Raw genomic sequence first — 144,179 nt, 5'->3', positions numbered from 1 at the left:
GCTATGCCAGATCTAGTACCGGTTTAAGCTCTGCAACTTCCAAAACCTTATTCCAAACTCTGCCTTAATGTTCGCACATAATATCCATCATATATCCTACATACAAATGTTATCTAAGATCTCATACTTATATATGAGCCTTATTACAATATGCCTTGTCGGCTTTCAAAAAGATATTACAATTAATTATATTTTGCAATAAATAAAATCTTGTCAGCCAGGGTGTCGGTAATCAATCTATTCAGTGTCAGTGAACGTATGTCAGTGTAGAGTCTATTGGTGCTAGTGCCTGCAGGTATCATATGATTGTAAGGTTGCCATCAATGACAATACCTTCAATCACCTACAATTTCTCATCAGAGTGTGCATTTTCCAACAATCTCGCCCTTTGGCATTGATGGCAACACTCATGAGAAAAATCCAAAAAGTGTTTTCCAAAAAAAATGTTTTACCAAAACTGTGTGCTCTGCATGCTCCCCCTGAGCTGATGATGTCTTCTGCTGATCATTTTTCTCATCTCCACTACTCCCCCTTTGGCATCAATGACAAAGGTTGTCATTCAATGTCAATTGAGTGTGGTTCCTGCCTAGTTCCCTGTAATCTGTTTATTACAATCTGATAAATTTCAGTTAAGGCAACATTCAGACTGTTGTAAAATCTCTCACTGTCTTTCAGTGTTACTTTAGTTCTCTAAATTGTATCGGTGAGAGAGTGCATTTTCTCTTCTGGTGTCTTAAGTCCTGGAATAAGAGCCTCGGAAATCTTTTTTCTCAAAGATACGAGGATATCCAATTTAGGACTTAGTCTGCACTTAAGTTCTTTTGCCTTAAACTTTATCCTTTCCTTGTCTTTCTCAAGCTTTTCTATTTTTTCTTCAAATCCTGCAATTTCCTGTTCAATTACTGATATTATGTCTGATGAACCTATCAAGTTGTGAGCAATATCATTTATTTCCTTATGGGCTATGTCGATCTCTTTATCTATGTCTTTTGTCAAAATGTTTGTTTTACATGCATCTCTATACAATTTCTTGAAGTCCAAAGTTGCTTTACCTAATACCAGTAATAAGGTTTCCATATGTTCCTTAATATTCTTTACTGTCACCTCAAAGAATTTGTCCTTCTCCTTATTCATTTTCTCTCTGAAGGTGTCTTCATTTATCCTCACCAGTGTTATTAGGTTGTCGATTATATACTTAGACAATGTGTCTAATTGGCTCAAAGAATCTTTATTTTCTATGCTACATTTTGGAGCTATCATCTTCAAAATTGGTAAAGTGTTAGCTATAGCCTTATAAGCTTGTGCATTGCACTCTGTTATTTTCTTTATTGAATCTAATAGTACCTTTGTTACATTTGTAGGCCTAAATTCAATCATAGATGTTCCAGATGACTGTCCAATTGTTTTTACAATTTGTAATCCATCGGTGGTTATGATAGCTTTGCTTTCCTCTTTATCTGGAGGATCTGTTTGTGTTTGCATTTCCACTACCAAAGGCTTGGGCTTGTCAAATGAGGCTGGTGGCACTGTTTGTGAAGGAGCCAGTTGCTCTGCATGTTTCTTAGTGTTTTCCTCAGTATGAACCTGTTGCTCTACCGATTTCTCAGTGTCCTCTCCGGATTGTGCCTCTGAAGATTTCACTGTAGTGTCCATTGTCTAATTTTTCTTTGTTTACCTCTGTACTGTCTACTATCGGTGACTCAGTAGGTTTTTCAGTTTCAGTAGTTGTTGATGGCTCAGTAGATACATCAGTATGCACATCTGTGGTCTCTACCTTTCCAGTGTCCAGGGGTTCATTTGATCCTTCAGTTTGTTGTTTTTCCCCAATTCTAATGTTTTCAACTCCAATATTTCTTGTTGGTGGATCAGTTGCCACATCTCTCTTGTTGGTTGTTTCCTTATCTACCACAATATTGACTTCCTCTATGTTAATGTTCGTTGTGTATAACACCTCAGAATCAAGATTCGTATCCCCATTTGGTGTTTGCATACTCTCTGTTGCCAGTTGTGTGTCAGCAGTTTGTACCAGTGGAGTATCAGAAAGACATGGGGGCAAGTTATCAATTATCTTTAGGCTTGGAGGTCCACCTACTTTACCTTTTCCCTTATCCTTTTCTTTTTGGTAGACTCTAATAGTCTTTGGTCTTTTTAGCTCTTCTTGTTTCTCTTTTTCAACAAAAAACATATCCCACTGATCTGCAGTCTCTTCTATTATTTCATTTACTCTGCCTACCATTAGTGCAACATGTTGTTGACCAATTGAAAATAATGTCCGGTTGGATTCACTGATCAGCTCATCAATTTCTTGTGTGGAGGTCACTGGATGAACTGCAAGTAGCTTCTCTATTTTTATCTTTTTGTCCAATTCCATAGTGGCTACCCTTCTAGCTTCTAATCTTCTGTATAAATCATTTGGTATCTCATCCACAATTTCCATCAGAAATTTATTATAGATGTCTAAGTGTAAGATTACACTATTTTCTATGCTCTCATTTTCATCATTCAAAAGTGTGTTATATAACTTACTGATGTTTTTCAGTTTTCTATCCTCAGTTATTTCATTCAAAAGTTTGTCAAATGGTTGAATAACCTATCTTTCTTTCCTTTTCTTTGGTGTCAATTTCTTAGCCGGAGGCCTAACTGCCTATTGCTTTTGTCTTGTCCTTTTGGGTGTAGGTGAGGGTACCGGTGAGGGTTTTCTTTTTCTTTCCACCCTTTTGAACTCAGCTGGTATATCACTATCTGAGGAAGTAGCAACCAGTGAGAGATGTGTCTCTGGTTGTAGTCCTTCCAATTCACTCTCCTTAATACCAGTTTTTCTCAATACATCTTCTTTTATTGCTTTTGCCTTTCTTGTTCCCTTCCTCACTATCTGTTCAGTTTTCTTGATTCTTTTCTCGGATTAAATTTTGCTTTCTATAGTCTCCGCATTTCCAAAAAAATTTCTCAGATGGTTCCTTAGGTGCTTCTAAGAGGGCTTTTGCATAGGTTTCAACTATGTTGTCATCTGCCTCATATCCCATCTATGTAACCCAAATAGTCCTAGGGATAACTGCCTCCATCCAAATTTCATCTTTCTTGATCACAAAGCATATCTCTTTTTGATACTTATCAATAATTGCTTGAGATAGCCTTATTCTTGTCTTCATCTTTGCTTTCAAGGTTTGAAAATATTCATTTATATTTTTCTCTCTGTCATCTCCCATGTTATTCAATATATCAAGAAGTTGTTTTCCTACCGGGATATCAAAACCAAAGTCTTTTCCACCAATACTGAGAACTTGCTTGGTAATGTACAACATTAAACATACAAGCAGGTTGCCAAATCTGAAAGTTCATTTCTTATCACCTTTAATTTTCTTCAAATTGTCTATCAATTCATCTTTTAGCTAGTCACATGCATCAATCATAGCATTATTTTTCACCATGTCATATGCACTTTTAATACATAAGCTAGAGACTGAGTTTAGTCTGTTTTCATGTGTAGCCTTATAACCAAGAGTCATACTGACAAATCTAACATTGATGTCCTTCACATCATTCACTCTCGGGGATCTTTTATCAAATGTTGTGTCGGTTAGGGTCATCACAATGTCATTTGGAACCTTTTTAGTTTTATCAAGCTTGCTACCAGTGGAAGGTAAGCCTGTCACTGCCCTAACTACCTCTTTGGTAATCTTATGGATGGAATCCAACCAAAAGAATTATGCATGTACTCTGCTCAAGACTATCCTTATCACATCCTTAGGAAAATCAAGGATACTAAGAATGTCCACAAAGCCTAGGGTTTCCACTATCTTATATTCAGGTTTAACATTTCCATGTTCATCACAAATTACAGTCCTATACATGTTCATTATTTCTTCAACTCCTAGTTGCGCAATATGACAATGTAAATACATTCTAGGATCTTCTACATAAACTACTCCCTTAGGTATTTTCGAAAATGCTCTTAGGGTATAATCTTTCTTCGCAATTTCGTGAATAAGTTTAAGCACGGGTCTAGGGCACTTAATAACTTCAATCATTGTAGGGTTTGCAATGAATTCAGGTGGAGATGAAGAAGCCATAGCTATAAATACCTTAATTTTCCTTTAGGATGATTGCTTGGATGAATTGCTTCACTTTTCGCTAAGGATGCCTTCGCTCGGGATTTTCGTGCTCTCTGGAGATTTGAATGCTCGGTGAATAAAAAAATAGCCAAAACACTTGCTTTATAATGATATTTCTTTCAATTGCCACATTTAATGCCTGTAGGTTAAGTCAAAACTTAACTCATCTGTCGGTAAAGAAGTAATCCAACTTCTCACCATCAACCAAGGGTAAACTGGCATGTTTTTCAATTTGTTTCCATACCCCCAAGGGATTATTTCTCAGTTAGATGAAGAATCTCCTGCTCGTGGAGTGATACTATGTTCTACCAGTGAAGGAATAGCTTCACTAACATTCATGTCAGACTTTCTAATCCATTGTTTTGAAAATTCTTGCTTTACCTCTTCAACCTTTTCTTTACCTTTCAAGCTGGGTCCTTTGTTATTTGTCGGTGATGTCTTACTTCTACAAAAAAAATTCAATATGTCCAATCTTGTTACAAGCATAACAAGTCATGTTGTTTTTCTGAATAGATTTTCCATATCATATGTCAGTATGTGTTTTGCATTGGTTAGCTAAGTTTCCAAATCTTCCACAAATATAACATCTTACATTCATTCTACAATTTTCTGAATTATGACCAACTTTATTGCATTTAGAGCATTGACTGGTGGGTGCATTATTATTCTGATAGTTTCTAGATCTACACTGATTTGTTCTATGACCATACTTGTTACAGTTAAAGCATTTTCCATTGAATTTATAAGCATTAGGTTGTCTTACCGGTTTGTTGTGATCATGTTTGTTTGCAATGTCAGAGCTTTTACCAACTTCAAAGCCAAGGCTATTAGTCTCACCATTAGGTTTTTTATTTTTCAGCATGTCATCAAGTTCTTCTAAACTTTTCTTGAATTTCTTCTTGTGTTGATTTGCAATAGCCAATTCATTTTCCAAGAAATCTTTTTGTCTCATGAGTTCAGTTTTATCATGTTCCAAGTGTATCATATCTGTTTTTAACATATCATTCTCATGACTGAGTCTTAGATTTTCATTTGCAACATCATTGATTCTTGTTGGTGTAAATAATTATTCATCATGGATATTATTACATTTTAATTAAGTTTACTTAGGAAATGCATTTCATAGTAGTTTGGGTATGAGACACTTGGGTGTTTGTGCCACATTGGGATAGTGTGTGTAGGAGAATTTCCACCTTTTATGGTGTTGATCTTGTTGTTACACTCCACATTCAGTGGGTGATCCACCTCATGTGGACTATTATATTGTTTCTCCTACCTACCCACACCTATTTCCTACCTACCCTTGTTTCTTTTTAAGCCACATGTCATGTTTGTGTGCTCACATATCCCTAGCCTTACCTATATAAGCAGGCTCATCTACATTGTATGTAATTGAACAATTGATCATTTATCTATTGATGAGAATACAGTTTATTCTTATCCTATATTTTGTCTCTATTGTACTTTTCATTGAGCTCTTGATCTTGGCAAAATCTCACATGGTATCAAAGCCATTGGGGCTTCATTGATTGGTTTTTGGAGACATCGTGGAAGGCTTCTATTTTCGGATCTGGGGGACTGCATTTTTTGGAGGCATCTTAGAGCGTTTTTGACCTCACCATTGCATTCGGGACGCCATTTCCATAAAAATCGAGTATAAATTCGACCTATTTTGGCGAAAATCGTTTTTTGGGTGTGGAGGAAATTTTCTGCCCAATTTGGGTGGTACGGTACGGAATTTTCAGATTTTTTTTTCAAATTTTTTTTTTTTTTTCTGAAAATTATTTTCCAGTTTGAAAATTTTTTTGAAAAAAAAATAAAAATTGGAAATTGTTTTTGGGATTCGTACCTTCTTGTAAAGCGGAAAAATCGCGATCGAACCCTAGTTGCTCTCCCCTCTTCCAACTCCAAGGAGAGAGAAGGGAGGTTCGCTAGGATTCAATGGTTTTCACTTAGGGGGGAGACTTTACATTCAAAAGAGGGGTTGAAACCCACAAGATCCAATCCCACGCAATGCAAGATTGGATGCTAAATGAATTTCAAGGGTTAAGACAGCAAGGCTACCCTCTTTTGTAAAGAATGTGCATAGAAGAATTGAGCTAGGAATGCACAAAAAGTGACAAAGATTCACTTTATAAACTGAGATAGGGATATAGGATAAAGCTGCGGACCTGGAATTAGCAGTAAAATGTCGATACGGCACTGTCCTGCAAATTTGAGCAAAAGTTGTCGGGACGATGGCGCCCGGCGCCACGGTCCTCCGAAAAATCCGCGAAACGAAGGGGGATCTGTTCGTCTCTGCACAAGGATTCCAGATCTTCAATCTCAGCCGCATACCTCCAACCTACACACAGAAAAGCGAAGACGATTGGGGGGTTAGGGATTAGGGGTTTGCCTTTAGGTCAAACCCCAGTTTTGGAATTAACCAAGAAATGAGCAAGAGCTGTAAATGTAAATGACTGTAAAACAAGTACTAATACCTTGTTCTAAGGATGTTTGTATCCTTATGTGCGAAGGTTTAGATGTTGTATGTTGTATGTTGTAGTAGTATGTGATCTCCTCTTCAATGGTTGAATCCTTGTCTTGAATGCAACACTTAGCCTTGAATGGAGGCTTAGAAGGAATGCTTGAATGCTTGAATGCTTGAGTATAGTTTCCACGCCTTTTTCATCATGTCTGTGTTATCTCAAAATGAGAGAGAAAAATGTAGTTTATATACTTGTCAATTAGGGCTGATAGACTGATTTTCCCGACCTTAGGCCGACCAGGAAAGTTAATTTCCAAATTGCAAACAAAAAGACCCGAGACCCCTTAGGAGACCGGGCCCAAAATAGGACCCAGGGACCAGGGCGCTGGGCGCCCTGGTCCCACCTCCCAGGACATCAGGGTGCAAGGAGGTTCAGGCCAGGGTACTTGAAAAATGCAGTTTTTGGTGTTGTGAGCAAGCTTCGAGGTCTCCATTCAGGTTGCGTGTTGCGTTGCCATCGTGAAGACCGAAATGCAGTCGAAATTGCAAGTGTCGCAATTTTAGGATGCTACATTTAGCCCCCACTTTAGCGGGAGTATGTATGCTCATACTTCCGGTAAAGTACAAGGAAACAACATTGAAAAACTTTCACCACGTCAAGGAGGCAAGACACACCAAGCCCCCAGTGGACTAAGGATCTTACGACTTCGATTGACAAAGTAAAAGGGAAGATCACGAAGGAGAACCATGACTGTCAGTAGTAAGGTTCCCTCACTATGAGTCATGCAAGAAAGATATCAAGAATTTTCAAGGCAAAGCTAAATTTGCCAAGAAATTCTCAAGTATCTTGAAAAGATATGAACGGGATGTATGCCCCCCTACGTTAAAGCGATCGCACACGCCTCACCGGGGGTGATTGTTTTAACGTAGTGATACACATAAGAATGAGAAAGGAAAGGAGCACGTTATCGCAAGGATTTAGCCCCCAAGTGTGAGATAAGCCCAAGGATAATAGACACAAAACACAAAGCACGAGGTGACTTCGCTTTCCTTGGGGTCAGTATGCTGTATGATAATTCATGTATATATATCATATGTATGTATGCATAATTGTTCTTCATTCCCCAATCAAGGAAGGTCACCTAGAAGAAGGGAACACATGTGTCTTTTGAGTCAACATGAGAGAGATCGAGAGATCTCAATGCTTTGCATCGTCCTCAAGTAGACAACACTAAGGACAACAAATAGAAGAATGAGAATAACATATAGAAGAAGTAACACAAGAGAGGAGGAGAGAATTTGCTATGCTAATGTAACTAGTCTAGCACGTCATCTACCCCCCGATCTTGTTGATCAATGTTTCAGGAAGGCAGGGAACACGCTAGAGGAGGAACATTCAACACAACAGATGGAGCTATCACAAGATCCAAACAAGGGCTATGTTCATGTTCCGAGCCACATTGTTCTTGTCTAGGAGCTAGGATAAGTGCTTTAGAAAATTCATTAGATAAATGGTTATCAATATCAACAAGTGCATATTCACTATCAGAAGCAAGAGAAGTAATATTTTCATCATGAATAACATTTTCATCTATATCATCATCAAGATTTATAAAAATAGGATCTTTAACTCGCACAGGATCAAGACCATCATGCATCTTATGTTTAGGAGATTTAGGCTCAATGTCCGGCTGAGGAGAAAATGGAATAATGCTCGTTGAAGGTGTTTTTGGAGATGGCAAAGTTTGAGAAGCAGCTGCTTGAGCCCTAAGATGACGCTTTCGTCGGCGTTCACATGCAGAATGATTTCGTCTAGTCTTAGTAGGAAGTGAAGAAGATTGAGGAGGAGGAATATTCTCATCCCTATCACTTGGGTGTTTAGGTTGTGGTCTCTTAGGCTGAATAATAGGAGAAGAAGAAGGTCTCTTCTCTCTATAAAAGGAAGGAGGAGGAACTGCTCCATATAAAGGAGGAATTTTTGGTTTAGGAAGGAGACCAAGTCCATCATGACGAGGAGGTATAGGTCTACTTGTAGGAAGTTTATTAGATATAGACATAGTCATATCCATAGGGATGGGTTGGGAATCTTCTTGAGGAAAGACATTAGTTTTATCTTTCAAAGGAAGAACTTCCTTCTCAAGAATGATAGGAATGTCAAGTTTAGGTGTTCTAGGTTCACTTAAAGATAGGATCATATCTGTTTTCCACTTTTGATAAGATTTGAAAAGATGATCACTTCGCGGAGGAAGGGATTGGAATTGTTTAGGCCAAAAGTAATCAAGAAGAACACTAGAGGTTCTTTCAGCTGGTTTAAAGAGGCTATGATTGACAGTAACAACTTCACCATTATGGGGAAATTTCAAACACTTATGAATAGGAGAAGCAATAGCTTTCATGGAAGATAGCCAAGGATAGCCAAGCTTCACACGAAATTGTTCGGAAGATGGAATAATAGCAAAGTTCACATCAAGGGATTTGTTATGGACCTCAATAGGCAATGTAATAGAACCAATTGCGAGAGAAGAAAATGCATCAAATAGTTTCACAATCACATCTGTTTTGTCATAAATCACTTGATTCAATTGCAAAGTAAAAAGAAATTCTTCAGTAATAACATTAACCATGCACGAAGGATCAATAAGCACTCCACGGCAAGGTGTTTGACTTTTGCAACTATGTATAAAGGACCATCAGGTGCCCTAATGGTTTCACTGGAATCAAATGTGATGGAAGGTTCTTTAGGGTTTTCTTGCTGCTCTACAAAGTTAATCACATTTGGAGTCATAGACACAAGACCATCAGATGAAAGAGAGGAATCATTAGTCTCAATCGCATTAGAAGTATGAGAAGGTAATGGATCAGTGAAAATCTGAAGATTTTGATTAGGAGGAGCTACAGATGTATTGCCTTTATCATTCACTCCAGAAACAGAAATAGTATTATTATCAATCAAATCTTGAATTTTACCCTTTAAAGAAAAACATTTTTCAGTATCATGCCCAGGCTGACGATGAAATTGACAAAAGGCTTTGTTATCAAAATAAGGTGAAGTAATCTTTGCAGGATCAATTTGTCTTATAGGAGGAAGAGTAAGCACATTTTGTTCCAATAATTTATTCATAATACTATGCAATGATTCATTCAAAGGAGTATACTTTCTTTCTTTCTTGAAAAATTTAGAAATAGGAGGCACACCTGATGCTGCATTCACATTGTTGTTGATGATGTTTTCATTGAATTTGATGGAGTCTCTATTCGGTTTAAACTTCCCAAATGGTTGTTGACTGCTATCACCCTTATCACTCGGAGCCATAGGATGTGATTGTTCCATTTGACTCACAGTCAGTTGATAATTGTGAAGAGTGGCACACAACTGTTGGAAAGAAATAAACTCAGAAAACAGAAGTTTGTCTCGAATATCTTTTTGTAAATTAGAAATAAAGATTCTTTGAATATCATTGTCAGGCACTGGAAAAGAAATTTGAGCATACAAATGCTTATATCTACCAATGAAATCAGTCACTTTTTCTTTAACACCTTGTTTACAATGCATTAAATCAATCAAAGTAACTTTAGGACTTATATTGTTTTGAAATTGTTGAATGAAAGCATTTGCAAGTTGTTCAAAAGAAGTAATAGAATAGGAAGGCAACGAGCAATACCATTGTAGGGCTTTGTCTCTTAATGTTCTCGTAAACAGTTTTGCAAGCAACCTTGGGTCATAAGCAAAATCAGTACAAATTGTTTGAAAAGTCTTAACATGTGTTAGAGGATCACCTTTACCATTATAAAGTTCCAAATGTGGAATTTCAACATGTTTAGGAGGGATAGCTCGAACAATGTCAAGAGAAAGTGGGCTCGCAACATCAAATGTGGGCACACTAAACTTAGATTGATTCATAGAGGCAATTTGTTGCTATAAAGAAGAGACAGTTTGTGCAAGATTGTTAATGGTCGCTTCAGTCGAAGGGTTCATATTAGATGTGTTAGATTGAGATGGAGGTGTTATGTTATTGAAAGAAGGTAAAGAGTAAGGTGGTGGGACCCTATGATAATCAATTATAGGGGATGATTGGACAAGAGGAACACTACAAGGAGGAATGGAATGGTTAAATGAATTGCCCCCTTGTGTCATGTTCATTTGTGAAGATGTAATAGGAACACTCATTGAAGGAATGAATGAAGAAGTCGGATTAAATGAAGGAAGAGGGTTGATTGAAGAAGGGGGATTGCCCCCATGACTAGTGATCACAGGAGGAATGTCTTGTGTAGAAGTAGCCATTATGTTTGATGTAAAGGTAGGTATGCTAGCAATAGAAGTCATCAAAGGAATAGAATGATTGACTTGTGTAGGAGGTTGTGTATAACCTAAAGTTTCGGCACAACTCTTCATAGGCATCACGTTTGAATCCACAATGTGTGAAATACCACGCAAAATATCAATTCCATTCTTATCACTTTGAAGCATACGTTTTAGACCCTCAATTAAAGGAAGAGCTTGACTATCAGGGTATTCTTGAGACATCCATTGTCGAAAATCGTCAAATTGGTTATTCAATTTTGAAAGTTGTTCTTCAGAAACCTCATGGAGAGCTTCTTCATCATTAGGAGGATTAGAGGAATTACCCATGTCCTTGTTAAAAAGGCTATTCAAATTAGGTTCCATCTCCTCAGTAGTTAAACCTCGGAAAGACTTAATTCTACGGCTTCGTCTAACGGGAATAGTGTAAGTAGGGCTTATTGTTGTAAAACTCATGCACTAGAGAAGGAGAGAAAATTTTGATTTTAGAGGTAGCAATTTTCAGTAAAATCAGCCAATCTTCTGGATTTAAGCTGTTAAATGCAATCACGACAGTCTCCCGAAATTTCGGAAAAAATGTCCGGGACCGTGGCGCTCGGAGTGCAACACGGTCCTTGCAACTTTTTTCAAAATTTGCAGGGATGAAAGGTATGATGATTGTAAAGCCAATCTGAAAAAATTGAGTGATTTTACGATCTGTAGATAGGTCAAATTAAAGTTGCAATCTCAAAATTGAACCCTACCCAGATTGTCGAAAAATGCAAAATTTGAATTTTGAAAAAAAAAAAGAGGGAAACTGAAATTTTGAATTTTATGATTTTAGAGGGAATGTCAAGAGCAATGCAAATTTTGAAATTTAAAAATTGACTCAATTTCACGCAAAATTCAATTTTGAAAGCGGAAATCAAAGTTGTTGTAATTAAGCACTTAATTTCAAAAGTCACAAAATGCAAGAATTTGAATAAAGCACTGAAATTTTTAATGAATGTTAACGCACTTTTCAGATTTAGGACAGTAAGAACACAATTTTAACACAAAATTTCAGTTTCAATGATTTTTGAATGTTTAAAAGCCTTAATCCAAGCAATCACAAGACCAACTTTGACTGTAATTTTGAAGGTGTTAAAATTGATAAAATCAGCCAAAATTCTAGATTTTAGCAGAAAAATACAGTAAGATCTCGCTCCCGAAATTTCGGAAAAAATGTCAGGGACGATGGCGCTCGGCGCCACGGTCCTCGCAACTTTTTTCCAAATTTTCAGGGATGAAAGATATTGTGATTTTATTGCGGAATCCAAAGTTACAGCTGATTTGGAGATGTTTTGATCAGTGAAATTGTTGGACAAAGGTTGGATCAAGAGGGTTTCAAAAATTAGGGTTTTGACACTTAACCACTTAATTTTCAAAATTAAAACATAGATATGAATTGATAATTTGTAATAGAAGGACAGATCTGAAACAAGCATTAACAATTAAAAATTTCACAAGCTTAATTACTAAAAAGAAATTTTAGGGTTTTTATGCAATCACCTCTGAAATTTTGCAAAAGATCAAACATGGAAATGTAATCAATTTTTTCAGATCTAAGCATGAAAAATCAGAAAGGATGTTCACATCGGGTTCACCAAAATGTAAAGCGGAAAAATTGCGATCGAACCCTAGTTGCTCTCCCCTCTTCCAACTCCAAGGAGAGAGAAGGGAGGTTCGCTAGGATTCGATGGTTTTCACTTAGGGGGGAGACTTTACATTCAAAAGAGGGGTTGAAACCCACAAGATCCAATCCCACGCAATGCAAGATTGGATGCTAAATGAATTTCAAGGGTTAAGACAGCAAGGCTACCCTCTTTTGTAAAGAATGTGCATAGAAGAATTGAGCTAGGAATGCACAAAAAGTGACAAAGATTCGCTTTATAAACTGAGATAGGGATATAGGATGAAGCTGCGGACCTGGAATTAGCAGTAAAATGTCGATACGGCGCTGTCCTGCAAATTTGAGCAAAAGTTGTCGGGACGATGGCGCCCGGCGCCACGGTCCTCCGAAAAATCCGTGAAACGAAGGGGGATCTGTTCGTCTCTGCACAAGGATTCCAGATCTTCAATCTCAGTCGCGTACCTGCAACCTACACACAGAAAAGCGAAGACGATTGGGGGGTTAGGGATTAGGGGTTTGCCTTTAGGTCAAACCCCAGTTTTGGAATTAACCAAGAAATGAGCAAGAGCTGTAAATGTAAATGACTGTAAAACAAGTACTAATACCTTGTTCTAAGGATGTTTGTATCCTTATGTGCGAAGGTTTAGATGTTGTATGTTGTATGTTGTAGTAGTATGTGATCTCCTCTTCAATGGTTGAATCCTTGTCTTGAATGCAACACTTAGCCTTGAATGGAGACTTAGAAGGAATGCTTGAATGCTTGAATGCTTGAGTATAGTTTCCACGCCTTTTTCATCATGTCTGTGTTATCTCAAAATGAGAGAGAAAAATGTAGTTTATATACTTGTCAATTAGGGCTAATAGACTGATTTTCCCGACCTTAGGCCGACCAGGAAAGTTAATTTCCAAATTGCAAACAAAAAGACCTGAGACCCCTTAGGAGACCGGACCCAAAATAGGACCCAGGGACCAGGGCGCTGGGCGCCATGGTCCTGCGGACCAGGGCACTGGGCGCCCTGGTCCTGAGGGACCAGGGCGCTGGGCGCTCTGGTCCCACCTCCCGGGACATCAGGGTGCAAGGAGGTTCAGGCCAGGGTACTTGAAAAATGCAGTTTTTGGTGTCGTGAGCAAGCTTCGGGGTCTCCATTCAGGTTGCGTGTTGCGTCGCCATCATGAAGACCGAAATGCAGTCAAAATTGCAAGTGTCACAATTTTAGGACGCTACACTTCTGTCCAGTCAACAGCGCACAGTCAGCACCATGTCAGCAGCCCAGTTGGCTGCCACATCACCTGCCAAATCACTTGCACGGTCAACGCCCAGTCAATTGTGAAGTTTGAGCGATGGTCATACGACCATCAAATTTAACCCCGCAGTCCGCTGACGTCATCATTAAAAAAAAAATTTGCAGGGCCCTCTCATTGAGTTTTTTGATTTTGTAGTTCAACTTCAAATGGCCATATCTTTCTCATTTTTGCTCTTTTTTTCGTGCAATTGTTTTTGAAATGGGCTAGAATTTCGTGTACTTTCATGTGGTGGAATTATTTTCTGATTTTGATGGACAGATTTTTCAAAATTCTCAGTTTTTGGTGACTATACCTGTCCAATCCCCGTTTCTACAACTTCCAGGTCTCCGTTCGGGCTCATACGAACTCCTTTTCAGGTACCCTTTTTTTTGAAAGTGCATTATTTTTTGTCTACTCTTATAATATGCTATCAGTTTGCAGCAATTATGGGTAGAAATTGTACTTTCATCATATGGTCTTATTTGGCCAATTTGGCATTTGTATTGCATAGATCTATCTTTCTAATATTTTGCTTTGAAGTTCTCAGCCTATTGGGGTAGTTGTAAAACAAAAGTAGATATCCACCTTACCATTGTTTGCAAGTGGCCTATTGTACATGCACTACATATAAAGTGTCAAAATCATCATTTTTCAAGGGGGTACTTTGATTGAGTGAATTTGGGAGGGTGTCTCTTGTTCTTTTGCACTCTTGTGTTACTTCCTTTTTGCTGCTATGGGTTCTTCTAAGTTTCCTCTCTTAACTCCTCATAATTATGCTACTTGGAAAATTGATGCATGGAGTAAACTTATGGAAAAAGGACTAACTCATTACATTGATGGAACTATTGTTGCTCTTGCTGATCCTAAGGTTGATCCAGTTGGTCACTTGGATTGGCTCACTAAAAATATCATGGCAATTGGTACCTTAATAAATTATGTATCAAAGGATCTCATTTTTCATATTGAGAAATGTACTCTAATCAAGGATGCTTGGCAAAAGTTTCAAGACTTGTATGGTCAAGTTGATGAGATTAAGAGATATCAAATTGATAGTGATCTCACCATGTTAGATCCCAAGAACTTTGATACTATACAAGATTATGTCACTAAGTCAAATGAGTTGAGGGCACAACTCAAAGATTGTGGCATTGATAAGAAGGATACTCAATTGATATTCAACTTGATAGGCAAGCTTCCACAAGAATATGCAACATTTGTTTCTAGTTTCCAAACCCATAGGATGACAATGGGTTCAAGCTACACAATGCCTACATTTGATGCTTTCAATGAAATGTTGATGATGGAACAAACTAAGTTGATAAGCATGGGCATCCTTAAGGCTTCTAAGTCTCAAGCATTAGTGGCAAATCAAGGGAACAAAGGAAATCAAGGAAAGGACAACTCAAACAAGAAGAAATGGCAATCAAAGCCTAAGGACAAAGCATCATCCTCTCCACAACAAGGAGATACATCCTCTTCCAAGAGGGATAATTCACCAAAGAGGGAGAGACCTACTTGTGCCTATTGTAAAAAGTTTGGTCATGAGGAGCATCGTTGCCATTCTAAGAAGATTGATGAGCTCACACATATCATCAAAAAGCATAACATTGAATTGCCTAATGTCTACAAGAAGGATGATTCATCAACTTCCACTCCCTCACATTCAAAAGGAAAAGGGCAAGCATTCATGGCTTCTACAAGTGGGAAGACTCACTCTTTTGGGACAAGAAAAGGAAAAGCTCTATGTGCTACTATCAGTCATGATTCAGAGAGATGGCTTCTAGATTCAGCGGCTTCTCATCATATGGCATCTTTGCAGTCTATGTTCTCTACATTTGAGCCTTGTACCATGCCGCAAATATTGTTGGGCAGTCATACATACATGGATGTGATTGGGAAAGGATCTATTGACATTGGGGATAACTCCTTCAATAATATGTTGTGTGTACCCCACTTGACAAACAATCTCCTTTATATCTATCAAATCACACATGGCACAACTAAGAGAGTTGTGGAGTTCACACCTAAGTCAGTTTTCATTAGAGACTTGGAGACTAGAGCTATCATTGCGACTAGGGTGGTTGATCATGCATCTCGGTTATACTCCTTTTTCAAATTTTATTGATGATGATGATTTCACATTTGATGATTCTACGCATGATGATCACACTTCTTGTGATGGTTCAGTTTTTTAGGAGAACTTTGGGCACTTGAACATGGGGATTCTCACATGTGACCCCGTTCTTGAGCCTTGTATTTTATCTCCTCATATTGATATCACATCACCTATTGCACCTGATGATGCAGATAGTGTGACAATTTTGCCTTCATGTGAGTCAATGCAGCAGGATATTCATTGTCTTCCAGCTTCAGATTCATGGGATGATTACTTGACAGACATTGCAGGTTTATTTATGGAATCCTACATTACAGATTTGGGAGACATCATTGATGACATTCATCTTCTCTTTGATGAAGGTGATCCTTCTTCGATTGTTGTGAGGGAACACTCTGACCCTCTTGTTCATTCTCTACATGATCATTCTTTTGAGGTTGACATGATTGTGGATACTTATGTATAGCAATTGGAGGAGGTCTCTTTATCTTTTGAGGAGACATGTGAGTCTTTGGGACATGTTCTACATCCATCTCCACTAGATCTTGGAGTGCCTTTTTCAACAGTGTGGCACAATTTACCACCTTTGGAGGGGGTATCTTTTAGCATCGACATGGGGACACTTGAGCAGTTTTTCAGAGATTCCTTTCATCATGAGTTTTCTTCATACATCTTCCCTTCATGATTGGGGAGACTTCATGGATACACCTTTGGTTTTGTTTCTTCCTAAGGGGAGGAATATTGTTCGACGTTTGTGGAGCAGTTTCTTCATACATCGAGCTTCTATCATTGGTGCAGATTCCACAGTGAGGAGGGGCTTCCTAGCTTCTCTTCTTCTCTCATATGGGGGGGACTTTTTCCTCACATGGGGTTTTGTCCTTCACATACTTCTATGAGAGTTCTTTGTATCTAGTTTTTCATCTCTCTTTTGGGGGAGGGTTTTTTCCCATTGGGTTTTTCTCTCTTTCCCCACTTTGTGAGAGATTTCATTGCATTGGTTTGCATGCATTTGCATTTGTACATAGACTTAAGTACATTCCCCTAAGTTGCACTTGAGGGGGGTGTTGGTGTAAATAATTATTCATCATGGATATTATTACACTTTACTTAAGTCTACTTAGGAAATGCATTTCATAGTAGTTTGGGTATGAGACACTTGGGTGTTTGTGCCACATTGGGATAGTGTGTGTAGAAGAATTTCCACCTTTTATGGTGTTGATCTAGTTGTTACACTCCGCATTCAATGGGTGATCCACCTCATGTGGACTATTATATTGTTTCTCCTACCTACCCACACCTATTTCCTACCTACCCTTGTTTCTTATTGAGCCACATGTCATGTTTGTGTGCTCACATATCCCTAGCCTTGCCTATATAAGAAGGCTCATCTACATTGTATGTAATTGAACAATTGATCATTTATCTATTGATGAGAATACAATTTATTCTTATCCTATATTTTGTCTCTATTGTACTTTTCATTGAGCTCTTGATCTTGGCAAAATCTCACAATTCTTCTAGCCAAATCATTTTCATTCTTCTTTCTATCTTCAATGTCTTTGCAAAATCTCATGGTCATATCTTGTATCTCATTCTTCATTGTACTTTTTTCTTGTCTTGATTTTTTCAAAAGGTCATTAAGAGTTTCTTTCTCATCATCATCACTCTGCATCTTCTCAAAAAGTTCTCTTCTTTTGTTCCTAGCAATAGTGAGATTTTTCTGAAGTCCTTGAATGATTTCCTGTGTAGCCTTCAAATCATCTTCAAGTTTCATATTCTTCAACTTTTCTGCATCATAATCTGCAAGAGATGTTTCTAGTTGCTTTCTCAGATTATCCATCTGTATCGGTGTCAAAATCTTCCTCAAGTTGTTAGGCTTTTGAAAATAGAGGACCAGGCTCTGATACCAATTGTTAGGATTCCCAAAGATACTGAGAGGGGGGGGTGAATCAGTATCTAACCGGTTTATTGATTTTCTTAACTTATTAAATGAAAAGCATTCCAAAATTGTGTACTGGTAAACTAAAATTAATGCAGTAAATAAGAACAACAACCACAACATAAAATACACACCATAACACAATATTTTTAACGAGGAAACCCGGTGTGGGAAAAATCTTGATGGGATTTGTGACCCACAATATTCACTTACTGGCCAATAAGAGAATATTACTATTACAATAGGGGCTTGCACATGCAGGAAGGCCAACTGCCTAAAGCTCACTGCTTAAATACAAAAGAGAAGTCTCACTAACTTACAAAAGTGGATTATGAAAATCCAATGTCATGTACTACTACAAAAGGGCATCTATTATGCCAGATCCAATACCGGTTTAAGCTCTGCAACTTCCAAAACTTTATACCAAACTCTGCCTTAATGTTCGCACATAATATCCATCATATATCCTACATACAAATGTTCTCTAAGATCTCATACTTATATATGAGCCTTATTACAATATGCCTTGTCGGCTTTCAAAAAGATATTACAATTAGCTACATTTTGCAATAAATAAAATCCTATCGGCCAGGGTGCCGGTAATCAATCTTTTCGGTACCGGTGAACGTATGCCAGTGTAGAGTCTGTTGATGTCGGTACCTGTTGGTATCATATGATTGTAAGGTTGCCATCAATGACAATACCTTCAATCACCTACAATTTCTCATAAGCGTTATAAATTAACATTATAAATTAACATCATTTAATCAAGCAACAATCCAACTACAATCATAAGGTAAAACCTCGCACATTTGAGGTGGGTGACTTAGTTCTCAAGGAAAATCCTAAAAATCAGCAAGACAGAGAGAAGAAGGGCAAATTCGAACCAAATTGGCTTGGTCCTTACATCAGTACAACAACCTATGGATCAAGTGCATATCATCTTTTGACACCAGATGGAGAACCTTTGGAGGATCCTATCAAAAACATGCACCTTCACAGGCTTTACACATAGCTCTTCAGAGTATCCTAATTCAAAAATATGAAAAAATAAAAAAATTCAAAAATACAGAAAAATAAAAATACAAAAAAATCATAAAAAATAAAAAATCATTACTTGGTGAAAACCTGGCAAACAAGCATCATGTGACACAAAAAAAATTTAAAAATAAAAAAAAGTAAAGAGAAATAAATTTATCCAATGGTGAAAACCACTTTGGTGGTGCCCTGGGCAAGTATCATGGTGAAATTTGGGTCACCGACGCCATGTGTAGAGACATTGCTCCTCCCTCCTTCAGGATTCCATTTCATCCTTTCACTTTGCACACACTCATAGCCTATCCATCCATAATAAAACTTACCCATTTCCATCATGGCGTATTATTGATCTACCCAAGATTGGTTAGCCATTCATAATAATCCCTCCTTTTCACAACCTTTCCATCCATAATAAATCAGCTCCTATCTATGGCTAAGGCAAATCCTATGTCTAGTGATGGGTGTGGAACTGAGAGCATCACATGTTTCAAGGAGTACAGTTTCTTTCAGTTTTCTTCAATCTATCCGCGCACAATCCACAATAAAGCAACACTTGCATTGCCAATCCGCAATAAAGTTTCGTCTTCTCCGCAATAAAGTATCAGTTTCATGGATCCAGTCAGTTTTGGATGAGACACAACAACAACAATGGGTTTCAAAAAATCAAATCTTTCAACAGACTCAGACAACATTATGGTTTAGTGCTATCTATCCTTTTGTGAAAGTAAACATTGTGACCACAATCAAATAGACTTATACAAGTGATAAGAAACACTAAACTTGACGACTATAGTGGATGTTGGTGTCGAGTCTTGGTTTTCTTTTGATTTCTTTTTTTTGGTGACATGTCTTTTAGCTTTTCCAGGATGTCTCTGACTAGAGATTCTATCTCCACGATGTCTTTGACTAGAAAGGCAAGGATGGGGTATCGTCACCTATTTTTATTTGTTGTCTGTGGATTGTCTCTTAGTAATGCTTTGACTTATCCAAGGAGATGAGGACACTATGAGTCTAGTATGAACTGGGGCATTCCTTGTTTTGCGACTGTCTTATCTCCATGCAAACAGGTACAATGACTTTCTGGGTCAAACATATATCTGGATTATCATAACCTATTTTCCATAATAAAGCTCAATGATGATAAAAGCACAAGAAGCTCTTTCAATTCCATATCTTCTATCTTCCATCCCCCTTTCTTGATTGACCTTCATCGTCCTTCCCGAGTCTGTGTAGCTTGCTATCACATGATTGAGTATAATGACACACCAAAAACATCTGCATTTCATGTAGTTTGCACCTGCATTACCACATATTAACATTTCATACATATAGATATCACAATTGCACCACACCCTGCACACAACACATGTTAGCACATTTTACATTCTCATCATGTAAATAGTTATTTGCATCATCATATCCATTTGCATTTCATACATTCACATTTGCATTTGCATAACATATTAAACCCATAAAAGAACAAAAATATTGCATTTCATCATGTACATATTTGCATCCATATCATAAGCATCACATAGAAACATGCATCGCATATAAGAAACATCACATAGGTACACATGCATATAGCTGCCACAACGATGACTCGTCACATATATATATATATATATATCAAAATCATAAGTGTCATGATACAATGATGTCAAAATCATATGGCTACAATCACCTGAAGGTGTCATCATATAATATAGTACAAAACTGATACATAGGGAGCCCTCTAAGGCTATGATAAACTCCCTCCCTTGGAGCTAGTCGGCCTCAATGGAGTTTGAGCCCTGGTAGGACCCGCCCCAAGATCATCTTGCCTTCCCCTTCTATTTGGTGGTGGTGGAGGACGCATAACCCCACCGCTAGATGTATGTCTCTTGTCTCTCCCTCCAGAGGTTGTTGTAGTCCGTGATGGTCTCTGGAAGCTCCTAGCTCACTGATGTGGTGGTACCTAATGCAGAGCATCTATCACAAACCATAAAACCTTCATTCAAGGGTAAACTTTAAACTTGAATCAAGAGACATATAAAAAGATAAATCACTCTTCTCAACTTCAAACCAATTTCAAAAGTTATATTATATCCTTAAAAACCTTCATTCAATATTTCAGATCATAACATTCACCATAACATGAGAGAACAAATTCTTTATTGCCATGGAATACCCTAGTTTAGGGTTTCATCCCTTAACAACTGTTTTCACCAAAATGATCACAAAATATTCAATTCTTAACCAAATAAAGTAAGACAAAAAGAACTGGAAAGAAGATTCATATACCTTTCCAACACATATATCCTTTATTCAATATTATCCCTCATGTGACCACACCAAATGCTACAACCAGGTTGTTGTTGCCTTCACCAATCTGCTTTTCACCATGAACTGTAACAAACAGTCATCAATAACATTTTACATATTTCTCACAAAGAAAATCTCTTTAGTCATAATTTATATTACTGAGTTAAACAAGTTCTCTCAAACTTTCAGCCAGATCCAACGGTTAAATCAAAAGATATGGTCATTTTACCAAAACTGGGTAACCCTTGGCAGGGTTTTGACAATCATTGAAAAACAAACATATCTTGCCAAATACTCCACAAAAATGCACAAGAAAGGATTCATCTGAAATATATTTCATCAATCTATCATTAAATAATATCTACATATAAAAATTACATCAAATGTGATCTTCCATGGATCTATGACAGTCACAGATTCCTTAAAACCTCATGACAGTTCGAGAGTTTGATGGATAATCTTTGTCAAATCCCCTCCAAACTGATCTCCCCTTCTTGATTTTGACCAAACATGGTTTTATAAATCATTTTCAACTCCTTTCTAACTTCTCCAACCACCTCATAACCAATGGATTTCATTTTTACACTTTTGTTGCACTTTTTGGCAATATTGCAACTTTGCAATTTTTACAATTTTTGCATTTTTGACATAAATGACTCTAACCCTTACATGGACACTATAAACCCTTCAAGATGGACCAGATATGATATCTTTGGACAAAATGGCTCATTTAGCCTTACATATTATGATTCAATTGACTCAAATAACCTTAATACATTATGAATGACTCAAATACAATAAATTGTTCATATTATGACTTTTGACCTCCTGGTATGCTTGTGTGCTTAGGTGCATCTGCACCAGTATCACCCCATAATACAGGTCTCTCCAATAAGCTATCCCATCCCCCATCCCATAGCCAACCCTCATGTAGCCCTATCCAGATAGAGGAATCCAATGGTAACTCTTGCCAACATCGTCAATATAGCCAATCTTGTCTGTGTCATGGTATCCCAAGCCACATGTCCAGCCCTCATCTCCAGTCCTGGATCCTGAAACACTCATCTTAATGCATCTCTGTCTCCATATTGATCATAAGGAACCAACTCCCCATCGATCGGTATCCTCAGTATCCTATACACATCCTCCAAGGTGACTGTCATCTCACCCATCAACAAATGGAACGTGCATGTCTCTGAGTGCCATCTCTTAGCTAGCGCAGTCAGCAACCCCATGTTCACTCGAAACTCAAGCACATACATAATGTATCGCAAGCCCATACCCTGAACTATTGCTCTATCCTCGAATGTTAGCTCTGCTCGTAAATTCTGAGTCGACAGGAATCTCTCCCGTGACTCCAGCATCAGTAGGTCCTCCTGCAGTCAAGCAAATCAATTGTGTCAATCCTAGTGGCATTCCCCGTTCATCACAAAGTGTTGCTCTTTTTAGAACTCCCTATTTATCACAAAGTACTTCTTTCTATCCTAGTCGCATTCCCTGTTCATCACAAAGCGTTGCTTTGATCCTATCTTTTAGGTCACCTACTTGAGTGTATCCTCTTGAGTAGCTTATCCAATTGGCAACGTATGTTCTATCTCATAATTGTCAATTTCAGCCTGATCCAATTGGCAATGTATGTTCTATCATAGAATTGTCAATTTTTATGATACTCCTTGTTCATCACAAAGTGCCTCACTCTATCCTATCCTAGGGCCTCTGCTTGAGTGTATCCTCTTGAGTCATTTCCTGATTGGCAACGTATGTTCTATCACTGAATTGTCAATCCTAGCCCTATCTGGTTACCCTAGTCTTCCCTAGAGGACCTGTTTGAGTGTATCCTCTCAACAACTTATCCAATCGATAGCGTATGTTTATCACAGAACTGTCGATTCGCCCTTGAAGACATAAACACGTATTCATGACACAAACGTGCTTACATACTTCACAAACGTGCCTATCCTGCACAAACGTGCTTGAAATACACAGATGTGCTCGCATCTGACATAGACTCTATTACAATCGTAGACGCGCCTAGCACCAACGCAGATGTGCCTAACCTACCTAGATGTGTCTGGCACCAACACAGATGCGCCTTCTTGTCTTTTGGCTTGCTTGACTTTTTTGCAACATACCTAATGCGCATTTATTACCCTACTTGACATGCATTTGTGACAACAATTAATGCGACAAAGTATAAGGAGTTTTTGTGGTACTCACCGGCTCTCCTACATCTATTGGCCTCTGATATCGGCAAACGCAATTGAATCTGTGCACAAATGCCATCGGTGTTGACTGCTCTCTGCTCTATCTGCACTCTGATCTCTTGGATGTGTGGATGACAATGAGGATGTTTTCCCTCGTAGTCTATCTTATAGACTACCCTAGCCCTAGTCTCCTGAGTCAATCTTCTTTATCACATGACTCTGTCACTCTATCCTATCTGTTCAGTCCATTTTAGCCTTTCTTTCTTATCGAGAGAATGTCTGCAATCTTTCCAGACATTTTCACCCAATCTCTCAAGGGGCATATCATTCTCATCTTAGGGTAACTTTGTATCAGTTTATCTTATCTTCTTTGAAACAATGTGACAAGCAGCATTGTCTCAAAGAGGGGCAAATGTAGACACCTAAAATTATCCTCTATTAATTAAATAAATATTTTATTTATTTAATTATCTTAGCCTAATTCTTCTATTAATTAAATAAATCTTTATTTATTTAATTAATTCATTTATCCTCTTCTAGCCTTATTTCTCATTTAAATAAATACTTTTATTTATAAATTATCCTTTTTCTAAATTAAATAAATACTTCTATTTATTTAATTATCCCACTTTTTCTATAATTAAATAAATCTTTATTTATTTAATGAATTCATTAGCCTTTTCTACCCATGACACATGTCATTCATCTCTTAATTCCTACACTACCTACCCTCTTATTATTTTCTTATTTCCTTTGCCTACCCTCTAATCCTAGCCGACCATTTATCTGTTACACCTCTCAATCTTATCCCTCCATTTCTTATAGTGTCTTCTATATAAGGACATGTTTCCTTCATTATCAACCCTATTGAATCAATCTCCTAATCAGCTAATCATCCTAATCATCTAATCAAGCATTCTAGCATTCAAACTTTCATATGCGATCAAGTCTACTTGCAACCACATTTCCTTCTTTGTTGAGCTCTTGTGCACACATAAAATCTGAGAGCAAATATATCAAGCAAGATCAATGGAGATAGGAAGAATGGAGATCCAAACCCTATTGGACATGTCATGGTATAATCTTTGTGATTTCATTTGATTTGCATTGTCTTAGGTAATCTTCATATGTTATAGTGGATCTTTGTTGTTGTTAGGCTAGGGTTTCGTGGTTGAATCTATTTTAGTCTTTCAACATTATTGTTTCCATTTTTATCATAAACATTTTTATTTATCCACCTAGGAGCCAATCAATCTAATGCATTGTTCTTTGAATTAAGAAGCCCACAGCGAATCAAACAACGGACCCTTTCCCATCCACCAATCATCCCAGAACTTAATATTTCTCCCATTCCTCAGAACCCATCTGCATCCCTGATGATGGGGTTGGAACTACAGAATTTGTTCCACAAATCAGCAGCCGAAGTTGGGAGGGAATAATTTTCCAGCATCCTTTGGAAACCATGAATCTGGTATTTTTCATTGAAAATATCAATCCATTCATTGCTCTCCTTTAAACATCTCCAAAGTTGTTTCGCCAAAAAATCCCTATTGAAATCTCTCAAATGCCTAATATCCAGACCTCCCCTATTTTTGCGTAAGCAAACTTGGTCCTATGCAACTAAATGGAGCCTACTCTTGGATTCAGTACCCGACCAAAGAAAATGATAATGTATTATTTCCATTCTATCAATAAATTTTCCAGGGATTGTAAAGAGACCATAGCATAGAGTGGAAGGTTTTGAAGCGAAGCCTTGATCAACTGAAGTTTACCTGCTTGACTTAATAAAGCCCCTTTCCCCCAGCCAACTTATTTTAGAATCTATCAATCAGACTAGACCAAAAGTAATCTGGGGAAAGTCCCACGCACAGGGGAAAGCCCAAATATGAATCCAAGAGGGTACCCATCTTACAACCCAAGATATTGGGAATCTTCATTTTTCTATGCTCAGGGGTATTCATGAAAAAAATGGAGCTTTTAGAAAGGTTGACTTTTTGCCCAGATCCTTTCTCATAGGTATTCAGGATAACTTTAAGAGTTTTTGCTTCTTTAATCGATCTTTCCCCCATCAGCAAGGTATCATCAACAAATTGTTGGTGGGAGCAAATAGTAGCTTGAGAAGATGGTCTTAAACCCAAGAGGTTTCTCTTTCTGATTTCTCTTTGGATAATTTTGCTGAAAGCTTCACTCATCAGAATCCCTTTGTCTAATACCCCTCGATGCCGAGAAGAAACCAGACGCAGATCCATTAATCAAAACCAAAAATTTAGGAGTGGACACACACTGATTAACAAGCTGGATGAACTGATTACCAAATCCAAAGGATCAAAGCACTTTAAACAAAAAATTCCAATTAACTTGATCATACGCCTTGAGAAGGTCCAACTTCATGAGAAAACCAGGGTTTTTATTGATAGATAAAGAATGGATATTCTCATGAACCATAATAATAGAATCCAAAATCTATCTACCAGGGATAAACCCATTCTAGTGCTTTAAAATTAAAGAGGGGAGGATCTTCTTAAGTCTGAACACAATAATCTTAGTGAAGATTTTATAGATCGAGTTACATAAACTAATGGGTCTAAAGTCCTAAAAAGAATTGGCATCAGGATTATTGGGGATAAGGACAAAAAATGTGGCATTCAACTCCTTAAGAAGTGATCTAGATCCAAAAAACTCTCTCGCAACATCCACAACATCAGAGCCAATAACCTGCCAAAAGTTTTTTAAAAAGAACATAAGTAAACCATGAAGACCAGGAACTTTATTACCTTCAAAAGAGAAGACCGTAGTTGTAACCTCATCATGGGAGGGAATTTTGGTTTGCTCCTTATTCATATTTTATTGATACAAATATAAATGTTTAATAAAAAAAATATTATTAAAGTGATTTGTCATTTTTAATATCTAAAGGTTATAATAGGTATGATTCATAGTTATATGAAGCATTAACATAATGTGATCTCTTTGAATGCTATTCGAGAAGTTAACTATACATGTTTGGCTTTAGCATGGTACTCTAAAGAGTGACATCTTTTTTAATGCATTTACCCATTTGAACTATAATATCATAACGATATTTGGAGGGAATGCTTAATTTTTTATCTCAGTTAATGGAACAAGATTGACTTACATACTTCTTGTTAGTTTGCATTTTGGCTATGACTATTAGCAACAACTATAAAGTTATATTGTATTATAATATTAGCAATGAGTGATTTAAACTATTCAATTCCATGGGTAATTGACTCTTGAGTACTTAAGATGCATTATGAGGTAGTAAATGGTAAAGATATGACATAACCTTGTTCATGGGTCTACATTTATATGACCCTTTGAGAGTGAATAAAAGTTGTAAGTACCTTGTTGGATGACAAATTGTTGCCTTGGTCTATTAGTATTTTTAAATTCTTAGGGTTAGTAGATGTTTCTTATATTGGCACACAATTGTTATGTTTGCAATTAAGAAACAATTACATAGTTTGACTAAAACAATACACTCTAAGATGACTTGTTTAGATGTGTCATCTGAAATCATGCTAATAAATAGATTGTTGGCATTTTGCATAGAGATTGCATTAATGATATGTTGTCATTGATGACAATTGAATCGGTAATGGTATTCATGTTATTGTTGATATTGTTGTTTTTGATATTGGCTAGTAACCAATAAGAAGAGATTTGTGGAAGATGATGTAAACCAGTATGTAAAGTTTGTGAGTTGAACCATTGAACCAGTGTAAAGAGTTAAACCTTTCTAAGCAATGTAACCGGTAAACCCTATCAGTTGTTAAACCCTAACCGATCAAGTTTGTTGGTTTATTATCTAATAAGCGGTAATGATGAAGACACGTGTGATCATTGTATAAGGATAAGTTCAAATTGTTTTGGCGTATTTGTTTTTTGTCTAGGGAAGGAGCAAAGTGGATTGCATCTAATGCACAATGCATGATGAGTTACAAAGTCCGATGAAGCAGTGATCATGGAGCAGTTGGAATTTTCTTGAAGAATGTGAAGATATTGTCATGATTTCTAATGGTCAAGATTGTACCAACTTGTTTGTAATCTCGATGATGATAATTAGGTTTTTGTTATGTTACCGACCTAACTAATTTGTATTTAAGGTCGATGAAGTTGTTTGTAAAGGTCATTGGCAAGATTGATAGAAACCTGTTGAGTGTGTAGTTTCCTAACTAGTGAATGGATCTGCACTTTGAGTGAAGGTAGATTGAATCTTAGAAGGATCTGATCAAGCAAATGTAGTGCTACTTAGACAGATCAAGAAAACTTGTTGTTTTCTAACAATTACAGTAGTAGTGAAATCCCTTAACCGGGTAAGCTCTAACAAGCTTGGTTACTCATTAAATCCTCTAACAAGGTAGTCCATTAGCTTGGATTCTTAAATCCTCCAGCGAGGTTACTCCTAACAGGGTATTGTGTTTTTCATCAAGGCATATTTGTAAATCCCTTAACCAGGTGATTCCTAACTAGAATTAGTTCTTAACAAGACTTATTATAAAGCTTTAACATGCTTGGCTCCTAACAGGGCGAACTTCAGAAGAGTTCAAATAGCTATCCTTATGAGTCTCATCTCACAGTGGTTTTTAACTATTTGGGTTTTCCACGTATAAACATTTATGTCAACTAGTGAATTCTTTTGTGGTTATGATCTTATTTGTTGATTTGGTTAACTTCTGATAAGGCATGATAAGTAGAAGTATTAAAAGATGAATATGTTGAGTTCTGATCAAGATTGAAGTTGTTTACTGTTAATTTGTCATAACAGTTAAACCAGTTGATGTCAAGTATTCTTATGAATATTGATCTTGACTGAGATATGTTTACTTTGTGTGATTGAGTTTGAGATTGGAAACTTTGTATCAGTTTTTCAATATATTGATTCACCACCCCCCCCTCTCAGTATTCTACTAGATACTTATTCTTTCATCATACCATCAATTGGTATCAGATTGTCTCGGGTCCTCTTAATCTAAAAGCCTAACAGCTTGAGGAAAAGATCTTGTAGATCATGATGAAGAAAGAATGTTCTGAAGTTTCAGAAGGAACCAGTTCTGAAAAGAAGGATGAAGATCCTTGCATTTTGCTTTTGGAACCTGAAACTGTTAAATCAGAAATTGGTAAAGAAAATCCTGATGTACTTGTTCAACCGGAACAAATAAATTCAGAGGAAGATGATAATGAGGAAGCTGAACCTGAAGGGAATGATCATGTTATTCCTAGGTATGTGAGACTGAATCACAGTCCTAAACAGATCATTGGAGATAAGTATGTTAGTGTACTAACTAGAAGGAGAATAAGAGAGAACTCTTGCATGATCTCCACCTTTGAACCTAGAAGTGCTAAGGAGGCATTTGGTGATGATCATTGGGTGAAATCTATGGAGGAGGAGTTGGATCAAATTGAGAAAAACAACACTTGGACCCTAGTACCCTGACCGGTAAACAAGAATGTTATAGGTACTAAATGGGTGTTCAGAAACAAGTTAAATGAAGATGGTGTTGTAATTCACAACAAGGCAAGATTAGTATGCAAAGGTTATGTGCAAGAAGAAGGAGAGGATTATGGAGAAACTTTTGCACTAGTAGCAAGACTGGAAGGTGTCATAACATTGCTTGCATTTGCAGCTCATAAGAAGTTCAAGGTATATCAGATGGATGTCAAGTCTGCATTTTGGAATGGGATACTGGAAGAAGAGGTTTATATAGAGTAGCCTGATGGTTATGCATTAACAGAAAAGGGAGACATGTTATGCAAATTGCATAAAGCTTTGTATGGATTAAAGCAGGCACCTAGAGCATGGTATGAATGGCTTCATACTCATCTGATGAAGATAAGCTTTGCTAGAACTAGTGATGACAACAATATTTATCTCAAGTACGAAGGAGATGAAATACTGCTCAGTGAAGTATTTGTTGATGACATTATATTTGGAGGTAATGATGACATGAGTAATTGTTTTGCAGATGAAATGAAGATGAATTTGAGATGTCATTAGTAGGGGAAATAAAAAAAATCATAGGCTTACAGATACAGCAAATGAAGAATGGTATTTTCATTACCCAAGCCAAGTATGTGAAAGAGGTTTTGAAGACTTTCGGTATGAGGGGTTGTAAACCAATTGGAACTCCAATGGTTACAGGCTTTAAATTGTCCAAGAAAAATGCATCTAAGTCTGTAGATGAAAAGGGATACAGGTCAATGATTGGCAAATTACACTATGTTATTCATAGTCGACCGGATATTGCCCATGCAGTTGGTATTGTTGCTAGATTTCAAAAGAATCCAAAGGAGGCACATCTGATGGCAACCAAAAGAGTTTTTAGATATCTGAAAGGTACTGTTGACTATGGGTTATGGTATCCATATGGTGAAAATTTTGATTTGAAAGCATACATAGATGTTGATTGGGCAGGAAATATTGATGATCGAAAAAGTACTACTGGTGGAGCATTCTTTCTAGGAGGAAGGCTAGTTTCATGGAGTAGTAAAAAGCAGAGTTGTACCTCACAATCTACTGTTGAAGCTAAGTATGTAGCAGCTTATATGAATTGCACACAAGCTATGTGGACGAGACACATTTTGGAAGGTTTGAAGATGGAAATCTCAGAACCAATAAAGATTTTGTGTGATAATACAAGTGCAATAAACATTTCAAAAAATCTTGTTTTGCACACAAGGACTAAGCACATTGAATTGAAATATCACTTCTTGAGGGAAAAAGTTCAAAGTAAAGATGTTATCTTGGAGCATGTTTCTACCAAGGAGCAGCTTGCAGATTTCTTTACCAAACCTCTGCCTAAGACCACTTTCGAGTATCTTAGAAGTCAATTGGGGGTTGTCCCTCTTCATGAAGTTAGTTGAGCATGATGCTGATTGCATCAGTCCCTGAACCACTTGCAGAATTTTACATGTATTGATGAAGAAGTGGATGTATTCCACAAGGGGAGCATCTAGTTGCAAAATGATGTTGATGGACAGTGAGAGAAGAATTACATTTTCTTTTTACTTTCACTTTGGCGTTGTTGTCAAAGGGGGTGAAGAATGATGTGATTGAGGAGAAGAATTATGTGTCTGATTAGGTGAACTTGCAGCAAGGTGAATGCTTGGTAATGTAAACCAGGATTCATATTCACCAATCTCAGCAGCAATCAGAGGTGTTGATATTTGTATTGCCATCAATGCCAAAAGGGGAGATTGTAGGCATTTTGCATAGAGATTGCATTAATGATACGTTGCCATTGATGTCAATTGAACCGGTAATGGTATTCATGTTATTGTTGATATTGTTGTGTTTGATATTGGCTAGTAACTGATAAGAAGAGATTTGTGGAAGATGTTGTAAACTGGTATGTAAAGTTTGTGAGTTGAACCGGTGAACCGGTGTTAAGGGTTAAACCTTTCTAAGCAATGTAACTGGTAAACCCTCTAACAAGGTGGTCCATTAGCTTGGATTCTTAAATCCTCCAGCGAGGTTACTCCTAACATGGTGTTGTGCTTTTCATCAAGGCATATTTGTAAATCCCTTAACTAGGGGATTCTTAACCGAAATTAGTTCTTAACAGGACTTATTGTAAAGCTTTAATAGGTTTAGCTCCTAACACGGCGAACTTCAGAAGAATTCAGATAGCTATCCTTGTGAGTCTCATCTCATCGTGGTTTTTATCTATTTGGGTTTTCCATGTATAAACATTTGTGTCAAGTGGTGAATGTTTTTGTGGTTATGATCTTATTTGTTGATTTGGTTAACTTTTGATAAGGTGTGATAAGTAGAAGCATTCAAAGATGAATATGTTGAGTTATGATTAAGCATTGTCGATGTTTATAAGATTAAAATTGTTTACTGTTAAGTTGTCATAATAGTTAAACTGGTTGATGTCAAGTATTCTTATGAATATTGATCTTGACTGAGATATGTTTACTTCATGTGACTAAGTTTGAGATTGGGAACTTTGTATCAATTTTTCAATATATTGATTCACACCCCCCCCCCTCTCAGTATTCTATCGGATACTTATTCTTTCATCATACCATCATAGATTGTATTGAAGAAACTAATGTAATTCAAAGGAATCTTATTATATAATAAAATGAGGAGTTGCATGTTGAGTCTGCCTATCTCTATTAGTTTTTTGGGTCATACAGTGAATACTTCTTGGTATGGAAGCTTGAACCATTTTTTGGTCTAAATGTCCTCTTATGAAAGTCAAGATTATGTATGTCGCCTTCTATGATTGTTATAATTAATGCAAAGAGTATGCAAATTATTTTTAACGTCAACCTAGCTTATTGCAGCGAAATAAAAGGATGAAGTGTAACAATATTTATTCTCTCACCACATTGAAATAACAATGAAGTGTTGCAAGGTTTCATCCTTGACCATTACGATGTTTCTTCCATTGTACCTTTGGTTGTTAGCTGCAGTGAACTGTATTTTTCAATAACATGAAGATTCAATCCCCTCAAACGGCTTATTTTATTCACCAAAAATGAATCTGTGACTGTTTGTAAATACAACATCAAAATGTCAAATTTTAGTAACATTTTTCAATTGTGAAATCTACTAAATTAGGACACTAAAAAGTGAAGATATAGCATCGGAATAATAAAAATTTTGGAAACATATATTTGTACAATATTTTTCAAACTATCAACAAAACTAAATTAGTGGATATATAAGCAAAGTTTGCTATAAATTTGAAATAGTAGAATTCAGCAGTATTGTTCTTAGATAGTACTATTATTAATATATATAATTATATAAGATTAGCAAATGAGAATTCAAAACATTATAAAAATAAAATATATTTTATAAATGTTTTTTTAATATATCAAATTATATAATATTTTATGAACATTTAACTTCATCTTATTTAAAATTAACCCAAAATATACACAATTAGTTATGATAAAGCATCATATAATCTCAAAAATTACTTCACAAATTCATATGCCTTTGCCATTTAAGTAGCAAAACTGAACAGAGAAAAAAGGGAGAAAAAAAGAGAGCTCAAAGTATAAGAAGAACAAGGAGAACCATAAAAGGTCTCACCTAAAACTATCTAGAGAAGAAAAGATGCATACCAGTTTTAGTAAATTGCCATATTCTCCTTTTAAAAAAAATCAGTTTCACCTATATTTGAGATTAAAAAGCCAAAGGGAAGAAAAAAAATCAATGTTGGTCATTGGAAGAATGGGCAGAATTTGCAAGGAAAATATAACGAAACCCTATCCATACAGAAAATTAATTAAAATAAGATGGACTAAAATCAATCTCCCCACAATTACTGTGTCAATACATTCAATATAAATAGAAAGTAGATCTACAACTACTGCTTCAATCTATTCGATATAAACAAGTAGATCTACAACTACTACTTCAATCTATTCAATATAAACAAGTAGCTCTAAAGATATTTACTATTGAAAGGTTGGATAGATTGAAAATTCGCAAGTCGTTGCAAAGAAAATGGTGAGAGGGCTTTAATCTCTCATTTGAGATAGACAAAATTATAAATATTATAAACAAAAGGTTATAAATTAATCCAATTATAGAGCTCCCTTCTTACTAAGTTGTTGTCTTCCCTTCCATCCAACTTGAATTATTTGTGTACTCTGTTCCTTTATCTATCCATAGTATCTCACTACATTTTCAATTATTTTTCTACAAATGTTTTGAACTTCTTGAATCTAATAAGCACCTCATATTTATACCACAGAAAGTAAAACAAAAAATATTTAGTGCATTTATCATTAAAGATTTGAGAGGACATGATTTGTACTATTGAAGAATGGATTATCTAGTGAATCTATCAAAATTAACTATGGGCTAACCACTATAAACTAGCAATTTGTCTCAATGAAAATCATTGTTGATGGTCCAAGAGACACTTGATGTGTACTCCGTTTTGTAGCCTTCAAGCCCATAGAGTGGCTTGTGTGCTTATGAGAAGCTTATAGTCATGGAAGGTGGAAGGCCAAGGTAAGCCTTACATGTAGAGTGGTAGGCCTTTGTTTTAATGTTATGGAGGATGATTCAATTCAAATAGGAAAGTAGAAAAAAAAAATGAAACATAAAAAAATGTTTAATTTCAACTCAATGACTCATTATAAATAATCGTGCATTAATAACCAGAAAGAAATAAAAAATTAGATTAAAATCAACAAACTTAACATAATGACTAATAACATGTTATTATGCATTAATAAAAGAAATTAAACATTAAAGTATACATTAAAATCAATAAGTTTCAATAATAAAATGAAGAATGAGAATATATTTCAAATATCTATACAGCTTGATAATGACAACTTAGGATAAATTCCCCTAAATCACAAGTTGATATCTTGTATATAATAGATATAAACATTTACCCTAACAAAAAGAATCGTGTCCAAGAGATTAATAACAATGCAAAAATAAGCTCTAAGAAATGCACTTTTAAACTCAAAGAACAATGCTAAAATGTCTTTTTTCCATCATAAGTATTTATGGACTAAAAAGGAATAAAATATCCATTGCAAATTTATAATTCCTCCTTAAACAATTGGAAGGCATGGGAATTATATCTAGTAACTAGTTTTAATCAATCTTGCAAAAAAATACAATGGAACAAATAGTCATCAAAAGTTTATGGTCAAAATTCAAGATAGGTATATCAAATCATAGAGTTAGAAATGGTACAAAGAGTTTATGAAGTTTATTACAAATTTTATACATATTTTTTAAGATTAACATTCAACTTTTAAAAACCTTAATCTAAATTTGAAAGCTTGTTAATACTAATTTCTCTTAAACTTCTAGATTTCTCCTTCCTTTCACCCCAAGGTGATTGTGATTGTATTTCTTCTATTACATCAAAGATGAGAATTTTAAGCACAACCTACCTTGATTATGCTACGTTGATTAATTTGCCATCCCAATCATTCCTGAAAAAAAATTCTCAAATTGGATTTCTTCTTCCCATATTGTACCTAAAATCCTAAAAGCTCCAGAATTTGTGGGGAAACTACCCAAAAATTGTAAGATTAAAATACAACTCAAATAAAACTTCAAAAATAGGGTAAACAACAACACATTCACAAAATTCTATTGATGTATGATTTGCCCACAAAATATATTTTTTCAAAGTAAATTTTTTAAAACATTTATATATAATCAAAATTTAAAATAAGAAAAAAAAATCTAAATAGTTTAATAAAAACAACTTACCTCATAAAATACTTTGGAAATAATTTTTTGAGATCTCATAAGAGGACATAATAAAAATGCATTAAGATCTTCAAAAATTGAACTCCTTAAATCTATTTAGTGAAAATAATAGTAACAAATATAAATAACATGCTTGGTTTGATCCCAAAGGTCAATATTTTATTTTGGCTCCTAGTGCATGATAAGATTCTTTCCATTAACACCCTTTGCAAGATGGGAATGGCTATCCCCAATTGGTGCTTTCTTTGTAAAGAGGATTTTGAGACTTCTTCTCATCTCTTGATGAACTGCAATTATGTGAAGGATATATGGTCCCATTTCCTTGACCTTTGGTTGTTAAATTTGGTTTTCCCTGCATCTCTAATGAACTGTTGGTTACAATGGATAGCTCCTTCTTTGAATCCCTCTCTCCTTTTGTTTTTGATTAAGACAAAATGGATTTTACAAGGACCCAAAATCCAAATCCAAAAAATAACAGAGAATCAGCAAGTCAGTCCAGAAACAATAATAAAATGGAAACAAAATAGGAGCACAACCCTATAGAGCCCTACGATAAAACTACACTATATCATCGAGCCATCTACCAAAAACTTAAATAAAAGCTCTTGATTTTTCTCCACAAAGTTTTGATTGATATCTTCTAGTTCCCCCACAATGCTCCTCATGGTGCTCTTCTCTTGAACCCTACTCTTGGTTCTTGTAGACGGACTTGTAGAAGCCCGCACCTCTGGAATACTAATGATTGGTTGAGCATGATGAATTTTCATTTTCTCATTCAGCTTTTTTATGCCTTCCACATTGTTATTCATATCTTTTTTGTTGATCTCAACCAGATTTCTGAGACTTCCTTTAATGTCTGCCAAATCTTTCTCCAGGTTGGCTATTCTGGATTCATGCTCTATTTTAATGACCTTAACATCTTCAGCTAATTTTTGGGTCATTTTAAGGAGCAAGCATATCTATTTTATTAGGCATTGGAATCTTGCTGAAGGTGTTAAAAATTTTAGATATTCCTTGTTTGATGATGTTGATTTCACTAATCAACCACTGGAAGCACTTCTCCCGACTGGAAGTAGAGTTGGCTAGTAGCATGTCAATATCCATCAACTCACTTTAACTGTTGTCCAAGTCCGCCCAATCCAGGTTTAGGAGAATATCCAACTTGATCTCCTTATCCCCTTTGTTATTTGGCTCCACAAATTTGTTGGCAAGAGACACTATTCTGGTGAAGACTGATGCATGGTAGATGCTTAGGGATTGTCATTGATGGCAACTTAGTTCACAAATTACATCCGGTGTACATAGATTTGGTTTACCAGAATTCATTTTGTTGGCATAACTCTGGAAAGTGGAACATAGTAACCGATAGAGCATGAGATCAGTGTGCACATCTTGATTGTGGTGAAGTAATTTTGGTTGTGGTGATCAAGGAAGTTGATTCAAGGTTTGAGGCATATTATCTCATGATCCTGATATTTGGTGTTGATTCGTGAGAAAGATTAAAGGTCTAGTATCCAGTAATTTAGTTAGAGAAGAGTTATTTTGCTATAACGTGTATTGTGGAATCTTAGGATTGATTTCAATGATCAGTTTCATGTTTGAAGTGATTGGGCTGAATTATGGGAAGCTTATTATCATCTTGTTTTGGTCCACATTTGGATTTGTGGATGGATTGAGCCGACTTGGTGAAACATGTTTTATGTTGTGTGTTATGCGGTTATTAAAAGCCAACATGATTAATGATTCTTTTTGTTGGTGTGGATATATAAGATCGATTTGGTTGATCATTTTGATGAATATTATGAGAGAGAGAATTTTGTATGAGTGAATGTGTAGGTTTGGTGAAAGTGATTGAAGGTTTTGGTGGTTTGGTGAGTGACAGCATGAAAACAGAGTAGAACGACATATCAATTGCAGGAGATAATCTAAGCCTAACCGGAACTACATTTTTTGCATATGTAGATTCTATAATTCAGTTCATTCATTATTGTAATCATCTGTAATAGCCTGTAAGGCAGTGATCCTTCCTCTGGGTTGTAGCCCTTTGTATTTGAGGAGTGAGCTCTAGGCAGTGTGCCTGAATGCAAGTGCATTCCTCTCATATAATATTATCATACTTCTGGCCATAGTAAAATAATATTGTGGGTTCAAATCCCATCATGGTTTTTCCCTTTCTTGGTTTCCACGTAAAAATATTTGTGTTATGGTTGCATGGTTAATTGCTTTATGTTTCTGCATTTCACTTTCATTCTTTAGTATCTGGTGGCTTAAGAATCTGGTTAATAAGTTTTCAAATTATAAAATACTGATTCACCCCTCCCCCCTACCCCCCCCCCCCCTCTCAGTGTTCATTGATTCCATCAATTGGCATCAGAGCCAGGTTCCTCGGAAGAAGCCTAACAGCTTGAGGAAGATCCGGAAGATTGAATCAATGGACTCCGGTTTGCAGAGAAAACTTAGTGTGGCACTTGAAGATCTTGATGCAACAAGAAATGAATTAAGTTCCCTGAAAAGAAATCTGAATGTAGCTGAAGACTTCATTGAGACATTGAAAGATCAAGTGAGCACTTCTACATAAAAGAGAAAGTAGCTGATGGATAAACTCAAGGAGAAAGAAGAACAAAGCGTTGATAATCAATCCCTATAAGACAAGACAAATGATTGTGAGAAGTTTGCTAGAGATAATGCAGCCCTGAAGAATGAGATGCAATCCATTGTGATGAAGCTGACAAAGGAGATTGAAGACCGGAAGAAGAGTGAAGAAAATCTGACTCGGTTGTTGAAGGACAAATCTGATGAATGTTGCAGATTGACATATGAGAATGATCAGTTGAAGCTTGAATTGGTACAATGCAAGAATGATGGACAAGAACTTGAAAGGCGGGTCATAATTATTAGAGATTGGCTTTATACTACTAGTGAGTATAAAGAAAAATTCAAAGCTAGTTTAGCCAAGTTAGATGAGATGTTATGTTTGTGGAATGTTTGGGCACATTTCTAACCAATACAAGATGAGACAAAATCAGATGAACAGCAAGCTTGTGCAGAGAAATGTTGTCTATCATGCATGCAAAAAACCTGATCATATTGCAAGATATTCCAAAAGCAGGAATGCTCCTATAGACAAGAATAAATCAGATGAAAAGGGAATACCTAAAGTGGAAGAGATCAAAGACAAGCGTAAGAAAATGTGGGTTAAGAAAGAAGATTCTACTGTTCAGAATGGCTCCACACTTGATTCCAGTGTTGGAACCTCATCCGGTAACTAGGGTATTTTTGCCTTAGGGGGAGTTTTTCATGCAAATATTCAAGACCCCCTCTCTGAGATTTGTAATCAATTGCGGAAGATTGCAGAAGATCAAGATTAGATATGTAGATGATATCCTAAAGAACTACTGGCAATTTGAGATTTCAATGAAAAATTTCATGAATTTAAGTAAGGCATTCGGAAAGCTTTAGGGTTAAGCATTTAATGCAAATAAAAGTTAGGTCTCTGAAATATAAAAAGACATTCTACTATTCATTTTTTTCATTGCATACGAGAGAGAAAAGTAGTGCACCAGATTGAAAGAGATATAGCAACGAAATCTGAGCTTGTAGCGATCAATCAAAGATTCCTTGCATCTGGTTGTGATTGAAAAGGTATTTATCTATTCTTGAAGTTATCAATTCACACCTTAAATTTTTAAATGGCATCATCATCCAGCGTAGCAACCCCTTTTGTTGTTGAAAACACTGAAAGAGATAGGCCTATATTCAAGAAACATCCATTTAAGTCAGTTGAAGATGATCTGAATGGTGCACTTTCCTTTGTATCGTACGGAGTGTTGCACAATAAAGACATTATAGCATACATACATTGCCACATCGAGGAATTAGGCAATTTAGACATGTTATCTATGTATGCTAAGAACATGGTTGATGATTTTGAGAATTTGAAATTAGATTTCAAGAATTTGGGGGATAAGAGTTAGCACAAAAATTGCCAACAATCAACATAACATTATTTTGTGGATTTTCATAAGAGTGATCCCTAGTGCCATTAAATATATGAATCATAAATGGTTATATCACCATACATAACCAAACTAAAAACACAAATTCTTCACTTAGATTCAAAAATAACCAAGTTATATCACAATAGAAAATTGATTTCTAAAGTTGCAAGCCAAATAACACGAAAATTTGAACTATTTATTATGACAACTATTGGGCACCCACATTGGCAGTCCTTGGTGAGAACATTCAGTTATGGATTTCCCAATCAACTATTTAGATAATTGGCATTCATCTTATTGGCATATTAGTATACTACATCCATGAAATATTCACAAATGCATGCATAGTGTATAAGTACTCTATACATTGGACAAGACAAGGGAAGACAAATGACAAATAATTGACCCTTGGTTCCTATTGAAAATTTTAAAAAACTCTTCATTATTTTTTGGTGCCTTTTACTTGGATCCACATGGAAAATACATATATCACAACCAATAATTGGATTTTAAAAATGTAGACAAGACACTCCCAAAGAGAATAACAATTATATCAAAAGGTTTCTAGAGGCAACGCAATTACACAAAATATGTTGTGTTTTATTGTTGGTTGCATCATAAATATAGGAAAAAGAAAGGAATTGATACAAGTCCCAACACAAGTAAGGCCTTAATAACAAAGTGATTCCTAAAGCCAACAAAAATCACGACAAAGACCATAGTTAAACATCACAAATTAAATAAACAAAACCAATTTACTAAGATAGAACTATAAACAAGACTACACAAGAGAGAGCTTTAGAACTTTAGATAAACATATCCATGCATCACAACATGATAAGAATAAGGATGCAAATCCTAAGAAATGAGGAGAATATTTTAGGATATAAGCATTAAACATAAATGGTGGCCAATTGTGATGTGACAATGAGGGGGAAGTGACAACCATGAAAAATGTCATTGAGTACCACTATAAGAAAAACAAGTCTCATCCTTGGCATGCATATTTGGTTGACTAGAAAAGAAAACATAAATTCAAGAGTAAGAAAAAATCACAAACAAATATAAGTGAAGCAAGAGCAACCATCAGAAAATTGTAATAAAAAAAAAGAATAGAATTGATCTCAAGTTCTCAATCTCAACTTAAAGATGTTTCAAGCTCAAAAAACCTTGCCACAACTAAGATGAGAAGGAACATGGGAGGTAGGTCCTATCTTACCTGCTATTTGGCATAATAGAGGTAAAAGATTAAATTATGTGTACAATCATCTTTCAATGTTTGTGTCACTTTCAAGGCCAAGGCACTAAAAAAGAGAATTAAAGCATGACTTTATAGGTAAAAAGAAAAGTAAAACTTACACACAAATGAAATCAAAATGTTGTTTTAACTAAAAAACATGCATGCACAAATCAATAACGAGGATTATATAAACACTAGAAAAGCATTACATGCATATGAAAAAGTACGATCAGTGTTCATTTTTTTGTTTGGATATTGTTTATTTTCCTTCTTTGTATGCATCCACAAAGAGACCTTTTCTCACTTGTTGCTGACTTTTTCACAATAATATTACAATGTTTATTTGAATATGCAATGTTTGTCCTTCTTGAGTTTACTTGTATATGCATTACTCTTTTCATGAACTATATTTCTTTTGTTTAGATAAAACTTATTACTCTTGTAAACCAATATATTGGGTAAAATACAGTTGTTAGACCTTGGTAGTTCCTAAATGTGTGTTATCTTAACCCTACATCTCCCTTGCATCACAATCAATGCATAAAAATCATCTTATAACATTCATCCATGTATATTACAAAAATCAAGATAAAACTTACTCCAATACAAAGGGATGAAAAGCAACTTAGACAAAATCTTGTACCAATCACTTCATAGTTCATACCAACTGCACCAATAATAGATTTACAAAATATAGTTCTAAACAAATTATTTGAGTCAACTCTGAACAATAGCTTGCCCACAAGATACAATTCCAATGATCCACATATTTACACTTGTACGAAAGGAACATAATATTTCCAAAGTGCCTAAAATTAAGTTGCAAAGATATTGAAAAGAATTGTGACTTTCACATCAATATTTTGGATCACGTGATTGATAGAAAAAATGAGAAGAGGGTGCTTGTGATGCCAAATGAAAGTGAACCTCGGAAGCATGTAAACAAAAAAATTAAAAGTAAGGTGAAGTTAAAGACAAAAAATGGGAGGCATGACAACCCAAAAAAAACTTGAAACAAGAGGTAAGGTATGCAAAGAAACAAGTGGTAATGTAGTTAGGAGAGAGGGAGTGACATAGAAATATAAAAATTATAATCCCTTGCCACAACTTACAACAAAATTCAAATGAGGAGAAGGTTGAAATTTTGTATAGATCACATATAGGTCATATTAAAGTTATAATTTATGTTTTAATATATAAATTAAGCATCACAATTATTTTAATCACAACCATCACTAAATAGCACACACATATCTACCAAAAAATTTGGTAGATATTGTGTGTGCATTGATATCAATAAAATTGAAATTTTGTATAGATATTATCGATATCAATACACACACAATATCTACCAAAAATTAAACATTTCATACATTCATTGCCAATAAATTAAAACTTACTTTAAAAAATAGCAACTTCTTCATCCTTCATCATCCCAATACTCTAAAGGAAGCCCTTGAAGCAAATATTTACCTCATTAAGTAGCATAAAAACATTTTTTTAATGAAAGATGACACTTACCAAAGAGTTAAGGACCTCCCTGCAAAATCCTCATGATTTCCTCAAAAGATTGGAAAGAGAATAAGAAATCATTTATCTTGGCAATCACTCAAATTTGACTGGGCATATGTCATATATTCATGGCTTCACTATAGGGATGCCACATGACATTGTTATTGACACCCTCCATAATGATGCACTCAACGTTACACCACACATTTTCTAACTTTATTGTTTCAAAAATGATAAGCTAGGACTCTTGGGCAAGTTACACAACTATTGCAGAAATGTTAAGTCGAGCATTACACCTGCTACTAGATTGTCAAAGTCATTATTCGACCATTTAATATTTCTTTTATCATTGTACATGCAGGGAGGATATCTAGACTCTCTTCCATAGCTCAATTTGAGTACATGCATGGAAGATGCTAGTGAAGGTTGAGGAGTCTGGCTTTACACTGTCAGCTGCTTTTGCTTAAAAGTTCCCAACGCCTTTTCATCAATCCATTTTGAACATGTCTCGCAATGATGGTATTTCTTTGAGGCATTTTGTGAAATAGTTCACGTGCCTTATTTCACATGTAACTCTACCAGGGTACCTACATCCTTTATGCTTTTGATGGATTACCATGCCCTATTCCAAAGCTCCCAGTTTGGCCAAGGAAAGGAGGATATGTAGAATTTGGTCTTACATCTTCCAATTGCATTTTGTTGAAAGTTCCTAAAGCCTTATGAACGAATGTATTTCATACATATCGTGCAACCATCACAATCCATGAGATGGTCTTTTTTTTAAAGGAATTTGCAATGAGGTTCGACAATGTCTGTGTAGTATTCAAGTTGTATCTTTGATCATATTTACTAGTTAATATAAATCAGAATATAACAATTATTTAATTTTTAATTAATACAATCAAAGTTGTATCCTAAATATTGTATAGACATTTTAAATTTTGATCAAGTGGTTCTGACTCACTTTGTTAATCCGAACCATATATTCATTAGTGATTTTGTTGTTATTGTATGGATGGAAAAGAAAATCTAGCTATGCGATAAAGAATATAACAATCTAGAAGAAATGTTTCTTGCCAGGTACAAACAGGACATTGAATTAAGCCTATCTAAATCATGCGAACGTAATATATGGACATGGTGACTTCTACATCTAGGGTTGTAATAAGTTCAAATGTGAAGTCAATCATTTGAATTGGATAAGCACGATAGAATTCGAACTTTAGAAAAGTTAACACTTAAGTCTCAACTTTCAAGCAATTAGCTTTGAAGTATTAATGATTAACAATTAACTCAAGTCCTTTCCTTCCCTGAGATATTGAAATGCTTTCGTTCTCTTCTCTCAACGACACTCCCACCCAAGAAAGTTTGGTTGTTTTCACTTCTTCCAGGCTTGCGTCCGCTGTTGGGTCAACTCTCTCTGCCCCTGTCATGGATGAATCGCCCCCCTCCGCCCCTCTCATGGTTGTGGACGTTAGGTCAAGGGGTCTTTCTGCTGCTACAGGTGTTGACGTCGTGGGTTTGGTTGCTTCTTGTCCTGTTGGTGCCACAACAATCCTTCTAGTCTGATTCATAGGAATACAAATACGTTTATGTTGCGGCACATATCATATAACCGTCGAATTATGTTTTTTAAAGGAACAGACAAAAGCACATTCATTATTATTCACGTGGAGGAAGACCAAATAACATTATAAACTACGCTGTCAAGATATAATCATAATATCATATCGATTATCCTCCACCATCGGGAAGGTTGGATACGATAGGCATCTGATTGTCTGGATTGATCATTAAGCATTGGATGAGCATGAATATCGACATAATAAATAATTACTTTAATCGGACAAATTTGCAGTTCGGCTTTAAAGAAAAACGACTATGAAATACATTGATCACAACCTTCAGAGACAACAATTACAGGAGTATCGATAAATATAAATTCAGAGATGGGCACTTTTACTGTTAATCGATATAAGGTTATGGTGTCGCCAAACCGCTGATTGCTAGGGAGTAATCGTGGGTATTTGGAATGTCTTGGAGCAGTAGTGAAATAGAAAACAATTATCGATGTATGATGAATCGATAAGAATGATTAAGATTATCGCCTACCCAAATTTTAAATTAAAAAAAGGGGAAATCTGACTTACTGTTATAACATAAGTATATGAAGGCAAATTTATCCCTTGGTAAAATCAGGTAAGGATTCTAAGATCTGAATTGAATCCATAGACAAAGACATAAAAAAGACCAGATGGGACATCAATCATATATTAAGTATACAGCAGTTCAAATATATACTGCGGTTTTGGCATGAGTTTCCTATACATAGCACAGTGAAATATATATCAAGTTCCAGGGTGAAAGATTTGTAGAGAGGTTAACAATTGAAGATTCGTAAAATGCCGAGTCTTGCAAGCAAAACAATTTATACGAGTACTTGTTAGAGTTTTCCAGTACTGGCATCATATTTAGATGTTGTTGTTGAGGAATGGAATGTCTTAACTCTGTCAGCCATATTACATTATCTTGTTGGGTGACAATATAGGTTTATTAAGGCATGTGTATTGACAGAGTTTGTGGGACATGGGATCCTCTTATTGCTTGACACTTCAAAATTGAGTGGCGATTCTCATTTGCTAAGCGTAGGAGATTGTGACCACAGTTGGTGTGAGCCTTTGGACACAAATTACAAGATTTGAACAGTATGAAGTTTCGTTCTAGCAAGGCATGTGAATTGAGGCAATTGCTGGAAGTTGGGGAGCCTCTGTCTTTGGAAATTATGAGGTTGGTTGCATGGGATGGCAACATTGAAGTCGGTGAAGATGAATCATAGCTACAGGTCTAGCACAATTCATATCAACAATTAAGAGATAAGTATTTATTTGTTTGTTTGTACCCTTGATTAATGATCATGAATTTTATGTGTGGTATAAATTCATGCAATAACATTGGTAATAGTGAATCATGTATGCTTCCAGCATTGGTCTATTTCTCTACAAGTAGCTTGATCCCTTGAACTATTATTAATCTCTCTTTAAAATGCTTCTAGTACGGATCAAGGAGCAAAAGGATGACGAAAGATTGAATAAAGATTGTATTCAAGGAAGGAAGAACTTGGAAATTGCTGCTATGAGACTGAGTTAGTGGTTGGAGACACTTTTTCAAAAGAGGAGGAGGAATTAACATTCAGAGGGAGTCTGACAATCCATCAGAGGCAACCTTGGACGTGGAGGTCAGGAGATTGATGCAAGAACTTGGGCTTCAGAGGGAGCCACATCATCATGAAGATTTGGTAGATCCTACCATGTATAGGCAGATGATTGGGTCTCTTATGTACCTGGTAAATACAAGGCCAGATATCTGCTATGCAGTAAATGCTTTGAGTCAGCGTATGTGTGAGCCAAAGGAGATACACCTGGTTGCAGTAAAACACATTATGAGATACTTACAAGGCACCTTAAATCTCGGTCTCAAGTATGAGAAAGTTGATCTTAATATACACGGATTCACAGATTCAGATTGGGCTGTAAGTGTGACTAACAGGAAAAGCACCTATGGGTGTTGCTTCAATTTGGGATCAGCCATGATATCTTGGATCAACAGAAAGCAGTCTTCTGTAGCGCAAAGTTCCACCGAGGCCGAATACATTGCGGCCTCCATGGTTGCCCGAGAAGCAGTGTGGCTTAGAAAGTTACTTGTGGGATTGTTTGGTGATCCTATGAAACCTACTATTATCCATTGCGACAATCAAAGCTACATAAAACTTTCAGTGAATCCAGCGTTCCATGATAGATCCAAGCATATTGAGATCCCATACCATTACATGCGAGATATGGTAGACAAAAATGTGATCCAATTGGAGTATGTGAATACAGGAGACCAGACTGCAGATATTCTGACCAAACCCCTTTCCAGAGTGAGGGTTGATCACTTCAGAAAAGGTTTGGGTATGATAGAAAGGTAATTTGTTTTGTAAACTATACTTGCATATCAATAAGATGTTTAATGTGTAAACTTCTTTGTCGTGGTAGGACTTCTATGGGTGTAACCTCATGTGTTCATATTCAAGAAGTGACGACTTCTTAAATATTGTACACTTGTATGGGAACATCATAAGGTGACGATCTTATGATGTTCAAACCAGTTATCGTGATAGGATCTCTGGTATGTCATGGATGTGCCATGATTGTGTTGTGATATTACATTTGAAATAGAATGCTAGTGCACTTATCACAACTTGGATATGTTGAAAATTTAATTATTTTCATATGATTATCCTTATGTATTGCGTGTGTAGGCAATACTGATATCACGTGCTTAGGTGATATCATGTCATTACAATATGACTAACCCCTTGTATCATGTGTTTAGGTGATACTTCATATTTGAATGGTATAATCCTATGTAGAGTAAGATTATGAAACCTCATAAGGAATCTTGACCATCATAAGAAATGAGATGATAGATATGGTAACTTTATCTTCCCTAGCTAAGAGGGAGTGTTGATAATATATATAGTGTCGATAGTAATCCTACAGGCCGACTAATTGAAACCAAATATGTAAATAGCCTATCGGCCTTACATATTTGGTAAACCGATTATTTACTATCACCATGCTTTATACACTATTCATTTAACCCTTATATGCATGATTAATAAGCAAAGTAATATTATTTAAATTAGTATGTGTATAACCGATTGGGCCTTGATTAAATATCTTTGTTGGCATTGTCCAAACGATCTTATAATGTCTAAACCAGTTATCATGTTGGATCTCTGGTATGTCATGGATGTGCCATGATTGTGTTGTGATAAAACATTTGTATAAAGTGTTAGTGCACTTATCACAACTAGGATAAGGTGAGAAATTAAAGCTTTCTCATATGATTATCCTTAAGTATTGGGTGTAGGCAATACTGATATCACATGCTTAGGTGATATCCTATCAATTGCAAGATTGATGTGATAAACTTCAGTATCACGTGTTTAGGTGATACTACATACCAAATGGATAGATGGTATGATTCTCATGAATGATTAAAATGATTACTATCAATTAAATTATGATGCTTGAATATATTGTCTACATTCATCTTACCTAGCTAAGAGGGAGTGTTAATACATAATAGCTTCAGTAAGATAAATGATTGAATGAGAGATAAATGAAGTCTCTCATTCAATCATTTATCATAGCATTAACTATGATAAAATCATCAAGCAATTAATTCATCCTTGATAGCGATTCTATATTTGCATATGAGCAATCTATGGATAATCACATATTCATCTATATAATGAATTATGTATTTAGATGAATAACAATAATGATCACACCAATTAATATATACCGAATTGCATATATATTATATCGGATTGCATATATATTATATCGGGTTGCATGTTATACTATATCGGATTGCATATATATTATATCGGATTGCATATAGAGTATATCGCAATATATCGGGTGGCAATGAACTAACGATCGATAGTTATCAGTGTGTTAGTCTACACCGATAGTTATCGGTTGTCAAGGCTAACACACCGATAACTATCAGTTGTTAGCATTGACAGCCACCGATATACTATCGGTCATTAGCATTGGGTTAAATACACTGATAACTACAGTTGTGATCATCAATTTGCATTCACTGTAACATGCCTTTGTTAGTATTAACAAAAAGGTACGATCAAGTAATGTCTTGATCGTTCTGATCAAGGCATTGCTTGATTGTGCCTCCTTTGTCATATACTTATAGTAAGTGGCATTCTTGAGATAGGACATAGAAAATATAAAAATGCTCCTCTCATCTGCCACAAGCAAGAAGATAGTTAGACATATACAATAAAGAACGTAATAATACATATCAGATAAATAGAAATATAACTTGCATATTGAATTGTAAATTGATCAACATTTACACTTATGACATAATAGGACTTATTATGACTTAATAGGTCATATTATGTCATAATAGGACCTATTATGACATAATAAGACCTATTATGTCACAATAGGACCTATTATGACACAATGGGACCTATTATGACATAATAGGTTATATTATGACATTATAGGTCCTATTACGTCACAATTCATAAGATCTCCTAATATCTAGAATTTGCATTATAACTCCTAGAGATCTGAAACCACTCTCAAACATCCTACCAATATATACATGAAATATAACTTAAAGTATAAGAAAGAAAAAAGACAAAGGAAAATGTGACTTATACTTAAATGTTATATTTCATGTATATATAGTTTGTTTGTTTGTTTTTTAAATTTAAAAAAAAGGGAAACGGGATCTCGTTTTGTTTTTGAAACGAGATCCCGCTATCCCATTTGCTAAATGTGTTTTTAATCATTTTAAAAAGCGAAACGGGATCCTGTTTCGTAAATGGGATCCCGTTTCTAAAAATTTCAAACTTTGGTTCGGTTTATAGCTTAGATTTTGGCTTGGGAAATGGCTTGGAGAGCCGACCCTTTGGCTTGGACCTGGTTTGACCTACAACTTGAAGGCCAAATCAATCTTCATATAAAATAATGACTTCAAAATAATATCTGAACACCAAATTTTCAGAATTTTTTTAAACAATGAAAACCCATTATAGTAAAGACTGTCTAGATTTTAAATGTGTATTTTTTTTTATAAAATGGATCAATATTTTTATTTTTAAAATAATTACTAATGAAAGAGGTCCATAAACTTGAAATAACAGAGTTTTTTAGGTTTTTAATAACTTTTTTGTCTCTAAGATTTTTGGAAAAAAAAATTATATGGAATCAAACTAAAGACAATTCTATACAGTTTAAAAAAACAAAACCAAAAAATATTAAGTTTAGGTCAAATTATGCCTACCGTACACAACAATTTTTCAAAGCAATGATTATGCCCAATAAAAAATTAACAAAAAAAAATATGCAGAAAAAAAATTACAAAAAAATATTCTCATCAAAGGTGAGTGAGTTACAAATCTTTTTCCAAAACAATTTATAAAAATACTTTCATTTAGGTCAAATTATGCTTGTCATACACGGGCATGGTATGGTCCTGAAAAGTGACTTTTAAACTATAGGTTTTAGTAATGCCTAGTCAAACTTCATTTTTAAGATCTGGGTATTAAAATAAATTACATATTTGGAAAGTAGACTTCAAGAACTACATTTTATATTACTGAAATTTTTCAATATTCATTCTATAAGTGTCTCAAATTTTTAGGTCAGACAGGATGAAATCGAAAAAAAAGGGAAAAAACTTCCACTTTTTGGCCAAAAAATGGACACAACTTCTTGCAGGTACCCTTTAATATAATTTTATAAAAGTTTATATTATAAGTTTTATTAATCCTATCCCGTTTTAAATAATTATAATCTAATAACTATTACATTATTAATTATTTATGAAAGAGTTTGATTAAAAACGTGTGACTAATACCCCTTCAAGTATTTTGACACCCTTCCTTAGATATATTTAAGGAGGTTCTCTCTCAATTGAGAGACTGCAAATTTGGAGTTTTATAGTGATTTATATCACTATGCACATAAGGTGTTATCGGTCATGTGGAAATAAGAAGTATTCCCAAGTTCAGTCTATTTTTAATAATCTATATTTTGTAAGTGTTTTAATAAAATTCTCTATGGAAATGTTTTACCCAACGGGTTTTCCCCATGTATATCTTGTGTACTATGTTAAATTCTATGTTTGTAAGGTTCTCATTTTATTTGTTTTATATTTTTTTTTATTGATTAGTGTCTTAAGATCCTAATTTGAAACATTTGTAGCAACCAACTTTAAACAACATTAATATTTAGACAAAAGTCTAAGAATAGCCCAATGCAGTCATTTCACCTTGTAGGAAAAAGCTTTATCAATAGTATCACCAAAGACACACAAAATTGTGTAAGATCTATTCAAATCAAAGGGAGATTAATCAAGGAAAAAATTAGAAGCATACAAGGAAGACTTAGAAGGGAATGCTATTGGAAATGTTATTGATATCAAATTGTGTTTTGATTAAGAAGGGATATTGTTACAAATACGGTAATTGATGTCAAAGTGAGATTGTTGAGCATATTGTCATTGATGACAAAGGTTGTTAATATCAAAGTTTGGGAGACTGTTTGGAGAAAAAATTGTGGAATTCTATTATTTTAAAAGACATGATTGGAGACTAACTCAGAGAATTTTATTTTTATAATTTAATTTTATAGAGCTTACCTATGTGTTTTAAATGATTAATTTTGATACCCAAAGTGGTATAAAAAGGTGAAGCATGTTTATAAGTATGGTGGTGTATGTGAGAAAATGTTTTGTCATTCAAACACAAAGTAGAGTGCATTTAATGAAAAATAGATTTAATACATAGTAGATTTTGTGAAGTGTAAAAGTGTAGAAAAATATATTCATCATTCATTGAATAAGAAACATCTAAAATGTGAAATTTGGCAGAAGAGCTTGGTGCTTCCTAAAAGAAGAGGATTTTGTCTCTTGATGATTTGGTTCTCAATTTTAGCTATTGGTGCCTCTAGTAGGTCTCAGTGCCTAAAAATTCTACAGGTGGGGATTGGTGTCTATAAAGGTGATGCAGGAGCATCGGTCTAGTTCTTACCAGTTGAGCAGTTTTCAGTGGAATTGCTTGAGAGCTTGGCATTTCTTCATGTTTGAGTGTTTAGCATTATGATTTTGGGTTTATTCCCTTGTGTTCATGGTCGTTGTTGTGCTCAAGTTTCATAGCGTTTGGCCTTGTTTCTGGTGAGATGTGGATTTTGATATTGTCCCGGTTTATGTGTTCTTACCGGTTAGTCTTGTAGAGTATTGAACGAAGATGATTTCGGGTGTGGTTGATCTTTGTGACTTGTAGATCGATTGGGGTGTTGCTTTGGGCCTTGGCTGGTATTCCCGAAGGTTTGTGCATCATTTTATGTTTTGGATTTGTTCTTGAGCCGACATGTTATCGTTGCACGTTTCCTGAACCGGTTGGCCTTTGGGTCGACTTGATTGAGTTGTAATTATTTGTGGGCAGTATATATACAGAAGCTTGTGAATCATTTGAAGACATTAGAGAGGTTAGAAGATTGAAGACAAAGCATTGAGATTGAGTGAAGATGTAGAACCGGTAGGATTTTGATCAGGTAGGATTGAGGTTGGAAGGCTGAGGTACAGATTAGGATAGAACCAGCAGACTATTACCGAAAGTCGATCTGATATGAGGATGATATGTGGATCTTGTAATTGCAATATAAGCATTATTTGTATCCTGGACTATCAGGTTGCGATTGATCTCCATGACTTGCGGATCGATTGGGGTGTTGCTTTGGGCCTTGGCCGGTATTCCTGAAGGTTTGTGCATCGTTTTAAGTTTTGGATTTGTTCTTGAGCCGACATGTTATCATTGCACATTTCCTGAATCAGTTGGTCTTTGGGCTGACTTGATTGAGTTGTAATTATTTATGGGCGGTATATCTATGGAAGCTTGTGAATCATTTTAAGTCATCAAAGAAGTTAGAAGATTGAAGACAGAGCATTGAGATTGAGCGAAGCTGTAGAACTAGCAGGATTCTGATCCGGTAGGACTGAGGCCGGAAGGTTGAGGTCTAGATTAGGATAGAACCAGCAAACTATTACCGGAAGCCAATCTGGTATGAGGATGATCTGCGGATCTTGTAATTGAATTATAAGCATTGTTTGTATCCTGGAATATGATCCAGCATGTGGTGTGTATAATTTTCTAGATTTTAATAAGAATCATTCACATTGTTTACCGGTTATGTCTTCTATGTTGTTATCGGTTTTTCTTTCTACTATTTTTGGCACCTTGTTACTGGTATGCTTTGCATGGTTTATGTGTTTAGCTGCAAGGTTGGGTTGTCCTTCATTGGATCTCCCTCCCTTGACTGCATCAAAAGGGTTAGTTCCTACAAATATTGTAAGATCATTTTATTTTTGTTGTGGCTAGATTTTGATAGTACATCTAAGCAGACCTTCATTGTGTTTTTTTACTTGAAAGGGTTTCCATGTAAATCTTGTGTTCTTGTAAAGCGGAAAATCGAACCCTAGGTGTTCCCCCCACTCCAAGGAGAGAGAAAGGAGGTCACTAGGATTGACGGTTTTCACTTAGGAGAGACTTTACATTCAAAAGAGGGGTTGAAACTCACAAGATCCAATCCCACACAATGCAAGACTGAATTCTAAATGAGTTTCAAGGGTTGAGACAGCAAGGATACCCTCTTTTGTAAAGAATGTAGATAGAAGGATTGAACTAGGAGTGTATGTGAAAGTAAGAAAGATTCGCTTGTAGATTGAGATAGAAACACGGGATGAAGCTACGGACCTGAAATTAGCAGTAAAATGTCGAGACGATGTTGTCCTGCAAGTTTGAGTGAAAGTTGATAGAACGATGGCGCCCGGAGTGCACACGGTCCTCCGAAAAATCCGCGAAACGAAGGGGGATCTGTTCGTCTCTACACAAGGATTCCAGATCTTCAATTACAACCTCGTACCTGCAACCTACACATAGAAAAGAGAGGATGATTGGGGGGTTAGGGATTAGGGGTTTGCCTTCAGGTCAAACCCCGGTTTTGGAATTAACCAAGAAATGAGAATGTTGTAAATGTAAATGTTTGTAATGTAATCAAGTACTGATACCTTGTTGTAAGAATGTTTGTATTCTTACATGCGAAGGTGTAATGATGTTGTATGTTGTATGTTGTATGTTGTATGTTGTATGTTGATCTCCTCTTCAATGGTTGAATCCTTGTCTTGAATGCAACACTTAGCCTTGAATGGAGACCTAGAATGCTCAATTGCTTGAAGGAATGCTTGAATGCTTGAATGTTTGAATATCACTTTCGCCTCTTGTCCACATATGTTTTTCCTTCCTTTTTTCGTGAGGGGAAATGTAGTTTATATACTTGTCAATTAGGGTTAGAAGACTGATTTTTCTGACCTTAGGCCGACCTAGAAGCATTATTTTCCAAATTGCAAACTTGAAGACCCGATGCCAAACAAGAGACCGGGCCCAAAATAGGGCCAGGGACCAGGGCGCTGGGCGCCATGGTCCTGATGGACCAGGGCACTAGGAACCATGGTCCTGTGGGACCAGGGCGCTAGGCGCCATGGTCCCACCTCCCGGGACAGCAGGGTGCAAGGAGGATCAGGCCAAGGTGCAGAAAGATGCAGTTTTTGATGTCGTAAACAAGTTTCAGGGTCTCCATTCAGGTTCAATGTTGCGCCGCCATCGTGAAGATCCAAATGCAGTCAAAATTGCAAGTGTCACAATTTTACGACGTTACATTTAGCCCCCACTTTAGCGGGAGTATAAGCGTACGCCCATACTTCCGGTAAAGTACAAGGAAACAACATTGAAAGACTTTCACCATGTCAAGGAGGCAAGATACACCAAGCCCCCAGTGGACTAAGGATCTTACGACTTCGATTGACAAAGTAAAAGGGAAGATCATGAGGGAGAACCATGACTGACAGTAGTGTGGTTCCCTCACTATGAGTCATGCAAGAAAAATACCAAAAATTTTCAAGGCAAAGCCAAGTTCACCAAGAAATTTTCAAGTATCTTGAAGAGATATGAACGGAGTGTATGCCCCCTACGTTAAAGCGATCGTACACGCCTCATCGGGGGTGATTGCTTTAAGGTAGTGATACACATAAGAAATGAGAAGGGAAAGGAGCACGTTATCACAAAGATTTAGCCCCCAAGTGTGAGATAAACCCAAGGATAATAGACACAAAACACAAACCACGAGGTGACTTCGCTTTCCTTGGGGTCAGTATGTTGTATGATAATTCATGTATATCATATGTATGTATGCATAATTGTTCTTCATTCCCCAATCAAGGAAGGTCACCTAGAAGAAGGAAACACATGTGTCTTTTGAGTCAACATGAGAGAGACCAAAAGAGATCTCAATGCTTTGCATCGTCCTCAAGTAGACAACACTACGGACAACAAATAGAAGAATGAGAATAACACATAGAAGAAGTAACAAAAGAGATCAAGAGAGGAGGAGAGAGTCTGCTATGCTAATGAACTAGTCTAGCACGTCATCCACCCCCCAATCTTGCTGATCAATATTTCGGGAAGGCAGGAAACATGCTAGAGGAGGAACATCCAACACAGCAGATGGAGCTATCACAAGATCCAAACAAGGGCTATGTTCATGTTCCAAGCCACGTTGTTCTTGTCTAGGAGCTAGGATAAGTGCTTTAGAAAATTCGTTAGATAAATGGTTATCAACATCAACATATTCATATTCACTATCAGAAGCAAGAGAAGTAACATTTTCATCATGAATAACATTTTCATCTATATCATCATCAAGATTTATAAAAATAGGATCTTTAACTCGCACAGGATCAAAACCATCATGCACCTTATGCTTAGGAGATTTTGGCTCAATTTTTGGCTGAGGAGAAAATGGAATAATACTAGTTGAAGGTGTTTTTGGGGGTTGCCAAGTTTGAGAAGCAGCTGCACGAGCTCTAAGACGACGCTTTTGTCGGCATTCACGCGCAGAACGATTTCATCTAGTCTTAGTAGGAAGTTGAGAAGATTGAGGAGGAGGAATGTTCTCATCCTTATCACTTGGGTGTTTAGGTTGTGGTCTCTTAGGTTGGATAATAGGAGAAGAGGAAGGTCTCTTCTCTTTATAAGAGGAAGGAGGAGGAACTGCTCCATATAAAGGAGGAATATTTGGTTTAGGAAGGAGACCAAGTCCATCATGATGAGGAGGTATAGGTCTACTTTTAGAAAGTTTATTAGACATAGACATAGTCACATCCATAGGAATGGGTTGGGAATCCTCTTGAGGAAAGACATTAGTTTCATCTTTCAAAGGAAGAACTTCCTTCTCAAGAACGATAGGAATATCAAGTTTGGGTGTTCGAGGTTCACTTAGAGATAGGATCATATCTTTTTTCCACTTTTGATAAGATTTGAAAAGATGATCACTTCGCGGTGGAAGAGATTGGAATTGTTTAGGCCAAAAATAATCAATAGGAACACTAGAAGTTCTTTCAGCTAGTTTAAAGAGACTATGACTGACAGTAACAACTTCACCATTATGGGGAAATTTCAAACACTTGTGAATAGGAGAAGCAATAGCTTTCATGGAAGATAGCCAAGGATAGCCTAGCTTCACACGAAATTGTTCGGATGATGGAATAATAGCAAAGCTCACATCAAGGGATTTGTTATGGACCTCAATAGGTAATGTAATAGAACCAATTGCAGGAGAAGAAAATGCATCAAATAATTTCACAACCACATTTGTTTTGTCATAGATTACTTGACTCAATTGCAAAGTAAAAAGAAATTCTTCAGTAATAACATTAACCATGCAAGAAGGATCAATAAGCACTCCACGGCAAGGTGTATTCTTCACTTTTGCAACTATATATAAAGGACCATCAGGTGCCCTGATAGTTTCACTGGAATCAAATGTGATGGAAGGTTCTTTAGGGATTTTCTACTGTTCTACAAAGTTAATCACATTCGGAGTCATAGACACAAGACCATCAGGTGAGAAAGAGGAATCATTAGTCTCAATCACATTAGAGGTATGAGAAGATAATGGATCAGTAAAAATCTTAAGATTTTGGTTAGGAAGAGCTACAGATGTTTTGCCTTTATCATTCACACCTGAAACAGAGATAGTATTATTATCAATCAAATCTTGAATTTTACCCTTTAAAGCAAAACATTTTTCAATATCATGCCCAGGTTGACGATGAAATTGACAAAAAGATTTGTTATCAAAATAGGGTGAATTAATCTTTGTAGGATCTATTTGCTTTATAGGAGGGAGAGTAAGCACATTTTGTTCCAATAACTTATTCATAATACTATGCAATGATTCATTCAAAGGAGTAAACTTTCTTTCTTTCTTGAAAAACTTAGAAATAGGAGGAACACCTGATGCTGCATTCACATTGTTGTTGGTGATGTTTTCATTGAACTTAACGAACCCTTTGTTCAGTTTAAACTTCCCAAATGGTTGTTGACTACTATCACCCTTATCACTCGGAGCCATAGGATTTGCTTGTTCCATTTGACTCACAGATAGTTGATAATTGTGAAGAGTTGCACACAACTGTTGGAAAGAAGTAAACTCAGAAAATAGAAGTTTTTCTCTAATATCTTTTTGTAAATTAGAAATAAAGATTCTTTGAATATCATTGTCAAGTACTGGAAAAGAAATTTGAGCACACAAATGCTTATATCTACCAATGAAATCAGTCACTTTTTTTTTAACACCTTGTTTACAATGCGTTAAATCAGTCAAAGTAACATTAGGACTTATATTGTTTTGAAATTGTTGAATAAAAGCATTTGCAAGTTGTTGGAAAGAAGTAATAGAATAGGAAGGCAACAAGCAATACCATTGTAGAGCCTTATCTCTTAATGTTCTAGTAAACAATTTTGCAAGCAACCTTTGGTCATGAGCAAAATCAGTACATATTATTTGAAAGGTCTTAACATGTGTTAGAGGATCACCTTTACCATTATAAAGCTCCAACTGTGGGATTTCAACATGCTTAGGGGGGATAGCTCGAACAATGTCAAGAGAAAGTGGGCTCGCAACATCAAATGTGGGCACACTAAACTTAGATTGATTCATAGAGGCAATTTGTTGCTGTAAAGAAGAGACAGTTTGTGCAAGATTGTTAATGGTCGCTTCATTCGAAGAGTTCATATTAGACATGTTAGATTGTGATGGACGTATTATGTTATTGAAAGAAGGTATTGATTGAGAGTAAGGTGGCAGAACACTATGATAGTTAGTCATAGGAGATGATTGGGAAAAAGGAGCACTACAAGGAGGAATGGAATGGTTGAATGAATTGCCCCCCTGCGTCATGTTCATTTGTGGAGATGTAATAGGGACACTCATTGAAGGAATGAATGAAGAAGTCGGATTGAATGAAGGAAGAGGGTTGATTGAAGAGGAAGGATTGCCCCCATGACTGGTGATCATAGGTGGAATGTTTTGTATTGAAGTGGTAATTATGTTTGATGTAAAAGTAGGTATACTAGCAATAGAAGTTGTCAAAGGAATAGAATGATTGACTTGAGTAGGAGGTTGTGTATAACCTAAAGTTTTAGCACAACTCTTCATAGGCATCACATTCGAGTCCACGATGTGTGCAATACTACGCAAAATATCAATTCCATTCTTATCACTTTGAACCATACATTTTAGACCCTCAATTAATGAAAGAGCTTGACTATCGGGGTATTCCTGAGACATCCATTGCTGAAAATCATCAAATTGGTTATCCAATTTCGAAAGTTGTTCTACAGAAACCTCATGGAGAGCTTCTTCATCATTAAGAGGATTAGAGGAATTACCCGTGTCCTCGTTAAAAAGGCCATTCAAATTAAGTTCCATCTCCTCGGTAATTAAACCTTGGAAAGACTTAATTCTAAGGCTTCGTCTAACGGGAATAGTGTAAGTAGGGCTTATTGTTGTAAAACTCATGCACGAGAGAGAGAGAGAAGATTTTGAATTTTGAAAAAACAAAGTTAGCAGAATTGAACAATGAGATAATGATCATCCAATTTGAACTTTGTGAAAGAAGAGGGAAACACAACTTCTAAGAAAGGTAGGCACAAAAAATTAGGGCCAAAGGGGGTAGCTCTTAATTTTAATTGTTATCTTGAAAATTGAAATCTCAAATTTTGAATTTATTTTCAAATTTAGAGGTAGCAAATTTCAATAAAATCAGCCAATCTCCTAGATTTAAGCTGTTAAATGCAATCACGACAATCTCCCGAAATTTTGAAAAAAATGTCAGGGACCGTGGCGAACGGAGTGCACACGGTCCTCGCAACATTTTTTGAAATTTTTAGGGATGAAAGTTATGATGATTTTAAAGCTAATCTGAAAAAATTGAGTGATTTTACGATCTGTAGATAGGCCAAATTAAAGTTGCAATCTCAAAATTGAACCCTACCAAGATTATTGAAAAATGCAAAATTTGAATTTTGAAAAAGAAAGGGAAACTGAAATTTTGAATTTTATGGTTTTAGAGGGAATACCAAAAGCAATGCAAGCTTTGAAATTTAAAAGTTAACTCAATTTCGTGCAAAATTCAATTTTGAAAGCGGAAATCAAAGTTGTTGCAATCAAACACTTAATTTCAAAAGTCACAAATTGCAAAAATTTGAATAAAGCACTGAAACTTTGAATGAATGCCAACACACTTTTCAGATTTAGGATAGTAAGAAACACAATTTTGACACAAAATTTCAATTTCAACAATTTTTGAATGATTTGAAGCCTTAATCCAAGCAATCACTAGACCAACTTTGACTTTAATTTTGAAAGTGTTAGAATTGATGAAATCAGCCAAGATTCTGGATTTTAGCAGAAAAATACAGTAAGATCTAGCTCCCAAAATTTCGGAAAAAATGTCGGGGACAATGGCGCTCGGGGTGCACATGGTCCTCGCAACTTTTTTCAAAATTTTCAGGGATGAAAGATATTATGATTTTGTTGCGGAATCCAAAGTTACGGCCGATTTGGAGGTGTTTTAATCAGTGAAATCATCGGTCAAAGGTTGAATCAAGAGGGTTTTAAAAATTAGGGTTTTGACACTTAACCACTTAATTTTCAGAATTAAAGCACAAATATGAATTGATAATTTGCAATAGAAGGGTAGATCTGAAACAAGCATTAACAATTAAACATTTCACAAGCTCAATTACTAAAAAGAAAATTTAGGGTTTTTTATGCAATTAACCTCTAAAATTTGCCAAAAGATCAAACATGGAAATGTAATTAAGGAAGCAAAAAAAATTTAGATCTAACCATGAATAATCAGAATTAGGATGTTCACGTCGGGTTCACCAAAATGTAAAGCGGAAAATCTAATCCTAGGTGTTCCCCCCACTCCAAGGAGAGAGAAAGGAGGTCACTAGGATTGACGGTTTTCACTTAGGAGAGACTTTACATTCAAAAGAGGGGTTGAAACTCACAAGATCCAATCCCACACAATGCAAGACTGAATTCTAAATGAGTTTCAAGGGTTGAGACAGCAAGGATACCCTCTTTTGTAAAGAATGTAGATAGAAGGATTGAACTAGGAGTGTATGTGAAAGTAAGAAAGATTCGCTTGTAGACTGAGATAGAAACACGGGATGAAGCTACGGACCTGAAATTAGCAGTAAAATGTCGAGACGATACTGTCCTGCAAGTTTGACCGAAAGTTGACGGGACGATGGCGCCCGGAGTGCACACGGTCCTCCGAAAAATCCGCGAAACGAAGGGGGATTTGTTCGTCTTTGCACAAGGATTCCAGATCTTCAATTACAGCCTCGTACCTGCAACCTACACACAGAAAAGAGAGGATGATTGGGGGGTTAGGGATTAGGGGTTTTCCTTTAGGTCAAACCCCGGTTTTGGAATTAATCAAGAAATGAGAATGCTGTAAATGTAAATGTTTGTAATATAATCAAGTACTTATACCTTGTTGTAAGAATGTTTGTATTCTTACATGCGAAGGTGTAATGATGTTGTATGTTGTATGTTGTATGTTGTATGTTGATCTCCTCTTCAATGGTTGAATCCTTGTCTTGAATGTAACACTTAGCCTTGAATGGAGACCTAGAATGCTCAATTGCTTGAAGGAATGCTTGAATGTTTGAATATCACTTTCGCCTCTTGTCCACATATGTTTTTCCTTCCTTTTTTCGTGAGGGGAAATGTAGTTTATATACTTGTCAATTAGGGTTAGAAGACTGATTTTTCCGACCTTAGGCTGACCTAGAAGCATTATTTTCCAAATTGCAAACTTGAAGACCCGATGCCCAACAAGAGACCAGGCCCAAAATAGGGCCAGGGACCAGGGCGCTGGGCGCCATGGTCCTGAGGGACCAGGGCGCTAGGCGCCATGGTCCTGTGGGACCAGGGCGTTGGGCGCCATGGTCCTGAAGGACTAGGGCACTGAGCGCCATGGTCCCACCTCCCGGGACAGTAGGGTGCAAGGAGGATCAGGCCAAGGTGCAGAAAGATGTAGTTTTTGATGTCGTAAACAAGTTTCGGGGTCTCCATTCAGGTTCAATGTTGCGCTGCCATCGTGAAGACCCAAATGCAGTCGAAATTGCAAGTGTCACAATTTTACGACGCTACAGTTCTTAATGTTGGGTACGATTGTCGTTGCACCAAAAGGTCGACCTTTCAATGCTCACTACAACCACCAGATACATAGAATCAACGAGAGCTAGTTAAGCCATGTTGCAAACCCACCGCTTGTGTTGGATAGAGACCAAGGGTGCACACCTTGCAACAATCCCCCTAGCGCAAGTGGGTTTTGAACCTGCGACCTAGCTCTGATACCATTTATTGGGTACGGTTGTCTTTGCATCAATAGGTCGACTTGTCAATGCTCACTACAACCACCAAACACATAGAATCCACGAGAGGAAGTTAAGCCATGTTGCAAACCCACCATTTGTGTTGCACAGAGACCAAGGGCAAACACCCTACAACACTTAATTGTGTGGATATTGTGTGGTTTCTATTATTGTGGTTGTTCAATTTTAAATAAGTAAAAAAATTTCATATAATGATTCACCCTCTCCCTCTCTCAGTATAAGTGTGTGCTTGCCAATTGGTATCAAAGCAGTTTCCTAGAGAAATAGTCTAATTGCTAGAATGTAGATCTAGGGAGCACACATGGCTAGTCAAGAAGGTTTATCCTCAAATAGAGACCCATTGTTTGACATAAAAAACTATGCATTCTAGAGCATAAGAATGTGAACTTATCTAATGGCTCTTGGATTTGATAATTGACAATTAGTAGTGAGTGGTTCTAGCTCCATAATCTCCATCAACACATCAAGCTAGAAAGAAGGCTATTGATAACAATGCAAAAGACATCAATACTATCTTCTGTAGTTTGGCAAGATCTAAATTTGTCAAAGTGGTCCACTGTGAATCAACAAAGGACATTTGGAACAAACCTCACCACATCTTTGACAGCAATGACAAGGTCACTAAATTTAAGCTCCAAACTAATAGAAAGAAGTTGAAGAGCTTAAAAATTTTGCATCCTACCTCCTTCATGTTGATGAAGTTGTCAACACCATTAGAACACTTGGTGAAAATATTTAAGAACCAATGATTTTGCAAAACGTGCTAAGGTCTCTCCCCTTAAGATTTGATGCCATTTTAAGAAATGAAGGATCTAAATTCATTAACAATGGATGATTTGTATGGGATCCTCACTACATATGCAATGGGAGCTAAAAATTAGAAGTATCCTTCAAAGATTCAAAGAAGATGAAGAATAAATAGACTAAACTAGGATACAAAGGAAGCCAATTCTATGAAAAAGTTGAACAAAGGAACTTGCAAATGCAATTGTAAGTTACCCTTCAAATACTTTAATTGTGGAAAAGTGAGACATTTTGTTCCTAGGTATCCATATGTAAAAGATGATGATGAGGATGAACATAACATTAAGAAAGAAAGAAAATATCATCAATACAAAAAGAGCTATAAATGATGTAAACATGAAAAGAAATTCCATAAGATCAAGAAAAGTCCCTATTCCAAAGAAGATAGTAGCTCATCTCAGGAAAGCAATGAAATTATCTCCACTAGTGATAGAGAAGAAACTATCTTCATGCCAATAGAAACAAAGAGTGATTGCCTTGGAAAATAAAGACAAAGGAAAACAAAAGACGGATTCATAAGAGGAAGAATTTTATCGAAATGGATGTGGAAGTGGATCTTGAAGAACTCAATTGCCCCTGAGAAAAATCAAGAAGCTTAAGAAAAGGAATTTAAAATAAAAGTTGCAACTACAAAGATATGAAGAAGAGGATCATGACTTAAGAGAAAAAATGTCACACAGTCTCAAAGAATTAGAAATGCTTATCATTAGCCTAAAAATTCAACTTGGAGAGACAAAAATGATAGAAGAAGAGGTAAGAATTCAGCTAAAGACAAAAGAAGAAAGCTCTGAGAAGCCAAAAGAAGAATTATTTCCCTAAGAAAGGAACTAGAGAAAACAAATATTTAGTTGAATAGAAGCATAAATTTTGAGAAGATAATTTAAATACTAGATTATATTATCAATCCTCAAAGGCCACCATTCATTAAGACTGGCCTTGGCTATGAAAAAATATGAACACTACTAAAGAATACCCAAAGTTCATGACTATAAAGTCATCAAAGAAGATATTTGAAGAAAATCCTAAAGGTTATACAGGTTTGTGTAAGAACTCCATTAATAGTGATAGCAACAAGAAAGAAAGACATATTCTGCAAATAATTTGCATTTCTCACAAAGCTGACAAGGAAAAATTCAAAATATCATTTCCTATATGACAATCCTGCATGATCAAGTTTCAATACTCTTTCTTCGTTGTTTTTTGTAATTGATTTCATCATAAAGTAGCAAATTATAGGATGCATGCAAGAAGTAATTATTATAGATTCTTAAATAGAAATTACAATAATTTTTCTCCTTTATTGGATTACAAAATTATGTCCTACAAATGCAACAACTATGGTAATATAACATAATCTTGCAGAAATGGTGTTATGGAACCTCCTAGACAAAACAAGGCGGAAAATTTTGGAAGAGGAAGCAAGAGCAATAAAAATAAAAGAAAATTATATGCTATGTGCAAATAGATTTCCATGCCCAAAATGAAGGAAATCAATGGTACATTGATAGTGGATGCTCAAGACATATGACATGGAACAAAAGAAAATTTCTCACTTTGAAGGAAGTAAATGGAGAACAATAAAATTTGGAGACAATGCCACAACAAGAATTACTATAAAAGGTACTCTTAGTCTTGACAATGGAAGAAAAAATAGGAAATTTTTTTTTATGTTGAAGGTTTGAAGCATAATCTTCTTAGTGTAAGTCTCATGTGTGGTCAACGATGCAACCTCAGATTTCATTCATCAAGGTTGTGAGGTCGGGAACGCAAGTACAAGGAAATTACTTGCAAAAGCAAATAGAACAACAAGAAACCTATACAATCTCAACAAGATAAAGGGAGAAAGATATTATATAAAACAAATAGATGAAATTTGGTTATGGAATAGAAGAATTGACCATATGAACTTTTGATAATCAAACATTGTATAGGTCAACATTTGGCAGCCTAGTATACGTGATAACATCAAGGATAGACATTATGCTTGAGAAATAAGCATGGTGGCATGTTTTCAAGCAAAAGAGACCACATACAATTTGTCAAAATAATATTTAAATGTCTAAAGGCACTTTAGACTATGATTTGTGGTATCCAAGATGTGAAGATTTCACTCTATCAGCATATATAGATGCAAATTGGGCAAATGGTGTATGATTAGCAGCAAAACAACAGATCAAATTGGAATACATTGCCATAAAGAACATATTGTAGATTTTTTACTAAGCCACTTCCAAAAGAGACTTTTTAGTATCTCAAGTAAAAATTAGGATCGATTTTTTTCATCTTGTCATTAAGTGCTAAAGGAAAATAAAATTAGAGGGAGAGCTAATGATTTTATTATTTTTTCAATCATATAAGATTATTTAATGATATGTAATAAGAAGGTAACTCAAACAAAGATCAGCTAGTGAATTTCGAAACGGGGGGTAGACAAGAAAAGAGGAGATTGATGTCATTGATGTTAAAAGGAAAAATTACAAGAAGGGGGAGATTCTCTGTGAGAATATTTGGACATCCCTTTTCCATTGATGTAAAAAGGGGAGGGTTACAAGAAAGGGGGATCTTTTAAGAATGATGGAGTACTATGTTCTTGTTGTGCTCACAAATTATCTATTCTTTGCAAGGTTGTCATAAACAAAAAAGGAAGAAATTTTTGGACATGTTATTGATGTTAAAGTCTATTTTGTTCAAGAAGGGAGATTATTGGAAATATGGTCATTGATGTAAAAGTGAGAGTGTTGGAAATATTATCATTAATGACAAAGGTTGTAGATGTCAAAGTTTGGGAGATTGTTTGAAGGTCAACTCATCAAATTTTATTATTTTAAATGAGGTGTAGTTTGAGGCTGACTCGTGGGATTTTATTATTGTGATTTAATTTTATAGGTTGACCTATGTGTTTTATGTAATTAATTTTGGCACCCAAAGGCATATAAAAAGGCAAACAGTGTTTATAAGTATGACGTAGTGTTGGAAACTTGAATTGTTGTGACTTGTTGTCATTGATGTCAACCCTATCTTGTGTTGTTATTGATATCAACTTGTCTTGTATTGATATGGAACTAAGAAGAATACAACAGATGTTTCTATATGCAGGAAAGAGTATTTATGTACAGTGTTGAATGTTCTAGTATTGATGAAGTTATTGTGGTGTTTCTGGAAGTCTAGTTTATTGGAAGTTCCAATATGCAGGAAAGAGTATGAGTCTCAAGTTGGACTATCTATTTTGTAGATGCTCTATGGCTTAGTTGGCTAATTTGATTTGTCACAACCCTCCTTTATCACTTTTGGATTTAAAATGCAAACTCTATTATATTTTTGGATAAACTATTTAAATGATTGAATGAATATCATAAAAGGATAAAATAATAAAACTCACACACACACATGGAAAATATACTTTTTTCTTAATTATTTATTTTATTTTCCTCACCCAATTATGGCACATGTTGTAGGAAGAATAAGAAGCTTCTAGAGGATTCTCCACCACCTTGCATGTAACTCCTCCCACTAAGTCTAATCAATTTTGCATCAAGTCAAAAATTGGGAAAGAATCTCCATTTTTTAATTAAAAATTTAGGTAGTGGAATAGAGGGATTTTTCTTATAAATGATATGCAAGTTTTCAAAAATGGGAGTTGGTTGTTCCATAAAGAAATTCTTCCTTCAAGTAAATTTTTCTTTTGTAGTCATATTTCATTTTGAAAATAACTAAGATTGCTTTGGAGGACTTATTTCAAGTTTGAAGGATCAAGGGAGACTAATTGAAGGATTCATAGGGGATTCTACATCAATTTCAAGCATCCAAGTTCTTTCAATTTAGTTTTACTTTACCATGCATCTTATTCTTGCTGCAAATTAGATTAGATCAATTTGTTTCAACTAAATCAAATTGTTTCAATTCTTGTTGAGAACTAGATTAGATCAATTTTTATTTCTCCCTCTAATTCATCTCCCTAGTTTTCGAATAAAAATTTGAATCTTATAGATCTCACTGTGGATATTTCTCTATGTTTCTCATTTGATTCTATACATATTTTCCATTATCTGGTTATATATTTTCTGCAAAAAATTGTTGAAAGAAAGGATAGGATTCGCTGTGAATAATTTTCTGCAATATTCTCATTTGTTCTAGTTTGGTTATCTACTCCTCTCTGGAAAAAAATAACAGTTGAAAACCAAGGAATGAGTCCCTCTGTGAAATACTCTCTGTATTCCAATATGCAGATCCATATTGCTTCAATTTTTTTTGTATTCTGGTTTAGTTTTACTCTCTGTATTAATTATCCCAATATGCAAATCCATATTGCTTCATCTTTGTATTCTGGTTTAGTTTTACTCTCTGCGTTAATCGCTCCAATATGTAAATCCTTATTGCTTCCTGGTTAAATTCTACTCTCTGTGTTGATCTCTCCAATATGTAAATCCATATTGTTTCATTTTTGTATTCTGGTTTATTACTACTCTCTGTGTATTTGCTACTGTAAGTAAATTCTTATTGTTCACATTAATACTTTACCTCTCATATTCTGGTTTTAAATAAAATTAAACTGGGAACTTTAGACATAAAAATATAATATATATATATATATATATATATATATATATATATATATATATATATATATATATATATATATATATAGTATTAGCATTTTAATCTTAATGTATTTTGTATTAACAAATGCGAAGTGATTGATGTCGCACTGCACGAGAATGGGCTTGTGCGTATCAGTTCGTAGGTGGAGGACGGAGATAGTACTCCGCAGGGGGAGTGGTACTATTACGGTACCCTCCACTAGCCAGCGATCATTGCTGCGGCAGTGGCCGCAAGTTAGTGGAGGGGATCGTGGGGTCCCACTCCCATTAACCCGCATGCATGCCATTCAAGCTTAGTTCGATGGCAATGATTACTCTCTTTTTTGAAATTCCTTTTATATATATATTTAAAATTTTAGTTTAATTAAAAATTCTTTTTTTTGATATGTAAATAAATTTTAGTTAATGAAAATTTTAAACTTAAGAAATCTTTTTTTTTTAATTTATAAACTAGTTTTAATAAATTTATATTAAGTCATCTTAAGACCCACTTAGCAATTAATGACATAAGCTAAATTCTATGTTGGGGCTAGTGATTTTATAAGCGGCATTCTCGCGTACAACTTACCTTACCTTCGCTCATGCATATATCTTTACGTTGAATCAAATATTGGTGTTCCATCTTCATGCAAATTATACATTTAATTGTTGGTATACAAGTTACCTAACTTTCATTATTTCGCAAATTATACTCAAGTTTTTGAATAAATGATTCTAGTTATGGTTCTTGTTATTCCATAGTTATTTCAATTAATTTGGCTTTGCAATGTCTAAATTCATAATTATTTTTCAACATGATGTTATTATAAGTTAGAAACTAAACAAAGGAAGTTGGAAAACCAAAACTAGCAGCGTTCGGTATATAAGGTGCCTCTGGGTCACGCTTACGGGTAATGTCGTCGTGTTGAACTACTGCACTTAACGCCTAATAAACTTGCATCAACGACGTTTGTGGCATTGTCCCTATAAATCGTCGGGGAGTAATAAGGGACACTTGGAAGTTAAAATCCAAGGGGCGGGTAATCCCCCTTGGATCGATAATCTAATAAGATAACTTTTAAATGATTTCACATCCGTTGAGATAAACCATACTAAACCCCTTTTAGGGATGGTCAAGTTAAATGCTTTTATGAAATTGATTTCTTTTTTTATCTTGAAGAGATATTGGTGATTTGCAATTTGGTCAAGGGTGACACTCATGATAAGAATTAGGATCTAGTTATTTTAGGCCACAAGCAATAGGCCATCTTGAGCCTTCGCTTAAGCGCTACCATCATGGGTAGCAACCGCAAAGAAATTGTCTGGAACATTGACCCTAGAAAGGGTTGCGTACCCACAAATCAGTTTACATCAAACCATAGAATAGAAAATAGAACTACATACTTTACGCCTTGATCCCGTGTCGAAGCGGGTATTTAGGCAGTCTTGGGACGGAGTTGTCCCTCGTATTTAGGCATTCGTGGGTGGGGTCTAGGCTTGGTTGAGTAAGAATCCTATTTGAAAGATAAGATGATTAAATTGGAAAAAGAAATTCAATGCATACTTGGAAGGAATCCCGTATGGATTCGCTTGACTTCCCGAGGCTTTAAGCCAAATTCTGAGACGGAATTCAAGCTTGTATTATTTAATTACTCCTAAGGACAGCGACCTCGGTGCACTTCTGTTAGAAGAGTGTAGTACTTAGTGAGTGGCTCAGGACCCGAATGGTCCCGATGAGTCTAAGTCTTTGGTCAGAGCATCTCCTATCCCGTTTGGATAGATGCCTACCCCGTATGGGTAGATGCCTATCCCGTTTGGATAGATGCCTACCTCGTATGGGTAGATGCCTATCTCGTATTGGATAGATGAAATCTTATGTCCCGTATGGACAATTGCCTAACCCATATGGTTAGATGCTCATCCCGGATGGATGAATGCCTAATCCTAATGGATGGATGCCTAGAGTATGCAATTGAATAAAACATAATGATTAAATTAAACACACAAAAAAAAAGGAATACTCAATTTTGTTGAATCAATTATGGCGGGTTATTACATGTGGTATCAGAGTAAAGGTTCAAATCTAGGCCTTGTGCTCACTTCAATTTATTCAACTAAGGGAATGTTTTGCAATGATAGGAATTAAATTTAAAAAACCTAAACCAAGAACTAACTACTTAATTTAACTTTCAGGTAAAACCCTAGAATGGCAAGAGGAAGAGGAAGAGGAAGAGGAAGGGGTAATGGAAGACATACTAGGAGTCAAAGAGAAGAAAACCATGAGGAAAACCATGAGGAAAACCATGAAGAAAACCATGAATAAAACCATGAGGAAGACCATGAAGAGGATCGACACAATCCAAGAAATAATGAAGATGGGGTCCAAGCTATAATTGATCTTCTAACCGAACAAAGAGATAAAATCAACTTTTTGGAACAATCAATGCAGGACCTTAGGGAAAAGCATAATGACTTTGAGAATAGAAGTGGTACCGAAAATGGAAACCCTAGTAGCAATCAAGGGAATATCGTGGGTAACAGAAAGGAAAATAACATATTGGAACTCTCCAAGGACTTAAAGAAAATCACCCCTCCTAAGTTCGATGGGAGGCAGATTGGTGAAGGGGTTGAGAATTGGCTAAATGAAATGGAAAAATATTTTGAGCTAAGAGATTTTAGAGAAACAACCAAGGCCTTATGGGGTTCCTATCAACTCACAGGGGAGGTAGCCAGTTGGTGGACCAACACCAAGGAACAGAATGGGTATAGCAGGGATACGGTCACATGGGATCAATTTGTTCACCACTTTCGAGATAGGTGGCTCCCTCAATTGTTCTTCGATGAGAAGGTGACCCTCAATTGTTCTTTGATGAGAAGGTGATAGAATTCCATAATCTACGTCAAGGGTCCCTATCCGTTCAACAATATTGGGATAAGTTCGCCAAGTTGCTTAAATATGTACCTATGTACCAGAAAGATGAAGAAGGTCAAGCAAGGAAGTTCATTTTGGGGCTAAATACCAACATAGGGGCAGAGGTTGACATGCATGGACCCAGAAACATGAATGAAGTACTTGAAAAGTCCCTAAGGCAAGAGAGGAAGATTCAAACACTAGCAGGGCGGAACTATAATGGGAACCACTCATTTAAAAGGAAGCAAGAATTCAATGGAAACACTAATTTCAACAATGGTCAAAGGAATAATTCTTCCGAAAGAAGGCCACCTCCTAATCAATATCAGAGAAATGGAAATAATAATAATAACAGGGGCAATAATAACAAAGGCAACTATAACAGGAATGACCAGCAGAACAGGGTAATTTATCCACCCAAGGTCAATGAAACAAGGAATGATCCCCCTAGAAATCAAGGTAGGAGGGGTCCTCTAGGTGGATGCTTCATGTGTGGGGGAAACCATTTTGCTAGAGAGTGCCCCAAGATGCAAGGAAAAATTAGGGACAATCAACCCCAACAAGGGCCCCAACAAAGGATTCATGCAGCGGTTAGGAACCGAAGAGGAAGATACCAGAATGTTCCCGTGGAAACTACAAGTACACTATTTGAACAACCAATATCAATTCTAATTGACATTGGATCATCTAAATGTTTCATCTCACCTGAATTAGTAAACAAATATGCATTAAAAGTTAATCAAATGGAGTCATCATGGATGGTTCAATATGGGGATAAGGCAACTAGGGAAGTAACTAAGTGTTTGTCGAGGGCAAGGGTACAATTTCCTGAGTTCGAAACAAGGGTAGATCTCTATGTGGCACCCTTAGGATTATATGATATAATTATTGGAATGAGTTGTTTAACAGACCATCAAGCTAATGCAGATTGCTATAATAAAGTTGTTGAATGTTTGGATGATGGGGGGAAAAGGGTCAAAATCCAAGGAAAGTTTAAACCCATTAATATAGAAACCATCTCAGCAATGCAACTAAAGAAGGAAAGGAGAAGAGGAGGCCAAATCTATATGGTTGAAATTGATGAAGGAAAGGAGGAAAATACACCAGCCTTTGAAAATGCCCCTTTCTTAAAAGAATTTAAGGATGTTTTTCCAGAAGAATTACTCGGTTTACCCCCTAAGAGGAAGTTTGACTTTTCTATCGAAGTACTACCAGAAGCTGAACCAGTGTCACGGGCACCTTACCGTATGAACACAACTGAATTACAAGAGCTCAAAATGCAATTAGAGGAACTCGTAGCTAAGGGATTAATAAGGCCAAGTGTATCACCATGGGGAGCGCCAGTCTTATTTGTTAAGAAGAAGGATGGAACCTTAAGGCTATGCATCGACTATAGGATGTTGAACAAGGTCACAATAAAGAATAAGTATCCCTTGCCTCGCATAGAGGTCTTTTTGACCAAATGAAAGGAGCGGTAGTTTTCTCAAAGATAGACCTCCAGTCAGGGTAGCATCAACTTAGAATTAAGGAGGAAGACATTCCGAAAACAGCTTTCAGGACTAGATATGGCCATTATGAATTCACAGTAGTTCCTTTTGATGTAACCAACGCCCCAACTGCATTTATGAACCTAATGAATAGTGTAATCCATGACTACTTGGATAAATTTGTTTTGGTATTTCTGGATGACATATTGATTTACTCTAGAAATGTAGAGGAACATTTAGTGCACCTACAAATTGTTTTGCAAAGGTTGAGAGAACATAAGTTATATGGGAAATTGTCCAAATGTGCCTTCTTTGAGGAAAAGATCCACTACCTTGGACATATAATATCAAAGGAAGGAATAGCAGTTGATCTAGATAAAATAAAGGCAATAGTAGAATGGCCAATCCCTAAGAATGTTTCAGAGGTAAGAAGCTTTATGGGGCTATCAGGTTACTATAATAGGTTTGTGGAAGGATTCTCTAAGATAGCAAACCCCATCACCTCATTACAAAGGAAGGGCAAGAGGTTTGTGTGGACCGAGCAAAGTGATAAGGCATTCCAAATCTTGAAGGGAAAACTAACTTCAGCACCCATTCTAAAGGTACCAGATCCGAATGGACACTTCACAGTCGTAACTGATGCTTCTATTGAAGGGTTAGGAGGAGTACTTGTCCAAGATGAAGGGGTAGTAGCCTACAAATCCAGAAAGCTAAAGACACGTAAAGTCAATTATGCACCCCACGACTTAGAGTTGGCAGCCATTGTGCATGCCCTATAAAAATGGAGACACTTCTTACTAGGAAAGCCCTTTGAGCTAAAGATAGATAACCAAGGACTAAAATACATCTTTACCCAACCCCACTTAAATGTCGGACAAAGAAGGTGGTTAGAGTTTCTAAGTGAATACGATTTTGAAATTGAATATATTAAAGGGAAGGAAAATAGGGTGGCAAATGTCTTAAGTAGGAGGAGACACTTGATGACTATAACAACATTCAAAACTTTTTTCAAAAGGCAAGTAATGGATGAGCAGGGTCACGACCCATGGTATGAGCAAGTCAAATTGACTTTAGAACACAACCCAACCGATCCTAAGGTTGAAGGGTATACATTAGATGAAGAAGGGTTGCTCAGATACAATAATAGAATCTATATTCCAAATTCAGGAGACTTAAGGGAAGTAGTCTTGTCAGAGGCTGAGTATTTATGTACAATGTTGAATGTTCTAGTATTGATGAAGTTATTGTGGTGTTTCTGGAAGTCTAGTTTATTGGAAGTTTCAATATGTAGGAAAGAGTATGAGTCTCAAGTTGCACTATCTATTTGTAGATGCTCTATGGCTTAGTTGGCTAATTTGATTACTATTGTTTCTGATAGTAAGGTTGTCTATCAAAATAGATCTGAAAAAGGTTCAGTGGCTTCCGAATATGTGGATTCAGGTGTTGTGGCTTGGATGATGTGTTCATGTGATCTATGGAGTGTTCTCGTTCAGTTGTCAAGTGGCAACATGATTGGCAAGTGAATTTATGATGTTCTGAGTTCCAGGTGTCAACTATTCTGGTCTTCAACTAACTGTGATGTTGTATTCAACTTGGATCATATTCTTTTGTTCTGGATTTGTTTCGAAGCATGTGTATGGCTAATATTTTGGGTCTCACTATGGTGTGTGCAGATCCTCATTTTAGTTTCATGCATTGGAGAATGCTTTTAGACCAACTGGTTGGCTTGTTTCAATGTTCATCTACATGTTTCATTTGATACCGAACATGGAGGATGTGCTAGTGTGTGTGGTTCATTGGAATTGTTTGGAAATATTATATTGCAACATTTTTTATCCTCTCTATCTCCTGGGGTGGACTGCATTTGATATTTTAGGTCTACATGGCCAAATTTATGTAATAATGTATATTATATATGTGGTCGACCTAGTTAAGGGTATTGATGATCAATCTTGTCTATAAGGAGTGTGGATGTATTAGTAAGAGTGTGGGATGGGTGTGAAGTGATTTATCGAAGGTGTGAACGATCTACAAGAAAATATGAGATTGGAGATGTATGAAAGATAGTTGTGAAGAACTTTGATGGTAATATTCGTAGTGTGTCAAAGTTCAAAGATTGTGTTTTGCAAGCAGAAGAGTTTGATATGATATTGATCACTTATCACAGTAGTTCAAAATCAACTTCATGATCTGGAGATATTTTTCATTCCAATTCATTTATTTGTTCTCTACCAGAAGACAGTGAGTCACATGGTAGTATTTTGTATCTTGCCCTGAAATGGTGAGTTTCAGTCTTGCAAGTCATTTGTATATTTCCCTACGGTTGTGCATCTTAGTTATGAAAGTCCTCTCAGGAGTAGGGTGTTCTAGAGACAACATTGTAACACAATATATTTATATTGTGAGTTTGATTCTGACCATGATTTTACCCGAATTGGGGTTTCCATATGAATTTGGTGTTCATATGTTTGTTGCATTTCATACTTTCATGATTTCTTATTGCTAGGATTATATGTTTGTGATTTAAAGTTTGAAGATCAAAATTTAAGTATTTGAAGGTCCAAACTGATTCACTCCCCCCTCTCAGTCATGTGGTATGTTCAACATGTATGTGAAAATGTTTAATCATTTGATATAGAGTAGATAATTTAATGCATAACAGATTTAATACAATGAAGATTTTCTGAAGTGTAAAAGTGCAAAACAAAATGTTCATTAACAACAAATAAGTAACATTTAAAAGATGAAATTTTGCAAAATAGGTTGGTTCAAACTAAAGAATAAATTAGTGTCTCTTGTTGAGTTGGTGTTTAGTGGTGGGCTTTGGTGTCTCCAGTTTGTTGGTGCCTAAAGATTTTGTAGATGGGGATTGGTGTCTCTAGTGGGTTGATGCTTGCAATTATTGTAATATCAATTTTTTTTTTGTGGTTGAATTTGGATAGTGGATCCAAGAAGTCCTTTGTGGTTTTTTCCCCAAAAGGGTTTCCACATAAATCTTGTGTTCTGAATTGTGTGGATCTTGCATGTTTTCTATTATTGTGGTGGTTAAATTTTAAATAAGTAAAAGTTTTTCTTATATTGATTCAAACACCATGTCTTGGCATAAGTGTGTGCTCATCAAATCCATGCATCACTACCCCAACTAAAGAACCCCCAATTTATAAGCACCTACTTCAAAGTCCAACATGTGAGAAGAATCGAAATCCTAGAGAAAAGTGGAAGCCAATGAAGCCTAAGGAAAGTGTGACTTGAAGTCCCAAGTGTGCCAATTTTAAGAAAAGGGGGGATCTTTGTAGATGGGTAAAAACCCACACCAAAACTTCCATGCAACAAACAAGGTAACAAAAAAAATCTTCATCGCCATCTCAATACTAGCAAGGCTCTCAAAATAACCCCCAACAACAATCAAACCATCCATGACTCCTACAGTCAACTAATCCAACCCAATAATACCCTAATATATGACCACATTCTAATCAATTTCATTCACAATTTCAACTGCCATCTAGTCAATACCATTTGCAACACAAAAAAATAAAATACATGAGGAAACACTATGCAATAGTCAACCAAGGTGAACCTAGAAAGGATTTTGGTTGAAGAAACATATGTTGAGGAGAGCATAGAACACCCTTACACAACTGCCAAACAAGAATGTGGATTGAAGAATTATTAAGGACCCCCATAGATTCCTTCCCAACTACCCCAAGGGCAAGCCATTGGTCCTTCAAATGAGCCTCCAACAAGTTGAGAGGTGTTCCTTCCTCCCTGTTTCAAGCACCCAACCAATCATCCTCATTCATGTCATCAAGATCACTAACAAGTTGAGAGGTGTTCCTTCCTCCCTGTTTCAAGCACCCAACCAATCATCCTCATTCATGTCATCAAGATCACTCTTGACTTCCTCCTATGCAAGACTTCTCATCTACAAGAGAATTCATATTCCCAACTCGCACACTACTTTGCCTCCATTTCCTCACCAATAATTTTATTGTTAACATCAACATAACATTATTTTGCGGATATTAATAGAGTGATACTTAGCCCCAATAAATCTATGAACCATAAATGGTTATAACACCATACATGATCAAACTAAAAACGCAAATTCTTCAGTTAGATTCAACAACAATCAAGTTATATCACGAGAACATAATGATTTTCACAAGTTGCAAGGCAAATAACATGAAAATCTAAACTATTTATTATGATAACTATATGACACCCACATTGGCAATCCTTGGTGTGGGCATTCAATTCTAGATTGCACAATCAACTATTTAGACAATTGACATGAATCTTATTTGTGCAAAAGTATACAACATCCACAAAATATTCATAAATACATGCATAACATAATGCACAAGACAAGGGAAGACAAAAGACAAATAATTGACCCTTATTTATTTTTTAAAACGAAAAAAACTATTTTAAGTACATTCACTTCAAATCCACATGGCAGATATGCATTACAATCCATAATTAGATTAAAAAAATCTAGAGGAGCCTCTCCCAAAGAGAATAACAATTCTATCAGAAGGTTTGTAAAGGCTACTCAAATAGATGAAATATGTTATGTTTCATCATTGATTTCATCATAAATATAGGCAAAAGCAAGAAATTGATATACAACCTACACAAGGAAGTGCTTCAGAACTTTGGATAAACATATCCCAAAAATACAACATGATCTCAATAAGGAGGCAAATCATAAGGATACTCAAAGGGTGTTACAAAATTTTAAAATGGGGAGAATGTTCAGGATATAAGAACTAAATAAAAATGATGACCAATGGTGTTGACAATGAAGGGGAAGTAGCAACCATGGAAAATGACATTGAGAATTAAAAAAAGTCTCATCCTTGGGATTGGTTGAACAAACAAGCAAAAATCAATTCAAGAGTAGGAAGAAATCCCAAAGAAAAACAAGTGAAGCTACAACCGCCATCACAAAATTGCAATGCAAAAAATAATGGAATTGATCTCAAATTCTCAATATGAACTTGAAGATTAAAAACCTTGCCACAACTAAGATGAGAAGGAACATGGGAGTTGGGTCCTACCTTACCTACTAGCTAGCATAATAGAGGTAAGAGATTAAATGATATGTAATCATCTTTCAATGTTTGCATGTCACTTTCAAGGCCAACACACACTAATAAAGAGGATTAAAGCATACATGTATAGGTAAAAAGAAAAGTGAAATTTGCACACAAATAAAATCTAAATGTTCTTGATTTAACTCAAAAAACGTGCATGCATAGATCAAAAACAAGGATTGTGTAAGCACCAAAAATGCATCACATGCATAGAAAGAAAGAAAGAGAGAAATTATTTTAATGTCCACGAGGCTAAATATAGCCTATGGGATAGACCCCTTCACAAACCAACTTTTGCATTTCAACTCTTTTCTTGTGTAGTGTAATGATGAGTGTCGCTAACTTCTCCACACACCCCTCGTTGAATAAATTGTCCCAAGAGCTAGTTGTCAGGATGTTTTCATAGTTGTCTTTGCTGGCCTTGAAAGCATCACACTCGAGAACGAAGTGTTTTTCAGTTTCAACATTGCCTAAAGTGCAAACAATGCACTCTTTCCTCCCAAGTTTCTTTTGGTCTTTTCCAACGTCCAGTTTCACAGCAGAGTTGATGGGAATTAGTTCTTGATTGAACAATGAGGATTTTGACTTTCCATGGTATATTAGCCCCTATGTACTCTTTTTGATGATAGTTACAAGAGGGGTTAAGCTCTTCAATATAGTATTTCTTCTTTCTCCCTAGCACTTTATCCCAAGTACGCTTGTGGAATTTATCCATAAGCCTTGATCTCCTTATGGAACGTGGGGCACTTGTTCAAGTATATATCCCATTTTCTAAACCATTTTCTATTTTGTTGCATCCAAAACTTCTTTCTTATGCATAATGTGTCATTGAAGACAACCTTAGGTCATTGACCCTCTTCCATTTGCCTAATTCTTTTCAAATAACTTATGAGTCTCACCAAAGCAATTGCTTCTATAGGCATAGCCCCCACCTCACTCAACATGATATCATAGAGGACTAAACTTTTGAGTTTGAAACTGTTTGAAATCAAGCATTTTTTTTATTTGAGGTGGTGCTAACCCACACTTCACAACCATAAAGTACAACCAGAAGCACTAAAAGTCAAAATAGGGTTTGGATAGTCTTCCAATCCCATAACTCTCTCTGCACCTATTTTGAAAAGCATAAAATTATTTCCAACCTCCCAGCATTCTCTTCTTTCTACAACCTTCCCAACTTAGATTTTTGTTGAAGTCAATACCGAGGTACTTGTAATTTGCCACTTCTTCAAAAACATTGCCTTTGAAAAAGAGCTTATGCTAGTTATGTTTTTTTTTTGTTGGAGAAAAACATCACTTCCATCTTGCTAATGTTGACTTGCATTCCCACTAATCTACAAAACTACTCAAGAGTGTAAGTGCTCTTGTAAGCCAAGAGCAGACCTAGCAATCAAAATAAGGTCATCCGCATAAAAAAAAGAGCCTTAGAACAAACTCACCCAAATTAATACCACCACCCTCTTGTACGTTTAACCATTCTTCAAATATGTCAATGTATAAACCAAAGAGTGTAGGGGACAAAGGGCACCCTTGCTTGACCCCGATATCACTCCTAAAACTTTCAAAGATGTCAGTCGAAGTTCTAATTTTGACTTTAACCTCTTCATACAACCTATGAACAGTTGCTCTAAGATGTATAAGAACCCCTATTTCCTCCATTCTTTACCAAAGCTTATCTCTAGAGACCATGTCAAAAGCCTTTTTGAAATCCACAAAGCAACAAAAAAAATCCTCTTTTTGCTCCCAGACTTTTTCAGTGATGTGCCTTAGAGTAATACCATTGTCAACCGTGGAATGCTTGGGTCTTAAACATGTCTTCCCTTTAGCACGTTTATCACTTTCTTCTACCCACTTGCTAATTTTGTTTTCTGTCATGTTGCCAAATAACTTTGCAAACAACGGATTTATCATAATGGTTCTATAATTGGAGAGATTGTTGACATCCCCACTCTTGAAAAGAAGTATTGCTAAGCTGGTTGTCCAATCAGCAAGGAGCCCTTGTTGTATGATGTTATTGAAAAAATTTGTGATGTGAGGTGCAAGAATTTTCATGCCCCACTTTAAATACTCTACCTGAAGTTCAACCAAATCTTTTTCTTTACCAACAACCAACTTCTTAATACCCATCTTGATCTCTTGAATGGTGAAAAGCTTAGTGGTAATATTGACCAAAGGGGGGAGGCAACTTGAGAATCCTACTCATAAAGTTGCTTTGCATAATTGAACCATTGAGATGTTGTAATAGTGTTTTTAGTAAATTCCTTCCAAAATAGCTTTGGGTTCTTTTTCCCAATGAAGATTAACTCTTCCCTCCTCATGACCATGAATTCAACTTTTTTCTTTCTTAAAATCTACTTGTAAACTTTGAGATTAATTTGTTTATTATTTGTTTCGTTCAAAGTTCTCCTTGCCTTTTTGCATTCTTCATCAAACCAAGCATTGACCGAAAAAAAATTTGTTTTAGCTTTCTATTTTTGGCTCTTTTACATTCAGCAAGTGCCCTATAAATTATATTTATAAGCTCAAGACAACAAAGCTCATGGATAGGAATTATCTCCTTAAAAAGCCTTTCAAGTGCTATTTGAAAGGTATTATAATTTTTTTGAGTTAACAAAATTCTGCCCTTTGAAGGAGATTGTGGAATACGCGTGGAATTCCTCCCAAGCTGTTCCTTTTTGGTCCAAGAGAAATTTAAATAAATTGGTTTATGATCACAATTTAATCCCCAAAGTTGTTCACCAATCAAGACTTCCTCCATTTTCTCGCACAAACCATGTGATCGTATAGCATAATCCACTACACTTGCACCATTATAAGTATTACAAGTAAAATTGCAAGACCTCATCCATCTAACCAAACCATTGCATATGACTAAATTGAAAGACCCACATAATGTAAGCAATGACTCCCCAAAAGGATTCCAACCTTTGTCTTCTGAGACCCTAGCCCACTGATGAATACTTTCTTATGTAAGACAAATGGGATTGCAATCTTCCTTACAACACAGAATGTTGGTTTGTTCACTTGTTATCCTAGCATTAAAATCCCCTACTAAAAGTACTTCACCAAGCTGAGAATAAATTGCAATATCCTTTTTTAAAACTACAAAAGGATCTTTGAGGTCAAGGCCTTTGTTCTTGTAAGTTTTTTAGACTTGTGGAGCAAAGTAACATGCTGCAATTCGAATGAGATTACCATTTCTACAATTTTAAACCAAACAAATTATTTATTTGAGTCTTCTCTTTCTAGCTGAATCAAACACCCTTATTTTTCCTTCACTAAGATTATAATACCCCCATGGCCTTTGCCATTCTCTGATGCCTTGTTCCACACTGACACCTTCAGGTACCCTTCAAACAAAGGTGTCATGCACCCATGAGTTTCTATGAGATAAATAATGTCTCTATCCTCTGCATTAGACCCTCTACAATTCTAATAAACTAGACTTAGAGAAACCTAGGTAGGTCTTAATTGTTATTTATGTTGGCATGTAAAACTCAAAGTTGAGTCTACCTCCCCATTAGCCCATATTGACTTTTTCTACTAAAGAATTTACTGCCACTTATTTGCTACAAACTTGATGTTCTATTTTGAAATGAGACCCAAAAGAGGCAATAACCGCTTTGCTTTTGTACAACCATGCTCTTTTTCGTTCATCTCTAGCTGCTCTTACTATTGGCAATTCCTCCCTCCTTTCCTCTTCTTGCTTGATAGTTAAATCTTCATCCAAAGAAAAGCAAGAGTCCCTTGGGAGTTGTTTTTTACCTAGAAGAACTTGCTTGTCCTATAAGTTTGACATGATGATTTTAATGGGTCTTGCTCTTTTGTCATTAAGCTTACCCACCCTCCATGCTTGGCGAATTCGCCCTTGCCAACTCAACTTGTATTTAGAAAGTCGCTAACCAAATCGAGAGTACATTCATTTGTCCCATAATCCTTCACACCTTTAATGATTGTGTTTGTTGCTCTAACTTGCCTTTCTCTGGTTTCTTTTTCTTGCATATTGTCAACCCATGTGTTTACTTCTTCTACTTAATAAGAAGAATTGCTGATAACTTGTGTCCAGACTTGGGATTTTTAGAAGAACCTCCTTCCTTACCTTCTCTTTCTGCCTTACCTTCTCTTTCTACCACTCAATGAGTGTTTGTTGGGTCAACTGCTTTACCTACATCCTGAGGTGATTCAAAATTCAACACATCTTTACTTTCCACTACAGATTATTTCATGGCTTGCTAGGTAGCCTTTATATCTTGCCACTCGTTCTAGCAAAGGACAATGTTTACTTTTTGTATGGATATATTTTTTTTCAACACATCTTTACTTTCCACTACAGATTATTCCATGGCTTGCTAGGTAGCCTTTATATCTTGCCACTCGTTCTAGCAAAGGACAATGTTTACTTTTTGTTTGGATATATTTTATTTTTCCTCTTTGTATGCATCCAGTGTAAGTATTAAAAAAGCATCATATGCATATGAAACAGCACGGACAATGTTTACATTTTGTTTGGATATATTTTATTTTTCCTCTTTGTATGCATCGAGAGAAAGGTCCCTTCTCACTTGTTGCAATTTTTTTCAAAATAACCTTAAAATGTTTACTTAAAAATGCTTTTTTTTTCTCTTGTTAAGTTTATTTGTACATGCATCACTCTCTTGTCAAAAACCTTGTCATTGATGTCAACAGGTTTGGACTGCAAAACAAAATGTAAATCAAATGCATTACCAAATGTATGTGTTTTTACTGTATTGTTCTTGTGATTTAGAATCTGCACAATGTAATAAGTATATTTAGGCTGTAAAAGAAGATTTTGGATCTGCACATTGTTCAGGCTGCAGAAGAGAATACATGAACTGCACACAGTACATGAACAGGTTCTATTAATCATTAAGAATACGGTAAATTGAAAAGTTATAGAAAGAACTCAATAGTTCTTACAGTCGTGTGCAATCATGCTCAGACTTGATGATTGGTACTGTTGTGAAAGACCATGTTCCAAGTGCCAAATGTGCCAAATTGCATTCATATTTCAGACTTGAAAACTTTTGAAGAGAAGTGTGCATATTTACCTGCAGGCGTGAAAGTTTCCAACGATATGATTGCTTTATTTATTATCTTCAATAATTAGTAGTTGGTCGTTATATCTTGTAACGCATTTATTTTGGTTAAGAGGAATAGTTATGATTCGGTTGAAACAGTTGTAACTGTGTGAACAGTTGTAACTCTGTGAACAGTTGAACTATCAAAAGGTTTTTTTAAAGCTTCAGAGGAGTTGATGGATTGAGATGTTAAGTATGATAATGTGAATGTCTTAGTTGACAAGTTTATCTCTTCAAAGTATTTGCCAAGTTCAAAAAGATTTACTGTGTTGAAAGCTCCAAAAGATAGGCTGTGAAGATGGATAGTCAGTCGAATCTGTGTTTGTATTTGCACAGGGAGTATCATTCAAAGTTATGACCAAGGTGTCTTTTTCCTCACGGAAGCAAGGTATTATTCAGATTGCTATATCATTTAACAGTTTTATTTAAGGGATTGAATACAGTTTGAATTCAGAAGTATACATTTCTTTTCTGTCAAAGCATAGATATTATTTTCTGTTCACACATGAAATGCAGATTGTTTAACTTCTGTTTTAAGTTGAATCACAGGAAGAGGAATTACTGAAGCTATGTGCTGATTAAGAACAACAACAAACAGATCTGTATATGATATGTTGACCACAGAATGCCATTTATATTTGATGCTTTCTAAATATACAAAAAGTCAGAAGTTGGAAGATTGATAAATTTTCATATGATATCGATATTGTTGAAAGCTTCAGAGGTTGCTATTTGTAATTTGTAATTGTTGTGAAGTTGAACTTCTGTAATGTACTGTGTGGTTGGTGCCACAAAAACTTGAGTTGGTGATCAAAGGTTTTGGATTGAAAGTGTTGGTGCACTTATAGACAGGAGTTTGGTGACTCTTTAGGGTTGGTGCCCTTAAACCGTGTAATTGGAGTATTGATTGTGAGACTCGATTAGGACAGTAGATCCTAGCAGCATTTTCCCCATGGTTTTTCCCATCGTGGGTTTCTACATAAAAATCTTGTGTTTTGTGTTCTTGTGGTTGCTTTACTTTCAGTTTCAGTTGCTTTCCATTTCAGTTGTTATCACCTTTGGATATCAGTTGATAAAAGTTTTTGAATAAAAGATTGTTTAAGTTTTATGTCTACTACTGATTCACCCCCCAAACCCACCCTCTCAGTATTAAGTCCGTATTCTACACTCTCTTCATGATGTATATGCTGAACCGTATCTCTTTTGCTGAGATAAAACTTATTAACCTTGTAAACCAATATATTGGATAAAATACAATTGTTGACCTTGACACTTCCTAATTGTATGTCATCTTAAACCTACATCTCCCTTTCATCACAAACGACACATCAATATCATCTTACAACATTTGTCAATGTAGATTACAAAACTCGACAAAGTAATTTGCTCCAATACAACGGGATGAAAAGATAGACAAAATCATGTACAATCACTTCATACCAATTGCACCAATAATGGATTTACAAAGAGCTCTAAAAAAATTATTTGAATCAGCTCTGAACAAGCACTTGCCCACAAGGTACAAGACCAATGATCCACACATTTACACTTAAAAAAGAACATAATATTTCCTAAGTGCCTGAAATTAAGTTAGATCCTGGAAAAAAATTGTATATTAGAATCTAGCATCAATATTTTGGATCACATGATTGATAAAAAAAATGAGAAGAGTGTTATAAGGATAACTCCATAAGGAGTGCTTGTGATGCCTAATGAAGGTGAACCTGAGAAACATGGAAACCAAAAAATGTGAAGTTAACGATAGAAGATCGAAACGACGACAACCCAAAAAAACTTGTAACAACAGGTAAGGTATGCAAAGAAACAAGTGGTAATGTTGTTGGGAGAGAGGAAGTGACACAGAAAATTAAAAATTGTAACTCTGGGTAGCAGCTTACAACAAAATTAAAAGGAGCAGAAGGTTATATTGAAATGGTGTATATATCATACATATGTATAGGTCATATTAATGTTCTAATTTATGTTTTAGCATATAAATCATATTAAGGTTGCATCATTTACAATTGTGAATTTCTCCAATGGGTGGCGTTCAACATCATCCATCTTCAGGACATCTCTTCCACAATTTTGAAAATTTATTTTTCACTTAACTTTCATCTGCATTTTTAAGACTGTCCACATTTGCTACATATAATGTTTTTTCAGCTGATTCTGGAGACAAAATTTCCACAGATTTAGATGATGCATTTTCTGAATCATCATTTGAGTTGGAAGGCCTTTTCTCAGAGTCACCAACAGTATAACGATATTCAGCTACTCTTACACCTGCCTGTCTAAGCTGTCGCTTATTAGCAATAAGATGCATAGCAACTTCCATATCAACCTGAGCATCCTTGCAATTTGGCTATATAAAAGCAAGTTACCAACGTCAGTATCCTGCAATATATATATACATATATATATATATATATATAATCAAAAGAAATTGACAGATTAGATAAACTAGTTTTAACAATACCTGCAATTCTAATGCTTTCTTAGAACTTTGGATAGAAAGCTCTGGTTCTCCAAAATTTAGCTGGGCTCGGGAGAGTGTCACCCATGCCTGCATAAAATCATTTGCACATATCTATCGATCATCCACAAACTAATCTGCAAAAATACTAAGCATTTAATGGCAGAAAGGGGAACTCAAATTCATGTATGGGGCGTCCATCCAATGCTGTCCGACTCAATTCGGTTTGTGATACTACGATTTAAATATTTATATGTGGAATCCTGGGTTAAATACAAGTTATATACTATATGCAAAAATATAGACAAAAATACAGAAAATTTGATGATTCGTGTAGAACTAAAATATATTGATAACCAATGGAAGTGAAAACACAAATGACAATGCAAGAACCAAAAAATAAATCTTAAAATCTAGTTAAGAAATGATTACATCAACGATTAAGATCAAGAATGTTCATACAATATGAGGCCAACTAGCATAAAAATCAAGAAGGATCAAATTAATCACAACAATATCATGCATATTCGAGGCAGAGTTCTCTCAAGTTTCACAAGCATGCATGAGAAGAGGCCTTACTTATTGGGATGCTGTAGTTGGCATAAAATGTGTATTGTTATGTTTGATAATTTTGGTTACCCAACAATGTATTAATTAATTGTATTAAGTGGGTTGTCACTCTCAGGTAGTTATGTGTCCGTTGGTTGACAATTGTGTACCTCTCGGCAACCATCGGGTCCTTTAAATAAGTCGTGTACCACCATGGAAGTCGTACGGAGTACAACCATACGGGTAGAAGCAGCACTGGAGAGCATTGGCGCAATTATACCCACATGCGGTCATCAATGCTTGTTACTGGTTTTGCGGATAGGACATCAGGTCATACAAGCAGTAGGAGGTCGCACGGAGTTGGAGAGACCGTACACCAAGTGAAGAAGTCGTGCATAGAAGTCAAGCCGTACGTAGAGGTTAAGTCGTATGCAGAAGAAGTCACACTTCACAGAGGAAGAATTAGTATGATGTATGGGGTTGCGTGCTAAGAGAAGCTTAAAATTTGGAAATGTAGTTTAGTCAACCATATGAAGCTATGGGTGCTCAAGCTATTCTTAGATTTTGAGAAAGTAGTTGGCTACAAAAAAAAAACAGTAACTCAATTCCTCTGCCCCTTCATAATAAATGGCCCACTACCATATTGGTGGTAAATACCACACTATAGTAAGTGATGGTGTTCACAGCAAATTTTCTAACTCAAAGTACACAATACCAATGATGTTGGCAAACTGGCTTCAAACAACTGCACTTGGGTCATTTTCTTGGTGGCCAGCTTCACTCTTACTGGCATACCTTATGCAGAATCTTCCTCCTCGCTATTGACTCCAATGAATTCATTAGCATGATACTCTGGATTCAAAACTTGTTAAAGTGTGTGATTGAGGTTGTTCAACTTGTTTTCATATTCCAAGTACAGAATTAGCATGTCCCATAAATTGCTCAAAATCAGCTTTCTTGACCCAACTCATTCAGTATTTCTTTTGAATGCTTCAATCATGGTGACCATATTGTCATATATTTCTCCCAAATGATAAAATATAAAATAGGCTAAGAGAAGCTTAAAAAAGACTAGAACCAGACAATCCTTGTCAATCAAAAGGCTTTATTGCTAGACTCTCTACAATTTGACTGCCTACGAACTACAAAAAATTGATTAAAACAATGACAAAAAGCATCTGTTTGATATTTAAAGATGCTTCACCATAAAGTGTTTGAAGGAATATCCTATTTCAGCTACTTTCAACAACCCAAAAGCAAAATAATGGAAGAGAACCCTGTTGATAAAAATCTCAGCTTCAGAGCAAGTGCCTAATCAGAACTTCTGCATTATCTTAAAGTTCCATGATCTTATATACATTATAAATTATAATCATATAGACTTAACATCACTTTTCAATAAATCAATGCTAACTCCATATTCTATTTGCTGATTGCCAAATAATATGTTGCCCCAATCATGTTTCTTTTACATGCCTCAAGAATTGATCCTCTTGGCCAAGTGCATAGCAATCTAACACTAATTTCACCATGGAAATTACCATGACTCGAGTACAAATGTCTATCCTCCCAACCAAAACATTTGGGCGACTAATATCCCTGAAGACTGCACTCATGATTGGTTTGCAATTGTCAATCCAAACTCTTGTGGCCAAATGAATTTGTCAGGTATCTTCTGGCTATCTTTTGGCCAGATAATCACTCTACATCTTCTGTCACTCTTCCACGTCCTTTGTCAACCAAACTCACTCAGCAAAGCACCGATGCTCTTTACCTACAACCCCGCACACCATTTATAAGAATGTGGAGACTTTTTTCTCAAATTTTCGTGCCTTTTCTTCATATTTTTGGGTTTTGATGGGTTTTTTTAATCCATGATTTTTTCCCGATTAATTCAGCAATTTTTTCACGACTTAATCGCACAAAAAAATGTTGAAAATCGTGCTAAAAATGTTGGCCAATTTTATGTGATTTTTTGGAGAAAAATTTGTTAACCTTCCCGATCATCGATTAATCGTGACTGATTGTGATTTCTTCCCAACGTTTGCTTCTTTGGCCTTGGGTAATCAAGCCATGGTTCCACTAGTGATGTGCAACCCCTTCTAAATGTAGGATGGTGAATTTGATGGCATCTTCTCCATCATGGGGTTAAGAGATAGGTATGTACCAATTTTTGGCTACATGAGTGAGCGGTGACCTTCCCTAACCCATCACAATTTGGAAAAGATATTTTGCCAAATTTATGATGTAGGATTTTATTAGGTTGACTCCTCTTCCTTATAAGGTTAATTCTTGATCCTGCCTCACAAATTCTCTAAATGGAATTTTTCTCCTATTGTCAAGTCAAGTCTTGACTATGATTCGGCAAGTTCCTCTAAGTTATGATTTGGTGCATTAATTTCTTCTTCTTCTCTAGTTGGCCCTTCTCAAAGTATGTAAGGTCTAGTTATCCTTTGTGTTGACCCTAATGAGGCTCTATTATCATTTTCAAAATGATTTGAGGGTGACATCCCTTCCATTAATTCGGTTGGGTCGAAGATTCTTGATAGTGTTCATGTTTTGGAGGGTAGAAGTAGTTGGGATATTTTCTCATTTTGCTCCATGTAGACCCTCAACTCATCTCCCATTTGTTCATTCATCATTTTGTTTTGAGAAGGGTTGTCACTTGTTGCAAGTTTCCTTTTTTCTCTCTCCAATGCCCTTTGAGCTCTTTGGCTAAGTTGCATCAACTAACTTTCATCCCTTAGGCTGGCAAGAACGATACTCTGATACCAATTATAATGTCCCCTTATTGGGATCATCCTAAATCTTGCCCGAACATCACAAGTTCAATTAAAATAATAAACATAACATAGTTGTAATTATCTCTTTACCAATAGAATGTCTTTAACAAGATGAATCTTGGTTTAGGTCCTGCAATCATGTTAGACAATGTCTGGAATATAATTCATAAGACATATATATTAGGGTTAGGGTCCCAACAACAAATATAAGTGCATATATATCAATAAACATCTTATTTTGATAAGTCATGCAATATCTTTTTGAACTTTAGAAAACAAGCGTCAATAGTTCCATTTCCCCTAATCAACCATAGTAGGGTTTGGAGAGGAAAACCACTAAGGGTGCCCAAAGGCTGTTAAGCCCAATTAAGCCCAAGAGCACCTAGCATCCAACTGAGACAGCTCGCCCCTTGGCCCACAAATGACAGGAATATCCAACTAAGACAATTCCATCACTTGGGGTGACCTACCAAATTCAAGGGAACCCAGGTTATTGAGGAAGACAGTTCAGCCAACTTAAGCCCAAGATAATAGAACATCCAAGTAAGACAACTCTCCCCTTGACCCACAAATGGTAGGAACATCCAATTAAGAAAATTCCGTCCACTTGGGGTGGCCTACTTAATCAAGGGAACCAATCTATTGCCTCGCCCTAACATATTTCCTTCCATTCACATATGATTGCTTATGGGAATAAAGAATAGATAAACTTCTTTATTAATGAAAGAAACATAATAAATTTACAAAGTTAATTAATATCTTGGTAGAAGGTATATTAAAGAATATAGATGCATAATAACATTATGCCTAATACTTGTTAATGCACAAGTCTGTTGTTTGCCCTATAAAAATCTGGTTTGTTGTTTATACTCAGATATATTAGTGTATCATAAATCCTCTTTTCTTCCATCCCTTCCTCCAAATAAAGATTCTCCTTAAATATTCTTCAAGGAAGATGAATAGACATCTCCCTTATCCTTTTACCAAAACATTTTGTCTCTTCCAAGGTAATTGTTGCCTCTTACCATTTGACCTCAAGCCTTTTCCTTGTGTGGCCTTTGGAAGCCGATCTAGTTAAGTGGTTCGCTATCCTCACAAATTGCCAATTACGGAAGGACTTGATTGTGTAGTAATCGACTTAGGAAAACAGAAAATGGTAAAGTTTTATTAATAAGACCAATTTTTGTTTATCAACGTACAACCTTATTCTATTATTTCTGATGTGATAGTGACTATTATTATTATTATATGGTCGGAGGCATGACACCTTGATGGAACATCAAGGTTCACCTTAAAAAGTTGACTTTTGCAAGCAATGTATTTTGTCAAACACACATGAACTATTCAACTTTTCAAAACCATTCTTCAATTATTGCTCTTCATTGATCTCTTTAACTCCAATAAAACTGCAATTGGATGGAATTACTCCATAGTCCTCCATTTGCTACTAAAACAAGTAATGAAAGGAATTTATTTCATCTTCTAAACACAACTGCATTCCAAAATCCCTTTGTCATTCAGCTCTAATAGACCTTAATCTTGCTTGTCTATCCATTTTTATTTATAGTCCAAATCTAACAAATCTGAGGAATCCGAGGAAGTTGTTTCCTCACTTATTGCTTGGTTCTTCAAATTGATTATGTATATCTAACCCTTGTTTTCAATTGAAAGTGTGTTCCTTTTACAATTGTGATCGTCTTTGGCTACTATTAACCAAACTCTAAGTTACTGATTCAAGTACTGGTACGGATTCGCGGATTCGGCAAAAAAAAAAAAAAAAACCTTGGGTACAAGTACGGGTACATTCGTACACACACACACACAAATATATATAAATTTATTATATATATGTTCAAACATCAAAATAATAAAATATAATTATATAATTTATAAACTATCACTACCATTATTGATTATTACAATGATACAATCCATAGTTTTATTACTTGCTAAGTACTATGGATACGTGTATTTGGATGCATACCTCATGTTTTTTGGTCTTTTATGACCCGTGGGCCCCATTTTTGGGAACCCACGAGCCTTGATTCTCCTGGGTCCGCTCGGGTTCTCCTTGGGCAGGACCCGAGTGGAACCCAGGGAGAACCAGGCTTGGACCAAGACCCGAACCCAAACCTAGCCCTTTTAGACAAGAACCGGTATCTTAGACCAAACTCAAACCAACAATGCATCGATTGCTTTATTCTATAAAGAGATAACCACAAAATTTAGTAAAATAGATTCAGTTCCAATAATTACCTTATGGGGCCATTGAAACTCTGAGCGCATGGATTCCTTGTTGGTCTACACCCACTAGTTGAAAACTTGTGGGCTAGACAATTAACTCACCCAAACTATTCCAAGTGTCTTCCAAAAGTACATTCACAATAGACCCCCATCTATAATTGTATTAGTGAGATTCCTTCCAAAACTCTCCATGTGCACCACTAGTTTCTTTGCCATGTTGACCTTTAATAACATGGAATTCATCATTTGCTCTCCCAACAACAAAGGTTCTATGTTCCACAGAGTTTTAGGGACGAGGTGGGCAGGGGGCCGCGGGACGTGTTTCCGGTACGGGGGTACTTTTGGGACATTTTTTAGGAGACAGCAGGGGACAATTGTCAAAAAATAGGCATATTATAATAATGATAAAGAATTCATCATAGACATTAATGAATATCATTGATTGGGTAAAAATTTAGCAGCAAAAATTAAACATCATTCTTAATCCCTTTTGGAAGAAATACTAAACATACTGAATTTTCTCATGTAGTATAAGCTTATAAGCTATATGCATGGATTCCTTGAATTATCTTTCACAAAGCATACTCTAAAAACTGACAATAACCTAAGTGAGTTCATTCATGTAATAGATTGTCCCTAAAATTTGAAGTGTTGCATCATGCATGAAACATTACATCTTCTTTTGTTAAAAGAATATCAGCCACTTTCCAAAACCAGTGGAAACAAGGTCAACGCAATGCTTTAGGAGCCATCCATGAATAAAAATGATAGAATGGTGGATATCCGAACTACATGGTGGTTCCATGAAGGTGTGTTGCCTGGTTTGTCAAGGTTGTGAATTTTGTTGCTGCTCTTGCACAGAATAAAATAGCAAGCTTTTACAGAAAATTTCAATTTAGCATTTTTTTTAAATCTTCCAGTCCTGCTTCTTCTGCATCTACTTGAAGTCTGCAACTAAAACATTTGCTCCAGTTTTTCTACTCGACATGCTATTTCTACTTGTAACTCAACTAGCCAGTTTTTATGGACTGCCAAAAGAGCAAACATTGGAGCAGTAGGCCCATAAGCATCCCCTCATCACTCAAGAAATGTCCCCTATTTCTGGAATGGGCAAGAAACGTTGAAAAAATGTCCCCGTACCATCCCCGATACAAGGACGGGGGTACCAAGGCAGGGAACACATCCCCGTGGAAGATAGCAAAGGTTTAATTGTTGATTCTTTATTCTCTCCAAATTCTAAATAGGTCATAGCATGCATCTGAAAGATCCCTGATGGATCCCCTTGCTGATCTGCCGTAGTTTTTAAATTAATAAACTATATTTCCCTGTGTTTCCTTTAATGGTTTTAGAGAACAGACAGAAGTTGCAGAAGGTTTGTTTATTTTTGTGTTTTTGATAGTTTTTCAGCAAGTAATAATTGAAGAACAAGTACATGAAAAGAGTACTGGAAATAAATGTTCATACACAGCCAAATCAGAATCGTACCAAGCAGATTTCTGATTATTTAAATCAAATAATTATCCAAATAGTGATTCCAAACAATTCCAAGAAGATTACAATAACAATGATTCCAACCTGGATAAAGAGTGAATACTGCAATCAAGAATGAAGCTGCTGCAAATGTCCAACGCTCTTACATAGCTCCACGTGGGAAGAGAAATGGCTGCAAGGTACAGCCATATGGCTGTTAGGTGATGCCAAGCTGGAAACCCCAACCTCCACGCTGAACCCTAACTCTGTCCACTGAATCCTCCAGAAAGATGTCGTACCAACTCCAAGGCACTGAAACTGAATGCTAGAACCAATAACCACTATGCTGGGGGCTATGTCCCAGACAGGCAAGACCCTGGGGTTTTCGTCCCAGATGCTGAATCGCTCTCCAAAGCAAATTCTCCAAATCAAAGATGAAAATGTGTAAAAGATACCAAGAATTAGGTCTCAACTTCCTTATAACACCTTCCCACTTAGCTCGAACCCTAAAAGTGACTCAATGTGGCGTTTAGGGTTAAAATGTTATATTTCTCATTTTAAGTTGCCAAGTGCATAGAAAAACGACCCTTTTTCAAATATAAAGAAATCCGTTCACCGAAAGGATCTGAGTCAAAAGAGAAATATTTAGAAAAGTCCAAGACCTTTCCAACGAGCTCTTACACCAAGGGATACGCATCCAGATGAGGCCAAAAACCCCTTATTATACCAAAATGGCTATAAACATAGCCTTATTTAAATAATAAACGCCAACTTAGGAAATATTAAAAATATAACCCAAATAGCTGCAAAATGCTCAAATGACACCACAAACCAAAAAGTCAACCTGCCACCTATCTGTGACTGAAGTCGGAAATCAAGGTTCCACTGGCAATCTCATCACTAAAATCTAGGGATGCTCCTAGAAACTAGGAAACAAACCCAAATCCTCTGAAACTGAACCCAAGGAATAATCTCAAGGAGACCCAACCCTGGGTATGATCATAACCTCCTAAATAGTAGGGATATCCTCCATAAACATAGGAACTGCCTCCTAAAAATAAGGAACTGCTCCAAACTGATCACCTACTGCCAGAACACCAAGTCCCAAACACTGTATAACCACACTGAGTCTCTATCCATCACTATCAGCCTACAAGACCCCATAATAAGCTGACTCACATGTCTCTACTAGACAGAGCTAAAGAGGGGACAAGACAACATCATCTAATTCTTCCTAAATATAATAATCATTGCATTTCGAGGTTCAAGAATAATTTGTAATAAATCCGCTACTTTAACTAGTACAACAATTTGAAGTATTTTCTATGCAATATTCTTATTGAATTGTGATTGATTTGTTACTATACCTCCATTTGCGCTTGAGTGGTGGCATTCGTTATCCATAGAATGCTCCATTTTGGATCTTGCTTCACAAAGTCTTTAATGTTTTGTACATGGATACACAACCTTCTTTGCTTGGCCTTGAGCAACTACCAATATTTCATTATGCCTCTCTACATCAATCATATTGATGATAGCCTTTTGCTTTGGGCATCTGTTGTCTCCAAGGTCTTCAGGTTAATACCATTTTCATAGTAATCCTGTTATGTTCTTACTTCTAAGGAAATCTCTTGCAAACTATCCCCATTCATTACATTGTTAACATTTTAAGATAATGCATCTATTGGGGTCATGCTATATTTGACTCCAACTTCCCCCTTTTTAATTTCAATGCCCCTTGTACGTACCTTCTATTATTCTATGACTCCAGTGGAGTGCTTGGTGAAGTCAACTGCTCTACTTGTCAAAAAAGCATTTGTGTGCTCCTACCCTCCAAATTCTATTGGCACCGTTTATTGAGTGACCCCAAACCTAGCAAATTTCACAAAACAATTTCTTAGGGCAATTGTTTTTGATGTGGCTTTCACTTTTATGGTCTGCACACCAAAGTTCCTTTAACTATTTCATCATCCACATCATAACCCTTCTTAATGCTTGTACTATACCAAATTCATCGCAACTCCCTTCCAAACTATCATCCTCATATATTTTTCTTTTAGTCTAAGACGTCATTTTGTATTTTCTCTTTATATATGTTTCCCTATTATAGGCTTCTACATATAATGAAAATAATGTGACCTTCACTTTATCCTTAATGGAGGAATTAGGCCTTCAGTAAACCATCTTTTCTTTAGCCCATCAACAAGTTCTTTTTTCAAATATTACAAGCAATTATTTGAGCCTATGATTATAAGTTCTTATTCTTCCATGTTTTCCTTGGTTGATATTATAAATCTCAACTTCAATTTAATTATCATCTCACAGCCACTTGAATTCTTCCTCAAAGGCTTTCTTTAATCCTCATACTCTATCTCCCAATTTCCCTTGTCCAAAGGGAGTTATTTTGACTTTTCAAATTGGTCTAACAAATCAACCCACACTTCATCTAACACTGGTAGGTGCCTTGCTAATTCCTTCTACTCTTACCTTCATATGCTTATTAGCAGTGGGAATACTTTATGTTTATTTTCCCAAGATGATTTTGACACATGCTTTGACATCTAATGTTTTTGTTAGATGGACTTCGACTTATGATTTCTATGGTTGGGGTTTCTTCAATTTCTTCTCGTATTCATCTCCTCCTCTATATTAGTTCTATGATCCTTAAGGATGGTTTGATCTCTTGATCCCAACCATGTTATGGTCTCTTACCACCTTAATTGGGGTCTAAGGGCATGAATACCTTAAATTAGAATTGACCTTGCCTCTGATTTTTAATGAAGTTTATGTTTCTGTTTCGTTTGTGTGCTTGAGATTTGTTTTATGGCATGTGTATTTTATGCATGCAAGGAATTGAAATTGCAAGGAAAGAATAAAACACAATATCACCCAATGAAACTGAAATCTTTTATTACTATCCCTGGATTAGAAGAATGCGACACTTATTTCAGTACATATATGCTACTGCAATTGATTGGAAACATTCAGTTTTTCACATGAAACTGTAGTGTCCTAAATTGTACTCCCTTACAATTTTGACTACGTTTGGGTCCTCACCTTAGCGTTTGCGCCCTTAGGCCTGATGAGGAACTGATTTGTTCATATCATTCAAATATGACTTCATATTGACCCCGTGCATCATCCAAGACCCTTGTTTTGGCCCCAAATTGGGTAGGCCCAGGGCGTGGCGCCTTGGTCCCCAATAGGACCAGGGTGCCACACCTTGGTCCTCCCAATTAGGGCCTTGCTTTGGGCCCCTTGGCCATTTCAAAAATTGAGCGGGAAATCCAGGCCTATGTCGACTCATGTCGAACAATTAATATTTTTTTTTGATTGGCAAGCATAAAAGGAGGCTTTCCCCTCCCATCTAATTATCACATACATATCCGGCAATCATATTGGTCAATCAATTCAAGCGATCAAGCATTCAAATTCAAGTGAGCAAACAATCAGTCTTCCATCAAGCATTGGAGCAGCAATAAGGTCAAGGTTCAAGCATTGGAGTTGACATTCATAAAACCCTAATTCCGTGTGGAGACAAACAAAACTTTACAAGGAGGTATATCATTTGTGTTCAGTCATTATTCAAAATCTCCCTCAAAAGGAGAACATTTTCATTACTACAATTCAATTATCTTTCATTTCTATTTCATGGTTAATTCCAAAACTGGGGTTTGACATGGGCAAAACCCTATCCCCAACCTATTTTCCCTTCTTTTGGTGTGCAAGAAACAAGCACGAAGTTGCGATCTTCAAAATAAGCATTATTTTTAGAGACGAATCGATTTTCCACTGGAATGCAAAAAATTCAGAGGACCAGGGCAACATGCACCACGGTCCGAACATTTTAGGAGCTCTTTCTGGGAACAGGTGCGAATTTGCTTACATTGCTCAAATCCAGGTTTGTGGCTCAATCTCACGACTGTAGCTTACTGTTTATGCATTTCTACTTCAATTTTCAGCACTTTTACCCAAATTTTAGCAATTCAACTCACAAAAGAGAGTTTATTGATTCATATCATCAAAAACCCAATCCAATCAGAATTCTCAATCCTAGTCCTTGCTGGTTTGTGACTAGATCTATTGGATTGGACCCCCACTTTTGAATGTTAAGGTCCCTAAGTCATAAAATTAGTGGTTTTCATTCTTCTTGTGGTGGAAACCCTAATTTTTCACCATTACAGAAACCCATAACAAATTTATTATAGCCAGATCGCACCCAATGATGTTGGCTGCTGCTCATAGTATGGATGTCGTTTGCTGCTCTGGTAATATTCGCCTAACTGCCCAAAAGAGAGACCTGCGACTTGATTTCGATTCACACCAACTGCTGTATGTGGTGTCCCTTACAGCTGTCTATGCAATCAGCTCATCAAACCCCACCATAAATTGTATTCCTTGTAAATCTCTCTATCCAAACCAAGCTGATGCTGCAATTTGTCCAAAATGGGAATGAATTCACCAATTCATTGGCCTGGAGTGCCGTCCAAACCAACCAAACCACCAGGGGTTTCATACTGGAGAACTTCTGAAGGCTGCAATTTCTCAGAAGCAAAAATCAATCAAAAAAAACATCAATGCATGAATGAATGAAGAAGACTCATTGACCTCTGTTAATGATGTAGCATCGGGAGTTATCCCTCTGATCAACTGAGATCAAATATGTGAATGGCCTATCAGCCTTACATATTTGATAATTCGATCTTCAGATTATGCGTATATATATATATATATATATATATATATATATGATTTCTAATCGTACTTGTCTAATCAATGATTGTCAATATCGGTTAATGTCTAATTGTTACACTAATGTATTATCATTAACCTCTAATCGGTTGTTAGTTATGCATAACCGATTGTAATTGAATCAGTTTGTGTATAAACTCGATTCAATCATGAATCAGTTTTTGCTGTCTCTTGGAAAAAGTCACGACTTCCAAAGAAGTAAATCGTTATCATGAATAAGTATGATACAAGTTACATTGCAAGGAGAAGGTGAATAAGATGAAAAAGAACGTAGAAACATTATCGGAATAGATACATAGCAATTCATACTCTCCTCATAAAGATCGAACATTGTTATCATGTGCAGATCAGACTATCCTCAGATTAGATTTCATTGAACCAGTTCATGAACAATTCTGTTCAAAGAAGTTGATCATCTTCTTCAGTCAGGCACACATATATAAAGATTGACCTCCATATATATTGCAGATTGTAATCAATCATCTTCAGCAAATTCATTCCTTTGAAGGGTGAATACATTACTTGACTGATCAAACTCATCATTAATAAGTTAGAGACCAAATTCATTGATGATTGTGATCAAATCAGAAATCAAATTTTGAATTTTTCTGCCCATTATAATCTGATCTAAAATCAACAACCTCGTATCAAGCCTTTCACCAAAAAAGCTATCGCTTCCTTCAACTAATCCTTTGATTTCAATATAAATCCAACTCTCCCAAAAAGCCATCGAACTTCATGTAATTCAACTTAGGCATATAGTGTTAATATTGGCATCTTATTGACTTTAATGCCCACCATGTGAAATTCGCCTAGAACAAATAAAGGCAGCACTTGAATTGGCCCCTTTTAATGAAATAAGTGAATACTTAAGTGCCAATAATTACACTTATGCTTTTTGCTCATTTATTTAATTATTCTTATCCCTCCATTATAATTTAAAATGGCCCCATGTGATTTTATTCTGACTTCACACTAACTATACATTATTTCCTAGTTATGTACAATTGATTATTTACAAAGTTGTTCATTACGGGAGGGGGAACATTACAACATAGGTTCTTTTAAGGCAACGGGGACAAATGTTCACTCTTGTATCTAATAAAACTAATACTTGAATTAATAACAAAAATAACAATGCATACCAGACAGAGAAGTATATCTTTATTCACACATGAAATTATTACAAAAGTAGACCAAAGATGGGTCAGCCAAGGATTTCCTTTCCTAGACTATGCTAAGGCCCTCTAAAGGACAAGACAATTGCCACCAAAACAAAACTATTAATAAATAATCAGATACAACCATATTAACAAAACCAAAAATAGAGATTGTATGTTGACTATAGTATCTAGGTGTACCAAACCCAAGGAAAAAAAAAACTATTGTATCAGAAAACTTAAACCCCGAACATGAACTCAAACCGGCAACATAGTGACCAATAAGATAGGTCATTACAATAACATGAAGGTACAAATTCAAATGTAAAATTCATTACTAGTATGGAAATCTTATTGCACTTGCCCAAAAAATAAAGCACCCAAACAAAATTCACAAGAAATGAGAAAAAGAACAATTTCCCAAAATTGACTAAGCAAGCTCATGCAAAAGCAAAGGATGTTACAAAAGAATTCCAACCATGACAAGCACCACGATAGTAAGATCTTGAAAAGCAATTAATTCACACAAATCTGACATTTGATTGGTATAGATGGAAGCAATGTGAAAACCATTCAAAAAAGAACACAAGCAGTCAAGATAAGGATATTACCAAAACCACAACTAATCTAGAAAAATGATCCTTAATGGAATTTTGGTAATGTTACTTGCCACAACCACCTTTTCCAAGCTTTGAAAAAGACGCTCAAAGAGCAATATCCAACTGGAGGGAAAATACAAGTTGATGTAGATAGTGACAAGATAAAGAAGATCGTGTAACAGTTGCTGAATAGAGTAATATATTCAAGAATTACAACAGTACATTAGAAGCATATCCAGAACTCAGAAACACAAAAAGAATTCTCATTCCAATTGTGAAAATGAGATTGATGAACTCAACCAGTGCCAAGAGTGTACATAGGAGTGACCAAATATAAGCAAATGTGAACCTAAGCTTTAGATTCATGTAAAGATGAAAACCCATTATTCATAAAGGTGGCCAGATCCAAACTGATTCTCTTACTGAGAAATGAATTTCTTATTTCTGAATTATCTATAATAGATGTAGAACAAGAAGGTAGCAAACTACTTGCTTATGTTAGCACTCATCTTGCCAAAAAGTGTCATGTTTCAAATCCTCAGGTAGGTGTTCTCACATCGTAATTTCTTAACTAAAGAAATATTATGGAAAACATATAATTACATAGTGATCATATAATAAATTGAATTTAGCAATAAAAAACATAACAAAAACCTGGAGTAAACCACGACATCTATGATTATTCTGATCGCAATTATGTGTCTGAAAGGAGATTTAAAACATACAACGAATTTCTTCTCCATGAATAATTTTATCCAAAATCCAAATCCTTTGTTTCCTTCAACTCCTTTGTTCGTTTAATGAAAGAAGTAGGTGTGGTTTTTTTACATAATCAAAGAGTAATGTTGTAGGAATGTTTTTTATGCTACCTAGATGCCATGGAGTCATGCATATGCCATGCACCATCTCTTCAAAACTATGTTGCATTTGTTGATTTAGATGTTTGGGCAGAGATATGTGAGCTAATTAGCTGCAAGCTTTGTGCCATTGCTTTTCTTGTCATATGTATCACATTTTCTTGCAAAAATAAAAAATCAAATTTATTTCATGGTTCAAGATAAAATATTATTAAACCATAACAAATAAAATAATTGATATGTTTCTAAACATAATCATTGGAAAAAACCCTAATAAAAACACATGCACGGAAGTCTATTTGATTACCTAACTTAAGCTAAGACATTCTATGTAACTAGAATAAATATATAAAATACATCTATCTAAAATATACAGAGAGATATCAAATTGGAGCCATTTTACTTTAAAAATTGTTTTATTTTTCTTTAAAACTATTTTATTTACTACATATATGAAGATATAAATTTTACGTACTACAAATTTTGAAAATATTATGTTTATTATTAAGAAATAAATATTAATATTTTGATGTGTAAATTGTTGTTAAATTTAAAATAAAAGATAAAAGTTTTTGTTAACACATTCACACTATTATACTTCACCAATGTTCCATAGGGATGCGCACCCCCTAAAAAAACCCACGTCCCCTGTAGGGGGATATTTCAAGACTTGGGGGAAACGTCCCCCCCTAGCACCACCTATGTTGAGGATGCTGCCAGGTCCCTTGCTATATGGCACATGCCCTTACATACTGATTGCAACCTTTAGCTTCATGAAAATTAGTTGGCCTTCCATGGGGCACTCACAGAGATATAATATTGCAGATTTTGCCTTGAAGATTTCAATTCACCTCTATTTTTATAGAGGCACCACCCCACCCAGCCACCCCCCCCCCCCCGCAACCACCACTTTGCCGTCATCCCCTCACCGTCCTCAAATTTAGGCCCTTGGTCCCCCAGTCCCTAAAACCTGTCCCTGCCTCCCCCCGCCCCTCCCATCAGGAAACTCCATGGAACTATGCACTCTAGAGTCCACCCATTTTACCATTGTAGAATGCCTCTTGGCATTAAAAATTGCTGGCCAAGTCGAAGGGCCCACTTAAAGATGATCATAGACCTTTTATGGTAAAAAAATGAACAATAGGTAACACTGTAAGTCACACGACATTTGATATTATACTAATTCTAACTTCAATGTAGCTCTCCCACTATCTTCAAGGATTTATTGTCCCCAATATGAAAAGACATCATAGGAACTGTGGGCTAATATTGTCCAATCCTAACCAACTTATGATTAAGTATGCTTCAGATGGCAACAATTTTTTAATATAATGTCCTCTAGACTTCAGTTGTCGTTTCAAGAAAAACGACCATGGTAAAAGTACAATCACTAGAATTTAAGTACCTTCAATTTATTCATAAAGAGAGGAATCAATAATGAATACAGTGTTCCAAGACTAACTGCAAACTTGTCAAACTAGGTAAGCAGCATGAAACGAGTCCCCCAGTCTCAAAGTAGATTCAAACCCAGTTTCTAGACTCAGACTCAACAATCAAAATCGGGGTGGAAAAGGAGAAAAAAAGAAAGCAAATAATAGATTTTAAGAAACTACAGCCTAAAACCTTTAAAAGGACCTAAGACACTTCTAAATGCTATTCATTTCATTTACAAGCACAGAAAGGAGAAAACAAAAGATGAACCTAATTATTCCAAAGTTTGCAAGTACTTATTAATAATATTTCCACCCATTGGCCTTCCACGTTCTCTTCCTACTCTAAGAACATCTAATGTTAATTTAATTATGTACTAGTATAGATAGACTGTCTAATGTGCGTCTTTCAAACATTTCAAGGTGGAGATTCACAATAGACCATCTCCAAGTTTTCTTTGATCATCAAACAAAGATGAAGAGAAATAATAATTTTGATGCAATTCCAACACTTATAAATCCTCCAAGTCATCTCTGCCTCCACAAACATAGGTTTTCCTTTCTCTTTTTTGAAATGGGACATTTTAGATAAATGAATACAACAAATATATCAGGTGTTAAATTCATTGTTGATATGTAGTCTAGAATAATAGACTTTACAAGAAGTTAATTAAAAAAAAGTCTGAACCAAAAGATTCTTACTGACGCATTGCAAACAATCACTGCAGACAAGAAAAAGTGAGGAAGTGCATTAACCAGATGCCATACAATATTTACTTAATTGACCCAAATAAATTTACACAAGAATTTGAAACTAAATGGCAAAAATACATACAACCATGAAATTTAAATAATATAAGGAAAGAATCAAGTATAAAAGAAAACAAGCTTGCTCACCTCTGGCCAAGATGGTTGCAGTTCTGTTGCACCTGTACACAAGGAGAAATAGCCTTATCAAAAATCAAGCAGCTGCAAAACACAAATACCACACCACAAGATGAGTTAGCTATCTAAAATACTGAAAATGAATTAGATAGATTCAACCTACACTTACAAAAATGGAAGATTCTTTACACACTTCAAGATGGAACCAAAAAGAATTACAAGAAAAAAGTTAAGTTTTCTCAATCAACATTCATTTAGCAAGGAAATATGGCCTTCGACTCTTATCCTTGAAGTTATTAGGAAATATTCAATTTTCTATGCAATATTTTGCACGAATGAATAATAAACTGCTTGAAATAGAAAATAATAAAACTTAGAAAACAAGTGTAAATTATATATCAAAGAAACACTTAATTGCCAGAAAATCAGGGAAATTTGTGTGAATTTTTAGCATTTTTCTACAAGATTCGTTGAATAAGGATAAACAAGCACAAGGAGATTCACCAAAGATAGAAATATACTCATTTGATGGTACATGAATTTAAATTATTTATTGTTGAAAAAGAAGCAAGCTTCAACAGAAAACTTGAGGCACAAGACTTAGATTCTAGAAGCAATGTTGTTTAGAACATTGTGAAGGCCAATGATATTTTGAGACAAAACAGAAGATAAAGCAAAGGACAATGTAATGTCCCCTCCTAGCCACCCTCGGTAATCAGGGCTACTCTATCATTAGGTCCTTGTAGACTAAGAGAATGGATAGAGGATCCATGATTGAGCAGTTTCTCTTGTTCAAGACAGCATAATCAAGTAGATCAGGAGGTAACAAAGCATTATTTTATGATATTGCAAAAAGGTTGTTAAGTTAAATTAATATTTAACTTAAATAACAGACGTAAAAAGTGAACTTTATGATACAAGTCACCTAATATCTTAGAAAGAGCGTACGGATGCCTAAGGAGAGAGAAAGTGGAGTCCACTGCATTTTAAGGTCATTTGTAATATAGCAAAAGATATTAAAAAGTGACTCTAAAAGCTAGAAAATAAAGTCACTTTCCTTGGACACCACTCCAAGTGGAGTTGGAAATAATAAAAAATAAGTGACTTAAGTGGGCTTGAGGAGAAAGAAAAGATATTAATGAGACATTAGAAATTAAATAAAAGTCAAATTAAAATCATAAAGTGGGCACTAGGGAAAGAAACCCTAAATAGGGCGTAGAGTTTTGGAGTGTGATAAAAAGGCAACTTGGAAATCATTTAGGTCATGTTATGTTGGATATGATTTCACTCTTGCCTCTTGAGAGGAGCTTAGTTGAACCCTAGGGTTAGGAGCAGCTTGTGTAGACAAAACCCTTCAAAAGTCATCACACCTACAGTTGTGGAAGATCATCTCAAGGTGTTGTTGATGTGTTTTTTTATGATAACTCAAACACAAAATAAAATTCTAAGTATTCTATCCTCTCTTGAACAAGGAAACCTTGAATGCTAAACTTCGTGATCAAACAAGGCAACCCCAAGGTTTACAATGTGAACAATCGACTTTATGATGTGGATAGACTCAATGTATTGATGTGATATGCCAATAACACAAAGGGACTTACGTTTTGCTAGAAAGTGGAAACTAAACTGATTGGCTTGAAAATAAAAGACAAACATGATAAGGTTAGAGAACTCTAATCTAAACCTAAGGACAATGATGATAATAGATGATGCTTTGATAGATGGATTCTATAATCAATCCTTGCTTCGTCATGAGGAAACAACTACACAAAACTGATTCAATCTCCAAAGGTAATAAAAGATTTTCATATTGCAAACATCCATTCAAATACCCAATACTGGAGCAATCCAAATGAAAATCTACAATCGAACTAGTGCTAAATTAGGTTTAGACGAAGCAAGCACTGCAATTTGCAATCAACAAACTATAAACGGTATGAATCGAGATTACATCAAACATCTTCAGATTTCTCCATTATAATCACTGAACTTCAACTAAATTTGAGAAGTAGCAAGAAACAATGAAAATGTAGAAACACAAAATAAAGATCCACCATAGCTTCAATGAAAGTTATTTATTGATTTCAACAGTCTTGGCAATAATCTCTAGCTATTTTTTTCCTTATTCATCCAAATTCCACAAAAAATGTAGGGGATTTCAGCAAGTCACGAATTTTTTGCAATTTCATCAAAATTCCATGGATTTTGCTATTGCAAGGGGAAAAAAAATCATCCCTTCACTTTTTCATGGATTTTCATTGGTTGCAAATTTTACTTGGTCGCCGATTTTGGAATTCCTTATCATTTTGTCCCTTCTTATCTACACACTATCTTTTTCAAATTTCATTTCCTCTTCATGGATAAAATCCCACTTTCATCTTTCATTCTTCTCTCAACCTTAGAATTCTTCATTTTCTTGACAACATTTTTATACCTTGTCAAGCAAAATTTGTTCATGACTCCTCGCTCTTTCGTCATCTTATCAAATTTTTATACTTGACGACCTCATTCACTGATTTTGGACTTGGAATTTCTAACTAGACCATATGTAATGTCCCCATTTTAGCTCGTTCCTATCTGGATGGTTTAGCCTATTATTTTGACCCTCATAAGCTAATAAGGTTGGATAGAGGGTCCTTTGAGGCAGAGACTTGGTCAGGGAATGGGTAATTATTCTCCTCCAGAGCTTGGTAATTTTGGATTTGGCATTTGTGTGCGCTACAGAGCTTAATTTCTCATACTTACTATTTTTAGATAGTAAGTCGATGGAGGTTAAAAAGGGACCCTTTTCTATTTTTAGTAAGACAATTGCACGTATAGAGGATAAAATGGTTAACTTCCGGGTGCAGACGAAATTGAGAAACAAATCAATAATGATTATTTGGGGAGTTATGATTATTTAATTATTAATAAAGTGATTACTTTATTAATAATTAATTATAATAAGGCATTTAATGTTATATTAAAAAGTTATTAATATTTCATAAAGAAGGGGTCAATGTATCATTCAAAAGGGGCCAATTGATTATTTAAGTAAGGTGCCTAGGCCAAGGGGGTGAAATTAAATTATAAAGCCAACATTAAGAGTGTTTAAGAGTTAAAATTGTGCTTTTTTGGAGGAATTTGACCCCCTCTTGGAGAGATATAAATATACATTGAAGAAGCCAATAAACTCATTCCATTGAGCATTGTTTAATGATATTTTGAGCTCTGTGAAAGAGGGCACGGGTTTCTGCTTGCTTCCAGCCATTGGAGAACGTCAACTCTTCAATGTGTTTGCAATCTTGAGGCTGTGAAATACCAGCTGAATCATTGCTTATCTGTGGGCTTCATTGGATAAGATTTACATTTCTTACAGAATCTTCATGGGGTTTCAGAGAATATCTTTGCAGATTGAAGCTTCATTTCAATGCCTAATTGGAGGACGGATTAAATTGCATCAATATTCTGATTTTTACTACAGTCTGCATAAATTTGGGAAGCACAATTTGTTCTTGGAGGCTCTATTTAGCATTAATTCCCTCTCCTATGTGAAGCGCTCCACACTAGAATACAGAACCAAAGCATTTCCTGCTTGTAAGCGCCTCAAGGAACTGAGAACAAATTAATATAGAGTTCTGATCTCAGTGAAAAGGGGTGGCCAGTCAGGAGGGTGATTTCAAGATAGAAGGCACAATAAAACTAAAATAAATTCTGGAAGCATTGGTGATTGATAAGAAGTCTAGGCGCTGGGCTGTTGGAGGCAAATTCATTGAGCACAAGGGTTGCATTAAGTTGCTGCTGTAGATGATCATTGTAATCACATTTGAGCATTGGAGTAGATTCACTTTGTAAACCAAGACTCTTGGCATGATTCAATGGAGCTGTAAGTTGCATACTTCAGAGTCATTGTAATGTCCATTTATTATCAGCATATTGCTTGTATGTCAACTGTTTGCTTAAACGCATAGTGGCAGTAGGTGTACATTGGGATGCCTGGAAAGTGTTTGTCACAATGCCAACCAGCTGTACTAGTTAATTTCAGTCATTTACATGTATGTCAAAGGTCTGCAACAGTTAGTATATCATTTCTATAACAACCTTGCCTTGTTAGAAGCATTCAATAACTTCAATTGCAGCCTACGAACTCAAGGAAAACAATCAGAAAATTCATAACAGCGGCTTCAGACATTGTATGCCAATTGTTTGATAATATTCCTTAAGCTTCATAACAGCAAATTGTGATCAGACTTACAAGGGATATTACAGTGGTATCAGAGCAGTTTCCTGCCATCCTTTGGGTCTGAATCAGATTGTTAATGCAACCAAGTGACAAAGAGAGAGGATATTATCAGAGGGAAGCCTGAAAAACTTGGCAACCACCACAGGTACCTAAAGAAAAAACAGCATCAGGATTTATTGGGACTCATCAGGAGTCATCTTCTGGGAATATAGAACAGGTTGTGGGTATGGGTGACAGAAGAGAAAACAGTCCACCACGAGATGAAGCCAAAGAAGTTAGGGAAACCATAAGAGATTTACAAGATGGACAACAATGTATAGCAGATACCTTGCAGCAGCTCACCACAGCCATACAGCAATTGGCTAATGCTAGAAGGCAAAATCATGAGCAAGAGAACAATAGGAGTGTGGTTGGGACTCCCAGGGCTCGTAGAACTCCTACACACTGTTGATCGACCTACCAAGCCCACGTTCCTGAGGAATGAACCAGAAGGAGGTGCTAATGGAGATGATGATCCTATATTTGTTGATAATGTTATGGCAGTGCACGATGAGTGGAGTTTACTTCCTCCTGATGTAAGGGAACATATGAATTTTGATAGGTCTATGAGCCAGAGGAGAAAGCACCAAAGGGCAAGATAAGACAGGAGACCTAGGAATCAGAACAAGGATTTGGAATATGCTACCAGTAAACTTACCCTACCACTGTTTGATGGAAGTGGGAAGGTCACAACACGATCATGGATACATAAGTTGGACACCTACTTCAGCTTGCGGCCTATGACAGAAGGAGATGCCATTAAATTTGCTACATTGCATTTAGATGGAGTGGCTAAGGATTGGTGGCATAATGGAATGGTTACCTTGCAGCATAACCTCATCACTACATATCAGGAGTTTATTGATCAGTTGGTCAAACGTTTTGATAAGGATCCGGAATCATAATTCAGAGAACTTGCTCAGCTTAAACAGGTTGGGAGTTTGGAAAGTTACATTGGTGATTTTCAGTGGTTATCAGTTATGGTTCCCAACATTTCAGAGCAGAGATTAGTTGTGCTCTTCATTGAAGGCTTATTGGAGCCTTTGAGAGGGTGGATAAAAGCTTTTGACCCACCATCATTACAAAAGGCAATGAAGAAGGCAAGAAGTATGGAGTTCGCAGCCCCAAAAAGAAAGAGTTCCCATAAAGATGTTCCTTCTACCAGCAATAAGAGTCCTCAAAAATTTGCTGATAAGAAAAAGAAATCAGCGACCATGGTGGATAAGGAGACACGGAAGGAGTTAAGAAAAAAGAAACTGTGTTTTTGGTGCAAGGAGCCTTACAGCAGAGAGCATGACTGCCCTTTGTGGCCTAAGGGCAAGGCAAATCATATAATGTGGGCATATTATGAGGATTCTGATTCTGAAATTTCAGATCAGCAAGCTGCTTCAAGGGATGATCAGGAAGGAAAAGCTTCAGCAGAGTTTGGGCCTAATAGGAATCTATTTCCTATGGCATTATTTGCTAACGTGCAGGATGAGATTTCATTCCAATTCAAAGGAACAGTCAATAGGCTATAGGGGTGATGTTCAAGGCAATGGATTGTGAGGGGAAAGTGAAAGATGCAAGTTTCATTACCAATATCCTCGTAGAATCCATTAAAATGGTTGGGCCTCAAAACGTTGTCCAAACCATAACAAACAATGCTAAAAATTATAGGGCAGTTGGGTCTCTAGTGGAGGCTACATATAATCACATTTTTTGGACACCATGTGCAGTCCACTCACTCAATTTAATCATGCAAAGGATTGGCACGCAAATTGATTGGGTCAAACAAGTTTACACAAAGGCCGATGAGATTCAAATGTTTGTGACTAATCATCAGATGTCACAAGCCATATTCAAGACCCTCACCAAGTTGGAATTAGCAGCAAAAATCTTTTGGGGGAAAAATCGCCAAACTACAAGTATAAGATTTTTTGAAAAAATCAGGATTTAAACATGAAAAAATTGGGAAAAAATCGGAATTAAAAAAAAAGTAAACAATGTTAAAAAGGAGATATACTATTTGTTTTTTAAATTTAAAGGCATTTTCACAACATAGAGATATAGACAACAGATAAAATAGGTAGTTAAGCCATGAATTGTCTAGAATAGAGACATTGGCCCATGAATTGTCCAAATGAATAGTTTGTCTAAAATAGAAGAATAAAGTATAGCATATAAGCTTTGCTACTAAATGATTCTTTGGCAAGTTAGAAATGAAGTTGAGAAAGTTATTGCCAAGTTAACAATAAAATTATAAATCATTTCACTAGATGATATACAAGGAGACCAATAGTTGTGTTGTATGATGTGAGTGTTAGTGGATGGTAAAATGCTACTAACAACACTGCATTTCAAATTCTTATTACTATCAAAAGAGTGTTTAATCATAGAGACAACAGTATTTGTAAGACCCCAAAACCATAGTTGAACTACTCGCCAAAAGCAAAAACTCACCAAGGCCTGAAAAAAAAAACCTTAGCAAAAACTCGGCAACTTAAAAATTTGCTTAAATTTAATAAGAAATGCATTTTTTTCCAAATTCAATAAGAAGATGCATACAATGAGTCAATAAATGAGTACATAAAAGAAAGAAGCTGAGTCAGATATATTTGATTGATCTAAATGCAAACTGGGTACAAAATGGCATCCTCATGTGGAATGTTGATGGCTGATAGTCTGAAACAAAATGAAGTAACAAATTGTTTTTGTAAAGCTAAAAGTAAATACTACATCAAAACATTTTACATCTTCCTCTTCCCAATTTGTAATGTCCCCACTTTAAACTATAATTTAATAATAAATAATAATAATAAAATTAAGATACAAAAGAATAAATATAAAAAAATTAAATTAAAATATAAAAGATTATGTTAAATATAATCAAAATTTGATTAAAGTTAATGAATGGTCAAAAGGCATGAAATGATAAGTTGTGACTCCCCCAAATATGAGGTATAAAAAGGAGAAGAGAACTCATTGGAAGGGGGGATGATTTGGGAATTAGAAGTGCAGATCTGATTTAAATAAGAGGTGCAGATCTGATTGTGAAATGGCGTGTCCCTTTCAAAGGGCAAAAGTAATGAAGAGTTGCACTCTTTCAAAGGTGCTAATGGTGAAAGGGTGTGTCTCTTACCAAAAGGCATACATGATGAAAAGGTCTGACCTTTCCCTCACATGGAGAGATATAAAGGAAAGAAATCAAAAGCATCCAAGGGAAGACCATCGATCAGATCAAATCAGAACTGTTATTAAGTTACAAGCAGTAACATCCTTGTTCTTGGTGGTATGCATGGGGATGTGCTTAATATATGAAGACTGATAATGTTCTTATGCAGAATTTGATATTAATATTCATATAGACTGCAATATGTATGACAATCATACTTAATTTCATATGCATTCATAATACATGAAGGATTATTATATTACTCGCCTAGTCTTAATTCATCTACTAAGTCTAATGAGGGGATAGGTTGGTGTGTGTAGGGAAAGGCGAAGAAACCCATCACAAGTGATGGTGAGCCCAAGATGGGTAGGGACATAATCCTGGACCTTGAGGGAGCCTCTTTGTAGTTGGTGTCAGAGCCCTATGACAATAAATCCCCATCCATAATTAGGATCAGGAAAGAAGCTAAGATAGGAATTAATATAATGAATGTTGAATGTGTTATGAATACTAATTCGTGTAATAGTTTAATAAATATGAATTGAAGCATATAAATGTATAGTAATGTGTGTTAATTCATTGGGAAATAGGCAAACTAGAAGGTCTACTCCTATGAGTAAGATAGAGAGATAGGTCTAGATCTTGGGTGAGAGAGGAGAGAGTGAGATAGAGTGGTAGAGAGATAGATAGGTCTAGAACTTGAGGTAGATAAAGTGAGTGAGATAGAGAGAGAGAGAGAGAGAGATAATGCTGATAGGAGCCTATTGATTACTAAAATTTGACTGTATAAAAATTTAAGAGATCTTCTAAAACCTAGAATTTGCATTATAAATCCTAGAAATCTGAAACTAGTTTCACACATCCTCCCAATATATACATGAAATATAACTTAAAGTATAAGAAAGGAAAAAGACATACTTAAATGTTATATTTCATGTATATATTCCGATGAAGAGAATGAGACTGTAATGTCCCCTTTTTGGGATCCCCTTCTACTTTACCCTATATTCACAAATCCAGAATGAACAAGGACAAACATAATTAGGAAAATAATTTTCATTTAAGAATAAGATAAGATAAACCCATTTTTTTGAAACTTGCAATGAGATTAGACAACAATGCAGATATAACTCATGAAATACATCCAATTCTAGGGTTAGGATATGTGTATATTGATTTATACAACCAATATCAACAATTACATGGAAACTCAACCATAATGAGGGTTGAGTTGGAAGACATGATGAGGTGCCCCAAGCATCCTCTACCCTAGGCCCAACAGCAAAACCTTATCCTCCGTGGCCTCTTGCGTTCCTTAACCGATGGTCCTTAACCATCATCATGAGGTGGCATACCTAGTGAGGGCTTTACATCGTTCCCCTTCGTCATATCAACCTCTCATCTCTTATGATTGATTCACTTCAACAATTGATCCATGTGGAGATAGTAGGGAAGCTACAATAGGGTGCCTTTGACCCTCAACCCTAGGCCCAAGGTTAGGACCTTATCCTCCTTGGCCTCATGTTGTGTTAACAGTATTTTATTTTATTAACAGCATCACGTGTGTTAATAGTATTTTATTTTATTAACAGCATCACATGTGTTAACAGTATTTTATTATATTAATACTTGTATTAGACTGTGAACAGCCCCTATTATCATATTAATGAAATGCTGTACGTTAACCAGTAAATAAATATTAAACAGTTCCCTACGTATTATCACAGATATACTTACCATGCCAAGTGTGATGGTTGCTGGTGAAAGTCTTACCTTTCTTTTCTCTCCTTTTCCCTATTCTCGTTTCCTTATCTCCCGTGTGTCTCTTATCTTATTTTCCTGTGTGTGTTATATGCTGCAGGAATGGAGGGGGTCAAGGGTATTTAAACCATCGATTTGCTATGTCTCTTCCAAGGGCACAATTCCTTGGACAGTTGTTCCTTGGGTCATGTCCCTCCAATTCAACGTATCAACCCTTAATGTAGATCGGTGTTTGTGAATTAACACCGGTGCAATTTATATTAATTATTAAACAAAGATATTAAATGCAAATATTAATAAATAAGGATACTATTTATTAATAATAAAATTGTGAATAATTTTATTAATTCTAAGTAATACAATATTAATAATAAATTGTGGATAACTCTTTAATATTAATTTGGGAATAATAATAATCTTTTTAATAATAATAATGTACTGAATGATTAAAGTAATCCGTAAATTGAACAAATATATATTATATATATATATGAAACTTGCTAAGTTTTTATGAAAAACTTGCCAAAAACTTGGCAAGTTTTTCCCAAAAACTCCGAGTTTTTGTGCAAGTTTATGGCATAAATACACACTGAGCAGAAAAACTTGCGAGTTTTTCAAGACTTGCCGAGTACTCCGCGAGTCTTCCATCCATACCCAAAACAACTACAATAAACGTTTTTGCATCCCAAAAGGAAAAAAGAAAAGACAATTCATCACTCAGAAATTTTCAAGTAGGAAACATCAAAGAATATCATCCAAATATAAATCTAATCAATCAATAAAAGAGAAACCATTTCTCATAGCAGGTAGAGTCAAATGGGCATGAATTATGCATTTTCAAAGATTCAAGATACAAAACAAAGGCACATTCAAAAGCTGTCATAAAACAAAACATTCAAATTTAGTCAAAGTACTAAATCGTATAAAGTTGAAGTAGAAGATAGACACAAAACACATTTTAGGATAGATATGCATCATATCAAAATAAGCATACAAAATCATAATGACCAAGATTTTGATGTCATAAAGATTGGACATCGAGATGCAATTCTAAGTTACATATAAACATTATGCTGATGTTTTTATGCAGCCAAGGGTTTTAGTACTACAACTTGAGAGAAGGATAAAATGTTAAGAAGAATAAGACAACCTACGCATAACATTACCTCTTCACTTCTAGAAATGAAACCATGTAAAAAATGAAACTATACCATTGTCATATTCATCAAGTGAAGCAATGATATGCCTAAATTAGCATTAAATTCAAGCCATTTAGCCAAAAATATGAATAATATATTTCCAAACAACTGATTTATAAGGCTACTATCAAAAATTGGTTGGACCAAATAACCAACCAATGTTCACAATAACAAATTACTTGAGCAAAATATCAAGATATGAAGTAGACACAAAACTAAACCATGATAAAGTAGACATAAAATATGAAGTAGACACAACAAGCTAAACTATGATAGACCATTCACCAAAATAAAATAGATTTAACATTTATTATCTTGTTAATTCAAATTGAAAGATCATTGTGATGTACACATCAAAAATTTATTTAACATTCGATGTAGATAGGAAGCAAACACAAAACTAAACCATATGTGACATCATATTGACAGTATTGATAGAAATCCTAGCAAAGAACGATAAAATTAAACCATGACAAAGTAGACACAAAATATGAAGAAGTATGAACATCGTGTTGGCAAGAGACACAGCACAAGTTATCCGGTGTTGTCATTGATGGTAACCCAAGTCAGTGCACCCATCTGCATTGTTGTATGTGATCCTACCGGAAGTCGGATTCAAGATTGGTTCAAGTCCGGCAAGCTAAATCAGAGCATCTGACAGTGTTGTGCATTTTGGTTGATACATCCTTTCTGGTTATTATCTCGTGTTGTGGATCTGGTTGTAGGTTGATGGATGTCTGGACAGGCCTTATTCCAAAGTTTTAGCCTCCAATGATGATTTGTGTTCGAGTTAGAAGCTCCGATGTATCGGTTTTCAGTTTATCAGTGCAAGGTAGCCAGCCGACTTGTGTGGATAATCCTTATGTGAATCATGTGGATCGATTTTGGTGATTATTTTTGTGGTCCAGGTGTTTAGTCTGATGGATGTGGCAACGTGTGGACAATTGTTTTGGTCTGCATTGGTATTTTGATTTCGAATTTAGCCAACAGTATGTACACATTTCATAATATGCTAAGTGCTCTTGAAGCCGACATGTGGATGATCTAATATCTTGTTGCCGATACATATAAGTAATGTATTTGATCATTTTAGAGAATGTGGTGAATGTGAAAGGTGTTGGTGATCGACTGAGCGCAGTTGCATGTGTGCAAATTAGAGTTTATACTCCGGATCAAAACAGAACAGTGGAACCCCTCGCTGGCCAAAGACAAAATTGAAAACAAATCAGCAGATTGGAAAAGATTTCAGTCCGGAATCTTACAGTTAGGCAACGAAACTTCATGGCCAAGCCAATAAGAAAGAGCGCCATTCTTTGCCCTTGAAAACTTTCCCTTGATCTGCTCTGTTGTTCTCATTGTTTCCAGCTTCTCTTTCTCTCCTTGAACATCATCATTGTTTCCACCTTATCAAGCTCAAAATGATCCTTTTCACCTTGCAAAGTTGTTTTTGCCATCTTTCCTTGAATACTCTTCACCACCTCTTTCCAGCCTCTGATTTACCACAGTTCACATCCTCAATCTGACTTCATTTTATTTATGATGTTTTGCGGTGAAACTTCATGGCCAAACAATGAAAAACAGTGCAATTCTTTGCCCTTGAAAATTTGCTCATGTTCTGCTCTGTTATCTTCATCATTTTCTGCTTCTCTTTCTTCCCTTGAATATCATCTCTGTTTCCTCCTTATCAAACTCAAAATGATCCATTGTAACCTGGAAAGATGTCACAAGAAAAGACCCAGACAAAGCAAGCATTTTGCAATTGACTAGGAGAGAACAAAATTATCTTGACATTGATGCAAATTTGAGGATTAACTGACATGAGATTGACAAAAAGAGGCATGAAAACTTAGTTTTGTAGGGGTACCAACTTTGTCATAAATATGAGGATATTACAGCCTTACTAAGTGTAAATATTTTTCAAATTCCAATTCAATGATCAAGGTAAAAGACCCAGACAAAGCAAGCATTTTGCAATTGACTAGGAGAGAACAAAATTATCTTGACATTGATGCAAATTTGAGGATTAACTGACATGAGATTGACAAAAAGAGGCATGAAAACTTAGTTTTGTAGGGGTACCAACTTTGTCATAAATATGAGGATATTACAGCCTTACTAAGTGTAAATGTTTTTCAAATTCCAATTCAATGATCAAGGTATATATATAATGTTGTTGTATTTCAATGTAAATGTTTATCACAATATAATTGTTCTGGTGATTAATTATATTCTGTGTATTGCAGGTGGAGATAGAGCATTAATAATTTCGATGTCTTCTCCATTTATCATTGATTGGTATATATATAAAAAAATAGGGACGATCAAGTGACACCTTGATCGGACATGTCTATTAGACATGGCCGATCAAGATGCCACTTGATCGTGCCTTTTCATTTGCAATACGTAACCAATCTAATGTCGATATTAATCGATGTCAATGCGTAACAATGAAGTGTGACATCGTAACAATGAAGTCCGATAACTAATCGGTGGTATTAACAATGAAGCCCGATAACTAATCGGTGGCATTAACAATGAAGCTCGATAACAATCCGGATATCAAGGTTACTGTTTATTGTTAGATTGCAATGTTTATATATTAACACAGATCGTGAAATACGATCCTAGCATGATCGTAAATTTAACATCAGTTTGTATGATTATAATCGGTAAAACCGATAATGCGCCATATATATAAGGAGAGCAATTATAATAGTAATATCAGATGATAGAACAAAGGAATAATAAGTGAAGTCTATTATAGTCTATCGATGAGATAGATGATTGAATGAGACTTCATTTATCTCTCATTCAATCATTTATCTTACCGAAGCTATCATGTATCAACACTAAGTTCGGTCACATGGGTTTGTTCCCCAAAATCACCATGTAACCCACTACAAGGAAGATTTAACAAAAACTTTATATGAACACGCCCAAGAAAACCTTATTTGTATGCATGTTCCCCATCCATTTATAAATTTCAGATAACATATGCTCTAGAATTTATTTGTGTGTTTGTTGTGTTTGTGCTGAGGATTCATCGACTCTTCCAATTTGAATACCACTCCTCTGATACTGAAAATGATTAAAAACCAGCATGTGCTTGAAGAATTCAATGCCCTCAATAAATTTATATTTCTCATCATTCAATTCAAATTACGTCTTCACTAAAAGTTTAGACACAAAAAAAGGGCTTATAACAAAACTCTCACACCAAATCCAACATTAAAATTTACAACTCTCTAAGGCTTATATGCTACACGCAATCTCCTCCTTAAAATACTTAAACACGTCAAATTATTTTAATCTACTTAAGTCTTATGACTAAAATTATAATAAATTATAGGATTAGTTCTTATCCATAAACAACTTAATGTAGCCTGAACTCCTATTAGAATTCAATGCCTTTCAAGTCTTAATTCTAATGCATTTTAACATGTTTTTCTCTCAGCTGCAATCATAAAGTGCTTAAAAAGAAATTGAGCTACAAAAAGATAACAATATATGCAGCCAAAATTGATGGAAAAGACATACGTGTGGCTGCTTGCAATGCTTTCCATGTTTCACCAATCTCAAGCAAGATTTGTGCTTTTTGTTCATGCAATACTGCCCTTTCAGGTGTTATTGAAAGTGCTGCCTCCCATTTTCCAAGTGCCTCGTCATACTTTCCATTCTGCACAATCAAAAACAATAAATAATAAAGGTTGAGTTTCAAAGCAATGCAACAGATAAATGATAAATGAACTGTTCAACCACTCATTTATGATTTAACTAATCACACTTCCACACAATCATATATATTTGTTGTCATTTATTTTGATCTATCCTTACAATGCCTTACGGGATATAAAGGGTTCAACAAAAGGAAATCTTTTATGCCTTTGTATCTAAGACCAAAATTCATTAGCCTTCAATCTTTTCGTTCAAAAGTTTCCCACAGGACTTCAGATCTCCCAACGAATCCCAAGATAAATCAGCCATAGCATACCCAGAAACTTGAACCATGAATGACATCAAAAATTAGACAATGACCTAGCGAGACAAATTTCGAAGTAAGGAAGGATTAGTCCCTCCTTATATTATTCTACAACAGGTCTGGCTTGTTTCGAGTCCTGTATAAGTATTGATCAAAAGACCAAGAAATTAATAAAAGAATAGAAGAGAGACCAAAGGAAAAAAGCACAAGTAGCTTCACAAAGATTGAAATATACAAAACGAATGTGAAACAATATTTCCCATGGCTATCCTTTTTTTTAATATATGAGTGGTCAACTCTAAGCATAAGCTCAAAGAAAGTCTAATAATTTGACAAGGGCATAATATGTAGTTAGGAAGTTAACTACAGTCCACATACAGTAACAAAGTAGAAGTACGACAGTTGTATGGGTAGCTAGATTTAAAGTACTTGACAGATGAAAGAGCCATAAACGATAGATTGCAATGAGCTAAAAAGTATATAACCGGCTGGAACAACTATAAAGGGTAGCTAGATTTAAAGTACTTGACAGATGAAAGAGCCATAAACGATAGATTGCAATGAGCTAAAAAGTAGATAACCAGCTGGAACAACTATAAAAGGTGGAAGAACTGTTGGAAGAACTGTAAAGAGTAGATAGCAGTTAAATAAAAATTATATGAACAGTTGGAGCAACAGCAAAGAGTAGTTAAACAGTTGTCAAGGATCGTAAATAAAAATAAAAGTTAGGCAGACAATAGCCACACTAAAGGACTTTGCACTACTTTCTCATATGTAATGACAACAACAAGAAACACATTCAGCAACACACTCATATCAATTGGTATCAGGCCTTTCAATACCTCAGATCTTCTACAAGCTATCAAATTCCAAATTACAAAGTGTTTTATATAATCCTTGCATATCTCCAGCAACTAATTTTTTGCATGTTTTCAATTTTCAGACTACTCAGCATCAATATATTCCGAGTGTATATCAAGTACATCAATCACCTAGCAAACAGGCTCTTTCCATTTCTGCGATTTTTTGTCTGTTTCAAAATTTTCAAATTTAAGCCTAGCAGTTGTTGTCCTCACTACAACCAAGATACAAATCAACCTGGGTATTCGTCAAATTTTAGAATACTGGTACAGGCATTCTTAATGGCAGATTTCACAATTTCATATTAGAATTCAGAAATTCTTTTGGTTCAAAAAGTTTGCAGTAAAATTTCTGGTTTGAATGTTGTTTGGTCAGAATCAGCAGTTAATTGTTTGCTGTCTAATATTGATTCCTTTCCAAAAAAATTCTCTCTGAAAACAGAAATTTTAGATTACCAATTCCAAGCTTTGTTATTGTTTTCCAGCTGTACATAGCCAGCAGCAACAAATTTCAGTATTCAATCTAGTTCATGGGTCTCCTAAACTACGTTTCTTTCATGACCTGTTCTTGTACATCAGTAGTTATATTTAAAATTTAAAGTGCTTAAGCAAAATGTTAACCACTTTTATTACTATAATGTCTACCTTGTGGCTAAGTAATGAGCTAAGTAATGAGCACAACTACATGAAAAAGAAATTTGCTCAAATATTTTATTTTGAATGAAAATCAACGTGGTTGAGATTTGAATTTTTTCAAATATATTATGTTTCAGCACTGTAGAAGTGATTGGTCTACTATTCCTATGCATCGAGAACCATTTTTGCAAAAGTGGTGGGTTTCTTTTCCAATTTTTTGAATCTCGTGTTTTGTTTTCATTCCTCTATGAAGCCATGCCATATGCTTCTTTTAAATTGTATAATATAATTTTTTTCATTTGTTTTGGATGTGTTGTTCATTGAACTTGTTGTGCCATAGGGATTATAATAGCAACCACTTTAATCTTCATAGGTCAACCCCATTTCTAAACGAATGTAAATTCTCCCCTTTGGAAATATGTTGATATGTTGATATGGGACAACAGCTTCCAAGTGGTGGGAATTATATTTGGATTTGCAATGGGTGTGATGTCAAGTATTTTTACTCATACATTTGAGTGAAAGCCCATTTGTGTTACATTCCTTGTTTAAGCATAAAAGCTAGCCCAAATAAAAATAATGTACCTATTCCACGAGCAAGTTATTAATGATCCCAACGAATGAAGCGCCCTTCACCACCATCTAACCTTCAAACTGTAAAGAGCCACCTATTTTTGATACACCTGAAGAACATCAAATAGCCTTTACATATAAGAGATCAAAGGGATCACTGGAAATGGCATTTGACAATTAGTTTCAAGAGAATACCAATAAACACATTGAGAGATGTGTCTATGCAAAAACATTGGCTTCCAATGTTGTTCACTCACTATATTGGCAACAAAGGGTGAATGCAACTAATGAGGCTCTAAAAAGATACAAGGGCCCAAGTTTTGTGAAGGTGCGTAGGACCTTATTGGAAAAGGAGGTGAACTTTGTTGTGGATTCATTTTAAACTCTTAAAGGATTCATGGGCTGAGACAAGGGTGTCCATAGTTTATGATGGATGGAAGGATGCAAGAAATCAGCCAATGATCAATGTTTTTGAAGGCCATTGGATTGTGAGGGGTAGGTGAAGGATGGTGCATTCATTGCAAACATTCTAATGACAGCCATTGAGGAAATGGGGACCTGAAACATTTTCCAAGTAATAACAAGCAATGCCGAAAATTGTAGAGAGACTAGTTTATTAGTAGAGGAGCATTGCTCACACAAATTTTGGACACCTTGGGCTATCCACTCCCTCAACTTTATGCTACAAACAATAGGCACCAAAATGTATTGGATAAAATTGACACATGCCAAGGCTGAAGAAATCCAAATGTTGACTACCAACCACCATATGTCACAAAACATATTTATAACCTTCTCAAAATTGGAGTTGTTGAAGATAAATGAAGCAATAAAACTAATTTTAATAATATGTTTCACTTTAGTTGTTTTTTTTCTTAAATTGAGTTTATGTTTTCTTTAAGAATCTTTCTTTTTTCTTTTTTTTAATTTTCAAATAGGTTGTTGAGGCTCGTTTTGCCTTGAAGTTGTATTGAGATGACATGTGAAAGTTTGGGAGGCACTTTTTAACATGGTCATCAACCAAAATTGGTCCACGTGGAGGCAATCTCATACTACAAGGGTAGCAAATATTAAACAGATGATCCTAGATGACAATTAGTGGGAATCATGTCTCAATTTCACTAAGCCAATATTGAGTATAATCCGTCATACCAGCATGGCTAGGGAAACTATGTTTGAAGAGTGCAATGTTCCCTATAAAGACTTTACTCAATTTGCCCTAGAATTCCCTTATGAGGTATGCATGATGTTCGGAGATGTAAATTGTCAACTCAATACCTTGATTTAGAGCCTGCAATCAGGTTAGTTATCAAAAGATAAATAAACATATAATTCAACAATGTTACAAATAGGATTCTAATCACTATTATAATATTCAAAATGTACATAGGAGATTCCTTTAAGGTTATACCCAAACATCTCATTGTCATTATGGAGCACCAATTCAGAGATCATACAAGGCACCTTGGGCCACTCCATCCAGCCTAGGAGTATGAAATGACCACCGTCATTCAGCCTCCCAACCCCACTTGGGGTGCCTCTACCGGAATGGTTTCCTAGCTACTTGCATTCCTCATATGCACTATCTCCCCTCCAAAATGGGATTGCCAATTGGATGAGAACTTTAAGGGAATCCTAATATCTATTCTGTTATGCTTAGGCAGAATCATAGCAAGAACAACAATATATATAGAAATAGATATGATAGTAGCAATGTAATATTCTACATCCTATCAATGAAAGACCAATAATAAATCAGCCAAATTATTATGCATTATACTTCAAACCACACTAATAGATAAATATATAAGTTGTTGGTTCATATATAAATTCTGAGTCTGCAACTCTTCTAGATCGAATGCTTAATGATTTTACTTCTTCAATGCCCCTCCTTGATTGCTTGGTGATGTTCTTTTATGCCCCTCCATCGGGGGTGGAATGTTGTGACTTATCTTCAAAGTGGTGACTGTTAGAAGAGAAGTGTCTCTTTGGCAATTTGCATGCCCTTTCATGACTAGCCTGCTTCCTCATATTATTGTCTTCGATTCTAACTAATCCTTAATTTAGTCAATCAAGAAGATTACATGTTACTAAGGGGAATAGGATCCATCCCCTTCAAACAAATATCAACTCTTGCAACATGCCTGACAACTAGAGATGAGCAATTGTAAATTTGTAGCATGTTTCTAGATCTATGAAATGGTGAAGTCGTATGTGTGTAAGACAATTTCATACTTCAGTATGTTGTTCCTTTTATGTTAGATCAGGGATCCCAACAGTCCACCCACTCAAAATCGCTTGTCCTTCCCACGTAGCATCCTCTATAGGCAGCCCTTTCCATTTGACCAAGAATTCGGGAATAATCTTATTCCTTAATCTCTTCTCCCACATTCTAAGGGCGATTTCAGGCTCCAAGATTAATTTGCCTTCATCATCAAGTGGAGGTAGCTCCACACATGTGGTAATGTGATGCCCTAACACTTTTTTGAATCTAGATACATGGAATACATTTTGAATTCTGCTATTCCCAAGCAATTCCAATTTGTAGGCTACTTTGCCTATGCTTCTCAAGATTTTGTAAAGTCCATAAAATTAAGATATTAACTTCTCTGCCTTGACCTTGATTGAAGACTACTTGTATGGTTGTAGCCATAAGAAAACCAAATCTCCCACTTCAAATGTTCTTTTGATGCAATTTCAATCGACATAGATATTTTGCTGATTTTGGGCATGGTGTACGTTGTCCGTGAGAGTGTTCATGATATCCATACTTTCTTGTACGAAGTCCTTGCCTCTCGATAATCGACTTTCTTGGAGGATCAAACTTCTAAAAGATGTTGCCCTGTACCCATATAGGGCCTTGAATGGGCTCATTCCAATTGACATGTGGTGGTTGGTATTACAACAATACTCACCAAGGTGCAACTACTTAGTTCACGCATTTTGTTTTCCTGTGACATAGTTCCTCGAGTATCCTTCCACCCACTTGTTTACAATTTTTGTTTGTCCATCTGTTTGGGGATGATAACTCATATTGGGTGCGAGTTCAGTCCCTACTAGACGAAAGAGTTCTTGCTAGAATATGCTTTTAAACTAGCTATCTCTATCACTAACAATGTTACTCGAAAGGCCATGTAGTATTAAGATTTGCTTGAAGAAGGCCTCGGCTATTTGTAGAGCTCGGTAATCAGTAGATATTGCCATAAAGTGTGCATACTTGGTGAGGCAATCCACTGCTACATATATACAATCCTTTCCTTGAACCTTGGGTAGCCTAGTTATGAAGTCCATAGAGATACTTTCCCATTTTTTATTTGAAATGGGTAAAGGTTGTAGGCGCCTGGCTGGATGGTTTTGTTCAATTTTGTTTCTTTGACAAGTCATACATTCTTATACATGTCTAAGGACATCCTTTTTAAGGCCCTTCTAAGAGTATTTTTCCCTTATTTGTTTGTAGGTTTTGTAGTACCCTTGGTGACCGGCTGGAGGGTTGTTATGGTATTCCTTGATGATCTTGTCCTTCATTTATGAATTTGGCAAAAGGAGCACCCTATTCTTGTACAGGATAAGCTCTTCTACTACTTTGTATTCTTCATTGGGAATATTTCCTTCTAGGATATTATTAGCTTGTGGATCCTTGATGTATTCAATATTAATGTCATTCTTCCAATCAACTGCTATGTTGGTCATGGAGTTCAAGTGAGGTCATCGTGATAGAGAATCTACTACAACGTTGTTGGTCCCTTTCAAGAATTCAATATCAAAGTTGTAGGCTTGTATCTTGCTTATCCATTTCTATTGCTTGTCATTTAGGTCCTTTTGATTCATAAAGAATGTCAAGCTATTTTGATCGGTTTTAAAATTGAACTTCCCACAAATCATGTATGAACTTGGTTAGGGCATGCATGATGGCTAACATCTCCTTATTATAGATGGAGTAATGTCTCTTGGCTTCGATGATCTTGCGGCTTTCAAATGTGATTGGCTGTTTGTTTTGCATAAGGACTACTCTAATGCCTTACCCGGAGGCATCACACTCCAATTCGAAAGGCAATGTAAAATTAGGAATAGCTAGGACGAGGCACGAGCATTATCTCCTTTAGTTTCTTGAAATGTTGTTGAGTCACTTCATTCCATACAATGGCCCCCTTTTTGGTTAAGTCTGTTAGTGGGGTAGCAAGTTTAGAAGTTGATGCACCTTGGGGAGTTTGCTACAACACTACACATCATATGTCCATAGGTATGAGTCCCTTCAAGGCTTTGTATGGCTACCATTCTACCAAATTTATGCACTTGATGCTTTCAAACAGTAGAGTACCAAGAGCAAAGGATGTAGTACAGCTAAGTGTAGATATTTTAAATGCCCTTAAGGAGAACTTATTGCGTGCTCAAAAACAGCAAAAGATGTATACAGACTAATGCCAAACAGAGAGAGACTTTGAAGTTAGAGACATGGTTTACTTGAGGTTGCAGCCCTATAGACAATCTACTCTTTAAGGGAATGGTGCAGAAAAGTTGAAGCCACAATTTTATGGGCCATACAAAATCCTAAGGAGGATTGGGGAGGTTGCATATGAGCTGGAACTACCTGAGAATAGCTGAATCCACAATATTTTTCATGTGTCATGCCTCAAAAAGGCACTTGGGCAGCAGATTACTCCATCTCTTGAGTTGCCACCCCTTGATGATGAAGGGAAGTTAATCCTTGAACCTGAGGTAGTTTTGGATGTAAAGGAGAAAACGATGAGGAACACGGTTATTCCTGAGTACCTGGTCAAATGGAAGAACCTACCACTTCAAGATGCAACTTGGGAAGTGTTGATGTGTTTTTTACGCACATGCAAACACAGAATAAAATACCCAATAGTATCTTATCCTCTCTTGAACAAAGCTTTTCAAATGTTGATGATTGGCTTAAGGATCACTTGAGACAACTCCAAGGTTCATGTTGTCATTTTATGACACCCTTGGTCCATCACTGAGAACCGATCGGAGATACGATCCATGGACCAGCGCTGCCCCAGTTGATCAAGGAGAAAAGTAGTGGATTTATGAAGTGTGAAGTGTTGTCTTGTCTGGAGGAAGCTCCTTCCTTAGCCATTTCTCTCTTCCCGGAACTTCGGAACCCCAAGGTTCTGAAGTTCCTTCCTTGCTGCCTTTTCTCCTTCTCCGAAACCCCGAGGTTCCAAAGTTCCTTTCCTTGTCTCCTCATCCATTCCGCGGAACTCCGAAACCACGAGGTTCCGAAGTTCCTTCCCTTTGCCTTCTCTTCTTCCCTTACCCGGAACTCCGGAACCCCAAGGTTCCGAAGTTCCTCCCTTTCCTTCCTCCTTTTCTTCAGTTCGTCGTAACTTCGGAACCCCGAGGTTCCGATGTTCCTTTCTCTTGCTTTCTCCGGAACCCCAAGGTTCCAAAGTTCCCTCCTCTTCTTCTTCCCTTCCCTGGAACATCGGAACCCCAAGGTTTCTTCCTTAGCCTTCCCTTTCTTTTCTCCGGAACTTCAGAACCCCAAGGTTCCGAAGTTCCTTTGCTAGGTCTCCTCTTTTCCTTTTGCTTAGTCTCTTCTTCCCTTTCTCAGAGCTCCAAAACCCCGAGGTTCTGAAGTTCTTTTCCTTGTCTCTTCTTCCCTTTAACGGAGCTTCAGAACCCCGAGGTTCCGAAGTTCTTTTCCTTGTACACCTTTTGTGGAGCTACAGGGGTTCACTTAATGAGTTTTGCAGGATTTCCATCAAGAGAGGTACAAGGCCATGCTTATTATGGTTACTTGTGTCATGCCTGCATGCTCTGACTTTGGAATGTTAGACAATCCACCTTCTTGAAGTGCCTTTCTTCTTAGGATTGCATTTCCAAGGTATGGCCAGGTTGCTTGCATGTACAGAAAGTCAGGTGCATGCACTTCCCTGCATTCCCTGACTGACATTTCCTTGCACACACAAGGGTCATGATTACTCTTATAACCAGTTTTCTATATAAAGGTTGTTAAACCTCATTGTAAAGGGTTCTCTCCTAGCTAGCTTGAGCTATTCTATGCTCTTTACTTCTCTTAAAGACTTGTATATTTTTTGCATTTTTGTAACTATAAGTTTGGCCATTAGCCTTTGAATGAATTGAAATCATCATTCTTGCCTTACTTCAACTTATGGATGTTGCGTATTTGTTCTTACCTTCATTATAAGTGTATGTTTGTGGCTTTCTTTCACATATATGCTGTGTTAACCTATTTCTGGGTGTGACTTGTGGGAAGCCTTCTCCCCTTTTGACATTCAGCGAATTCTAACCTCCATACATGCATTGGGGTCACTCATACAAATGAAGTTTGTGCATCTCCTAGGTATTTCAGTTAATTCTTTGTGTCATTTCGAGTAGGGAGAGAAACAACCTCTTATCTTGGTGCATCACCTCCTTTCATTAAGCATTTCTCTCTTCCCTTTTCCTCTGCAAGTTGTTAGGATGGGCTTAGGAGTAAGTTTTGAAGTGTTGAGTTGGTTCAACACCTGCACCTAGATTGAGAAGGAAGTCGGCCTTCTCCGGAGATTCAACCCCCTTGCGCAAGGTCCCACACTTCGGGGTTGTTTCCATGTTTCACAAGGTTGTTGAGTTGATAGCTCAACAAGGGTGCAAGCCTTTGTGATAACAGTTCATAAATATCAGGTCTTGACGTGTGGATAAGCATAGTTGGTTGATGTGATTGTTGGTGTCACAAAGGGACTTACGTTGAATTGTCGAATGCTTGAATCGCTGGAACTTGATCATCTGATGTTACAATCTTGTGATGTTTTTTGTCCAAAACTAGCTTGAATTGAAAAAAGGGCAAAAGATGAAGGGTTGAGGAGTTCTATTCTAAGACCTAGAATGCAAGAAGATAGGTGAATGATTCAATGGAATCCTACTAAGCGAGGTCTCACCATCAAACTAAACAATTTGACACAAGCTCAGTGCAATCTTCTAAGGACATTTTAAAGATGTTCAAATCATTACCATCAAACATTGATCACCATTCAAGTTAATGCATAAACAACAGACGTATAACAATTTGAAGTAAAGCTCATATCATTCAAGTTGACCATGCAAAACGCACTTACAATCAGCAAGAGGCTAGTGGTATGGACTAAACGGATTCCACATAAACGCATTCAACGATTTCCTCCATCCAATATAATCAACATGAAAATAAATTGAGAAGTAAAGACTATGCAAGTTGTTAAAAAAACAAATCAAATTCACCTTGACTTCAATGAAATCAATTGCTCTTTACAACAAGGTTTGACAACAATCTTTGCCTTCTAATCTAACTTCTACTCTAATTGCTATTCTCTATTCTATTCTTCAAAAACTATCTATTCTTCTATTCACTACTCACTATTAACTAACTATTCACTTACTCACTATTAACTAACTATTCACTTACTCACTATTAACCTTTACAAATGAAGAGCTTAAGCCTTTTATAATGCTCTCAAAACAATTCAATGGCTCAAATCAATTTGAGATCAATGGCTGATATTTTACAATGAAAACCCTAATTAGGGTTTATTACAACAAACTCAATTCTGGCCAATGAAATAATTACAACACTAGAGCATAACCAATAGATAATAAGGGTAGGCGCCTCGAAGTTTGTGCCATCATGGGCGCATCTAGACATGTTGCAATGGAACTTCTCTGATTGGCAAGTGGTGATTGGGATGATGACTAGGATTCCACCTTTAACTTGCACTTGTAGGCTTGATAGATCATCATGAAGGAATATTTCTTGATACTCAATATTATCCAACTTCAGCGATGATGATGATGATCTTCTAACTTTGACTAACTCTTCTGAAAGTATCCTCTTGAGGGCTTCAATCATGGAGGTGCAAGGTATAGATCTTGTCTTCTTCTTAGTTTTGAAGTATTGATGTTGCCTTGAAACAAATTCTTGATGGCACAATTGCTTCTCTACTTTGGAATTCCTTCTCTGTGACTCCCCTTTCATGTTGTGGATCATGTCTTTGTGGAAGTGAATGCTTCTTGTGTAATCACCTTCTTGTGCATGTCTATGAAGTTCCCTTGAGGATATCTTCCCTGTATCTTAATCTTGATGTTAAAATTTGATCCTCAATCAAACTTGTTTCAATCCTCCTCCAATGTGATCCCCTTGATTTCTTTCTTCATCTCCTGCGAAACAAACAAATGAGCATCAAACACACATGATATACCTTCTAGTATAACCTCCTAGTTTGATGTAATTGTGTGATTTCATGTGGTTTGCAGGTTTAATAAGAGCATTTAGAGAGAATTCGCTCTCATGAAGGAGTTATTGAAGTTGTTTTCCCTCCTAGAGAGGAGCACTTGAAGTTCACTCCACCTTTGATGTTTATGAAGTTACCCTTGTCTTTGAACTTGCTCTCCTTCATTTTCTTTCATTCTATAAGATCAACTTTAAAGCTTTTAGTCATTAATTGATGACAACATGACGAACTACCTTTAGGAGAGGCCTCTATAGGAATTTCGCTCTGAGAGGGGAGCACACGAAGTTCGCTCCTAAACCCTTACTCATGAAGTTCGCCTTGACCTTGCTTCTCATGAAGTGATCTTTGAACTTTCACCTTCCATCTCTTCTCAACCTTCTCAACTCAAAATAACTCTTTCCAAACATCAAATCAGCTCAAGGTAGTGGTCTTGTAATCAATCTTGCAAATTCGCCTTCAACTAGGAACAAATGGAGTAGAGTTCACTCCATAACTTTTACACTTGAGATTCGCTCTTGAAGCTCAAAACATGAAGTTCGCTCCCCTCTGCGCATTCATGAAGTTCACTCTTGTATGCTTGATTCTTGAAGTTTGCTCATGTACCTTGATTCTTGAAGTTTGCTCACGTAGCTTGATTCTTGAAGTTAACTTGCCTTTCATCATCCTAAATTCGAAATTGTTCTCTTCTAAACATTTTAAGGCATCAATTCGACTTAAGAATGATCTATTAGCTGCATTATATCTTGTTTTGAAACAAATTCGCTCCTCTAGGCCCAAACATGAAATTCGCTCATCTCCTCCAATTTGTGAAGTTCGCTCATCTATCTTAGTTCATGAAGGTGAAGTTCGCTCATATGCCTTGAATCTTGAAGTTCACTCATGTAGCTTGATTTGTGAAGTTCGCTCATGTAGTTGAGTTTATGAAGTTCGCTCATGTAGGTTGATTTGTGAAGTTCGCTCATGTACTCCAATTTGTGAAGTTCACTCATGTGCTCCAATTTGTGAAGTTTGCTCATGTACTCCAATTTGTGAAGTTTGCTCATGTGTCTTGATTTGTGACGTTCGTTCATATGCTTGAGTTCATGAAGTTCGCTCATGTAGGTTGATATGTGAAGTTCGCTCATGTACTCCAATTTGTGAAGTTCACTCATGTACCTCAAATCATGAAGTTTGCTTTAATTCCAAATCAAATCAGCTCAAGGTAAATGCTCTCACATCTTCATATGAAAGAAATTCGCTCTCTTGGGAGTTTGTGAAGTAAAATTTGCTCTACCTTTATACATGAATTTCGCTCTCCTACTCCAAGACATGAAGTTCACTTACCAACTTCAAAACATGAAGTTCGCTCACCTCCTTCAAATCATGAAGTTCGCTCATCTCCTTTGATTCCTGAAGTCCACTCTTGTACCTCAGTTCATGAAGGTGAAGTTCGCTCCTCTTGCCTTGAAGGTGAAATGAAAACCAAAATGAACCCTTCCTTCATTACTGCACTGTTTTATCAATTCAATCCTCAGGTTTCTCAAGCTTTCATTCACAATACCATGTCAAACTTTCCCTATGAAGGCCTAAATTGCAAAATTTGCTCCTATCAAGGAGAAAATGAAGTAAACATTGCTCTAAAGAAGAGGTGATCTCGAATCAAAACCATGCTCACTATCTTCATTCAAATGTTCTAATTCACATTCAAATAAGGCTTTTTAAGGGAATTCGCTCCAAGGGTGATGGTCATCAAGTACGCTCCTGAGGGTATGCACATGAAGTGAAGGTTCTAACTCACTCATTTCACACCTCACACAAGGCTATCCACCTGACTCATGGCCTTTTGACCACCCATACCCCTCTAATGCAAAGACTAATAGCTAAGAACTCTAACACTATCCTAGAAAGCAGGAAAAAAGTGGAGGTCCACATTTGTGATGGGGCGATGTGTGAATACCTCACAACAGGAAGGAATAGAGATTTTCAAGAATCCTGCACTAATGTTTGGGGTCAAGCCATTAGGGGATGGGAGGACTGTCATGAACACGAATTAAATGCCGGTCGGCCAAGCAATGTTGACTAACACCATCGGGCCCTATTTCTTTGTTTTTGTTTAATAGGACTAAAATTTGAAATAAATGAAATTATTGAAAATTTTGTAACGGCTCTTTGGCTGACCTAGGAGCTAATTTAAATTAGTACAGGTAATTTTATTTAGTTTTATGATTGAGCCGACCCAATCTCTTCTTGGCCAAAATGTTCGGTATTTTGCACTCTCCTATTTATTGAGGTTAGCAGCACTTAGGAACGCGTGCTTGGATGATTTGGAAACTCGCCTCTATGCACGAAGAATTGATGAGATGAAATCCTCACAGCCTGAAACAAGGTAGGACGCAACCCCTACACTTGTTCACCAATTTTTTGAGCAACCTATAACCAGTTTGCTGATTCAAAACATTTGTTTTCACCATTGCAGACGGAGCTGATAAGAGTTAGTGGGATCGCTGGCATCAAGGAAGAATAACAGACAGATTGAACGTTGTGGGAGCTGCTCAGGTTACGTCATCATTCCCAGGCATCTGTACACATTCATGAAGACATCGAGGAGAGATCAAAGCATATAGGAAATTGGCGTTGTGATTGAAGAAGCGAATTGTTTGCTTTGCCTTTGTCTTTGATAGCACAAAGCAAACTCAAAACATACATAAACTACCGAAACAAGATAGGAGGGATCTGCAGGCAAACCTATTGAGGTTTGCTTGCGACTATAAGTCCAAACAAATAGAAATCAATTGTTGCAAACTTCAGGGGCTGTCCAGATCATTGTATGTAGGAATAAATGTCTGTTTGATTATAATTGAGGATTATATGGATTAAGCACTAGATGCATGATAGGATATTATGTCCTCTATCCTGGGGGAGCACTGGCGATGGTAATTAGTGGCAACGAGGGGCTGTCATGTGGTCAGTGACCCATGAAGCCAAGGAGCCAGTTACAATCTCCCTGCCAGTCTTCCCAAGACAGAAAGGGTGTATTAAGGTTTAGAGAGGAAGCATAGGGGGACTACCCATCTAGCAAGGGGGTTAGAAGCAACCAGCCCTTGGATTTGGTAGGTCAGCAACCCCTTGCTTTTCCCTTTTAGTCTTGATACTTTCTCCAGTCTCATGGTATTAATAATTTAGGCTGCTCTGTAGTATGTATATGCTGTAGGTATTGTGTGCACAATCTTGTGATTGCAGGGTTAGCCATAATCAAGTTTTTGGCTGCAGGCTAAAGTATGATCTAACTAATATTATGAGTTTCCTTTAATTGTGATCATTGATCGGATCAGATCAGAACTACTATTAAGTTACAGGAATTGGCAGCCTCCTAGTAGGGGACATTACATAATATATAGGTCTAACCCTATCCTTGGCGCCAAGTTTAATGAATGGTCAAAAGGCATGAAATGAAGAGTCATTAAATATCTTCTCAATTTCAGTAAGCAAATATTGAGTATAATCCATTATACTGACATGGCTAGGTCATGTTTGGAAGAGATATGTAATGTCCACTTTTTGAAACAGGATTTAATTATAAAATAATAAATTAAAATAAAATATATATAATAGTAATAAAAATATAATAAAAACATAAAATATAATTAAAATTTAACTAAGTTTAATGAATGATCAAAAGGCATGAAATGAAGAGTTGTGACTCCCTCAAACTAGAGATATAAAAGCGAGGTCATTTCATTTGAGGACATCCATGATTCATGCAATCAATAATCAATTGGGAAAAAAACATCAATCAATTTAGAAGTAAAGGATTACTCTCAAAAGGTGGAAATTATAGAAGGGTGTTCACTTTCAAAGGGTGGTAATTGAGAAAGGTTGTGACTCTTGAAAAAGGTAGACGTGATGAAGAGGTGTGACCTCTCTCAAATTGCAAAATATGAAGGGAAGAAGGTTTCATTTGAGGAGGGCATTAAAAAGAGATCAATTAGGAAAATAATTTAATATTATCAAAAAACAGCAATGGAGGGTGGTGACTTAATTCTTATGAAAAGTAATGATCATTTCACCACTACAGTATCAAGGAGAAATCATTGCAAGCATTCAAGGGCACTTATCAACCATCACTCACCAAAACATCAAATCAGCACTCATTTAATCATCACTCATGAATCCATCAAAGCAATCATCAATTATCAAATCAAGCGAACAATCAATCAACAAATCATCATCATAAATTATCATTTCATTCTATCATCAAACCAGCAGGCAGTAAAGATTAATCAGTTCTTCCATCAATTCAAACAGTCTAATATCAATCATTCAAACATCAACTATTCAAGCCTCAACCATTCTAGCATCAAATCATTGCAATATCAATCACTCAACAGCAATCTATCAATCAATCAATTATACAAGTCTCAATCACCCAAGATAACAATTCAGATCATGTATAAGGATCAATCAAGTGGATTGTTCATTGAATCAGCAGAGCTGAAATATAACCGGCAATACACATTCATATATAATTCTAGCAAGTTGGTCAAGAATTATAGCCTATTCCAGCCTATTCAAGCCTCAACCATTCTAGCATCAAATCATTCCAATATCAATCACTCAACAGCAATCTATTAATCAATCAATTATACAAGTCTCAATCACCCAAGACATCAATTCAGATCATGTATAAGGTTCAATCAAGTGAATTGTTCATTGAATCAGCAGAGCCTGAAATATAACCAGCAATACAAATTCATATATACTTCTAACAAGTTGGTCAAGAATTTGTTAAATAAGATTATGCAAAGGATTAATTGCATATCCATCAAGAGGTATTTTGTTAACAATGACATAGCAAATTCCTTGAGCAATCAGTTTGAATTTAAGGGAGTGTCTTGAAAATAGGAAGGATGCCCCCCCTTCCAAGTCCACGATAGATGAGAGGATGCCCCCCTCATACTCTTATTGTAATGTCCCCTACTTGATATATTTCAATATACTAAAATTGATTGATATTCTTCAATTAATTATTAACAAGTTCTTATTTATTTTCCTCATTAGATCATTAATTTCATGATTCATAGTTTTTAATATAGATATCAGACCCTGCTACTACTTCAGTTTTAAGGGAGAAGGGTTTATGTATGTTACCAAAGCGCTTAGAGACCAAATACAATAGGTTCCCTCAAAGTTTACAGATCCAAGCCCTTACCTATCTTGGGTCTATACCCTCAAGGCTTATGGGTTGCTGATTCCCACCCTATCTTGGGACTTAACCTATTGCTTGGATTTAGACTGCCCCTCTTTGGAACATCTCATTCCCATCTTCTTAAATACTGACAGTAATAACATGATTTAGACTATAAGTATACTAATTTCTTATGTATTATGAATATATATATGAAATTAAGTATGACTGTCATACATATTGCAGTCCATATTAATATTACTATTAATTCTACATAAGAACATTATCAGGTTTCATATATTAAGCATACATTCTCAGCTCATCCCCATGCATACCACCAAGAACAAAGATGTTACTGCCTGTAACTTAATAATAGTTCTGATCTTATCAATCCATGGTTATGTTATTGGATGCTTCGATTCCTTTCCTTTAAATCTCTCAATGTGAGGGAGAGGTCACACCTCTTCATCATGCATGCCCTTTGGCAAGAGACACACCCTTTCATCATTAGCACCTTTTGAAAGAGTGCAACTCTTTCATTATTTCTGCCCTTTGGAAGGGACATAACCTATTATAATCAGATCTGCACCACTTCTTTAAATCAGATCTGCCCTTCTCATTTTTCAAATTCTCTCCCCCTCAAATGAGTTTCTCTTCTCCCTTTTATATCTCACATTTGAGGAAGTCACAACTTATCATTTCATGCCTTTTGACCTTTCATTAACTTTAATCAAAATTTTATTATATTTTATTATATTCTTTTATATTTTAATTTTAATTTTTATATTTATTCTTTTGTATTTTAATTTTATTATTATTTATTATTAAATTATATTTCAAAAGTAGGGACATTACACTTATCAAGTTGGCAAAGAGTTAGAGGGATGGCCCATCTTCCATGGTCTTGAGCTTGATCAAGGAGGATGGGCCCCCTTGCATGCTGTCAGCAACATTGAGGATGGCACACCTTAATATTGCTATTTGCAAGTATTTCTAATGAATTCACAATGTGATTGGCTATGAGGAATATGCCATGACCTGAGTTAATGATGCTATGATGTATTGATTCAAATGCTAATGACGCTACGCTTATTGATCTAATATTATAATGTCTTTATGTATGGATTGGAATATTATCATGATTTCATGTATTTTAGTGAATAATTTAATAATTTAGTAAATCAAATTTCATCAAATGGTTAAGATTTATCCCTGCACCATAATGGACAAAATTTTCCCTTTTTGTTAATTTTATTGTGTCCTAGTGTTTCCTTTGGTTATTTAATGCTGGATCTCAATGGTTAGATAAAGCTGGGTCTCATTGTGTATGCTGTGTAGGCATTTTACAATCCGGACATTCAGAATATGTTACGACAGGAAGTACTCCTGCATCCCTATTGTGTTTCCTTGTCCGTTTCTAATAAGATTGCTCTATTAAATCTGATAAATGATTATTAGTTCTAACTCCTTGGTGGATTGTCAAGTTAACCTAATAAATAAATCAATGATTCATATAAGAGATTAAATAGTAGACTTAATTGTATCGCATACCAATTATTCTGCTAAATATAACTGACTGCTTTATTTCTGAATGCAATTTATAACTAAAACTCTGTGATCTGATCGATACATTCTACCTTTCGAATTTGCTAAATAATGTATTCATGTCTGCTATAATATATATATTTATATGTCTGCTACAATAAACCTGCTCTATTTTGTATGATGTTGTGTTTATCTTTTCTCTAATGATTTTGAAATTCTTTCAATTTATATTCCAAATTGATATCTTCCATTATCCTTCCTACGAATGAACTTTTCTCCCCTTGATACCTTCCAAAAGTGGGGAAGTCATACCTCTTCACATGGCAAGGGTTACATCTCCTCGTAAAGCAATGCTAATAATATTTCTTAAATAATTTTGGTTGGCCTCCCTTGCTGATAATTAATCCTTGTTATTCTGGGTCGGCCCTCAATCAATTCTTTTAATATTCCTTGGTTGGCCCTTAACAATGGATTGCTATTATAATTTTTATTTAATCGTCTGGGTTTGACTGCTATAAAGGCTGTGATCTCATCTTACAAAGGCTGTGATCTCATATACTGGCAAGGATACGACAAATGAGAACTTCAATTATTCCTTGAAGGTCTCCATTGCATTTTCAAAGTTGCTTCCAAAGACTAAAACTTCCTAATGTCTGGTGGTGGGCAAACAATATGCCTCTCTCAAATGTCTGAGTATTTTTTTATAAGTCCACAAATCTCTTGAAATGGAGAAAAAGCTATCAATTAGAATGTTACTATCATCCTAACAAGTCATATTTTCTAATTTGTGCCACTTATGCATGGAGTTGAATATCTACTCCATAACCATTTCAACTGTCCTTACCTTTTCACATTAATTTTTAAATAGTACTTGAATTTTAATATACTATAATAATTAAAAACTCTAAAGTGGCGATCATTGTGCTCTCGTTTAAGTTTCTGTTTTAAACCCATTTCTATACTAATATCAGATTTTAGTGATTAATTTAATAATTTAATTAATCAAATTTCATCAAATGGTTGAGATTTATCCCTGCACCGTAATGGGCAAAATTTTCCCTTTTTGTTAATTTTATTATGTCCTAGTATTGCCTTTGGTTATTTAATGCTCAATCTCATTGGTTAGATAAAGCTGGATCTCATTGTGTATGCTGTGTAGGCATTTTACAATCCTGACATTCGGAATATGTAAAGATAGGAAGTACAGCTGCATTTCATTATGCAGTTTTGTTACCCTTCACAACTTTTGAGGACCCAAAATCTTAGACATATTATATTTTTCCCCTCCATGGTTCATTCTACCATGCTTTTGGCAAAAGGTGCAGTGCAGTGCTTTTGTAAAAGTTCTATATGAACTGAAAAATCCTGTTTCTGGAGATATATAACTTTTAGCAATCCTGCTACAGTTTTCTTTAACAGCTTTGTATTTTTATGTTTTACAGTTTATAATGGCAGCCTCAAATAAACATACAAAACATATTTAAGTGAATGGTGTAAGCCCAACTTTTGAGAACCCATAATCTTTAGACATATTATAGTTTTCCCCTTCTGTAATAACCTACCCTAGTTTGCACCCCTTTCACCAATTCAACTACAAGACATTTTGTCAAGCCGTTTGTTTGCTACGAATGAGAGAGAGTTCTCAGTATTGCAAATGATAGATGTTCTATGATGCTAAACATATAAGCAGATATATAGCATATATACAAATAAGAGAAAGCATAACAGATATACAATTGCCAAAAGATGGACTACAGAACAGCTGATTGAAATGACCCTTTGCCTAAGCTTACAATGCATGTAATTCATAATTCATCATTACACCCATCTGCTATCAATATGCAATATGTTTCAGATTTGTCAACCCCAATATATCTGATTACAAATAAGTTCAGGTGACTTCAAAGTTTTATCAGAAATATACAGGGAGCAAAGTAATCAGCTTGCACCTTAACCAGTCAGTGACGGGAGATCATTCTTACAATGAAAACCGATATGAATCAATGTGAAGCCCCACCTCTGTCAATGGACAATTTATCTCTACTATCTGATTGGAACTAGTGAAACAATAGAGCAACCCAGATGCTACTGATTTATGGTGGTCCACTACATGAAATATATACTCTGATAATCAACCTTGGCATTGAAAGTCGCCGAGAAGACTGGTAATCAACTTCCAATTGCAACCCGTCGATTCTCCAAATCTCTCAATACGCTGATGTAACCGATTCATTCCAGGAAGAAAGAATGTGTACATACAGATGACAAAGCTTCAGCATGCATTGAGTTCATTGGCTTGACAGATGACTATTGGCATTGAGTTCCTTGGCTTGACAGAGGCCCGTGACACAAAGAGGCATCGCACTCCAACACTGATGGTCATCTTTAATCTCCAGTGCCTGTGTAAAGGAAATAGATGGCTCCACCATTCCACACGTCTATGTCAAAGAATGAAAATTTCCAACAGCACTTCAGAAAAATCGACCCATACCATATGCACCAAATATTAAACAACTAGGAATCAGGAGCTATTAATACTTGGCTCGATAAAACAATGTTTGCCCATTGAAATATTATGTAATGTCTCCTTCCTAGTTGACAGGCAGTTGAGCAGGGATTGGCCTATCATCGGGTTCCCATAGCCCAGTGGAGTGGAAAGGGGACCCATATTGAGGTTTGTGGAGTTACACATGAGCTTTATAAGCAATTTTGGATGTTCAGAGGCAGCTGCTATTTTTTAGGAGGGATCCCTATTTTTTAGGGAATGACTGAGAGTTGGTCTTGGGGTGTCTATGGACCATTACGGATGATTTGAGACCATCTCCTATTTTTTAGGCCATCTATGTTTTAGGGAGGACTGCCAGTTGACTGGTTGACCACCCAGAGGATTGGGGAGTAGAGCAGGAGCTCCTATGAGCATTTTCAGTTGATTGGAGATAGTCTCCTAATTTTTAGGATGATCCCTATTTTCTAGGACACTGCCAGTTCACCTGCTATATTTAGACATCACCAGTGTGGTACATGCATCATCAGTTTACAGTTTGGGGTGGCCAAGTGATGGGATTTGAATAAAAATTAAATATTAAAGTATTGACTTTAATATTTAATAGATATAAAATAAAGTAATTATAATGCCACTTTATAATAATTTAATGAAGCATCTTAATATTATAATAAAGGGGACCACCTTGGGCCATGATGGCTAGGGGACATTATTAAAATTAAAAAAAATAAATTATTAAATACACTATGAGCCCAATTTTCAACACACGTCTTGAAGGGACATTATTTTATTAAAATTTGGGTAAATAAAAAGGTGGAGAAGAATAAAGTTTAATAAACTTTATTAAAATAAAGTTGGAAACCCTAAAAGGTACAATTAGGTTTTGGAGTCAATAAAAGAACATTTGGAGGCCTCATTTCATTACTCAGTCTTTTATTTTCACAGCAGGAAATTGCACGTGAGCTCTAAGGAAGGGTTTCTACAACAGATCAGCCTCCGGGGAACGAAATCTCCCAAGGGGAATAGTGAATTGGACGAAAACCCAGTTCATATTTGAGGGAAATATACACAAGGTTCTTGTTTGGGCTTCATTGAAAAGATTCTTATGTAGGTTTGGAGTTATTTTCAGAGGTAAATCAGACATTTTTGTAACAGCAAGTTGAATTCACCATTTAGTTGCAGAACTGGGACGTTTGGGCCTATGACATCATCATTCAGCAGCAAATCCAGCCTGTCGTACCATTATACAATGAGAATATAACCTACTACAGCTGGGTGTTAGGGGTTAAAATCATAATCAGACCTGTAGCTGTTTATATAGTGGCTGGAAAGTGTGTATCAGATTTGTGGCAGCAAATATGATGGCTGGAAAAATGCATATCAGACCTGTAGCAGCTCATATCAGTCTTTCTGTTGAAGATCAGACTTCCTGTCAGACCCGAAAGTGGTCATTTCCAATCCCAAAGTGGTCTACATCAGCCTACAACAGCTAGCTAACATCCGGGTATGATGCATGTTGATTATATGGTGCTAAACCCAATGGATTAAATTGTAACAATCTGATTTGTGACTGATAATAGGACTGTAATCTCTCGTTTCAGTCTTAGCAGCAAACAATAAACTAGTATTTTGCCATATCATTTAGCTATACATGTTTTAATTCATTGCAAAGTCATTTCCTTTCATTATTTGCAATATGTTATTATAAACAAGCATCAAAACAACACTCAGCCAAAACTCAAATCAGAATTACCGGTCTCAAAACATCATCATCTCTGAGAGTTCAAGACATATATCAAACCAAACAAAACGGAAAAATTGGATCAAATTTTGATGGTATAATAACCGTATTGAGGTATTTTGGTGCCGTATTATTATTCCCAGTATTGAGGGGTCGTAACATGAGAGTTTGCAACTATCAATATACTCACGACAAAAACAAAATTTTCAATTCTTCCAGTATATCGAACTCTTTGATTAATATTACTCCACCAAGACCAATATGAACAACGGCAATATATAAATCCTCAAGAAATTATAATGTTTAGAAACAATAATCGTATATCTCCAGATCAGATATAAAATACCTTCTTATATACTTATTACTGCGGCAAGCCTTAACTATTCAATCCTTAAGACAACCAACTCTCCATTGCACTAGATAAAGATGGAGGAATTCATCATAAGACCATATTGACCCTCAATATCTGCAAATATCTTAATTCTGGAGTAAAACCTAAACCTTACAAATTTGTCTCCAATGGAGACTTCACAAAGTTGGCACAAATGTAGACCCCGTCGTGAATCCGGTCCTAGGAAGAGTTAGGTTTTCGTCCATCCCTTCTTTCAATCTTCTGAAGGTTTGCGTCCTCAAAGATTCAGTTAATGCAAAGCATCAGACAAATTCATCAAAGCAAAATCCATGAACATCTAAACCCCCCAAATACATTGCAAACCCATCCTTTTATAACAATTTGATGAGCCTTCTAGAATTTTCTAATTTCCACCTCATGATGTAGCTTCTAGAATAGGCTGAAAGATTTTATTAAATAAATTGACTTTTTATAATATTTATTTTTTTAAGTCACTTTCAATTAAATTAATTAAATTAAGTCATCCTTTTAATATTTTATTTATTTGGACAACTTTAGAATAATTAAATTAACTCATTTCACCAAAATTTGGGGACATTACAATCCTCCCTTCTTGAAGATTGCTTGCCCTCGAGCAATCTACACCTGCATGCTGAAATCAAATACCCGGATCCCCTATCAACCTCAAAAACACTGCTCCACCAATCCGCTGCCCCACTCTGATATAAACACCATTATGCCTGGCGTTGTGAAGCAACTCATCATGATCCCTAAGAGACAATACACCAATCATGTCAATGCTAGGATCCCAAATTATCCTGGGTGCATATCCAATCAAGCTGATCTGCCATGTGTTGTTGTTCTAAACCCAAACATCATTTATCCAGTTGAGAACCTCACTCCAAAAGAAGCCACAGGTACCTCTAATGTCAGAGGGTGATGGAAGCTTATCACTATGCCAACCTCTATCATGGAAGGGATGATGCAAATCCCTCCAACTCCTCCAATCAACTGCAGCAAGTAAATGCCACTCAACATGAGGAACAATTATCATGCATACCCCGTACCTTGAAATACCACCAAATGCATTAGGAGGAAGTAGTGAATCAACCTCTCCTAGGGTGTCCGCATGCTCAAACAAATCTGAATCAGCAATGCCACCATTCATGTATACTCCTTCATAAGCTGGTCTAAAAGACATAAGCTCTACCATGTGAGCCTCTACAAAAAATAACTCCTCAAACTCATCATGAATAATCAAAAGCTCAACCAAATCTGCATTATGGATATCTTTATTTGCATATAAAGACATGACATTAGTGGCTGATCCACTAAGAGTATGCTCAACTTTACAATCACATCCCACACCTGAATCTCACATATCATTTGTGTCATCGCGATCAAGAGCCTCCTCATCATCCAACTCAAAGAGTGGATTATCCAAAGTCAAGTCAGCACTCATCTCGAAAAGAGGCTTATCAACTAAGGTTGAATATATATCATTAAATTCTTCATGACTATAGACAACTCATGAGGATGGGAAGATGAACTGCTACTGTCATACATTTGTGTCATGTCTTCAACCTCTACAAGCATCACTTCATTGAAAATTTTATGCTCAATACTTACACTTTGAGTACTAACACTTGTAGACTCCCTTGCATTAGCTATTCCATGTGTAAAGGCTGCAAACTCAAGAGAATAGGGAGGTAAACTACTGCTATCCCAAATCAGAATTTTGGGTTCCTCCTCTATGATTTCTTTGGAATCATCAAACATCACCAAATCTTGACTAGTCTCAATTAATTCTTCTTCAAATAATGTCGCAAAATTGCTGGGTATTTCCTTGTGTAGCTCTCCAATCATTTCATTAATGTGTTCAACTAGAAGAGCACACGGTTATATTGAGAGGGGGGGTGAATCTGTATAACAACAAATTTTACCAATTCTAACTTTATTAATCACAATAGCATTATTCACTAACTTTCAACACTAATGAAAATAAGAACACAATAACACAATGTTTTACGTGGAAACCCAAATGGGAGAAAACCACAACAAATCAATGCTTTTATATAATTCTTCTTTTACAATGTTTGTAGGCACCACCCCCTAACTTAGTTTGTGAGCACCAACCCACTGGACGCACCAACTCCCACACATTAGTTTGTCAGCACCAACCCAATGGAAGCACCAACTCCCACACATTAGTTTGTGAGCACCAACCCATTGGAAGCACCAACTCCCACTTCTGAATTTGCAAGCACCAACCCACTGGAAGCACCAACTCCCACAACTGATTTAGTGAGCACCACCCCACAAGGATGAAGCACCAACTCCACCTAAATGAAGCACCAACTTCACAAAAATGAGGTGCCCACCTCAATACAACTTCTGATATGAATAACTCCTCCAATGATAAATCTGCTATATAAATCTGCTTGTAATCTTCTCAAAAACTGCCAATACACCTGTACATAATTCTTATCAAAATCTTCAGTCAAATCTGCTGTTAATTTCCATATAAACTCTTCTTGTGGCTCATTTATATGTGTTCAGTCTTATGCACACCACAAACTCAGCATTACTCTCTTTTCAGATTATTTCATCAGCATTTTACATCACAATGCTCCTTACACCTTCAGCACTATGCACTTCTCACCTACAGGTGTATATAATTATTATCTTCTCAACACATATGCACCCACAGATTTTCCTTTCGTCTGAATTATAATTATAGCATACTACACACTCTTTTGAATCTGATGTGTATATCAATGTATATATTAACTTCCTTCTCCACAAACACCATACACGCTCACAATTTCCTCATAGAATTCTCTGTCATTTAAATCTGATATAACTCAGATCAAGAATCTGGTCATAATGTTTGCAGTCTCAAATTTCTTTATTCCTATCCTTGATATTCCTTCAGCCTTTTTATTTTTTTCACAACAACAACAATCATTTCATTCTTGGTTTCAAGATATACATTTCTGTACTAAGAGTCATGTCTTATTTGATAGACATGTCCTTTTGTTTTGTTTAATAAACAAATTATAATACTTAGCCCAAAACGCAACTCTTTGGGATAGTATTTTTCTTTGTAATATTCATGTCTTATCATAAACTGCACCCCAAATTGTTTTCATTAATTCATTACTTAATATGTGAAGTTTTCTTCAAGGATTGTATTACAAATGAGTTCGTAGCTTTTCGAAAAAAAAAGGTGACATCCTTAATATCAACAATTCGATCATTACTATCAAATCGTGGTATTAATGTTAATATTAACATATTAACTAAATTTAGTCAAACACAAATCATTTTATTTTCTGCGATCTGCTTAAGAAGAGAACTGTATAAATCTGCACAAATGACTGCACTAGTCCGATCCTCATGTAGAAGAATTTCCTCACGTTTTGCTTTAAGAACATTCATCCAAATGCAAGAGTATAATGATGGCATCATCAAACTGTGAGAGATGTGATCGAAGTGGTATTGGCCATAGACTTTGTTTTTTTAAAATAATCTGTGACTGGCGGGTCCCATTGCAATATTGAGTCATAGGTTTAGCCTTCCTTCTCTTTAAACTCCATCCTATGCACCTTCTTTGTTATAATTGACAATCTGATCTGTTGTTTATTTGTTCTATTCATAACTGTGCTTATCACTTTTACTTTCTTATAAATTGTTTCTACACTTTTCTCTTTTTCTTTCAATCTTACCAACCTACTCTTTTCACTCCTTTGACATCAATGACAATTTCCAACACAACTTCTATGCCTCTTGCATTGTCATTTTGCACCAAAGAAGTGGCTACTGTAAGGACTGATTTTCTGATTTATGCTATGGCCCTATCTCTAAGTATTTGCAAGTAGTCCTCTTTTATTAATTTCAATGCTTCCTTGAATGAGTGCAAATGTAAATGAGAAATTCCTTTTTGTCTTTCCTCTCTTTGGGCTGTCCAAATGAGGTCTCCTAGGTGCTTAGGAGTAAAATCCATCCTTGATAATGCTTGAGCTATTTTATCTTTTGTTACCATCAATTGGTCTTGCAAATCTTCCCACACCCAAGGCTTTTGTTTTGATTTTTCTTCATGTGTAGGAATTGTGTCATCATTGGAATCAATTATCACTTTGTTGATATCTTCATACAAAACTTGAATGCTAACATTTGAAGATTCCAAAACATTTTCATCTTCATGCATAAGGGCTGCCCACTCATGAATCTCATGCTCTCCCTCAACTGCTGATACAAAAATGGACTCTGAGCAATCTGAATTTTCAACTTTTACTTCATTCTCATCAATCTTCTCTTGAATGTACTCAATGCAAGGTTCATGTGATGACTAATGACTGCTAATCAAACTCAGAAAATCAGAATCGTGTTTATCATTGTCATCTAGCTTGAGAGTGATCTACCCACGGGCTGCCATTCCTTGCATGTTGCTGGAATCTACAAATTCTTCCTTCAAATCTTCAAACTTGAATGATTGGACAGCATGTGATCGACCAAAGAATTCATACCTTCATATGATTTATCAATCGAATTCTCTATGTCACCCACCATAAGACTCTTGCATTCCTTGTTAGATGCCTCGTGCGTTTCTTCTTGTAAGAATGCACAAGATTCTATCCCTTTATCTTCTTGTTCTAAATCAGCTTGTTTCTCAAACTCCTCATTAAGATTTCTGCAAACCTCACTTGTGGCCTTCACATCTTCTTCTCTCCCAATACTTTCTTTGCTATATTTTGATCCTTCTTTCTGCTGATATGGACTTGTAAACAAGAAGTCATCTTCATCCTCTTCCGGTTCACCCAAACATTGTGTAAAGGAAAGGATGTCTTGTATCTTTTTAGGAAGAGAGCGATACTTATAGTAGCTGCTCATAATTGCATCATGTATTGCCATGGTATGAAGTTTCTTACTTCTATTTGTAGCTGGAGAAGAAACTAAGAAGTGCCCACTTTTCCTTGAAAGTGAATCATCTAAACACTGCAATTCACGATTGATCTGTTGTTGTGTTTGTTCAAAGTCTTTCATTATTTTCTCCAGACTAGGTGCCTTTTCCTTCTTTGCTGGAGCAGGAAGGTAGGTAGGTAACAATCTTCCCTCCTTAATTCTAGCCATGGAACTAACTCACTGTCCAAGCTGAATTGCACTCAATTAACTGGCTTTCCCCAACAGGCTGGCAGGTTCGAGGCTCTAATACCACTGTAATAACCCATCCTAATTTGCACCCAAATTTTTGCACCCCTTTCACCAATTCAACTGCAAGACATTTTGTCAAACAATTTGCTTGCTATGAATGAGAGAGAGTTTTCAGTATTGCAAATGATAGATGTTCTATGATGCTGAATGTATAAGCAGATATATAGTATATATACAAATAAGAGAAAGCATAAAAGATATACAATTGCCAAAGGATGGACTACAGAACAGATAATTGAAATGACCCTTTGCCTAAGCTTACAATGCATGCAATTCATAATTCATCATTACACCCATCTGCTATCAATATGCAATATGTTTCAAATTTGTCAACCCCAATATATCTGATTACAAATAAGTTCAGGTGACTTCAAAGTTTTATCAGAAATATACAGGGAGCAAAGTAATCAGCTTGCACCTTAACCAGTCAGCGATGGGAGATCATTCTTACAATGAATACTGATATGAATCGATGAAGCTCCACCTCTGTCAATGGACAATTTATCTCTACTATCTGATTGGAACTAGTGAAACAATAGAGCAACCCAGATGCTACTGATTGATGGTGTTCTGCTACATGAAATATATGCTCTGATAATCAACCTTGGCGTTGAAAGTTGCCAAGAAGACTGGTAATCAACTTCCAGTCACAACCCATCCTTTGTCCAAATCTCTCAATACGCTGATGTAAGCAATTCATTCTAGGGAGAAAAAATGTGTACATACAGATGACAAAGCTTCAGCATGCACGGAGATGACTATTGGCGTTGAGTTACTTGGCTTGGCAGAGGCCCAAGACACAGAGGCATCACACTCCAACACTGATGGTCATCTTTAATCTCTAGCACCTATGTAAAGGAAATAGACAGCTCCACCATTCCACACAGCTATGTCAAAGAATGAATATTTCCAACACCACTTCAAAGAAATCGACCTATACCATATGCACCAAATATTAAACAGATGGGAGTCAGAAAACATTGATACTTGACTCGATAAAACAATGTTTGCCCATGGAAATATTATAATAATTCAATTGAGGTATTTTGGTGCCGTATTATTATTCCCAGTATTGAGGGGCCGTAAAAATGACAGTTTGCAACTATCAATATACTCACGACAAAAACATGCTAACGAAGGTGGATTTGTGTGAGCCATATTTTATAAAGTTTGACTCAATAAAGATTGACTCATAAACTATGCAGTTGAATTCCACTAGAACATCGTATAATTTGATACTCTGTGAAAAAACCGCCTAAATATGAAAATGAATAAATTAAGAGCAGAGTAGCCGAAAACTCCTGTGTCCCTCTTTGGGCACGAGTATCCCCGTATCCAAAACGGGTATTTATCCGATACAGCCCGGACATGTCAGATATTGTACCCATGCATGCCCAAAAAACCCTAATTTCCAATCGTGCCAAATACTATGTGATTTGATTTTTTCAAATTTTGACCTAAATCTTCTTAAATTTAATTTTAAAAAACTTCATTCATGCAATTTAAAAAAAAAAAATTGGTATAAACAAAACCTACACCAAATGAGAAAGACAAATGAAATGTTTTTCTATTTCAACAACCCATTTTTTTGGGTTATCTTCCAATACACCTCTACTATTTTTTCATATTGTAAAATGTTAAATCAAGTTATTTTATGTAGCGATTATGTGTCCATATTGCTTTGGAAGTATTGAAAATCTTTTCTAATAACTTAGATAATTGTGTAAAATATATATGTATATGTGATTTTTATGAATGTCATATCCAGCTGTATCCATATTGGGGGTCTTAAATAATGGCCGTATCGTATCCGATACCATATCCATATTTGTATCCATATCTGTTTCCATGCAACTTTGATTAAGAGCTCTATAATGAATAGTTCATAAGGGACGCCATCTCTTAAAGTTTTGCAAATGAAGTAACAAGCAAGGTAGGCTTGATCTTGGGGAAACTCCATAATTAAATGCTATTAAGTAAGAGTGGTACTAGAATAGATGCCTTCTTAGAAAGTCCAAATGCTTCACCCTGTGAGTATCCCCTACATGTCATGAGTGTGAAGTGGACCACTACTCATGAAATATAAGTCGATAAAGATCTATGCAGTTGAATCCTGATAAAACATCATATAAACTCTGCTACTTTCCAATCTTGTTCCATTTGTTAATCTCTTATTTAGGGTTTTTTTTCCTGTCCACTCGCTGTAACTGTTCTTTTCCCATTCAACTAGCGTATTTTGCAAAACTGTTTTCCAGTCACCATTGTCCTGTCCATTTTCAAAATTAATTACACAGATCTGTTTTCGGTTTTAACTGTCATGCTTTCACCCTCGGATAATTAGGGAACCCTCACCATGGCTCCTGATATGCTATTTAAGATACTAATCGGGCAGGTTTCTGCAACTATTTTATAAAGAGCCTAGAAGAGGAAGTTTCTTTGGCATGACTGTGACCTGACTTGTTTCCTTTCAAAGTGAACCCTAAGATAAGACCAGAATTATTTACTTTTTTAAAATAATCAAAATTTACAGAACCAAAGTCTTCTACCGAATTTTTCTATCGCAGAATTATATATCCTTCATTCACTGCGCCCAAAACCTACAATTGGGTTCTAAAGAAGCTATGATTCTTTTAACGCTTGCATACTTCTATCATAATAAGAAATTACTAGGAAAAGATATAATAAAGCTGAAACTTGAAGCTAAGGACATGAATACTTACCTCGGCTAAGGCATCTCCTAGGGCTTGAAATTGCTTTGATAGCGCCAAATTCTGGTCTGAATCATGGGGAGGTTGAGGAGATTGAAGTAGTGTATCGTTTTCATCTTCGAAAGGAAGATTTGATGGGCGCGGTAGCAGGGGACGCGAGCGCTTCTTGTTTTTCTTCCATACCATCTGCATCTTTGGAACATGTAAAGAATGAACAGATCGGAGAATTATAATCGTACGGGAAATACAATCAAGATTTATACGGCTTTCGAATGGCACAAAGCAAGGCCTCGAATTTGACGGTCTGTGGACCGTTTTTTCAATTTTAGACCGTTTTTTATAACAATAAAATTCGCACACCGTATAGGTAATTTGATTTGCTTTATTTTTTTATATAGCCCTATACCTATTCATAATTATTATGAAAGTAATAAAAAGTTATTAGAGTCAAATATGAAATTCTAAATTCTAATGTATATTATTTTTTTATATTAGCAATCATATTTTGGTGTGCAATAGGTACACGAAAGAAGTGGAAGGTAAATTAGGGAAAATATTGGTATATTTCTTGTTTAAATGTGTGTTGTATATAAGGTCAATTGGTAGGGTCATTCAATAAATGATAAAACAAAGATCTCAATGGAGAAGTGGTAGCTTCAAATCAATTATGCAAACACTTGCGTGTATTCAAACATGATTGAAATAAAACCTTTGAATTAGGAAGATAATCAAGCTCCAATACCAACAGGCTTATGTTATGGTTGCAATAGGGAAAGGGGGAGACAGGGAGAGACAGATATAGAAAGAGGTAGAGATGGAGGTGGTAAGAGAGAGAAAGAGGTAAGGAGGTGGAGAGCGATACGAAGAGAAGGTACATAGGCATGACACCATAATCACCACCAATGTTGTACCTGCACAACAATCACCGACACGAGACTCCAAGTCTCAAACCATGGACCCAACCATGTCATCAAATCGAAGACAACTTGTGTACCTATCACCATCAAAGTCTAGTTTTAAGAAAAACCTATAAACTATACCAAAAAGTACAAAATCTGATAATCAACTATAGAATTTAATAAATATCACATAAAAACATGCACTCCCTCAAGGTCTTACCTCTTGACTTCTCTCGATGCTCACAGAATCACACCCTAAGTCTCAAGCACCTACAAGTGTTTGAACAAATAGACAGCTCTCCATACTCATCAATTTGAGAAACAACAACACCATTGTGTAGCTAATTAAACATGCTCTCCCACGCCTATTCAAAATCAAAAAACTAATTATGTATGCAAAAGTTATGCTCAAAATTGTG

General features: G+C 35.9%; 1 protein-coding gene across 1 annotated transcript; it reads right to left on the bottom strand.

The window, feature by feature from the left end:
* Positions 1-81,680: 81,680 nt before the first annotated feature.
* Positions 81,681-143,108, bottom strand: LOC131064407 (uncharacterized). Its single transcript, XM_057998541.2, has 5 exons — positions 142,874-143,108; positions 112,893-113,031; positions 98,993-99,024; positions 82,255-82,341; positions 81,681-82,140 (listed from the first exon to the last, which is right to left on the bottom strand). The coding sequence occupies exons 1-5, from the start codon at positions 143,051-143,053 to the stop codon at positions 81,883-81,885; spliced, it is 696 nt and encodes a 231-aa protein (XP_057854524.2). The 5' UTR covers positions 143,054-143,108; the 3' UTR covers positions 81,681-81,882.
* Between the last annotated feature and the right edge of the window lie 1,071 nt (positions 143,109-144,179).

This window comes from Cryptomeria japonica, chromosome 5 (assembly GCF_030272615.1).
Source record: "Cryptomeria japonica chromosome 5, Sugi_1.0, whole genome shotgun sequence".
Classification (NCBI taxonomy): domain Eukaryota; kingdom Viridiplantae; phylum Streptophyta; class Pinopsida; order Cupressales; family Cupressaceae; genus Cryptomeria; species Cryptomeria japonica.
Note: the sequence above shows the minus strand (reverse complement) of the source record. Positions and strands in the feature narration are given on the sequence as shown.

Excerpts from the sequence above, each read along its gene's own strand:
- LOC131064407 (XM_057998541.2), bottom strand. The coding sequence starts at position 143,053 with ATGCAGATGGTATGGAAGAAAAACAAGAAGCGCTCGCGTCCCCTGCTA. Across the intron at positions 113,032-142,873 it reads TAGGAGATGCCTTAGCCGAG|AATGGAAAGTATGACGAGGC; the intron begins GTAAGTATTCAT and ends TTGATTGTGCAG. Across the intron at positions 82,342-98,992 it reads TGCAACCATCTTGGCCAGAG|GCATGGGTGACACTCTCCCG; the intron begins GTGAGCAAGCTT and ends GATTTTATGCAG.